Genomic DNA, 121,896 nt, shown 5'->3' with positions numbered 1-121,896 from the left:
CAGCCAACCCTATGAGAGGTCCTGTTAGGATCTCCACTTCCACCCCGGAGACAGGGCATGGGGACAAGCTGCCTGGCCCAGGAGCGCGGCCAGAGGGTGGTAAACCAGGACCTGTGCCCAGGCACCCCGGCTCAGTCTGGACACCTGTAGGTGACTCCCTTACAACACAGCTCATAGTGATGAGAAACACCGCTTTGCAGCAGTCACCAATGACCCTACACATACTTTTTAGGTTCGTGGATTTCGGCACGATGGAGGTTTGGGGAGTGTCCAATGGGCTCTGTAGTTGATGCCCAGTTCAAATCGTGGCTCCACCAGTCACCGGGTGGGAGACTGGCATGTGTTTAACATCTTACTGTGCTTCAGATGCCCAATCTATGAAATGGGCCACTTGCACCTACCTCATAAGTTAACATGGCACAATGCTTGGCGACAGTGAGCCCGTGCTAGCTGTGACTATTACTAGCAGACGACAACTATACTATCCAAATGTCAGGCACTGGTGTTATCGTCAGTCATTGCTAGTTCTGTAAAGTGAGGCAACAGTCCCCAAAAGTGTCATTAGCTACCTGCCCAGTGACGCAAGGCCAGCGGCAGGCTGCAAAGCAGAAGCTTATTCCCTTGTCTGTGTTCGCAGCAGTGCCCAGTCTGTGATGCCATCTGCTTGGCTGCTTTCCAGAGACGCTGGGGCTGGGCCCTCCCTTCCGTTCCTGGACTGCTGTGCAGAAACAGGCCTCCTGGGCACTGCCACAGCCACCTGGCCCACGTGCCCGGAGCCTGCTGGGGTGGCATCTGCAGTGCCTGAGCACTTTAGATATCTCATGTAAAGAGAGGCTTTATGCCCCTTGGTTGTTCAGAAAGCACTTGGCTGTGATGTCAGGGTTCCTGGGGACAGTGACAGGCCAGAGCTCAGTCTCCTGGGGGGGGGGGTGAATGTGGGCAGAGCACCCATCTTGCTCCTGCAGGTGCGGGCACTTGTGAAGCTGATGGTTCTTAAAGAGCCACAGCACTGGGGAGCCCACATCAGCGAGGCCACCAGGCACACATCCAGTGAGGCAAACCCACGGGAAAGGGAGCCTCATGCTGGGTGACCGGTCACAGCTGCCTCAGCTGCCTCCCCACCCAACTGGGCAGAGCAGCCATACAGAGAATGGCTTCGCTCATATCTTGGAGGGACGCCCACTGACTGCCCCGTCAGCTCACTCAGGGGGCTGAGGGCACCGCTTTACGCCCTGGACCTGCTTTAACTGACAAGGCTGCAGGCCAGCAGGCAGCCGGGCCTGGCCTGGGGTCCACACTGCAGGAGCCCAATGCAGCTGGCACTTAAATCAGGGTGGGCGAGGGCTTCATAAGACACTGTGGTGGCTGGCGAGGGAGCCGGGGAAACAGAGGCTGAATCCGTAGGCCTCACTTCCCATATACAATACATATGCTTCACAGGTTAATCCTACAGAACACGCATGGGGTCTAGAAAAACACGGGCGAATGTTTTACCCTCCTAAACATGGAGAAAGCACTGAAAAGCCACAAGGAAGAAAACAGGGAGAATACAATTTAGATCCTCTGTAGAGAAGCCACCTCTCCTCCGCCCAGATGAAAAGCAAACGCTAACTGGAAAGTACCTGCCTAAAGCAAACACATCAGCTCACCGCACTGAGAGAGGAGTGTCCAGCTTCAAACGCAGGCCGCCGGCCCTCCTGCTCGGTAGGAGGCTGGCGGCACTGGCGCCGCGGGCGCTCCGAAGGCAGCGTTTCCTTCGGGAGTGACCGCGCAGGGCGGCCACAGAAACGCCCCGGGCCATCAACAGAAACCCTGTGTCCCAACAACAGAGTAACGCACCTGTAAAAACTACATAGGTCTCAAGTCACTGACGTGAAGACACCTGATAAAAACCTGCTCCTGAGGTTACAGAAGAGCAGCGGGAGCTCAACCTTTCATTTTCTCTATGTACGTATATTCACATACACATTCAGCCGTCAACGAGTGCTTTGCACAAATGCTGGAAGCTACCGTCTCAGAGAGACGGAAGTACAGGTGAGTCTTCCTCTAAAAATAGATGGTTTAGGCCCTGGCCGGGTGGCTCACTTGGTTAGAGCAACCTCCCAATAAATCAAGGTTGCAGGTTCAATTCCCGGTCAGGGTACATACAAGAATCAACCAATAAATGCATAAACTAGTGAAACAACAAAAAAAATCAGTATTTCCCTCTCTCCCCCCTTCCTCTCTAATATCAATTAAAAAAAAATACACTGGTATCCTTTTTACAATGAACACTGTCCTGTTAATATATATATCATACACATATATTTTTTTCAGAACAAAAAAGCTAAGCTTTGTCTACCTCCCACTGAGGTCCAGAACTGCTGTGTTCTCTGCAGGCCTGAGGCAGCAGCTGGGGGCGGGAGGGGGAGGAGACAGACTCCGTGCTCAGCAGGCCCCCCTTCTCCAGCATACCGGCCAGCGGTGGGGTAAGAAGGGACAACCTTGGCTGGGAATGACATGCGTAATTAAGAGGAGGGGAGTCTTTACTATGATAAATAAAGACAACCAACTGTTTTTTAGATTTTTTTATTTTGGTGTTAACTCCACAAGAAAACAAAAAATCGGTTACTCGGTGTACGTGAAATCAGAACAATACAACCACGGGGAAATCTCAGCCCGGGACAAAACGGACACCTCAGTGCTACGGATGTGCAATGCGCTTCATACCACAGTGTGTCTCAGCGTTTTGCCAACTTTTTAAAAATGCTTCATCTTTGTGATCATCCATTCACAAAACTAAAAACCACACTTTCAACTCTGTTGCTGAAAGCCTCTGGGCTCCAGCCACTTAGCTACGAAAACAAATAAATACATAGTCTGTTAATCCCCTTGCCCATTGGAACCCATCCCCACCCGTGGAAGGTGCAGGCATCTTCCCTCGTGGGGAAGGAAGGTCACGCCTCTCCCACCTGGAGCTGTCCGTCTCCTCCTCAAAGCAGCTGTCCAAAATCAACTGGCTAAAGGTGTTGTCTGAAATATATTTATTTGGTCTCTGCTACATAAGCAACGACTTCTAGGACAATCGTCATGGTAGTGATTTTAGGAATTTACAACACCCAATCCTTTTTTGCTTTTGCTGTTAAGTTATATTTCAGTGCAGATGCTAATGACTTTTTAGGAAGCTCTGGAAGAAAGAAAAATACATAAAACCTTATAAAATCTCTAAATAAATAACAGCAACGTGAAACCTTCCGCACGCACACGCACACACACACACACACACACACTTTAAAGTGTCAGGAGACATGTGTGCCACACAAGCCCTGCCGTGCGCTGTCAGACCCAGGCCCTCGGGTCCTCGGTGAGCACGCAGAGCCCGGGGGAACGCCACAGCCTTAGAGGGAGTTTTGTGTCATCAACTAAGAAAAAGGCAACAAAACCCAGCGCTCAAAACAAATCCTGTATTTCTCAGCCAGTCCAGCTCGCAGCTGGTAGACTGCGATGTGTTCACTGCCTCCCAAAGTCAGTGGGGAAGCCGTCCTATCCACAGCAGACCTTCCTGACGCTCCTGATGTTAGACATGCTAACCTGATTTCACACATTAGGTGCTTTTTGTTTGTTCTTTAAAAAAATAATGAGTTGGTTAAAAAACCACAATTTTAAATGTGTAGGTTTTGCAAACACTGCTCCTCCTCACTCCGCCTGTGGCACAGCAGAGGTGGTGATGGCAGTGAGCTAAGGACTCCACTGACCTCTGGCCCCGTGGAGAAGGGAAGCAAGTCCCCGAGGCAGCCACACACGACTTGCCCAGAACATTCTCTCAAACACAAAAGGAGATCTAAGCTACACTAAATCACAGCCCCAAGAGTCGCCAGCTGCAGCAGCCAAGGATCCTTTGGGTGATGGGGTGTGGCCTCTACTGCATGTCGAATGTTTATGATTTTGAGTTCTAGGGGTTTTGATTCAATGTAGGTGCTGAGAAAATCATAATTTGCAACTAAGACCCTCACCAAGTATTGTCAGACTTGCCACAGAGAACCCTGGACAGTGCTCTCGTGCCAATATAGTGACAACACAGGAATAGGCCGGTGCCCTCTCACCCCACTGTACCCCACGTGCTACCCCACACCCCGAATCCTTGGCTACTTCAGTTAGCAATGAAGTCACAAACCACAGTATCTTCCATGACACGGCAGGGGAAATCCTAAGAGAGAAAACACAGTATTCTGTAAGTCTCTAAAAGCGCGCCCTATGCTACTTCCGATGTACACGACCTTACTGAGTGAAGACCCGCTGAGTCGCCCACTCTGAGTCGCCCACGCCTCCCTCTCGTCTTCGGGGAGGCGTCGATCCACTGCGGGGGACATGTTTCTATCCCAGTGCTCGGAGAAGAGAGCCCGCACGTCCCAAAGCTCGCGTCTCTAGAGGGTGGAAGTGGTCGCAGCCACTGCGATGCTAAGGAGGGGACAGTGACCACAGGTGAGATGCAAGGAGAGTGGTATTTCTGAGATAAGCACATGCACACCCATTCTTGGTTTGACAACACAATCTAGTCTATTTCAAAGAGCCAAGAATTTAACAGCTTGAGAAAAAAATCTTCAACAGGATAGCTGTCCTCAACTCTAAAATAAGCAAGAAAAAGGTAATTACTGATCTGACTCAGTTAATTGAGAAGAAACCTAAGTTGTTGTTTTAGATTAACAAGCCTCACAAAAGGGTAATTTCCATCCCATTTCGTTTTTAAACAATGATGTGTGCTACTCTGCAGGCTTAGAGATGAGTTCGAGAAAAGAGCTCCTCCTCGCTGGGCTCGGCCCACTCGCCGGCGCCATCCGAGCCCGTGTCTTCAGAGCCGGAGCTGGCGCTGGAGCACAGCTTCCTGCGGGAGCCCTTTGCCTCCGCTCCAGAGCTTCTCTCCGCTGTGCACCTCGCTTCATAAACAGAAGACACCTGAGAGGAAGGAACACGTTTTAACAGGTCAAAAGCCAGACTTTTCCAAAGGGCTGCGTGACTGCATACAAATCACTGATGTTTCCTGTGGAGTTAAAAAACATGAAGAGTTTTACTGTCTCAAAGCAAAGCAGCCTCTCCTCCCCGATCCAGAGGCAGGCACTGGGCAGGGCACTGGATGCCACATATGGCACGCCCCCCATGGCTCACATTCCCAGAGGGGAGACCAGCACCCCCCCCCCAAAACCTCCCTCTGTGGGAGTTCAGGGGACTGGCCGGCGGCGCGGTCGAGCACTTCAGATGGGAGGAGTCCCAGGGGAGGCAGGTCTTTGAGGAGAGGAGGCCTCACCTGAAGGCTTGGAAGCAAGCGGAGCCAGAGCCACAGCCAGAGCTTGCCTGGGGCCTGGCTGTGCGTCTGAACTTGGGTCCTATCAGTACAGGTAATTTTTAGGAAGAACTGTTGCATGGAGCTGTCTCCCACACCCCCATGATCAGTATCTCTGCCCCAGGACGCCAAATGCAAGTGGTAGCCCCTCCCCCATCACAGTAACTAGCATACTCTCCCCACCCCATCATAGTAAATTAGCAACACTACCCTCCCAGCACAGTAACTAGTAACCCTCCCCTACCCCATCACAGTAACTAGTCCCACCCTCTACTCATAGTAACTAGCAAAGCCCCACCCCATCATAGTAATTAGCAACACCCCCCCATCACAGTAACAACATCCCCCACCTGTCATAGTAACTAGGGCACGTGGGGACAACACACACAGGGCCTCAGGGGCATGGCAGGAGTGTGGATTTCGTCTAAGGCAGCAAAGGACAGTGGCTAGGAGTGTGGGCCCTAAGCCAGGGGCTGCGGTTCTCACCCAGCTCTGGGATGCACTCAGCGTGTAGCTGTAGGACCTGAGGCACAGGGTTCTGAAGCTTGTGTGCCTCAGTTTCCTCTCCTGCACATGGCATAACAGTACCTACCTCTCGGGCTTGTGAGGACTGCAGGGGGCAGGTCAGACCTGTGCGGTCGTCTGCCTTGCTGTGTGGAGAGAAGACTGAGGGACAGCAAGGGGGAGGGGCAGGCCGGGGAAAGCCCCCAGCAGCTGTCCCGGGAACGGCGGTTTGAAGGGAGCGATGGAGACGGAGCGGAGGATTTGGAACAGCTGGGGGTGGTCAGGCCTGCACCCAGGCTGCGTGTGGAAGGGGAGACGTGGGTGAACGGCCTCGGGGTCTGGGCTTGAAGCGGGCGGTGGGAGGCGCCTGCTGACAGGAGGGGCTGCGGCCCAGCAGCATGGACGCAGGATGAGAGCGTGCTGGGAGCTTCGGAAGAACACTCACAGCACTTGGCTGACACTGACAGTCACACTAAGGAAGAAGTTCCTTCCACTCACTCGCCTGCCTGCCTGCGCCAGCGCTCTGGCCCTGTCCTGCCGCCCACCCTCGGGGAGCTCCCAGGCCTGTACCGGAGGCAGACGCGCAGTCGGGCAGGGGCTGCTGGGCGGTGCGGGGGGGCGCAGAAAGGGCTCCCTGTGTTGTGCTGGGGAAGGTGGAAGGGTGCCCACCCACCGGTGTTCTGGGAGTGGCGGGCCCAGGTGTGGATTGAGAAACTCCCTCTGGAAGGACAGCGGAGGGAGGGAGGAAGGGAGGACTCCGGGAGCCTAAGGGCTGGAGGGGAGGAGAAGCCACCTCGACTACAGCTACGCTACAGAGGAGCAAGGTCAACAGAGGAGGAAGGTCACTGCTGGAGCCTCCTGGCTAGGGAGGGGAGGGGAGGGGGGGAGGGGCAGCCCCAGGACTCCCGGGGTCTTCAGTGAGGGGCGTGTCCACTTGCAGGTTAAAAGGAGCAGGACAGTCCACTTACCCTATTAAAATCTAACGGATGCTCTTCGTTACAGGGCATGTCTTTAGCATCTGGATGCTCTTCTATACCATTCTCTCCCTTGGCTTTTGTGTAACAGTCTTATCATTTTGTGTGGAGAAGGGAAAAAAGGGAAAGGGGGAAATTCCATTAAGACAGATGTGAGACAGACATTCTCGCTTCATCTTCTGCTGAAAGTCATATCAGTTAGGTCTGCCCGCCCTGGGGTCAAGTGCTCACTAAGCAGCCGGCCAGGGCTGTGTGAGGAAAACACTAGGCCAACTTAAAACTTCTTTTAACAGACTGAGATTTTTTTTTTTTAATCCAGGCCAGGATAACCATATGTTCCTGTTATCTGAACATGACACATTCACTCAACAAACAGATACAGCCACACCTTGTCTTACTGCGCGTCACAGATTTACTTTAAAAAACAAACTGAAGGCAAGACCCTCCACCAGCAAAAAGATCACAACTCACTTTCCTGTGAACTCACTTTATCTGGTGGTCTGGAAGGAACCTGCAATACCTCCAATCACAGCATAAAGAGTCAGGCCCTGCAATACCTCCCAGGTGTCCTGCATTCACACCATAAAGAGTCAGGCCCTGCAATACCTCCCAGGTGTCCTGCATTCACACCATAATGAGGCAGGCCCTGCAATACCTCCCAGGTGTCCTGCATTCACACCATAATGTCATAGACGTAGGACCACAAGATAAAAGACCGACAAGGTCGGAGCCTGAAAGGGTGTACGTTGCATGGAGGGAGACAGACGATGTGCCGCATGTATGTCTGTATAACACGTGATCAAAGGAATTCAGACTCGAGGAAGTCAATGAGAAAACAAGGCAGGGCAGCATCCTTGTCTGCTCCTCCGCAACTCACTCACACTCACTCTCTCTCTCTCTCTCTCTCTCTCTCTCTCTCTCTCTCTCTCTCTCACACACACACACACACACACACACACACACACACACACACCCCACTTCTTTCTTTCCCCTAGGGGTCAGAGAGACAATGAGGCAGGAGTCTGACTGGGGATCGGCCACAGAAAGGGACGAATAAAGACCTACGAGCTGAAATGAGAAGGGATCAAAGCAGGTGCCCAGTGGCTCTCAACCCTGGCTGTGCCCTCACATCACCTCGGAGCTTTGGGAAGGTTTGCAGGCCGAGTCCTCATCTGAGATTCCAACTCAACTGGCCTGGGGAGGAGGCTTGGTATGAGCATTTTCCAAAAAGCTCCCAGGTAATTCCCACCAGTAAATAGTGGGAACCAGTATTTTATGTGTGCGCGCGCGCATGTGTGTATATATAGATGCATATATATAATTTTACTTTTTAATGATAGTTGACTTTTCCCACAGCCAGGGCTGAGACCCAATGGCCTTCGCCTAGACCAGCGCCCTGTTCACCATGACTCTACAGAACAGATCTGGAGGCGACGCAGTGAGGGGTGGAGAACCCTCAGGCAGGCCTGGGTTTGGACCATTTTTGACATCACTGTGTAAGTCCTTTAATACCCCTGAGCATCTGCTTCCCAGGTGTTCAATGAGATGGCAGGCTGCCCCTTAATGAAAGCGGAGGACAGGGCCAGTGCTCAGTGGCCACTGTACCCTCCCGTCACTGGGCAGTGGGCCTGTGCCAAAGGAAGGCCACCTGAGCCCTGCCTGGCCTCTCACCAAGGCCGCACTGGCCACGCTATACTTGCCAGAACCTGCTTCGGGTCCTCATTTATTACTTTAGGTTCGTGAAAACAACCAGGCTCTGGGACAGATGGCAGCGGATTCCTGGTTTTGCTACTTGTGAGGTAATGGGGCAAGCTGGCAGAGTCTCTCCGAGCCCCGTGCCCTCGTCTCTAACACAGGGTCACCATGCACCTCACAGATTTCCGGGCAAGTTAAAGAAAAGGCGCAGCCCTGTACAGCGGGGGCACACTCAGTACAGCTCCCGTAAGCACAGGGACCAAAGCCCTGGGCCGGGGACTGGCTGCTCTAGGACAGCGGGAGGACAGCTCACACTCTGATGAGGCAGGACACCCGTTTACCCCCTCCAGGCAGCCACCTTCTCCTCGGCTGGCCCGACCATGCTCCCATGCCCCAACGCCCTACCCCGTGGCTTAGCACCTGAACCAGCTGAGGAGAGTGGGGGGGAGGGGACACCTTCCCTGAGAGGAAGCGGGATGAGTGCCGCCGGCCCGGCCCTGCTTAAGGCACTGTCTATGCACAGGGGCTGTGACGCTGCAGGAGAGGAAACTTCCTCACTGTCAGTGTTCTCACGACCCCCACTCATGCTGAGGTGGTCACGTCTGGCTGTGACTGTGCCAGGTTTGTTCTGGGCACTTCACCCTTCACAGGTGTCCTCTCAGGGAGGCTCAGCTTTTGCCTCTTTATAAACACAGACCACGGAGGCACAGGAAGACCCAGTCACTGCCCAGGTCCAGCAGCGAGTGACAGGCACTTGATTCCACCTGTTTTGTCTCCTGAGGGCTTAGCTATTACCTATACTGGCTTCCTACAGGGCTCTCCCTTTAAGGCTAAAATGACACACACTTCCAGTGCGGCCCTGGGGTCTGGCCCCCTGCTCCCTGGCTAAACCCCCCCACTCCCCCCTCCGCCGTGTGCCCTTTGCCAGGCACACTGGAGCACAGCAAATGCACTTCTGCTCCAGCCAGGGCCTCTGCCGGGTGCCTCTCCCCGCAGGAAGCTCCTGTGTCACATGGCTTATGTCCTTATTTCCTCAGGTCCCTGCTCACATGTCAGCTGACCAGGAGGGCAGGGACTCGGCCTCCTTGCCTCTGCATCCCCAGCACCTAGAACAGTGCGCCCAGCAGAGGCAGGCATGCAAGAAGTATTAGCTGAATGGCTACGAATGCAAGCAAGGCCGGCAGGTGGCAGAGTGCACGCGAGCAAGGCTCCCACGCGGCTCTGGGCACAGGGACCAGCTGCCTCGCTGTGAATGGGAGGATGCTCCTCCTTCCCGGGGGGCTGAGAACTCCCAGGTCAGCCCTGACTCCGAGCCACGTGCCTGTGTTAATCATTAGCAAAGTTAGAAGTTTCAGGAGCTGAGGCTAGCTGAGGGGGAGAGGCTGCATGCTTCTCTGGCCAACCTGAAACCACAGGCCCCCGCTCCTGTAAGAGGAAATGACGACGGTTTGAACACCATGAGGCAGCTGTGCAAGGATTTAACCCGCACTTGGGAGTCAAAAGTCACCATTATGTATCCACTGAGAGCTGCTCTGTGTGTTTCACGATAAAAACGCATTGTGCACGAACAGTCACTTATAGCACTACCAAAGGACCGTGGAGACACCAGGCACCCAGAGCTAAGAGCTGGAATTGGATTTCTCACTAACGAATGACAGGAAACTGGACCAGGGCAGCGACATAGCTGGGGACACACTGACAAAGGAAGAACTCTGAGTGTTTGAAAGTCATCCTAAGCCTCCCAGGTGCTGGGCTTTCTCGACTCCCAGGCCCTGCCTGCAGCCCATCCCTCTCCCTGGCTCTTCGGGGGGGGGTGTCCTTGCTGCAGTGCTCTGGGGCACTTGGCCCCTGCTACCTGCATTTCTGTTAACTGTGCCTGTGACTTAACACGCACCCAGGGAACCAGACTAGACATGAGTCAAGGCAGGTCTGTGCTCCTAGTGCCCCAGTGTCTCCCTGGAACCAAGCGCAGATGGCTTTGGAATTAAGACGACGGCTGGACATGAGCCTGAGCTTGACGCAAGCCTGAGCTCGAAGGTCGGTGCACGATTCTGGGCAAATTACTAAATCTGAGCATTAGCTTCCCGACCTGTAAACTAACAGTGACAGCGCATGCGGCTTCTGTGGGAGTTACGTAACAAAAAAGATACTGAGGGTCCCTTGTAAATGTTAAAGGGCAACCAAGTAATAGTATTAGTAAATGGTGACGCAACAGGTCTTTACTAAGTGCTGTTAAATAAACAGAGTGCTAAAAATGCAGCCCCCACTCTGTGCTCCCCTTCTGACCCAGCAAACCTTGGGGGAGGAGGAAGGCAGAGTTGGGAAGATGATTCTGTGTCCACAGAACAGAGACAAGCAAACACTCTGGCCTTCCCCCATCAGCTGAGGTGGGGCTGCGAAGGGAGGCCAGTGCAGGCACCCGAGCACCCGGCAGGTGAGGCATCCCAGGCAGTGAGGGACAGCACTGCGGCAACACTAGCTACAAACCAGCTGGGGAAACAAGACATGTGAGTGTCAAATACCAGCAAGTGATTTATGTGCCCCATGGGGCTGACAGGAGAGACTGAGGCCAGCGCTGAAGCCTGGGAGATGCAGCAACCAGACCAGCTCAGCTGCCTGCGCTGCTCCATTTAGGTGCCTCCTCAGTGCTCACTTCTCTCATAATTTCAGACCCAGGTGTTTTATAGCTTCTGGATGGGTCTACCTGGGAGGCTCACAGACAAAAATCACCTTCACCAAACCTCCTGGTCCCACCTCCCTCTGCCCGGTCTCCCCGAGCTCCCCCTTACAGTTCACTCCTCACAGCAAGTTATTCAACAAACCCTGGCATCCTCTACAGCACCTCTTGAAGCCCCTCAGTGTCTCTATTCCATCTCCACTCTGCTGCTAGGACTGTTTTAAAACAGATCCAACACCCTCCATCTGAAATCCTTTAAGTGGCCTTCCCTTCCCACATGGTAAACACTACCTGACCCAGCGGGGCTCCCACACCTCCTGAGAAGCTACAACCCAGCGGGGCCCTGTGCCCTTGATTTGCTGGACTCTCTGGCCTTCCTGCAGCCACTCTTTTCCCGGCACTGCCCCTCCCCAGCGGTCTGTAGGCTTCCACGCACCACCTTCCTCCCCAGGACTCACTGGGAGCCAGCACCGCTGGCGTCTCCATGTCCTCCCCACGTCGGGCTGTGGTGGAGTTTAAGAGCAGGGACTGGCTCTCATTGTCCTCTGTGTCCCCAGTGCCTGACAAATGCTAGCCACACTGAAACCTCTTGGTAAATGCTTTTCGGGCCAATATTCATAGCAGAAGAATGTAATGCTCTGAATGAATTAGAAACACGAATAACGGGCCTAAGAGGCTGCCTTACCTTCGCACTCTGACGTGGGGAAGAGAGGAGAGTACAAGGCCTTCTCCCACCAGGTCTGCTTTTCTTGACGTCTAGTCATCCCTTGTACATCAGTGCTCAATACGGGGAACTGTTTAGATTGAACCAAATACAGAAAAAGTTCACAAACTTTCAGGATACAGAACAAATTCAATCACTAACTATGGACTACAACCCTAGTGTTTTTACATTGATGAGTGTTCTTTCCTGTTCTAGACAAGGGGAGTAAAACAGCCAAAGCCATCACAGCACAGAGAACTTTTCTTAAGAAGCACTTACACTGGAAGTGGAATGAAAATCTTCACGCACACACAATCCTTACAAGGCAAAAGCGTAATACAGGAAATACCCTCAAGTGAGGCAGATTTCTAGATCTCGGAGAGCAGAGATGACGGGGGTCCTGCGGCTCTGCTGGTATGGGGGGCTCTAGAGAAACGGGGACCCTCCTCTTCACAAGCCAGGCTCAAGGGGTCAAGGACGAGCAAATGGGACAGAAGGAAATTTTACAGGCAGTTATTGGCCAAAATATGTTTAAAACAGAATTATCTGCTTCAATGAGAACCAGGAGGAACCTGAAACTAAGGCCACATAGTACCACTGAGACTAACTCAGGTTCAAACCAGGACACGGCCTTTGAAATGAGGGGGAAGGACTCCGAGAGTGGGAGATCCACACTCCCTGCATCTCTGTGGCCCAGGCAAAGCGGCACCCAGACCCAAAGGGCACCCAAGTCTGAATCCAGGCTTCAACTCTCAAGTCCCAGCCAGATCCCACCCACCTGCCTGGGCAAGGCATGGAAGCGATGTGGCCAGCGGTCAACGGGCAACAGTGTCCTTGTGGGTGGTCAGCTGCAGTCAACACATGCGCCCTGGCACACTGGTGGCCAGGGCAACCCTCCTCCTCCACTGGCCTGACAGCAGGCTCTCCCAGGGTAAGGCCCCGTGTCGGTGTCTCTGTACCTCCCACAGCCCCTAGCACTCGACAGACGTCTGCGCAGTGGACAGGCCTGTGAACACTGCACACATCTCTATCGCTTTAGAAGACATTTCATTAGTGTTCAAGTTTAAAATCTGAACTGTTTTAGCAACTAATACTCACCAGTTCTCTAACAGGACTTTGTTACTCTCTTAAAGTATTTTATAGGTCTAGAACTTTTTGATTCAGCAATTGTGTTTTTTAATATTTAACAAAATAGGAACCAGCCTTCAAACTTTCATTTTCACTTAACCCAACTTTTCAGAAATACGCCTTGATCAGAAACGGGAGGAGAGTAGTACTGTCTACCCAGAGAGGTCAGGCAGCCATCACTATCTGCTGCAGCTTATTCTAACAATGAAAATTAGTACTTTGACCAGAGCAACAGAAACCAAGGCCAAAGGCACTGCCGAGGCTAGGCTTAATGCCGAGGCCAGCAATGCGATGATGTGCTGTTAATTCAAGGTGATCAAGTGCACCTTCGACCTGCTGCCCTTCTCTCTGAGACACCCCCAGTCTGTGAGTTACTTAGTGCTGCTCAGGAGCCCAGGGAAGGCTCCCTGGACTGAACTCCCTCCGTCATGCCCAGGGCAGCACTGCACAGAGGAATTTGGAGGGAACAGTTCCTATTTGAGAAGAAAATGCCCCGGCAGGAGTGGAGTGACGGGTGCTCTATGTGTGAGTGCAGTTACACAGCTTTCTCTGACTCCTCTCGTGAGGCCGTGGGAACAGGCGCAGGACAAGGGACAGAGAAAGGGTAAAGGACAGCACGAGGTCCGGAAGCAGGCAGGGGTGCCGGCTCCGGCAAGGAGCTGAGTCAGTGCGAACACGGGGTTTGGCATGAGGAGAACCCGACTGTACGCTTCTTAAGGGCAGGGACTATGTCTTATTTACCTTTCACCCCCAGGTGCAGGGCCTGGCACAACATAGATGCCCAGTATCTGAAGCAAAGACTCCACCCAGCCTAAAGTTCCCGATTAGCACCTTCTGTCTGTCTGTCCTGCTGAAACCACTGGTGAGATCACTCCAGTTTCTGCCACAGTTTTAAGAATTTTTTCTGCATTCTCCATGTGAGTGTCAATTCCAATGGCAGGGATTTTTTTGTCCCATTTTATGCTACACTGAACACATAATCAATGTATATGTATTATTTTTTTTATGCTGCTTTGTCTCCTGATTTCTTTGTTAAAATATAGTTAGTAAGCCATGGGTGCCTCAGTTGAATGAGAGTCATCCTATGCACCAAAAGGTCACCAGTTCAATTCCTGGTCAGGGCACATGCCTGGGCTGTGGGCTAGTAGGGTGTGCAGGAGGCAGCCAATTGATGTCTCTCACATAGATGTTTCTCTCTCTCTCCCCCCTCTCTAAAATAAATAAAAACATACTTAAAATATATATAGTTAATATACAATGCTATATTTGTCTCAGGTGTACAACAGTTATTCAACATTTAGAGACCTAAGGAAGTGATCACCACGGTAAGCCTAGTGACCATCGACACTGTCAAAGTTACCACAATATTGATCACATTACCTTTGCCGAATAGATATGCGTCATTCTATGACATCTTTCGACTTAGCTATTTCCAGCTTTTAGGTTGCACAGTAAAGATGACCGTGCTTTGCTTAAATAATGTGTTTAATGTATTAATTCAGCTTCTGGTTTGATAATGAAGAGAGCGAAAAAAGAATGAAAGAAAAAGAGCCGGGGCAAGCCAGGCACACCCGTCTGAGGACCCCTCCTCCCTCCAGACAGCTCCCTGGCTGGCCTCCTCACCGGCAGGCCTTCCATGAAACTGTGCCTGCACAGGAAGCCTGCCCCGATGCCACATTTATCATGGTGAACTCCTCCAGGCACTCTCCTTCCACACACCCTTGCCCAGTCCCGCTCCTTCCCACAGCATTATGTCCCAACAGACCACAGCACTCTGTGGTCACTGAGTGCACCTCCACCGACCAGCAACTTTGTCTGCTCCCTGCACCCAGCATCTAGAGCAGCACCCGGGCATAATAGGCTCTTAACAGTACGAGAGAAGAGAGAAGACAAACTGAACCCAGACAGCCTGACAGAAAAGTTTCTAGCAGCAGGTGTAATGCTCAGTGATGCTCAGAAGATGGAAGTTAGGCAAAGGCTCCCTCCCCGCTTTCAATTCCCACCGCACAGTCTTAGCCTGGTGAGAAGGGCTCTGGGTGCCTCTGTGAGCTGGGCTCTGGAACTGCCTTTGCCAGTCAGTTCTCAGTTATTTGGGTCACAGAAGGAAAAGAAAGCCTCCCATAAGCCTTGCTCTTTGGAAGAAAAGGAAGGAAATGTAAATGAAGAGATACAGAGTGACAGGGACCCAGAAGAGACACTACCCGGGCTGTTTGAAGCTGCCCTTTACTGAAAGGAAGTGCAAAACTGTGCAAAGAACTCCGGCTTGGTCCCTTAGACTGGGATGGGGCCAAATGCTCCTTCTGGACCTGCTGTCCTTGGTGGCCACAGGGGGACCCACTGCAGAGCTCTGTGGGCAGGCACTCAGCAGGGCGATGTGCCCAGCAGCGGGCATGGTCACCAGCACTGGTGGGCTGGGTGCCGCAGTCCCAGGATGTCCCACTCCCTCCGCTCATCAGAGCCTTCTGACTCCCTGGCACACTCTATGCCCGGCCACACAGCTGGCGTCCTCTCCTGAACTGCAAACAGGCAGGACCAAGCCTCTGCCTCTTTCCTGTGCTTGAAAATGCACGGCACCCAGCCGGCCACCAAGTAGATGACAGGATACTGTTGCCAGAGCTATGCACAAATGGATGCCTGAGACACTGCTAGCCCTCGGGAGCCATGAGCTACTGTTGGCAGTGGCCTGCACACGTGAGGAGTGCGTTTCCAGCCTCTTTACCTTCACTCACTAGGCTGTTCCTCCTGCCCAGTGTGCCTGCCTCCTTTCTGCCCGAGCCCGCAGGCATCCTCACAAAGCCCCCCGACTCTCACAGGCTCGGAGGGCTCTCCTCTGTCTCCCACGCACCCTGTGCTCACCTGCACCACGCCACCTACCATGTTGCCTAAAACTGCCTAAAAGACAAGGGACTAGCTGGGTAAATGATGGTACGTCCATACACTGGAATAGTGTGCAGAACATAAAAAAGGAAGGGTGATTACAATAAAGTGCGATTTCAGTAAAAAGATAGGAGGAACAGGTGTGAACATATACTTGCTTAAATGCAGAAAATACCCTCAGGGAGACACCAGAACTCCTCATTGTGGCTGTTGCTGGGGAGGGACCTTTCCACTGTGTAAGATCAGATTTTCAACCACATGAATGAATTACCCACTTGAATTAAAATAAATGACCTGTTTACAGACTTGTCTTCAGGCTAGACTGGAATCCTCGAGGGCAAGGACAATGCCCTGTTCATCCAGGGCACCTAATTCAGTGATGTGCATGTGACAGGTACGTGATAAATGTTTGCCGAATCAAAGGTTTGAAAGGAATCGTAATTCGTGCTCCTGGGCACCAATTCTACTAGAAATCCTACATGCTTAGTCCACTCGCTCTGACATAGGCACGCAACTAGTGACTTTTACAATGGGGCTCCTAGACTGCCCTTGGTAAAGTGTGTCCTCACTCGGGGAAGGGGAAGAGCCTGCAGAAGCTCCCAAGGCTGACCGGGCAGTGAGGGTGCAAAGGCACACACGCTGGTTCCAGCCTGACCCCAAGCTGTCCTTCCAGGCCACTCTCTCCACCTCTCCCCCCTAGGAATCTACGAAGTGGGCTCCGATGGGCTCTAAACTGTGGTGACGCTGCCAAGACAAGGGTTGGTGGTACCAACAACATCGAGACCATCAGGTGACCCCACAATGTCCTCTGAGGACTACTGGTGGCTAAAAACTTGCAGACAGCCCAGAATTCTGATAACACATGAACACATCAACATACGAGAAGCGCAGGAATATGGAAGTGCAGTAGCGCGATGCGGCATCAAGCTCCTTCCCTCCTTTTCTTTCTTCCCAATCTGGAGCCAGTGAGATACAAAGTACAGAAAGGAATATTTAAGGGTGGAAGGCGGGGCAGCGGACACACAGATAAAGGCCAGCAACACTGGCTTTGTTCTCTGCAAGTTAGGTTCGGTGTTTGAATGTGATTGGATCCCTGTCTCCAGGCCCTCCAGGCAGGCTCCTTAGAGCAGCTTCCTGGCGCCTGTGAGCTTCCTGCTGTCACACGCACCCAGGTCCAGACCCGGGCGCTGACCAGCAAATGAGGAAGGCACGGTCTGCACCCATAAGGAGCTTAAAATCTAATGAAAGTCTGTAAGTGACTCGTGAAGAATGGAAAATGCAATTAAGAGGCAAGCAATGCATGGAAAATTAAGAGAAGGGAGGTACTGCTTCTGATGCAGGAGGGGGTGGAGTGGGAGTTGAGAGGAATCAGGGAACGTGCCAACGAGGGAGGTGGGATCTGAGGGCCTCATAGCACAGGTAGGATCTAGATGAGCCAAAGGTGGGTGGGGTGTGCAGGACAGCTGGGAGGAAGGGCGACACTCATCTGCTCTCAGACCACAGGGGTCATGACCTCTAACCACCTCCAACTGTCTTTTTAACTGTGTTCCTGAGAAAGGCCAGGTGCTGCTCTATCAAATAATGGCGGGAAAGGGGCAGATCACTGTGCTTCCTCATGAAACAGGTAGTTGTGCATTCAGTGTTGTTTCTTGTATAATCAATTTAACCTCAAACCACTCCTTAGGCACAAAGGGTACACCGATTCCCAGTAACAAAACTACTACTCAGTTGTCAGATGTAACAGACAATTCCCATAGCTTCAGGGGTATGTACTATGTATAAATCGAGGTACATTTGTACAGGTTCTGCAGGTTCTGTAGCCGTTTTCCTGCACTTAAATTGTGGGTTCGGTTTTACATGCACCACGGTGTACTGTAGAGAACTCAATGCAGGTTCCACTGACTTCAGTGTTTCAGAGGCAGTTAGAGGGACTTGCTACTTCTGAAGAGCAAAGTGTGGTGGGCAGTCAGACAGACATGAGCAAGGCAAGGATGGGCCAGATACAGGAAGTCACCATGGCAGAAAGCCCCGGGTGCCTAGCAACAGACAAGTGCAACGTGGGACCTTGTCCCCAGGGTGACCTTTTGTCCCCTAGCATATCTCGCTGGTCATGCAGTTTGGAGCCCCGACCTTTCCTCCCGAGATAACATCTAGGCCTCAGTTGTATTTCAGCTCCAGGCCCAGAAAAGTAGCAAAACCAGACAAGAGACCCCACAGCTGACATCAGGACCAGCTGCATTGGGTAATGACCCCTGGCGCTGACCAATCAGCAGATAGCATGACCTAGAAAGAGCACCCCTGGAAAGCTGCTCAATATTCTATCAAGATCTTCCCCTGGGACCTCCCTTAAAATCTCCCCCCTTAAAACCCTTAGGAGAGAGGACCCAGCACTCTCCCTCCAGGGAGCATGCGTGGGCCTTTCCCCGCTCCCCCAAGCCCTCACCTTGACCTTCCTCACGTCTAAGCTCCAAGGCCCCTTTCCTTTGCCTCTATAATCTGTTTCCTAAGGCCATTTCTGCTACAAATTACTTCTGCCTCTATGATTTTCTAAAATGTTCTCTTACAGTCTGAGTATCGGCTCTGAATTCTTTCCTAGCCAGAACTCAAGTACCAAGGTGGTTTGACCCCACTGTTCTAACACCTGGTACCATTCCCGCTGCCACCAACAAAAGGGCCTTTTGAAGAGTAAGCGCCACCCCAACTCATCAACTGTGGAAGCTGTAAGGCTTATGCATTAGGTTCTGCTTTAAGCATAATATGTGCATATTAAGCCAACACATAAGACTCTTACATCCTGTGATTTGTTTTAAAATGTCTTTTCTCTGCAGAAAATGTCTAGTTCAAGTTTCTAAACATCAACCATTTTAAGTCCTTATGTAAAATGATAAGAATGATTAATTTTAAGACAGTTATGCTCATTTCCCAATAATTTAACCCCATCTTTCCCTGCCTGATGTGGCTGTTCTTGGGGTCAAGTCTGATCTAATTCCTTTATCAAATAAACCCCCACACCCCCCAAACATACCTCCTCCAGCTGTCCAGAAGGAGCGGGGTTATCTTCGTAAGCAGGGAACTGACAACCTGCTTTGCAACTGCAAAGATTATTAACTTCTTCCTCACATTGTGCCATTATTTTACAATTTGCTTCCGAGCTTTCTAAATTGATATCCAGAGATTCGCTCATGCTACATTCCAAACACTGGCTCTGCTTTCCCGCTGGCAGGGTCCCAGCTGGCTCCTCCTGGGAATCCAGTGACGTCTGGGCGCTCTTTTCCATCCCAGACCTCTTCAGCCTGGGGAGGAACCTCCCCGACTCCAGCTCCGACTGCCCGTAGTAGTGGCCTTCTTTCTCCGCATCCTCTTCGAGCGGCGTGAGGTCCGCCTGCGGGTCTTCGAAAGCGTCGACCTGAGGAGGAACGGGGACATGGGCTTCGTCTTTCTCAGACTCAAACTCAGACTCGCTCCCTCCTCCCGGGGACAGCTCAGACGCAGAGATCGGGCGGAAATGAGTCCTAGGGGAGATCCGAATAGCCCTGTATTGTGTTCTGTCCACGCCACATACCCTGGGGTGAAAAACTTCACTGTCTGAATCGGAGCAGAGGATTGACTTCGGTTTAAAACTAGGGCTGAAAGACGCAATCCCTTCCGGTTCGAATGAACATTCTACGTGGAGAACCTGTGAAAATGGGTTGTTTAAGTCGAAGGAAGAGAATGAATATTCAAGTCCAGGATCTTCAACCTGAAAGTTACCACAAGCTCCCAGTAAGTCTTCATGGAAGACAAAAGAAAATCCCTTATTCAATCCATTCTCCCCGCTCCTCGGCGGGTCACTCTGCTCCAGCGACACGAAGGGCTTCCACAACTGCCTGTGGCCCGGAGCGAAGCTGTTTCCCGGGGTCATGAAGACATCCGTGCCCGCGATAGTCACGACGTCGGAGGCCGCGCACTGCAACAAGCTTCCTTTCATGTGGCTGGGCGGCACGACGGCCCACTCCCCGTCGCTACTGAAGCTTTTCAGTTCTCCGTAAACCCCTCCAAGAATGAAGGTGTTCTCTTTCTCTTGGGCTCCATCCCAGGGCTTGGAGGGAGTCGTATAGTCACCACCGTCCACCTTGGAGAGCTCACTAGAAACAAAAGCTCTCTTCTCCAGGTTCTCTCTCTGTCCCTCCCACAGATGGTACTCGGACCTCTGCACGGCCTTGCTGGGCTCCTGCAGGGGCTCCGCTTTCCCTTCCGCATCCAGACAGCAGCAGTAGTTATTTACATCTGTCGGAAACAACTCGTCAGCAACTCTCTCTACTTCTACCAGAGCCACAGGACTCCTATCTGCCATTTTTGTCCAAATGTCTTTAATAACCCCTGAGCTGTAGCCATCTCCACGCGGGCTGCTTCCACCACACACTGGTGCAGTTTCAAAGGTTTTGCTTTCTGGCTTTTGCTCCAGCTGAATCCCACAGACAGATTCTAGTTTAGATTTTTTTTTGAAAACTACCGTGGGAATTTCTCCTAAAGTTCTACTATTTTGTTGGCAAGTTTCATCTTGCAGAAAATCTAGAAGTTCTTCATCTACATAATTTGACGAGACTCTAGGAACGACATAATTAACATCTTCTGCGTTGAACTGCGTGGATTCTTCGAGCTGAACGCCTACAGTCTCGTTGTCGGAGCGGGTTTCTTCTGAGTGGGACCACGGACTACAGGTTCTCGTGGAGAGATTAGAACAGTGTTCGTTCTCTTCAAAGGCACTATTTCTGGTCCAAATCAGCAACCTGGACTGGGTTCTCCCGAGCACGTTCGCACTAGAGTCTGTCTCTTCTTCCCCCAAGTTGAGTGTTTCAAAAGAAAACGGTAAAATAGAATTACTGCATTGCACTTCAAACACTGAGAAGCAGGTGCTCGAGCTGGGCCCCTCGAGCGCATCGGAGAAGAGCTCCTGGCCGCCAGCCAGCAGGTGCGGGCTGGGCGCGCCCGCGGGCGACGGCCGCGGGGACTCGCCCCCGAAGCTCTCCCCGTCCGCGTCGCCCGAGCTGGACGAGCCGCGCTCCCAGAACCGGGCCAGGCTGCCCAGGTCCCGCAGGGACAGGCCCTCGGCGCCCGCCGGGCTGGGGGAATCTGTCCATATTGCACGCTCCCCTCGCAACTCCATCCCGTCTAACACTAAGCAACATTCTGCCTCGAAGTCGGTTCGCTCTCTGCTTTTCTGCCGAATCATGTTCAGGATCCGACTTTCTCCGAGCAGCGCGTCTGAGGCACCGGGATCCAACGTGGATTGATCAACGCCCACTTCACAGAAGTGCGTAAAGTCCGAGAGATGAATATCATCCAGGTAGCTGTCCCCCCGCGGGGGGCAGAGCGCGGGCCCCGCCAGGCCCTCCTCCCCGCCGGCCACGGCGGGCGTTTCCACGAAGCGGCCGTCCACGAAAGTGCCGGCCGCCAGGAGCGCGCCGCGAGCCTCTCCGCGGCCCCCGCGGGGGCCCGGCCCCGAGCCCCAGGCGGCGGGCGCGCGCGCGCCGGGCGGGCTCCGGTAGCTGGTCTCGAGCTTGCTGCGCCGGCCGGCGGGCAGCAGGTAGTGCGCGATGGGCTCCGTGTACCACTGCGGCTCCTCCCGGAGCCCCCGCTCGCCGCGGCCGCCCGCCGGCCGCGCTCTGCCCGCCGCGTCCCCGCCGCCCCCGTCCTCCGCCGGCCTGCGCGCGCGGCGGCCCGGCGGCCTGCCCCCCGGGGCGCCCCTGTCCGCCTTCTCCCTCTCGCCGCGCCGCGCCGCCGGCCTGGCGGGCCCGCTGCGCCCCTTCCGCAGCCGGGCGTCCCGCGCCCGGGGCCTCGCCCTCACGCCCCTGGCGGCCGCCCTGGGGTCGCCGTGCGTTCCGCTGGAGCTGGAGCCCGCCTCGCTGGAGCCCGAGGACCAGGAGCGCGGCCGCGGCTTCCCCTCGGGCCGCGGCCGGCCCTGCTTTCTGCACGCGGCGGGCCTGTCCCCCGCGGCGGCGCCCCATCTGCTCTCCGGGTCGCGCTGACTGCCGCCCGGCGCTTTCTCGGGCACCGGGGGGCCCTGGGCGCTCGGCTGCCGCTCCCCGGCCCCGGGGGAGGAGGTGTCGGTGCTGGCGGGCGGGGCGGTGGACGTGCAGGACGAGGAGCTGCAGGAGCCCGCCTTGGCCGAGTTCCACACCGTCGCGGTCTCCTGTGGGCACACCGGCTTCTCCGACAGCGGCGGGAACGCCTCGTAGTACCTGCAAGACAGCGGGCGTCAGCGCGCTCACATCGCAGGACTAGGGACCCTCGGTCACCAGGGACAGGGCCACGCCCTCCCCGGGCGCCGAGGTACGCAGCAGGAGAACACTAAGATGTCTAAATAGTTTCTGTCTTCAAAGTCTGAGTTTTAATTAAAAGCCACAGTGAGAAACAGGATGCAGTGGCAAAGTGTCATCCCTTGAGATCTCTGACTCTCACTGTCGCTCAGCCACCACTGTGCTGTGACACGAACTCTACTCCATGCCCTGGTCCCTCTCCCCGCTGTGGGGTGAGGGCTGCAGGGACACGCAGCTGAAATGCTGTACAAGAAAGCAGTTCAGAGCACAAACTCTGAAATCACAATTCCTGAATTCAAACCCTGCCTTACTCTCCAGCTGTGTGACCTCAGGCAGTTACTTAACCTCTCTGAGGCTCCATTACAAAAGGGGGGGGGCAATAACAGTACCTGCCTCACAGAGCTGTGAGGAGTAAGGCATTAACTGTGAAATGAGTCCCAACACCACCTTCTTAAGTGACTTGTTTCTTCTCAGAAGGCCAGCACAATGCCAGGCGTTAGGTAGACCCCCAGAATTAGTGGGGCTTACAGTATGCATGTGTTCAGAAAAGAGAAGGCTAGCGAGGCCAGGACAGTTAGAGAAAGTGGACCACGGTGAGCCTTGGCATTCCAGAGACCTAGCAGTGTAGTGAGGACCACCTGTGAGGCGCAGGACTATGTGGGACACAAGACGTGCCCCCAGGACCGCAGCCTGATTAGACCAGCCACTCCTGGAGTGCAGGGTGGGAGGTCAGGGAGGCTGGCTTAGAGGGCTTGAAACCAAGGGAGCACAGTTTTCAGTTTGCTGAGAAACTGGTGGCCACGACAGACTTCACAGCAGGACAGACTGCAGTGGAAGCATCCAGAGTCAGGCCAGCACCAGAGACTGTCACTCTGGATCGACATCAAGGTCACCCATGGAGCGATGAAAGCCAGGCTGCAAAGGGCCTATATCTGACTTTCCCCTTCAGTCTGTACTGGAGCTAACAGAAATACATCCTGTGCCTCATGTAATTTTTAATGTTCTAGATGTCGCATTAAAAGCATAAGAAGAAACAGGTGACATTAACTTCAGTAATACATTTTACTTTAACCAAATGTAACCACGATAACATCATTTCAACATGTAATTGATATTAAAAGATATTAATAAAATAGTTTACATTGTTTTTCGTAATAAGTCTGAAATCTGGTGAGAATTTGCATTCACAGTACATCTCATTTTGAAGTGGCTGCATTTCAAGGGCTCAGTAGCTGCACATGGCTTACGGCTACTACGCTGGATAGCAGGCTTACACAAACCAGCCAAATGCGACTTTTTCCTTAAGTTTCAAAAGTTCAAAAGATTCAAATAAAATGTGTAATAAAGAAGTCTGCTCATGATTCAGCTGACTTTAATATTAACCACTTACGAAGAGAGAACTAAAATCATCTTTAGCAAACGTCTGAAAAGGCCATGACCCGCCACGTCCCCTCTGGAGTCAGCAGTTGGGCACCTGGTTTCCTGCATGGGAAACGCTGGCTCACGGGACAGTGGGAATGTCAATGGTCACAGGACATGAACGTTCTGTAAACCACCACCTGCTGGCTTTGCTCACTCGCTGCACAAACACTGACTTAATACGTATGTGAAGGATACAGTCATCTTACTCACCTCTCGACTGTGTCAAGTACACAAGCAAATGTTTCCTGAATTACAAAATACGTAGCTACATACAAGACGACAGACAGACACTGTAAACCATGCAGCAATTCTCGGTCTGACTTTAGCAAACGCAGGCTTCATCACTGCATACAGTCTTACATACATTTCCACTTGATCCTTTGCAGGAGGGGACAATTCTGCCTCTGGAGAGGGAGACCCCTCTAACTTTTTGTGAATCTTCTCTTCTGTTACAAAACAAAAATTTAGAAAGATTTGTCATGTTTTTAAAATTTTCTCAAGTAACTTTAACAGAAATTATGTAGCCTCTTGTGGCTTAATAAGAACTCTATAGTAGTTTTGTCTTTTTAATAAAAATCCATTTCTCCAGTGTGCCAGAGGGAATTCTCTGGCTGAGCCACAGGAACGCTGGGCTGAGAGGTGAGGCCTGTTCATCTCGTCAGGAGCCAGTGCTCTGGAGTCCCTTAATCAAGAGACTGAAATCCCCTTATTAATTACACCAGAAGGAGGGAACATCTGCTTAGATTCCAAAAATACCTTCTCACAAAAAGTCTCATGGACTTTTGTACTGACCCACCTTAACTACTGCTAAGCTGCAAAGAAAATTCTTAATCACCGTTCACAATCTGTGGCGTAACATCTAGGTGACTGGGGCTGTGTTTCAACTAAAACAATCAAAAGGCTCTACCCTTCGCTTAGCTCAGGACACTGGTGGGATTAAACACAAACACGCCACACCCTTAACAGGAGGCTCATAGCTTGGTGGGCAGCAAGATGAGCTTGCCGAGGGCAAGGAAAATAAAGATCCTAACCTTAGCCTATAGCTCTCACTCTGAGGGCTTACAGAAAAGTTGGGGAAGAACTGGAGGGCTCATGAGTCAAAATGACTTAATGAGGTTGTCAAGCCTGCCTTACCCCCAAAATTTGAGAGTCAAAGCAGAAGTTCCTTCCAAACCTGAGATAATTAGTGTTGACACCTACTTTAAGGCCTTGGTGTCCAAACGGAGATATTAACAGGGTCACAAGCGCGGGAAAGAGAGGTATTGCTCCTGACCTCCAAGCTTCTATTTGCAGAGAGACAAAATGAGCCGGCTCCTCTCTCTGAGGGCACCTGTGGGTCACTGCACTCTAGACAGCAGGGCTCTACCTACAGGTGGCTGCGGAGGGCTGGCCCATGCTGAGCTGAGGACACACTGAACGGACTTGAGGGCGTTGCTGTTCCTGTTTGGCCCAATTCTAAGATCTCCTTCCACCCACTCTCGGTGGCCATGCCCAAGTGCCCAGACAGCCCTGTGCAGGCTGTGCCCCCACCTTGCTTGCTCTGCAGGTCTTTCAGTCGGGAGCAGAGCTCCTCCACCAGCGTCTCAATTCCAGAGCTCTGTGTGAGAACAAAGACACATCAGCTCACTGCCAGGTGTGTAAGAAGCAAGTATCTGCATTCTTTTGCTTAAATATAAAGGTTTTATGAAGAAATTTTCCACGTCCCAAAAGAAATACATCATCGATATTTAAATGAACACAAGAGTTTGAAAATTATGTGTTTGTAGATACAATTTAGTATACATACTTTACTAATTAGGTACATTCAGTGGTACTTACTGATAAAAATCACTCTGTCTTCCCAGGGGTATAGCATCTTGCTGAGGGGGCAGCTTAAGGACCTAAATGCCCATTGTAGGCTAAAAGTCACCATCTCTATTTGCTACCTATGTCAACAAGGTCTTGTACCGAACTCGATACAAAGAAAAATCACAGCCCTGGCTGGTGTGGCTCAGTTGGTTGGAGCACCATCCCCATGCACTGGAAGGAGGGGGGCTCGATTTCCGGTCAGAGCACAGACCCTGGGTTTGATCCCCGGTTGGGCCTGTGCGGGAGGCAACTGATCAATGTTTCTCTCTCCCTTCTTCTCTCTAAAATCAATAAAATAAATAAATAAAGACACATCAGTTAAAAAAAAAAATCGCAAAAAGTTCATCTGAGTCCTTGAGGACCTCACAGTCTAAAGAAAACGAGGTGATTTTTTGTTCGTAGATGAGCACTCAGGCCTGCAACAAGGGGCAGTACAGAAAACAGGCCGACACTGCCAGCTTTGTTTTCCTTTATGGGTCATGGACAAGTACTGGTTTCTATGCAGAAACAGGCTAAAACTGAAGGAAAGAGCATGTCAGACTCTGAAACTGGGAAGGTAAGACTAAGAGCCAACCTTTAAAGAAAAATGAATGTTGGAAACAGGCACAAGCAAATGATCTTTTACTCATGTAAACTTTTAAACTTTAAAAATTTTCCATTCTCACAAGATGAAAGAAAAATCTTTCACAATGTATAAAAAAAACTGAATGTATTTTCAAGCAATCTTGTACTTATTCAGTGGCCAAAAGTATTTAAACAGAACAGAGCCTCCCTAGGTGGGCAGCGCCAGAACAGGTGCACATGACTGCTCGCCCTTCGCCCTCCTGGGCCTGGAGGGACTAAAAATAGAACTTCGTCCCACTCACTGAGCTCAAAATGACTCAGCACAAGTTTTACAGATCTCCCAAGCAAGAAGCCCGGCCCTCACGCAGTCTGAGCCGCAAGAAACAGGTCACAACAAAAACCGTTAATTGTAAACGATAGTTACACTCTATCCACATCAGATCACAGCTTCCACTAGGAGACAGGACGGAGGGAGACAGGGCAATGGGCCAAAACAGAATTGTTCTTTCCTGAAAAACCCCTTACACGCCTCGGCAGCTATTAGTCATAAACAGGCTCCCTCCGACTACACAATTCCATCGGAAAGGCTCTGCTTACCATAGTGTCCGAGGTGGGACGAGTATGGCCGCTTTATTCCACTTCCTCCAGACCACGAACCTAACACCAGTGTCAGCTGACAGCCCGCTGCTGCACGCTGTTCTGTACACAAGCCTATGTCACTATGTTTCTGAAGCCAGTGCCAGTCCCAGTGTCGAGCTCCGAGCCCCAGGGATCGCTGGCCTCTGCCTCTTCCTCCAGCACTAACGAAGGCGCCGGCCATGTAACTGTCCACATGTGTGTCAGAACCATCACGCAACCTAGGACTAGATACTCTCTCATGCTTTTTCCTGGAAATCACCTCCACACAACTGTAAAATGCAGTTGCCCTGGATAGTAACACAATGTAGAAGTATATATATTTGCTCTCATATATAAATGGCAAAGAAACAATAAACTTACTGCTTAACTCTGTGCGTAAAAGCAAGCTCTACCCACCAAGCTCCTGTCTCCTTTCCTTGCCTCGTGCAGCACCCTACGTGTGTGCGCGTGCGAGTATGTATACATATTTAATCATTAGACCCCTGGGTTATCATAACAGCAAACTGAGAAGCAAAAAGGGCCACCAGAAGCAGCCCTTGCACCCTATCTTTCCCTGGCAGGTGCTCCAAATTGTTAATCTGAGGCTGTTAATGAAAAATTATATTTGCTTTCCCAACTATAATATGAACCACTAGATAATCTTAATAATCGTGTTTTAATAGTATACCATATCCATAAGGCACTGAAGAATACTGAGAGCCTATAATATCTTAAGTAATAAATTATACCACATTTTAATGACAACATGCTGTAGGTGGGAACTGCTGACGTTCTACCACTTAACCCCAGAGCTGCCTTTTCTAACGATAAAGGGGACAAAGCCCACTGGGCCGCATCGAGCGAGCGGTGAAGCTCTGCACACATCAGGGCGCTCCCAGATTCCAGCTACAGCACTCACACCTGGAAACCGCAAGTCACATGCGGTCGCTGGCAAGTGCCAGGACATGTTCGGTAAGCGGCTTTCCAAACGCATCATCATTGGTTTCTTCACTCAGTCAGTCCACAAACATGAGCAGCCCAGCGTGTCAGGCAGGACAGACACAGGTCCCTACCCTCATGGCATTTACATTCTAGTAGCTCTTACTTCTCAGAGGAAATGGCGAGTGCAATGTGTTTGGACCTGGGGCCCAAGGCCTGGCTCTGAATTCCTGTCCTGCCACAGACTCGCTGGGTAGCAAGGGTGTGAGTGTCGCTTGTAGTCTCTGAACAGAAATGGGCCTGTGCTTTGCAGTTAACCACAGGCCTCACCTCTCCCTATCATCTTACTCATTTAGCTTCCTCCTTGGCCCCACAGAGACCCGTGAGAGTACAAGTTCTGGGTAAGATCAACAAGCAAACAGCCTATCATTTAACCTGCTTCCCAACAACCCAGCCCATCAACCCCAACATGCATACCTAATTGCCTTTTCAAAATCTCTGCTTCGCTCCTCTCACATTCAACTCTCCATTCATACCCACCCACAAGACAGTGCTCCTTTCCTCATTTCCTCGGTAAATGAAAATTCCATTCTTGCAGTTGCTCAGACCAGAAACTTCGGCTGTCTTCCTCGGCCTCTACCTTTTCTTCCACCCACATCCGATCCTGTCAGCTCTACCCTGGAAATACGTGTAGAATCCCACTGGTCCTCACTGTTACCCCTCTCTGCTCCAACCTCTAAACTCCACAGCTTCTCAGAGGAAAAGCAAAGTTCTCATAATGGCCTACAGGTTCCCCTGAGTGGCCCAGCTGCTCCTACACCCTAGGAGACAGGCCTAGGCTGCTTCTGCAGGATGGCTGTGACCACAGCAGGGCTGAGCTCCTCAGCCTTAGTCTCCGCTGGCTTCTCAGGGGCTGGCCTGTAGGGGGAGCACAGTGCACACAGAGCGCCAGGCAGGGACCACGTCAGTTTAAGTGCTCACTGAGTGACAATGATTATTGTTTTGATGCTCTTATTATTACCCAGAGTGCATTAAATGCAAACATCTGTATGCAAAGAAACAATTAATATATGTGGTCAAAATTAGCCTTGGAAGTGCACTGCCATGAAATCCTTTACATGGCTTTTGTAGAGACAACCCAGCCTAGCACGCAAATAATATATGTGTGAAACATTAAGAGGTCGTGTGTACTTTTACTGGCAAAAAGAATTTTGCTGGTGTAAGAACATGAACAACTGCAGTAAGACCCCCTGTACCCAGGGCACAAGGCTCTAAGGCTCTCTTCATAACCACAGACCCAGGCAGTTCCCGGTATATACCTCACCAAGCTCCCGCACATGCCTGGCACACTCACTTCCTCAGCTGCTTTTAATGAGGTTTAAAAAACAGTCATGATTAGGAAAAACAATGCGACATTATTTTATAAGACGAGAAAAATAAGACAGGACAAAAGTGCTTCACTGGGCTTGAAAACAAAAATCCCACCTGGACAGCCAGGCAAAGGGAAGCTTTTTCCCAAAGACCAACGTAAGGAACCACAGATCTGCACCGGCCACCATCCCGGCCGGCACTGTTTCCACCTCCACCCGACTCTCAGCACGCCGCGGGGCCTCCACCGACTCCACGCAGGAGCTGGGCCTGGCACCACTCCACATTCTCTCACGGTCAGCTGCAGCGGCCCTTGTTTTCACTCAGCTTCCCTGTGAGTCGAAGGCTGGAGTCATTTCTCAGTAACTCGGGTCCAAACCAGAAATAAGATCCTTTCCCAGATTCAAACTCCCTGCTCATGCTTTCCTCCCAACCATGACTCAGCAGCTTCTTTGGATTTGTTCAAAGAACTTACCTGCACTAACCTCTCACTTCTAAAAACAGCCTGCACTCTGAATTCCTTTAAAAGCTCCAAATTACCAATCTTCTCCCTTCGTGCCATGTAGTAACCACCTTTGGGGACTGTCCACCTGCCCCCTTCTCTGAGAGCTGCTCATCACTCAGGCCCCACCACAGGACTCCATCCCCACTCCATCCCCTCCCCACAGCTTCTCAAACAAGCAGTGGGCCCTATCCAAGCCCAGCCAGGCAGGCTTTCCTAACGGCACGGAGATGGGCACTACCTGCAGTGGTCAGGCTGGGCTGGGGCTGGCCCACTCCCTTTTTCACCATGTATGTGCTGAAGGTGAGAAAGCCAGACTTCAGGTAGAGAGGGAAGGACCCAGAAGCAGAGAGAGAAGCAAAGGAATGACTGTGGTCATTAGAGACAATGGCTCTGGAGCCTGCCCATCACTCAATTCCGTTCAGGCCACTCCTGAGGCCACCACAGCTCCTGCACTTGGCTTTGGTGAGATCTCCCGTCTCCTCTATGTATAGTCCCATTTTTCCTACTCTTTGTAATAAAATGGTATCTGACTAAATAGCCACATGAGCTGTAACTTCCAAATTCCTACCCCATAGCATATGAGGCAGTAGCTTCAAGAAATCAGAAGTTAACAAATCAAAGGGGTGGGCAAGAGGAGGACAGCGGGGCAGGGAAAGGGGGACTCTTTAAAACCCGAGCGTTCAATTCGGTTAGAAGAAACTCAGTACCTTCTACCTGACCAGTGCTCTCTCTCAGGCACCAGAACCTGAAAGGGTGGGCAAGGAGCAGTCATAACAGGAAGACAGGTGAAAAGTTGCAGGTTCAGATGTGAGGCCCTAACGCTGGAAGCATGCATGAGTTCCCGGGGTACACGCTCTCCCAGCCAGTTCTGAGCAGGATGCACAGCAGAGGAAGGCGCTGGACAAGCTCTGACAGGTATGTGTGGTGGGCGGTAGCCAGACAGAATAGCTTCTAGATTATCGAGTGTGCCACAGCTGCTTATCCCAACACAGATCATTCCATAGCTTAGTCCAGAAAGGAGTTTCTGGCGGTGGGGAACAGCTCTAGATCCCTGTATGAATCCTCTCAATTTATTTCTGTATTGTAAAGGTACTTAAACTACTTATCTCACGAATAATGGTAAAAGCAAAATAATTTCCTAAGTAATTATCATCTCAGAGATTGCATCTTATAATGAGTAATAAAGAGTTCTTAGTACTAATTTAAAAAGGTGACTATACTATAAAACTATTTTGTTATTTCAGGATGAAGGACATGAGAAATATTTTATATGAAATGTTAGAAGATTAATAAAATAATCATAACATTTTCTAATATACAAATAAAAAATTATAAATCAGAAGCAAATACAGTGTTCTTAACATATGAGCACTGCTATCCCACGTCTAGGAATGTATCCAAAAGAAATATATAGCCCTGGCCGGGGGGCTCCGCTGGCTGGGCATTGTCCCGTGCACTGAAAGGCTGTGGGCTCGAGCCCCAGTCGGGGTGCGTATGGAAGGCAACTGATCGATGTTTCTCTCTCACATTGAAGTTTTTCTCTCTCTCTCTCCAAATCAATAAAAACACATCCTCAGGTGAAATTTTAAAAAATAAATAATAATAATATAAACCATGGGAAAAGCCACACATGAAAATATCCTGGAGAGCATAACAAAAAATCAAGAGGAGGCTAAATACCCAGTAATAAGAAGTATATCATATTGTTGCTGGAACATTATTTGATGAGACACTGCTTAGCCACTAAAAAGAATAAATGCATTAACACGGTGAAATACACGGTGAATGGGGAAAGGATGTAAAATTTTGTGTACACTCTAATTACAATGATATTAAGACGGCACATATAAAACTACAGTTTACATATATGACATATGTGTAATACCATGAAGAAAAAAGTAACCATGTTTCTGTTGCGGTGGTAAGATAACAAGAATTTTTCTAAGCTTTCTGGTGACGGTGTTTACATGTAAACTTTTTAATCCCCCCCACCCCTTTTCTCCTAAGTATTAGAAACGAAATGGACACTCACCTCATCGGAAGCAGATCGAAGACACTGGACAGCAGCCTGTTTTTTCATCTCCTCTAGCGTGAGGTCTGAGCACTTTCTCTTATTCCTTCCCCACTTCCTGTCAGCTCCCTTCTCCCAGCCCAGGAAGCTGTCATTTTCCTAAAGTAAGACGAGCGAGTTTCAATGACCGAGCGTAAGTAACAGGTTTCACATGTGGTTACTTCCCCACACGGACACCCCTACCACACGCATTAATCCATAAACTTGTGCCCACTCATCAAAATCCAGTGAGAGGCGGAGCACTTCAGGGTATCTACCCCTGAGATTGATTACTTATGATTTATTACTTATGATCTTAATAAATCTGACCCATATATTTATAGTAAGTACTAATAAACTCAGACATTTGTAGGTAAACTCAAGTATTATTTAAGTTTCAGTATGAGTCCAAAACTATATACACAGTTAAGTGTCCTTGACACTTCCCACGCTTTAATAGTGAGTGTCCAGGGTTTAAGTGGTTAAATCCCTATCTCTGTATCTTGTAGTCTTAAAAAAACAGATATAAAATATGTTAGGTTAGTACCTGAAGTTTATTTTTCCCTTGACTTTTTATGCCCATTATAAAAATCTGAAGAAAATACGAAAAGCAGGCGAATCACCCATGACCTACTGCCAGGGAAAGCTAGGACAGTCTGGTTGGCTTCATCTGGGCTTTTCCTTAAGCTTTAAACACATAGTTGAATTCACACTAATTGTATAATTCTGCCTTTGATGTAACTTATTATGTTGTGAACACTGCCCCCATGTTATTATGAATTCTTTGGCTACATAATATTCCAAGATGTTAAGTTTACTTAGCTATTTCCCTAGACTGGGACTTCTTAAATTTATTATTTTTAATCGCTTTGCTATATTGTTTTTTTTAAAAGCTTTTATTTGATAAATTATGATTAAAACCAGTGGACAGACAACAAGGGGAAAAATATTAGAGAGACAGACAAAGGTAAAATTTAAAAAATTACTTAGAAGAGTACTCGGCCTCCTGTGGTTCCTCAGGAAATAGATATAAATCAATGAGATGGAATAAAGGAAAAGCATCATCATCATTCATTCAAAAGATCTTTAAGATCAAATCGTATGCCATCAATTGCCTAACCCAGTTTTTATTTTAATCCAGTATGATATACTTTTATGCCACCAGACAAAGAGTGCAAGAAGGGTTCATCCTGCCCCTACATGCATCATAATTAGCATACTTTTTACTTAATTTCTTAGGCATGTTTGCAGATTTAACGAACCTGAAAACCATTTTCCTGGCTGAGTGGTGTCTATTCCACTTTCCAAGGGAAAATGTGTTTGATAGCCAAGTAAGAACTATCAGTATATTTCCACTAATCTGACGTGTTTGGCTGAACTACACCTGAAACCTGACATTTCTTATCAAAGATATCTCCTAAAGATAGGGCTTGTCCTTTACCAAGAGCAGAGGACAGGGCCACAACAATGCAGACCAAAGCTTCTGAAGGCAGAGAAAAGTGTTCTAATTTTCTCTGTTGTTCATAGTATATAAAACAAGGTAAGAAAGATATTTGTGTAATTATTGAAAACAGGACTTTTTCTGTTTGAGCTGCTGAGACAGGCTCTTCCTCTTTATCGAGCATTATAACCACATTTCTCTACTGAAGCTGTATTATAGCTCAACAGAGGTAACACGTTCAAAGGTCCTAATAAAGTTTTATTAAACAGACAGAAGGTCCTTTCAAATTCACATGGACATGTAGTCAGTCCTCCAGGAGGGCAGTTTGACAATACACACCAAACACCTTAAACATGTACATGTAGTTTCAATCCAACTACTGGAAATTTATCGCAAGGACGTAATCACTGAGGTGTGCACAAAGTTAGGTGCAGTGGTGACTGTAGAAACCACCTAAATGTCAAATAAGGACTTGGTTAAGTTACGTTCATCAGGGCAATAAGGTATTGTAACCATTAAAGAGATTATAAGCATATTTATTCACATGGAAAGCGATCCACAATATGTATAAGCAAAGAAGTTTACACAACAGTATGATCTCATGTTTGGTTAAAACACACATGCACATACCCTTACTGTGCACCAAAAGGCCCGAGAGAAAGGGAAGAGGTTACTGAGATGCTTCTGTGGTGAGTAGGAGCAAGGCACTACGATTTTTCTTGTAATTACGTCCTACTCCTTTAGTAATCAGAAGGTTTTGTTTGTTTTTAAATGGAAAACCTGCAAGTCAGGAATAGAGAAATGAGAAGGCTTCCTGGGCATGGTCCCCTGGAACAGGTACCTGGCTGGCATCAGCTCTACGTGTCCTGCCTGGCGTGCCTTTGTTTACACATGGGTCCATGTGCGCCCAGCATCCACCTCAGTGTCTTCTTTGGGGCACAGGATCATAAGGATGAATTCAAGCCAGTCCCTGCCTGCCCGAGGCCCACGGTCCAGTGTGGAATAGACACCTGGGAGCTAACGCTTGCGGCCTGGTTGTTGCTGTTATGAAGTGTGGAAAGCACTTAGGAAACAAGAGAGGCTCGGTTTTTTTTGGTGTGGTTGGTAGGTAAAGGCTTCCCACAGAAGGAAGGGTTACTGAAGCGGAGTCTTAGAGAGAGAGCAGCGGTTGGGGCTGGAGTGAGGGGAATGAATGCGGGGCAGAGCATGCGCTGGAGCAAGGGGTAGCAACCTTTTCCCACGCCGTCAATTAGCAAATACTTGAACCTTTATAGGTCAAGAGGATACATCAAGGGCAGAATGTAGGTACTTTTACCAAAGAGAGAGAGAAAATAATTTTTCACAATTACTTATTGACAGAATTCAAAATAGAATTCAGTACAATTTTTTGTAATACAGGTCTACTGAGAAGAATAGAATTCTTTTTGGGGTGAGATAATAGCTGCTTAATCAGGGTTCAAAGGTAGAGTTCTCTATCACCAAAATCAATCACAAATGTTCATCTGTTAATGCTCTTTTTTCTAAAATAATAGTTGTGTTGACATATACTTTACATATTATAAAATTTACTCTTTTAAAGTGTAACATTGAGTGGTTTTTAGAATATTCACAGGGTTATGCAAGAACCACCGTCTAATTTTAGAACATTTTCACTACCCCAAAAGGAAACCTGTACCCGATAGCAGTCCCTTCCCACTCCTCTCCTGAGTCACCAGTAACTACCACCTGCTATCTCTATGTATCTGTCTATTCTGGACATTTCATATAAATGGATTATACAATATATATCCTTCTGTGTCTGGCTTCTTTCACTCAGTGTGAGGTTTGGAAGGCTCACCCATGTTGTGGCATGTGTCAGTACTTCATTTCTTTTTATGACTGAATAATATTCCACTGCATGGATGTACCACATTGTTTATCCACTCATCCACTGATGGGCATTTGGGTCGTTTCCTCCTCTTGGCTATTACAATACTGCTCTAAATATTCATATACAAGTTTCCGTATGGACACATATTTTCAATTCTCTTGTTATACGCCTAGCAGAATTGCTGGGTCATGTGGTAACTCTATGTTCAACCCTTTAAAGACCTGCCAGGCTACTTCTCAAAGCAGCTGCACCATTTTACGATTCCACCAGCAAGATATGAGGGTCCCAATTTCTCTACATCCTCACAACATTTGTTATTGCCTGTGTTTTTTATCTTAACCATTCTAGTGAGTGTGAAGTGGTATCTCAGCACCATTTTGATTTCCCTAATGAATGATAATGTTGAGCATCTTTTCATGACCTCACTGGCCCTTTGGACACATATTTAAATCTTTTGCCCATTTTAAAATTATCTATTCTGAATACACCTCTCTTATCAGCTACCTTTCAAATATTTTCTCCAATTCTATGGGTTATCTTTCCATTTTTTTGATGGTGTCGTTGGAAGCACACAAGTTTTTCATTGTGATAAAGTCTCACATAGTGACGTCTTTTTTGGCTGCTTGCACTTTGGGGTCATATCTAAGAAACCAGACCCGAGTCACAAAGATTTACTCTCATGTTTTCTTCTAAGTTTTAGCTCTTACACTTAGGTCTATAATCCATTTTCAGTTAATGTTTGTATGTGGTATGAGATAGGGGCCCAACTTCACTCTCTTGATGTGGCTACCCTGCTATCGCAGCATCCTGTATTGAAAAAACCATTATTTCCCTGGTGAGTGGTCTTGTCAGACACCAACTAAACCTAAAGATTTCTAGACTCTCAGTACCAAACTGTCTTGAATACTGGAGCTTTGTAGTAAGTTTTGAAATTGGGAAGTGTGAGTCCTTCCACTTTGCTCTTCTTTTTCAAGATTTTTCAGGCTATTCGGGAGCCCTTGCATTTCCATATGATTTTAGAATCAGTTTGCCAATTTCTGTGACAAAGGCAGCTGACGTTGTGACAGACTGTGTTCTATCTGCAGGTCAGTTGGGAGAGTACCGCTACCTTAATAATATTAAGTCTTCTGATCATGAACATGGGATGTTTTTCCACTTGTTAGGTCTTCTTTGATTTCTTTCAATGACACTTTGTATTTTCAGTGTGCAAATCTTGCACTTATTTTATTAAATTTATTCCCAAGTATTTTCTTTTTGACACTATTGTAAATAAAATTTTCTTAACTTCATTCCTTAGGATTTTCTATATATAAGACCATGCTGTCAACAGAGACATTTTTAGTTCTTCCTTTCCAATCTGGATGCTTTTATATTGTTTTCTTACCTAACTGCCCTGTTAATGCTGATTTATAATAAGATTTTATTATTTCATCTTTGAAAATGTCTTCACACAAAGACATTGCCAAACACTGATATTAATGCCAGGCACAAGTCTAGCTGAACACATTAATTCTCAGAGGCATTTATAAAATTCTGCTGCATTCTTCTCCCGACAGCTGCCTTTAGAGTGTGGTCACACTGCAGATTCATCGCTCCCGAGTGGAAGTTAGTTGGAAGCGTCTCAACTGAACAGCTGAATAGATTTTGAGGTCCGGCCGCGGCCGCTGCACCGTGTCCCGGTGTGTGACTGTGACTGCGACTGCGGCTGGAGCTGCACCTGGAGCTGGAACAGCGCCCGCTCAGATCTGTGTAGGAATGCGGATTCTGCTTGTTTTAGCCTTTGACAGAATAAAAGTGTATAATAATGCCACTTGACAGTATTTGTGATTCAAACACCATCCACTGTCAATGACTTTACCACACGAATTTTGCACGCAAGTGCTATTTTACCTAAGGATTTCAGGTTGACTTTAGTAAGAAAAACCAAGTCTGAAGCAAAAGCTACACCAAAAAAAAGACATCGTTCTCCGCACTCCCCTCTTCACTTATATTCGAGAGCTCCCTTACGCTCTTTTTGTCTGCCTTCATGTACTGTGTGAATGTATTATCACTTATTTAACCAACAGCACTGAATAATCAGATCTTAAAAGAACATAGTATTTTTTTTTTAAAAGGTTCCAGGTGTTTCTATTTTACTGTTTTCAGTCTCCTGTGCTGTACTAATTGAAAGCCACTAGACATAAACATAAAATATTAGACATGTGCCAAATGTTTACCCAGTACACTCAGGAAAATCCAGCTGGACTTCTCAGTCAGCCCCTTGGAGAGGGCGCAGTTACCACGCACCGCAGGAAGACAGGGCTGAGGACCGCCAGGCGCCTTCCCAGGCGCGCCGTGAGGTAACGTAGGCACCGTTGTGGCTGACTCTCCCTGCCGCCTCCTGTCTAAAGGGAAACTGTAACCGGAGGACGACCAGAATGGACATTCTGGGACACAGCTGGTCCCAGGGCGTCGGCTGCCCTCCCACACCTTCCTGTCAGGAGCGTCCTGAAAACCCAAGACCGGGATGTGTCTGGCTGGGACTAATGCCACTCCATCTCCCAGTCCCAACTGGCTTAATACAAATCAGCATGCTTCATCCCTTTAACCCAAGATTGGCTCAGAGAGAGGTATGTGACCCATAGGAAGTGAGAAAAAGAAGTTCTGCTGGGAATGTAAGGCGCACATCCTCCAGATAGTGTGTGAAAGAAAGTATGCTGTGCCACTGTCATTTGCTCTCTACCCCCAGGGAGCTGGCTGTGACGCCCACTGACAGAGGTGGCAGGCAGGGGGTAGCACAGCCTAGACGTCACTGTGGAGCTCAGATGGAGCCAGGCTGGGCTAGCCCCGCTCCAGAACGTTCCGTTTTGAGGCTTCTTCCCCGATTTAGCCAATGTTTGGCTGTTAGTACATGAAAGATAGCGCTAGAAATTAAGGAAAGTCCTCGGTAATAAATCTACTTCTCATTGCCCAGAAGGACTGCAGTTTGCCACTAAAAAATGAGTGGCTCCAATTAAACAAGCACAATTTCAGGTTAACTGCATCCATTTCTCCCCACCAGGGCTCCAGCCAACAGGGGCAGTGTCCTCACTGGCCTCCCTGCCTTCAGTTGCCCAGCCAGCGCACTGCCACCCTGCGAGCCACTGGGTACTGCCAGCTATATACAGCAATGGGTCTTTTTTGTCTCGGGGACTGAAACCTAAGTCCCCCAGCACAGCATGAGCAGGCTCTTCAAACCACCTCCCAGGATCCCCCCCCCCTTCCGGCCTCTCAAGCCCAGGCCCCTCCTGATCCCATGGCCTGGTGAGCACTCTTCCTTTCTTCTTGCCTCAAGAGGGCTCCAGTGCCACCTCCTGTCACTGCCCCCATCACCACGCACAGGGCCCACGCTCTGTGCAGCCAGGGGATTCACACATCCCTAGGTTGGCAGCTGCCTGCAGGGACCACCCTGGTCATGGGCATGCACATGGTGAGCACAAGAGCAGAATGTGCATTAAATACAATATTTACATCCAAAACATCTTCTCTATTTCATGAAAAGATTTTATAAAAAAACCCACATTTTATTATGGTGTCTTAGAGAGTTTGTGGACATGAATTTGTGTGCCCATCATTAGCACCAACTCCTACTCTGAACATATTTTCATACTCTTTATGCGTAAAGTTAATTTAATGAATGTCTGTTGAGTGGCTGTTTTTTGAAATAGTCTATGCAGCAAGAATATGTAACAAGGGGGCTGAAGAGCAGATGCGCACAGTGCTCAGCCTCACCTAGCAATTGGTGCCGGGATTATTCTTACATAATTTGTGGACAAATATACGAATATAATAATCCGGCTATATCGCCAAAATGATGGATTCTGAGCTAAAAGATGCAATTAGGGGATTTAAAAGAAACGGCAACAAAGTACAATCATCAAAACAGTGTGGTAATGGTATAAAGACAGACACACAGACCAATGGAATAAAGCAGAACCCAGAAACAGACCCTCACACGTACGGTCAAATGATTTAACAGGAGTGGTAAGATTATTCAATGAGGAAAGGACAATTTTTCGACAACTGGTGCTGAGAAAACAGGATCTTCACATGGAAAAAAATAAAGCTGGATCTCTACTTTGCACCACATACAAAAATTAACTCAAAATAGATCAAAGATTTGTGTGTAAAAGCTAAAATTATAAAAACTCTTGGAAGAAATATAGGGCAAAGCTTCATGACATGGGACTTGGCAATGATTTCTTGGATATGGCACTAAAGGCAAAGGCAACAGAAAAAAAAATTTGCCAAAATGGGCTTCATGAAAATTGAAAAGATGGCACACAGGTAAACGTTGTAATCGCACCCTCCCACAACCACATCAAAATTACAACTAAACTTCACAGCCGTCATGCAGAACCGCCTGAAGGCCAGCTGAACACAAGACCTACAACTAGGGATTTAAAGCAGCAGCCACATCAAGACTGGCAGGAGGGGCGGAAGCGCAGATCCGGCTGGTCCCACACACACGTGTGACAGATAAAAATTGGGAGGGATATCTTGGCTGCAGAGGTCCCACCTGAGGAGCCAGGATATCAGCCCCACACCAGGCCCCCCAGCCCAGGGTTCCAGTGCTGGGAAGAGAAGTCCCCATAACTTCTGGCTGTAAAAAAACAGCAGGGATGAAGGCTGAATGAGAGAGGGGTCCCAGGCAGTTCCTCTTAAAGGGTCCCATACAGCCCGGCCAGGTGTGGCTCAGCGGTTGACCGTCGACTAAGACCCAGGCGATCGGGATTCGATTCCCGGTCAGGGCACATGCCCGGGGTTGAGGGCTCCATCCCCAGTCGGGGTGTGCAGGAGGGAGCCGATCAATGATGACTCTCATCACTGATGTTTCTCTCTCTCTCTCTGCCTCTCCTTTCCTCTCTCTGAAATAAAAAGATATATTTTTTAAAAATAAATAAAAATAAATAAAGGGCCCCATACATGAAATTACTTTGACTCACTCTCTCTGAGCTCCAGCACTGGTGCAGCAGCTTGAAAGGCACCAGGAACACATTGGGAGGAACTGAATTGTCTGGCACCAGGGCAAGACCTGGGGGCAGCTTTCTCCCAGACAGAAGTACTGGCAGAGGCCGCTGTTCCTTTGATGAGCCCTCCCCCACATCTGAGTCCCCATCACCTGGCTATCACTGTTTGCCCCGCCCTGGTGATTCCCTGAGACTCCGCCCCCCAAAGTTGTGGGTCCACCTAAGCTGTTTCCAGTGGCTTTTCCATAGGAATGGCCTGTCTGGGCTCACGCTTCAGACTTTGCTAAAATCTCTCAAACAAGCAACATCTGGCTTCAGCATGCCCCAAACATCCTGCTAAATGGCCCCAGGCCTAGCACTGGCAGCAGCCGGCCACGGTTCATGGCCAGGCCTCTCCTGGGCACCTCCAAGCCCAGCACAAGTAGCAGCCATCTGCAGATCACTTTGTATCTCAAGCCAGGTGGCCTTGGGCAGAGCACAGATGACAGATGACTTTGGCCTGCACCTCCCAGGAGGCCCCAGAGCCAGAACACCCAGTGGACAGCTTCAGACCATGTTGAAGCACCACCCAACCACTTCCACAGGGTTTCAGAGATATTTGTACACCATGTTCACAGCAGCATTATTCATAAAAGAACAGCTAAAATGTAGAATAAACCCAACTGTCCACTGATGGATGGATGGATAAGCAAAATGTGCAATATCCATACAATGGAATATTATTCAGCTTTAAAAAGGAAAGAAATTCTGAAACATGCTACAATTGGATGAACCCTGAGAATATTATGCTCAGTGAAATAAACCAGCCACACAAAAACAAATACTACATGATTCCACTGATATGAGGACCATAAGAGTAGTGAAAATCATAAAGATAGAAAGTATAATGGTGGTTGCCAGGGGCTGGGGGAAGAGGAGAGTGGGAAGTTTATTTAATGGGAACAGAGTTTTATATTTACAAGATGATAAGAGTTATGAGGATGGATGGTGGTGATGGCTGCACATCATTTATGAATGTACTTAATACCAATAAACTGTACACTTAAAAATGTTTAAGATGGGCCTGGCCAGTGTGGCTCAGTTGGCTGAACATCAACCTATGACCCAGGAGATCGCAGGTTCAATTCCTGGTCAGAGCACATGCCGGGGTTTTGGGCTATGCCTGGTAGAGGGCATGCAGGAGGCAGCTGGTCAATGACTCTCGCATCATTGATGTTTCTCTCCCTCTTCCTCTCCCTTCCTCTCTCTGAAATCAATAAAAACTTTTTTAAAACAATGTTTAAGATGGTGAATTTTTTATGATGTGTATTTTACCACAACGAGAAAATTGGGGGAGAGGGAGTAAGTGCAGTAACTTCTCTGAAGGGCAGGCCTCAGTGTGTAGCTATGGAAAAAATAAAGTAGTAAGAAGAACTGAGAACGGAAGGCTTCTATTTTACATCCAGTGGTCAAAGAAAGGCTGAGGGCAAGACAAACTAAACAAGTAAACAAATACCCTCCTTTAAAAAGTGCCCGGTGCACAAGCCACCGAAGTACCTGGTAGACAAGCCATCGAAGTACCTGGTAGACAAGCCATTGAAGTACCTGGTGCATAAGCCACCAAAGTACCTGGTGCACAAGCCATCGAAGTACCTGGTAGACAAGCCACCGACGTACCTGGTACATAAGCCACCGAAGCACCTGGTGCACAAGCCATCAAAGTAACTAGTGGACAAGCCATCGAAGAAAAAACGAGTTAAGTTTAACTTCACTAAAATACAAACTACTCTGTGAACAACATCAAGTGGTTGAGAAGACAAGCCGCAGGCTGGGAGAAAACGTGCAAAAGACACATCTGATAAAGGACTGTTATTCAAAATATACAAAAAACTCTTAAACATTCAATAATAAGAAAACAACCCAACACTGACCTCAACAGACACTTCACAAAGCAAACACAGAGATGACATGAGCATAGGAAAGAGGCTCCATATGTCATCTGGGAAACGCAAATTGAAACAATGCAACACCACTACACACCTATCAGAATGGCCAGAAGCTGGAACACGGACACCACAAGTGCTGGCGAGGACAAGGAGTGGCAGGAACACTCACCCCTCGGGTGGGACGCAGCAGAGAGTGGAGGGGTGGAGCTTGAGAATAAAGGCAACAGAGATGTCAAGCTTTAGAATGGGGCACAGATGCCACTGAGGCCAGCCCTACCCCCTGAAATTGCAAGTTTTTACACCAAGAAATGTGTCAAAATTTACTAGCTGTATGACCCTGGGCAAGTGACTTAGCCACTTTCTGTGAGTAGCTTAACCTATGAAATGGGGACCGCAGGGTCACTGTGAGGGTTCAATGAGCCCCTGTGCATGGGAGGTGAGAGCGGAGACTCCCGCTGGCACACAGCAAGTGACACACGAGCTCGTTTTACCATCAATTCTGTTTAAACCAAACCACGCTGCAGGTTCTGTCATAATCACAGACTCCTGACGAATAAAGACTTGGTGATGCTGAGAACACTGAAATGAAAGACAAAAGAAACACCTCAATAAACTCCTGGGTGGTGGTCCCAAGCAGGTGTAGAGGAAAACGAAGACTGCAGTCAGAAGGACGGCGAGCAGCAGCCCCACCTCCGCCTCGAGACAGCACGGGAACTGCTGGTGACCGTCAACCCCGCACAACCTCAAGACAGAGCTTCCACCTTCTGAGTTTCTAGGCTCTAGTTTCCCTTTTAGCCATTTTTAAGTAAGACTATACAATTTTTGCAAATAATGTAACACAAATCTATTTGAAGAGTTCTGGGACCCAGTCTAATGCACCAGTCTCCTGGCAACGCAGCCGCCATGTCATTCATTCACTTTTACTCTACAGGGGCTCAACTCGTAATTCACCTTTGAACTGAGACGACAAATAAATTTCCCCACTTCTAAAATCCACAAGTGCTTTAAACAGTAAGCCAATTCCACATAGTTTTTAGAACTTACCTTTATAAGAATGTTTATATGTCATCCATTCAACATTTGTTATATATGAAAACAAACAAAAACAAACTTATCAGGCATAAAAAACGGGCACATGATTTGGGTGTGACAGGCCTGAGTTTAAATCCTGACTCATCACTAACCACATGGCCTCAGACAGATCATCCGACCTCTCTGAATGTGCATTTCCATGTGAGTAAAAACAGGGAAAGTAACACTTACCTTCAAAGTGTGGTATGAGGACCGAATACAACAGTCCCTATATATGAGTGGCCAGCACTGCTGGGCATGCTATGCTATCATGTCCCTGTGTGGTGGGGCACCTGATTTTAAAAAGATGAAGGCACTGCAGGAGAATGCCAACCACTAAATGTAAAGGGGGCAGCTATGTTAGAAAAACCACCATTCTGCAACCACCAAAGCAGTAACTGACTAAGGTGGGATCACCCACGGATGGTAAAACTATCCAAGTCTCTTCTCCTGGCTCACCTGACAATTACAGAGAAGTGGGTTGGGTTTTATGGTGCAGACCCAGCCGACACTATCTGCCGGGCATGAAACAGCCTGACGTGTGTGCTGTGATGCACCAAAGAGCAAGAAACGTCAAGCTTATGCGATGTTACTGCCACAGACGCGTGAGCTGACTCTCAACAGGAGGAAATATCAGACAAGTCCAAAGGAAGGAATATTCTAAAAAACTGGCCCGTACTCTTCAAAAATGTGTCATGAGAGACAAAGGAAAGACAAGGAACCGCTCCAGACTAAAGGAGGGTAAAGAGATGTGACACTGAGGCCACTGTGGACCTCAAACTGGGTCCTAGATGAGGGAAAGCCACAATGAAGGCGGCACTGGGACGCCTGATGAGAACCGAACACTGACAGTGTCATGTGATAAATGTGTCGATGTCAACTTTCTCGTATTTTACAACTGCACTATGGCTAACAGAAAGTCCGACTGTAAGAAAAGTATGCTTGTTTATTTAGGATAAGGGGGCATCAAAAGGAGAGAGAAATACAGCAAAAGCAGGAAATGTTAGCAGCTGATGACTGAGCAAGCGTACATCAGAGTCGTTTGTACTAGTATCGCTGTTCTGATGTTTGAAGCTACTTCTCAAGAAGCTTAATTTTTTAAAAAGATGAACATGATTTCTGCCCAGAGAATCTTGTCTCTACCCTGGCCAGCGTGGCTCAGTGGTTAGAGTGTTGGCCCATGGACTGAAGGGTCCTGGGTTCAATTCTGGCCAAGGGCACGTACCTCGGTCGCAGGCTCAATCCCCATCTGGAGGGTGTGCAGGAGGCAACCAATCGATGTGTCTCTCTCACATCGATGTGTCCTCTCCCTCTCTCCCTCCTCTCTCTCTCCCTTCCACTCTCTCTGAAAAGCAATGGAAAAAATATTCTCCAATGAGGCTAAAAAAAAATCTTATCTCCTGCGAAAGATAATAAACTCTAATAACTATAACGAAGAGCTTTGCAGTAGAAATATGGTCAAGTTTGGGAGATGATATTGTTTTCATTGGGAATTATCAGGTGACATGGGCCTTAAAGAGTCCATTAGAAAGTAGTTTATATTTCATTTTTTTAAAAATATGTCTGTATTGATTTCAGAGAGAGGAAGGGAGAGGGAAAGATAGAAACATCAATGATGAGAGTTACTGATCAGCTGCCTCCTGCACATCCCCTACTGGGGATCGAGCCTGCAACTGGGGCACGTGCCCTGACCAGGAATCGAACTGCCATCTCCTGAATCCTAGGTCTATGCTCAAACACTGAGCCACACCAGCTGGGCAGTTTATATTTCATTTTAAAACGATATATAGTGAATTCCTGATTATCTGAGAGTACATTTACCAGAGTATGGCAATCACGACCAAAAGAAAAAAAGAAAAAAAAGTGTGTGGAAGTAAAACTGTGACACATTAGGAGACAGCTGCTCTCCAGAATTACAGTCATCAGCTAGTGCCACACTACTTACAGCCCTGCCCAGAGGTTTACATGTCACTGTTAGTTATTCAGCCTCAATCAGGACCAGGGTCTGGTCAGCCTCACTTCCCACCTAACCATCTTGGGCAGCTGAGACCAAAGTCTGTTTCTCAGAACTCAAGAGTTTTTTAAGCATTTGTTTAACTAAGACTGGGAAAAACAATGGATTAATCATGGCAGGTAAGGCTAGGAGTTGAAGCGATGGCTTTAAAACTGGCCATTTTAAAGTCTAGGTTCAACTAATTCAAGAACTGTGTGGTGGCAGAAGGGATGTAATGAAATGAACACCCAAAAGTGGAGTAGGCTGACCTCCAACTGCGGGTCTAGGTCACCATAAGTCTGACCCAGAGATAGTGGAAGGGTGGCGTACTTCCTCCTGATGGTTGGTGAGCGTGACTGGTGGCTGGACTCTAAACCATGGGTGAGCCGAGGCCCTTCCCTTTTCTTCCTCCCGTTAGAGAAATTCCCTCGGCTCTATGCGAACTCTCTTTCTGGAGACACAGTGAGCACAGCATCCCCTCCAGTCATGGGAAAGTAATGGAGGTGCTGAGTGACTCTTAGGTGACCTTCCCCATCAGCGTGGGACTCGGCACTCCTGCCCTGGGCTAGGGTGAAGAGTATTTTAGGGGTCTTTACTTCCATGTGGATTGTCCTTGTAACTCCAGGCATGTTCTGTTTTCACTAACCTTTATCTGTCCTGTTTCCTAAAGACACCTGGGCTCTGGACGGAGGACCCAGCACAGCCGGCACAGAGAGCTGCCATGACCTCTGATTCCAGCCCCACCGATACGAAAACTAGAGGGACTCACAAACTTGTCTCATCAAAGATGTGTTCAACTAGAACCTTAACAGTAGGCCTACATTTTATGCCCTTTTCAATGTTCTATGGCACCTCGCACATAAGTACCTTGTGCTAGCAAATTTATTGATGTTTATTAAATATTTTAGGCTGATGTTAATGTATAATTCTAAGAGTACATGATTTTTGAGTTAAAAGAAATAGCTTCCTCATTTCTGGAAATAAAATTTCTTCCATGTTTATAGATTTAACATTTTACTTGCCCTTAAAGAAGTATATTTTACATTTACTGGAAAGATAATGAAAAAATAATAGAGCCTTGGTGTCCTTATACAAAATACTGACCAAAATAACACATTCCTAATTATCAGGTTATAAGTTAGTCCCCTGAAAACTTTGACCTAATTCTCACCAGCCACGGCAGAAAGCCCTGGCAGCAGGGGAACGTGGTGCATGCAGCCGGGCAGGTGAAGACCCCCGCAGGGAGGGAATACTTTCTCCACGGCAGCTGCAGGAACACGGTAAGCACACTGGTGAAACCCTCTGCACGCACGGCTGAGGCTCTTCTGTGGTTTAAAGAGCAAAGCCAGCTCCTTCTGAAACTCTTCCTGTTGTCAGTGTTAGTAACAGTGGTTTAAACAACAACATAAACTGCCCACCAAACACCCCACTTTGTGTGAAATGTGTGCACAGAAGTCACCCAGAGCCCATGCTTGCTGCGGGCTCCATTTCCCTTTTGGCGACCTCACTCTCGGGAGCACCTCTTGGAGAGAGACTGAAGGTGAGATTTTTTTTGAAGAACCTAGATTTGGTTGCTTTCTCCCTTTAAATTCAGCACTGAAGTCAAATAAAATGTTGTAATGGCTGAGTTACCAGGTAGAACACAATGGCTATGCCAAAGTTAAGTGCTTTACCAAATTTGTAAGTCTGCAGATTTGTGACACACACGGTGGTTAATAAGCAGCTGAGCATGATTCTTGCAGATGAAATGGATGTTAAACTGTGCAGTGTTAAGAGGCACAATTGACACAATAGCTAAAATGTCCAATCACAGGTGGGATGGTCCTGACTAGCAGAAACAACACTCCGGAGCAGTGTCACTCAGAGGCCACCGGTAGCCAGACTGCCACCAGCCTGTGACGAGACCCAGCGTCTGCCCAGACATGACCACACTGGGCGGGTCTGCGTGTGAAGAGCTAACAAGTATGCTCTGTGGCTCAGCTCACTGCCGCTCTCTGCCAAGCTAGAAGGGGGGACAGCGCAGTCTGCGCTCTATGGAGAGAGATGCTAATGTGGAGACAAGCGTGACTTTCCACCAAACACCTAAAGCGTACATACCTGTTCCTGCAGGTCGTAGTCGTAGCTGTCGTGCAGCAGAAGACTGAGGACATACCGAGTGTAAATCATGGCATCGATGCCACATTTCTCCAGCTCCTGTCCCAGCCAGGTCTGCACTGGACCCAACGCATGAAGCAGAGACATTTCAGAGACAGATACTGGGCCTGGATGAGAGCTGGAGGAGCTTTCAGATGGTAAACCATCCACGACAAGTGTACAGATGGGGCGCATGAATCTAGGTGGCTGACATCCTTAAAACACAGAGCATTTTCTGTAGCTGATATTCTGTTGGTATGTGGAGGGGATTTTCACTCCAGGAGGCAGGAGAGACGCGGGACATGGAGGATGAGCGCTGATTTGCTGGCAGTCAGCCGTCTAGCATGGAACTTCCCTCTTCAAGCATGACCAGGAGTAAGAACAGCATCCCGACAGCAACACACACACAGGTGGGATGTTCACTTTAATTTCACATGGAGGCCAAATGTGAGTCTCCGGCAGGACCTATGAAAACAAGAGAGAAGACGGTATGCATCATGTATAGTATAAACTGAGTTACTGGTCTTGTGAAAAAACCCAAATGAACTATTCCTCTTTTTCTGTTGTTGTTCACCCTCACCTGAGGATTTTTCCATTAATTTTTAGAGAGTGGGAGGGGGAGGAGAGAGAGAGACATTAACTGGTTGCCTCCCGCATGCACTCCAGTTGGGGATCGAGCCTGCAACCCAGGTACGTGCCCTTGGCCGGAATCAAACCCGAGACTCTCCAGTCCATGCGCCGATGCTCTAACCAGTGAGCAACTGGCCAGAGCAAGAGACTTCCCATTTCTTTAGGAAGCATTCAAGTAGTAGGTGAGAGAAAAACTGGCATACAAATGGAAAGTATGATAAACTACCCTCCCCATTTGTTTTATATTTGCTTAATCCTGCAGGTTTCTTCACTAATATGAGAATAGTAATTATGTAAACTGTATTGGCTTTTTAGAAAAAACAACTGATTTCCGTGCTGTCCTTAAAGAACTGCCTTCGTTCGTATGGCCCAGTCCTGGCAGCGTCACCAGGTCAGGACCACCCTATTGTCTCCTACAAATTCACAGGACACTGCACAGAACTCAGAGCTCAGTGTGGAGGGTAGGCCCAGGAACACAGCAGACTCCCCGCCATCCATCTGGGGTTGAGTCTGTGCACATCCGCACAGCAACCTCTGCACCAGGCCATGCTGCCCCACAGGGCACACAGTCAGGAGTGCAGCAACCCTGGGCTTGTTCTGTGGCCTAGTGTACAGTCTCCTGCCACTTTAAGGACTCCAGGATTAAAAATAGCCCTGGTTGTGAATAAAAATCACCCCCCAAAGACGGGCAACTCTATGCAGGCGTGGGATTACAGCCTTGGGGCCTAATACTAACCTGAGCCTGGAAGTGAAGGTGGTAAGAGGGTAACACCTGTCAAGCCCCGCCTCTCCCATGACACTGCCCAGGAAACCCCACGCCCCCCAGGGCCCTGTGCTGTTTATGACAGAATACAGAACCAGAATAACAAACTGAATTTAAAAAATAAAAGCAGTCAGCTTTTTCTACATGTCCACATGTTTTCAGTGGTATTATGAGTCCCAAATAAATTGTCGATTAAGGAAAAAAGAAAACGCATCTAGATATCTAAGTTATTCCATCAGTAAATACTTTTCCAACAAACAGACAAGACGTGGTCATGACACAAATTTCAAATGAGTAATTTAGTAAGAAAGGGTTTGGGGGGCGGAATGGGATGAGGGTCATCTGAAGATGCTCGTGACCTTCCAAAATCTCACCCCTTATGTAACTGTTCTAAGAAATACAGTGCTACCTTCTTCCACTCTTCATAACAACACATACATCACTGAAAACCACCCCAATCATAGCTCCCAGTCGGGATCCGTTACTCAGGGAGCACAAGCATGTCTCCCATGAGCTGCGACACATACACGCCACAGCGCAGTTGCTCCAGTCCTCAAGCAGATGCGGGCCAGCTTAATTCAAGGATCGCAGTGTTTCCCTTCTCCTGTGCAATCTACTGAATATATACACTAGGTTTGCTGAAAACACGTAAGTTATTTCAAAAATGTAATCTCTCTTTGACATGGTACATACATATTATTTGTGGAATGTTTTCTCAATTTCCTCGTGTGACATCACAACTGATTCAAGAGCTCCAGGTGGCAAATGTCACTGATCGGGCTCAATGGCCCAAACGTAAATGTGGAGCTTGTGGATTAAAATCTGGGCCTCTGTTTATCCAACATAGTCACCTGCTGAGACGTTCTTTTAGCGTCAAGCACTTCTTTTTTTCTGCTCAAGTTTGGCACGTGCACTTTTATTAAGTTTTCTACACCACTTTTTAAAAGAGAAGGACCCACACGTAACTTCCCACACTAACAAGTCCATTAGTGCTTTGCTGTGAGCATAACCTTGTTTCTTCCTCTGTATAGAACTCAGGCGTCTTTATTACCTCAACATGAATAATAATGGTTTATATTCTTTTTTCATCTAACGCTATGTTACCCCAATGTTGTTCTGGGGTCTCACTCACTGTCTCCCATGGCAGCCACTGGTCACCTAGTGCTATCTAGTTAAGTAAAAAATCAGCTTCTCAGGCACACCGGCCACCGTTCAGGTGCGCAACAGCCACACAAACAGGTGGCTACTGTGCAAGCGCAGGACACTTCTCGTGGCAGGAGCTCGAGGGGAAGCGCTGCTCTGGCTCTCTCCAGCAAATGACTGCGCTGGGCTGAGCGGTGAGTCCCTAGCTCTTGGAGGGGTTCACATGCCCTCCCCATGTGCCTGTGACTGCTCCAGATGTTCTTCTTCACACCCCGGATGGGGGCATCACAGCTACTTTGTAACAACAATGTGCCCAAGAGGAAGATTGGAAAACATCTACCTTTATGTTTGATAGGTCTCAAATTTCAACAGGTCAGATGTGATTACAGAATGTGATCGCGGAAGGTCCAACAATGAAGCCAGATGGTACAGAACAGCAGGAACAGATGGAGCTTACTACCAAGCAAGAAGACCGAGAATAACTAGGACAGCCCCAGGACAAAATCTGGAAAGGCTATCTAGTCAAAATAGGGGAGGTTATGCTGCAGAAACCAACAACCCCCAGATCACAGCAGCTTCACACACAGGTCTGTGTCTCACACATGCTGCATGTCCATCCCAGGTTGGCAGGGATGCTCAGCATTCACTCAGTGCAACAATCAGGGAGACAAGATGACAGGATGGCCCCCGCCATGAACCCTGCCAACCCAGGACTCAGAGAAAGAGATCTGTGCCAAGGCATGTGCTGGAGCTTTGAAAGCTGCTCTCTGGAAGTGGATGGCTCACAGCCCATCATTCGGAGCAAGTCTCCTGGCCTCACCTCACTTCAGCAGGTGGACACCCGCACCCCTCACATGAACGGGGGAGATGAGGGAAGAGCAGAACAGTCAAAGCTCCAACGACCTCCGTGATGGGAAACTCTCAAGTTCAACACTGTTGGAACCAGCATTCCAGCAAACTTAGATGGACTATTTGAGGCACAGGTGAATTAAAACAGTGCAAAAGAAAAAAATAACCTGTACAAGAGAGACTAGAATACCATGCTCAGAAGGTTTCGGAAGGCACAACAGCTGAAACATTCAGACCTAAGTAGCGATGGAGCCCACACCTGCCCCACCTCCTCTCAGAAGCCTTCTCCAACTACCTAAGGCCACACTGCTCTGGCCCCGTCACCTCTGCCTTTCGATGACATCCATTCACACTGTCCTCCAACTGCCTCCTGCATGTAGGGTCCTCACAAATGAGGCTGAAAGCTCTTCAGGGCCAAACTGCGACATATTCCATGTACTAGTTAGCAGAATGCTTAGGCCTTGGCAGGTGATCAAACTGTGCCAAACTAAATACTTCCCAAATCTAAATTGGGGCAATAGATTCTGAAAAAGAGAGGTGAAATAAAACAATACTCGTAATACCAGCATGTGGAGGGGAGGGTGGAACTCAACTCCCCCCCCGGCCACGTACTGGAGGCTTTTGTGCACCAGCCACTGGGACCCGCGTGGCGGGAGTGATACACAGGTGGCGACCCTCGGGCTTTCTCCTGTGCTTGCATCCAGCATTAACAGCATTTGGTCTTCACCCTTAGGGAAGCAACTTATACTTCTTTCCCTCTACTGAAACCCACCTCCCCCTTTGCTCCAGCTGACTCCTCTGGATGTATGCCTGTCACTGTACGTTTTTAAATGGTCCCCGCTCACTCTTCACGTCACAGCACACCTGTTACAGTGCCTCGTATTCGAGGGTATGGCAGTACCTTCTCATAATTCCTCCATTTGGGTGTCCACAGGATTTTCACATAAAGAAACACCTTTGAAGGGGAAGCGCAGAAGACATAAAAGATAAACAGAAGAAGAGAAAGAGGGAAGTGGGTGTTTGAAATACTAAGTTTCTACTACTTTTCACCAAATCCTAAATAATATTTGCCTAAAAACCAGAGATGCACGCACATAACAAGATTGTGATACACATTCCTGGCCTGTTATTTTCTGATCTCGGCACATTAATCTGGAGCTAATGTACTGCTCACTCTCTTTGAAGGTATCCTGACTCAGAGCCAATCTATGGCCAGAAGAGAAAATCACAGAGAACCTACAACCTAAACTCTATCACAGAAGACAGGACCACGTGCTAAAAGCTGATCATGGACACCTGTAGCCTCGGCATTGGGAATGGATGACCAGACCTACAGCTCATCCCTGTCTAGAAGTGGACCAAGTCCTTGGAAATGAATAAGCCTTCTTTTTAAGATGTCACAAATAAAACTAGTGTGGGACATGAGTACCTTCTATACAAACAGAAAGAACTGCATAAAGATTAAGAAATTCCATTTTTACTCAGTTATCAGAAATCAACTGATTAGTATATATTCTCCAGTGACAATTAAAACAAACTCTTTTCATGAATGTGGAATTATTCTTACAGATAACACTACTACTTAATAACAGAAATTAGCGAATGTATTAAATTACCAGCACAGAACAGACCCGGTTAATCTCTATGTTTAAAACATAGAGCAACTATAGAGCAATAAAATCTACGTGAAAGCACTCCGTTCTACATAGAATCATAAGTTCTAAACACATTACCGTTCCAAAGTCCATGTCCCCCCGTGCTCTGATGCTTGGAAAAGTTTATTGATCGAGAAGAAGACAACTGCGAGGATGGGAGACCTAATCCTCAAATCTACTTTAGAAAGTAGAGAGTTAAGGCTTCTTTTGTGTCAGTGGAAGGGGAAATGGGAGGGGCAGGAGGTGACTGACAACTGAAGGCACCAGCAGGGTCAGAAGAAGATAGTTCTTTATCTGTTGACTCTAGTTGATGCGAGTCCAGTCACGAAGTTCCTGCAAATCTTTGATAAACAACACATACTTCCCTTAACCTCCTCAGGAGAGGTACTTTCTGGTAAGGGGCTGTGTCTGTAAAAGTTAAGCCTAAAACAGAATCCCTCTAATAATTATTATGTCTATATGCAAGACTGAGAGAAGCTATTAGCCTGAAGGCCACGGGAACAAAGCAGGCTTGAACAAGATGACGTCAGAGAGGTCAAGCATTTCACTCTGTTACAGACTTCCACTAACACAAAACAAATGAGCTCTAGATCAGTGTGTGACGAGACGAAACAAAAGGGAAGAGCTTCCTATCCAACCTGGACAGATTCTCCCCTACTGACCAAGCTGTTGCCAAGTTTGTACAGAACTGTTAGGATCAGCCACTAAATTCCTGTCATTTTAACTGGGCTGACTATTACTGAGAAGACCTGCTTATGTAAAGTAACATTGTTACAGTTCTAACTTTTACTTGACTGGGAGTTATTTGATGATTCATACTCATCTGTTATTATTTGTGGTTTGAAAATCTGGGCTGCTTTTCACAGATTACAATTTCTTTGCAGGTTATCATATTACAATAACCAATGAGGTGCCCAGCTGGTGTGGTCCAGAGGTTGAGTGTCAGACCCATGCACCAAGAAGTCTCTAATTCAATTCCCGGTCAGGCCAATGCCAGGGTTTTGCGCTTGATCCCCAAGAGAGGGCATGCACAAGGCAGCTAATCGATGTTTATGTTTCTCTCTCATCGATGTTTCTCCCTCTCTCTAAAAAAACCCAAAAACATATATTTAAAAAATTCATAAAACAAAAACATAACCAATGAGGTGCTTAGTTCATCTAGATCTATTAGATGTCAGAAATCTTTAGCAAGGCTACAAAAATGGCAGTTTTTTATGCCTGAATAAAAGTCCTTATAGATTTACAAAAATGCCTTTTTTCTCTAAAAGGGGCAAAGTTTGAGTCAGACAGCTGTGGATGAAAAGGAGCCACATACTTTTAAACCTGACAAGCTCAGGGGAGGCCTGTATGGCAGGTCTTACAAACCCAGAGACCAAAAGTAACCACACAGGATGGTCTGAATATAAAAATTCCTAACTAAAACGGGTCGTGGTAAGTAGTCTCATCCTAGGCCTGTAGCTTCTTTGACAAAGGTCAATCTTTAATTATGAAATTATCTACTGTCTTGTGCATCTAAGATAACGTTCCTTTGAAATGTCAGAGTATCTCTCCTAGAACCTCGAAGGCACAACCACTGCATCAGAGCCAGGACCACATTGTTACTTGCTGCCCACAGGCCCTCTCTAGCTCTGTAAATGTTAACTGTCCTGCACCCGCCAATGCAAAAGAAGTGTGTGTCTCTCCATTTTACTTTTTATCTAACCTCAGATATTTCCCCACTTTGCTTTCTCCCCCCCCTTAATCTACCACCCATGGGTTTGATGTAACCCCCCTTCCATCTCCTCCTTCTATTCAAATGGATAAAATAAGCTGCAAAACTGCCATTCTCCAGAGCATTTTTCAACCTGGGGAGATTTTGCTTCCTGGCAATTGTCAATTTGGCTCAAATAGGCTCTTATAAGACTGTTTTCTTAGGCTGGATGTTCTTTCCTTGACACAGTTTACAGGGTGAAAAATATGCATAAAGCCCTTTGGGTCAAAGGGGAGAGGGGATACATATAACTTACATCCTCTTGCAAAAGACAGCAAAATAGCTACCAAAAAAATCAAAAAATCAAAACAAAAGTTCTTTTTTATGAAAGTCTAAAAGCTTTTAGAAAGTTATTGGAAAAGTGATGAAACAAGTAAATTTTAGAAGTTTTAAAACTTCAGTTGGAAGAAACTGAAACTGATCTTCACTTTAAAAAGTGAAAATTTCAAAAACTCTGAGCAAGTTTATTTAGAAACAAAAAATTAAAACAAGATCAATTTTTAGAATTTTTGAATGGCAATACGCTCTAACATGGGGAAACCCACTTTGTCCAGCATGAAACACTTTATCAAATAAAAATACCAGTTCACTGTGCTTAAACTAAGCTGTTGCTTGTCAACATGTCTGTGCATAAGAACTCTACAGCTTTCAACTACTGATATCAAAAATGCAAAGTAATCTGTCTTCGGAGTCTCTGTGAGTGGGGGAAACAGTGGCTTAAAGTTCTGCAACTCACTGTAAGACAGGGGCTCAATTTTTGTTTAAGTTACTATAAAAAGCCATAAGCTAACTAACACATATTCCAGTTGTCCAAAATAAAATCAGGTAATAAGCAATACTTGGGTAATGTTTTATTTAATATCTGTCAATAAGAGACCTAATTCAATATAAAAAATTTAAGAGGATTATCTCACTCCTATTCTACTGGTTAGATATTTTAAAGTATCAGAATAAAATTCTCTATTTGATTTTGCAAAAATATGTACATTTGAGAACTCAGAATAGGTCCAAAGTACTTGTTTTCAGTTTTCAACCACTGGTTATGTTTCAAAGACTAAATCATACCTTGAGGTATAACTCTGAATTCTAGTTACAGCCCCTGGAAAGCTAGTTCAGTGAACAGTGTCAGCATTTAGAGGATAATCTGCTATAGTTTCCCCGGGGTACACTGTGGGTGATACAAATTTTTATTATTTTTGCTACAAAACTTCTTCCTGTTGCAAAAATTAGGGAAATACCAGAGCTGAAACAGAAGCAGATTTATTCCAGGACATCTTGAAACTCTTACTGTGGCCGTGAGTGCCGGGGGACCTCCAGGAGGGAAACGAGAGGCGGCCCTGCCCATCCTCATTTAATTAGGGACCCCTCTGTACTCTTCAGCACACACTTTAGGAAACGACCTTCTAGCCAGATGAATGAACATCTTCCCTAAGGCCCAGGTTACGAAGAAGACATAGGTCACCCAGGGTCCGTGTGTCCTGAAGGTCCCGGGTTGAAAAGTTAAACTAAAGACGTATTTCAAGAATGAGATCATTACGCACATTCTTCCTTCCTTCCTTTCCTTTGAAGAATCTGCATAAACTGTTCTACTCCAGGCAGGAAATCAATAAGTGCTCCCTTTTACTGGGGTCAGAAACTTCCAGATTCTCCCTCCCCCCGCAGGCCTCGGTCCAGTTATGCCTCTGGCAGCTCAGGCGGGCCCCCCTCCCCCACCGATGCGCAAGCTACACACAATGCGAGGAGGGGCTCACAGATGCTGAAATGACCCTGGGTTTGTTTCCACTTCACAAAACTACCAAGCTGCTCTTAGTGGATCAAAAGACAGACACATGGCTACAGGTGTGTTAATGGCGGAGCTGCCGTGAGGAGTGAAGCCCTGGCCAGTGGCCCCGCAGCGCAGGAAGGCAGCGTGGTGCTCGGGTGCGCTCCAGGGGCTGGCGGAGGGCCAGCTACGTGAGAAGCACCTGCATGGAACAAGCAATGCTGGGTGTCAGGCATAGTTGCCAAAAATTTAGAAATGCTACCTAATTTAAGTGCACTTTCAGGCACCCTGAATCTGGGAAACATGCTAGAAGCCCCCACTACACTTCAAGCCTAAGTGGAGTAGCATTAATATGACTATTTACCAATGGAGTTGTCCCTCAACCACTGAAATAGACACAGTCCTCAAAACCCAAAATATAACACTTTAAAGACAGATTAACAATGCAAAATTCTCAAAAATGTATTTAAGATACTCATCTGAGGTGACACATTTTGGGTTGCAATCTGTACACTAATTAAGACCCGTCTCAAAAACTAGACTGAAATGACTGTAGAGCCCTATACACATCAAAATCCTGCAATTTCACTGATACGTTCAACTCATAGATATGATTGCATTATAAAGGTAAATGTAAAGGAAGGAAAAAGACAGAAATATACACTGCGTGGCTCAGAGAAACTTATAAGCAAAAATGGAGAAAATAGTTATCTAAACATAAAAACCAACTTCCAAATGACTGTTAAACATAAAGTTGATTAGTCCTTTCTTATAGATTCTGGTCAAGTTTCTATCATGAAAAATATTTAATTTGGGAGTTAGTGATAAGTATTCTGCTCCCGTGAACATGAAGTTAGACAGCTCTGGAAAAAGAGTACCATCCCTTGAAACATTTAATAAATTAGTGTAATCTTATTCAAATGCATCTTCCAGGTGCTACCCAACTTACCAGTAACTGTAACTGCTGACATGACTTTTGCCTAGAGACGTTACAGACCCTAAACATTCATGTTTCAATGTCAAAGATCTGTGTAATTTATGCAAATGTCACTACATACAAATCAGATTTCCTCCCTGCCTCTCAGTCTAAGCCAGCTGGGCGTTGATCTGCACGAGAATTGCAACTATCTGCACTCGCATTTAACGGCTGTCCCTTCAACACCCTCACTCGTTCCTCCCCAGAGAGAACCTTACTCTCGTTACTCTCATCACCCTTGGCTCCCTTCATCGCCAGTCCCCTGCTCTAAACCTGGATCACCACTGTGTAATCTATGACATTCCAGTAAAATCCCCTTTGTGTCCTTTCGTCCCTGGAGCAGGGAGAGTTGAAGCATTTGGGATGGGTTCAACTTCCACAGCAGAGCCACCACCACCACGCCTCACGCAGACTAACTTCCTAGCAGGAAGGTGCTGGCAAAGAGGCAGGAGAGAAACTCAAAGAAAGGGCTAAGACGTAAGGGCACCTCCCCAGGCCCTGAGAGCTTTACTACAAGAGCAACTGGGGAAAGGGCTTAGGAGAGACAGTCGCTGTGACGGTTCACTTTATGTGTCAACTGGACAGGGCCACATGTGGCCACATATGTGGCTAGCGCGATGCCGGGTGAGTCTGGGAGGCGTTTCTGGGCGGGACTAACCTCTACGTCAGCAGGCTGCCGCACCCAGTCACTGAGCCTAGGTAAGAGTAAGAGGCTGAGCAAGGAAGAACCTACGTTTCACCAGGTCTGACAACACTTCCCTACCCTCAAGGTCAGAAGGATATTGTATTTTCTTCTAAAAGCATTCAATTTTTCTTGTCACATTTGTACTTTAAAAAGAGAAAAGTTCTCAGACTCTAAAGTCCATAGATCTTCTAAGGAACACGATAAAAGACAGACTCTTCCTCACTCAGCCTTTTATTTTACTCAGGCCTTCAACCTGTCACCTTTGTGGCAGACTGAATTATTGCTCCCAACTATCCCTTCCTTCCGGATACAGCTCTTCACACAGCGAGTCCCTGCTGTCGCCCTGGGATGGACTGGCAGCGCCTCTCTGGAGATGGAGAGTCTGCCCCACACTGCTCCCTGGGACTGATTTGGCCAATGGACTGCAGTGGACGTGACATACACTGAGCCCACAAAGAAGCTTTAAGAGTGACCATGTGATGCAGCCTGGCCTCTTCTCCTGGTATTGCAGGAACAGCATGTCCCCAATGGGCAGCCTCGTCAGCACGGGTCCCGGAATGAGAAGACACCTGGACCAGAGCCACAGCGCCCAATGTGCAGCTACCAAAATGTGATGTGAGCCAGGAAGAGCTATTTGGTGTTTAAGCCACCAAGATCTGGGGTTTTTGTCACCACAGTACAACCCTATAAAATCTAATAAAACATTTAAGTACTTAATCCATCTACAAGTTATCTGATCTAGAATCAGTAAAATGGGACTGTGAAGAAAGCACCCAATTTCATTTTTTTCTAGATGGAAAACCCACTGCCCCAGCATCAGTTAGAGCTCTCCCTCCACTCCATCTGTTACTTCACTTCTCTCTGTACCCAAGTGCCACATGCCACAGGTCTGTCCGGGCTCTGTGTGCTGGATGTGTTCAGCCCACACCAGCACCTGTCTTAGTGACAGTCCCTGACACGAAGTCTTGGGATTCAGGAGTGTCTTCCCTCTTCTTGGCGCTTTGTTCTTTCTTGTAATTTTAGAATCAGCCATCACATTCTATGAGAAACCCTGTAGGATCCTGACTGGAAATGTGTTAAACACACAATTTGAAAACTGGCTGCTTTACAGTATCGAACCTTCCTGTTTATGAACAACGGGTTTAATTTTTGACACACAGGCCTTGGCTGTTAGATTTACTCCTAGATACAAGATTACAGATTCTCTTAGGATTGGAGTAACAACAGTGGTGTTTCTTGCACTCCGGTCCTTAGGACTGTTAACGCTGTTCTTGGGTGGCACCGGCCTGCCCTCAGCAGTGGTGCAGAGAAGTGGATCAGTGGGGCATTTGTCTTACACCAGAGTGTCTGGGAAATGTTTCCACACTTCCTCATGCAGGCTGGTGTTCTCTGTAGACATTCCTTAATGGTAAGAACATTCCCTCCACCTGAAGTTTGCTGTAATCACAGGTAGAGCACAGTCACCTGCATCCAGAGCCAGTGATTAAGAGCCTCTCTCCTTTGCAGTAGGTGTGGTTCCCCAGCAGCAGCAGGGCGACTTCAGCTCAGAGTCGTCCTCACTGGCTGAGTGGTCTGCATGCACTTCATTTCATCTAACAACCCCACGAGGTATATACTGTTATTATTCCCTTTTCAGATGAACTAAAACTTAGAATAGAAAATTAATTCCCCCAAACAGCAAGAAAGAGGAAGGGCTGGGATTTAAAAGCAGGCTGAGCTGCTTCTAGTCAAGATCTTCACTCTCAGACCATCTGAGGACAACTCACAGCGACCCAGAGGGGACACTTAGCAGCAACGCCTGCAGCTAGCTCTGGCTCTGTGAGAACTGCATGCTGCTCTGAGGTAGTCCAATCTAACCTCGGGTTTCTTAAGAAACCCTTCAAATCACCAGAGGAGGAAAAGTTCAACAGAGAAATAGAGGGAGACTAAATGAACCAAGAATTTTTAATTCAAATAGGTTCCAAATTTTTGAGAATGAGCTATTGCTCCAAAGGCCTTAATGCTGCTGACAAGGAATTGAAAAGACGCAGATAGATTGCTAAAGAGAACCCAGAAAGGCTCAACCGTACACTAAGAAAACGGCAGTTAGCACAGATGACACGTGAAGTAACATAAACTTAAGGAAACCAGCACGTTTACTCTGGGAAAGCAACGCTTGATGTGCACACGCGCACACACACACACACACACGCTCTCTGTACACAGCGGGGGAAGAGGTGGCTGGGGAGTAGCAGAAAAAGGAGGGCAGACTTAACCCTGTGCTTTTCCAGAAGGCCAGACAATAAATCAAACCAAACCAATAAGAACAACTGTTGAGCCCGGCTGGCATGGCTCAGGGCTCGAGCAACTCCCTAGGATCCAGGAGGCAGAAGTTCAGTTCCCAGTCAGGGCACATGTCTGGGCTACGGGATCCATCCCAGCAGGGGGCCTGCAGGAGGCAGCCGATCAGTGACTCTCATCATTGATGTTTCTCTCTCTCTCTCTCTCCCTTCCCCTCTCTGAAATCAATAAAGATATATTTTTTAAAAACACCAAAAAAAACCTGTTTAAGAAAAACACTGTCCAGCTGTGGCAGACACTGTGCGGGACCAGCCAGGTCCTGCTGGAGGGTGCACCACCGGCTGCTGGGGGTGTAGCAGACCCTCGGGGACAGCCTCCCCTCAGAGCTGCCCCATCAACATCTCACCGTTCCCAGGCAGGAGTGCTCCCCATCCGACAGCTGACTGATCAGTGTCCAGATCTGGTCATCTGGTCCATCCTGGGGCTAGTCTAGCTTCACAGCTCCCCCTGTGGTGGGCCTGCAAGGCAACCCAACCCCTCCCTCCCTTCTATGGGTGTGGACCCAGGAGAACTATTAGTCAGTGTCCTGCATGCTAAGGTGTCTGCAACTGCTTTCCTGAAGACCCGCCTCCCAAAGAAACAAAGAATCTATAAAGGACCTGACTGTCCCGGCAGAGTCCCTTCCCCTTATAGTAACTACAGGTCAGAAACAACCACTAATTTGTGTTTACTACACGCAAGACACGGTGGGGGAAAAAAGTCGCTTAACCTGGAGCAGTGGTGGCACAGTGTCTAGTAAAGTTAAAGCAGAGAGAGCATGTTTCAGGACATGCATGAGTGATTCTCCTCGAAGGCCACGTCACTTCTGCTCAGCAGAGAAACCAGAACACACCGTCCTGCTCTACGGACTGTGTGCTCTACGTTTGCGAACATGGATGTGCCAACCAGAGTCCCGGGCACTCAGTCACTTTCAATTAATAGCCCCTTTCATTCTCTTACAGCCATCGTTCACTTTCAACCTACCTCTGCTCCACCCGAATCCGATGACTGATGTGCTTACAAGAAGAGAGGCATGTGGACAGAGACCCACAGAGGAGAAGGCCCCACGAAGACAGAGGCAGAGCCCAGAGTGTGTGCCCACAAACCAAGGAACGCCAAAGATGACTGCTAAACAAAGAAGCCAGGAAAGAGGCACAGAACAGGCCCTTCCCCAGCATCCCCAGAAGCAACCAACCCTGGGGACACCTGGATCTCAGACCTCTGGCCTCCAGCCTGGGTGAGGACTCTGCTCTGAGCCGGGTCTGCACCGTTCCAGCAGCCCCAGGGCACAGTGCAGGCCCCTGCAGCACCTCCCACCCTGCATCCACAGGAACCCCCTCACTCCCCTGGGACGTTTATCTTGATAAAAAGCATAGATCAGCGATTTCCAACCAGTGAGCTGCGAGAACTTTTAAAACATGAAATACCTGACTACTTAGGGCCCCTGACCTCACTTCCCTTAGACTGTCAAATAAAAACCGACAAAGGCCAACATGACCACCACAGCTGGCTGGTGGGAATGAATCAAAGTTACACCTATTTTTTTGTCGGATAGGCAAAATATTTTTTTGGCACGTTGCGGAATTTTAGTAATGAGTTTACGTGGCCAACAGATGAAAAGGCTGACAATCGCTGGTACAGAGGGATGTGACAGTGAGGAGAAAGAATGCGGCTGGCGCCCTGACTGGGTGGCCGAATTGGCTGGAGCGCCATCCTGTGCACCAAAAGGTTGTGGGTTCAATCCCAGGTCAGGGCAAGTACTGGAGACAACCCATCAATCTCTCTCTCTCTCTCTCTCAAAATCAATAAAAACATATCCTCGGTGAGGGTTAAAAAAAGCAGCATGCCAACTTCACACTCAGAGGCACCTAACCTGCTGTTCCAACACTTCTCAAAGTAGAAGAACCCAGTACTGTACCTGAGCGAGGTTAGAGCGGCACCGGTGAAGCGTGAAGGAACTGCCCAGACACCCACCTCCCCACCCCTGCCTTCAGTATCTAGACTCTCCAGATCTCCCATCCATCCATCCGTCCGTCCGTCCATCACATACCTGAGAGCCCACTCTGGACCAAACACTGCTTTCACAGCATGAAAAAACACTGAGCTGAGCCAAACCTCCTCAGTTTATGGATTAAGAAGCTCAAACACGTATTCAAGGTCCCACAGCCAGTCAAGCCCAGGGCCACTGTGGGTGTAGCTCCAAAAATGTGCCTTTCCCACCCTCCCACCTAACTCGCAGCCTAGCCAGTGTACCATTTTGAAGGATCAACGCAAAGCCTTTTGCCTTTGCATTCAGCATGTCCTTCTGAGTCAGTTTCTGGTTTGGCCATTACTGCTCCCTGTCCCGACACGCCTGGAGGCATTCTGAGAAGCTGAGAGACCTGAGCCCCAGGCCCGAGAGACAGCAAGACCAGCTGACCCGCAGACTGCAGGGTGCTACCTGATCCCTTTCAGGGTAATCTTTGCCCGCCTGGCAAGGCCCGCGCAAGTTCGTTTCCATGACAGAGCCTATCGCAGGGTGAGGAAAACTGTCATAAACACTGTTCCTAAATGTCCAACGTGTTTTCCAACATGGGAGGGTGAAATGCAGGGAAGTATAAAGTCTAAGGAGAAACACATTCCCCTGACACTCTACGGAGACAGCTACCAGCACAGGAAAAAGCAGCCCAGGAGTGGCCCCTGGAAGGTCCTCAGACCTACGGTCAGTGAAGGGCCCACACCTGCTCCTCAGCTCTGGGTCCCTGGGCAATGATGAGACAGAAGGTAGGCTGGGGGTGCGAATCACACTGACCCATACATACACCAGAAAACCACACTAAGTTTAGCTAATACACGGTGCCACAGAGCCCTCCCCTCATGATAGCTAAGTTCGCTCAAGGGGCCTAACTGAACATTAAAGGGTACCCTCCAAGCTTAGCATCAGAAACAGGAAGGTAGGTATTCTTAGGGTGATTTCATCAAGTGAAGCAGCAAGCTGAAAGGAAACCCCCGAGACCAAGGCGCTGAAAGTGGCTGACCAGCACTTGCGCCTGGCATCAGGTCTGCTAAGTGTGTGTCTCTCCTCCTGCCACACATGTTAATTCTACAGAGTGGCTCATGCAGCTGACGGTGAACAGGCCTCACTCTGTCCTGATGGGACTCATTTCAAAAAAAACAGTAAAGGGAGAGATCCCCATCCCACAGACCATCCCCAAGACTCATTCACGTCTCAAGGGCTGATCCCACCTACTACAGAGCAGTCAGCCCCACGCTCCGACACGTTTCTTTTACCCAAATTCTAGGGAAGCTTCAGGAAAGCTAACTTGCCCACTGACCACAACTACTATCACTCTTCTGCCCTGGTGCCCACCTTCCCCTGCTCCCCGCTGGCTTCCTCCATCAGTGCCATCCAACAGCAAAATCTGAGCCAGACCTATGTAATTTAAATTTTTCTGGTACCCACAGTAAAAAACAAAACCAAGTGAAATTAATTTTATATGTTTTACTTAACTCAATATATCCAAAATATTATCTCTCTAAATATAGTCCAGGTGAAAGATTACCGACGCTATTTTACATTCTTTTTCCCATACTAAGTCTTTGAGATCTGGTGTGTATTTGAACTGTGACAGCTCAAATACAAACATCCTCATCTCAAGTGCTCAAAAGCCACATATGGCTCACGGCCATCTTACTGAACAGCACAGTCCTAACCGAGCTCCAGTCCCATGATTTCAAATACTACCCATGTCGCGAGTACTTCAAACTTTATCTCTACTCTGCTTCTCTCTCATGAACCCCAGAATTCTAGCGCCATCAAGCTACTAGACAGTCAGGTATCTAACTGGCATCTCAACTTATAACGTGTCTTTACATAAAACACAAACTCTGAATTCTCAACACCACCATCCTTGCCATTACCTTCCCAAGGTCAGCCGAGGGCAACACCATGGTTCCACTGCTCAAGCCAAAGGCTTTGGCACCATACTGTCTCCGCCTCCTCTCACATGCCATATCCAACCCATCGGCAAATCCTAGTTCTACTTTCACAACGCACCCAGAATCGGGGTCCCCGCTTGTTCTGACCTCCCCCTGAAATGCCGCTGTGCTCCTGAGCTGTCCTCACGTCTCTCTCCCTATTTCCTTCAGGTCTCCGCTCAAGTGTCACCTGACTAGAGCCCTGCCCGTCCACCCTGTATAACACAACACTGCCACTCCTGCTCTATTTTTCCTCTCAGCGTGAATCTTCACTTGACATGCACAGCCACTGCTTACTCATATTGTCAGCCTTGCCCCAGCCTTCCCAGGACAGAACAGTGCTGCATGGGGTGGCTGTGGGTGCCCCACTCAGGTGGCCCTTCAAGAGAGCCTGCCATGGGGAGCCAAGCTGACAGCCTCTGGCTGCTGCACATTCAGCATCAGCACAGAAAGGACATCAGGCCAAAAGTCTCCCAGGCTGCCCGCAGCAATGCTGATCAGAGATGGTCACTAGACCCAGGCCTCTCTGCCCGAGGCAGACGCCCTATCGGCTTGGCCAAAACGTCCTCAGAACTGCCCCGGCCTGAGGCCGCTGCCACCCAGTCCTTGTCTCCTCTCTCCTTTCACAGCCACTTCCTATGCACTCCTGCCCTTCCTTCCCTCTGTCCCTTCCCAGGTAATTCCCCCAGTAAATCTCCTGCACGTATGATCATCTTGGCATCTGCGCCATGGACAAAGCAGGCGCTCAACAAGTACTATGTGAACGAATGGACCTCTAGGAAGAGGGCAGAGGAAAGAACATGCCCCTTATGTTGCAAGGACAGAAGCTTGGGTGCCTGCTCGAGACCTCTGAGCCACAGTTTTACTGCTTATAAAATGAAGATCACATCACCTCTCTCAAGGGCTGTCAAGAGGGTAAACTGACAGGTTACCTGCGGCCCCACCACATGGCCTGACACAGGAGCTGTTCTAACGGGGGGAGCTCCTCCTGCTGCTCCCCATGTCTGCAGCCAGGTCTAAGAACCCTTTGCCTTTCCTTCTCCCATGACTTCTGATCATTTTTAATGAAATAAAGCAAAATAATCCTATATGCCCACTAGTGAATCCCTTGTTCAATTACGAATAAACTTCATTTTCATTTCTAATGATGGGATTTGAGTTTATTTACTAGATTTTAAAAAGTGAAGTCTCATCACAGTTGGGTATCGTTAAGACTCTGAAACTTAAGCTGTTTCCCTAAAGCTTCAAGAGAGTAACCTTTAAAAAAAACTCAAAACCAAAGCAATATAAAACCTAAAACTGCAGTCCAGTACCAACTTTTTTTTTTTTTTTAAATATATCTTTACTGATTTCAGAGAGAGGAAGGGAGAGGGAGAGAGAGAAACATCAACGATGAGAGAGTCACTGATGGGCTGCCTCCTACAGGCCCCCAACTGGGGATGGAGCCTGCGACCCAGGCATGTGCCCCGACCGGGAATCAAACCCCATCTACTAGATCCTAGGTCGATGCTCAATAGCCGAGCCACGCCGGCCGGGCAAGTACCAACTTCTTAAAGCTAAGGCCCCTTTAAAAAATGCTTTAAGTTTATGGCATTCTAGATTATTACGGAGTTTTTCGAGAAGATATACACTGACGTTATGTGGATTTCACTTTAGCAATTTTTACAAAAACCTCAAGCATGACCTGTGTGCCTTAGTGGGACTCACAGGCAGCAAATTCACAGGACACGTATGTGAACGCTCATGGCAGCACTGTTACAGTCGCAGCAACACAGACGCCCCTCCCACCAGCCAGTGGAAAAGCTCCGGCACGTTCGTGCAATGGAATACTCAGGTCATAAACAAAGCAGTGAAGTGGACTGTACATGAAGTAGATCTGTGTGTCTGATAAGGAAAGCACCCCAAGACTAAGTGTAGTGTTTGTTTAAACACAGAACACTCTAATACTACTCCACTTTTTACAAGTATAGGCATAATTTTTTTTCTATGACATCCAAGAAACAGTGGTTTTCAAGATGAGTACAGGATGTGAAGGGGGGTAAAGGTTTACTTTTCATCCTATACTTTACTTCCCTTTTAGATTTTTTTTTGAACATATACTTTAAAAGAAAAAAAATAGGCTCACCTGGCGGGACTGGCTCAGTTGGCCGAGCATCATCCTGTGCACCCAAAGGCAGCCAGTTCCGTCCCCAGTCAGGGCGTGCGGGCAGCAACCAATCCATGTCTCTCTCACATCGCTGTTTCCCTCTCTCCTCTCCCTAAGCACGTCCTTGGGTGAAGATTAAAAAAATAACATAAAGCCCTGGTCAGTACTGCGCAGTGGTTAAGAGTGTTGGCCCCCACACAGAAGGCTCTCGGGTTCAATTCCTGGTCAGGGGCACGTAGCTGGGTTATAGGTTCCATCCCCAGCCCAGGCGCGGTGCATGTGGGAGGCAGCCAGTGGATGTGTCTCTCTCACATTGGTGTTTTTTCCTCTCCCCCCACCCTCCCTTCCACTCTAAAAATAAATGGAAAAAATATCCTGAGATGAAGATTACAATAAATCAATCAATCAATCATGAGTCCATCATCTTCAGGCTTTTAAATAAATAAATATATGGGCTTTATAACAATTACTTATATTCAAAACAATGCTTTGGTAAGTAATACAAATATACTTTAACAGTTTTAAATTAAGCTTTACATTTTATAAAAACAAAAAACTCCTTGGCTAGTAATAGCAAAAAAATTCTTCAAAATACTATCAGTAGCCAATTAACCAAAGAAAGCAGCAGCGAGGAACCACCACCACCATCAAAAACAAAGGATAAAATACGTGTCGATACAATTTCAACTTCCTCTCAATTAAAAAATCGTCAGGGAAGATGGTGACAAGGAGCAAAGTGTTCATCAGACAACTAAGGAAAGGCTGGTAACTGAAAAGAAAGCAAAGAGCTTGAATAAATCCCCAAGCAGGGCAGACAATTTTGAAATAGCTCTGTACTGGCTACTAAGATTCCAAAGGTACTCTGGAAAATGAGCTAGAAACAAACCCCTGGCTGAGGGAAAGTAAATCCCTCCCCATGCTCCACCTCTCCCATTATTGAGGCAACAACCATTAACCCCCCAAAACAATTTTGAAAAGGCACTGAGGCATATTTCTTTACACTTATTTATCTCCATGTATTTTTTCTCCATAGGGATAGACTTGTTTCAATTCCATATGTCCTGAGCGGCCAATCCCCTGCACCAAACACCATAAATTAAATACTCCAGGCACACAGTGCCCAGGCTCACTCAGGTCAGGAAAGAATCCCACATGCGCGCACAAGCAGCGCCTGCATCCACAGAGCTCTCATTCCTTCATCACTCTAGCTAGACACACACACACACAGCACAAAACATTCTCAAGCATGTCTGCAATGATTAATTTTTTTAATTGCTAACACAGATGCTAGTTCATTCACTGAGATAATCCTTTAGTCCTATCATCCCCCATTCTTTGGGGCAAGTCTTTTTTTTTTAATATATCTTCATTGATTTCAGAGAGAGGAAGGGAGAGAGAGAGAGAGAGAGAGATAGAAACATCAATGATGAAAGAGTCATTGATTAGCTGCCTCCTGCACGCTCCCTGCTGGGGATCAAGCCCACAACCCAGGCATGTGCCCTGACTGGGAATCGAACTGCGATCTCCTGGATCTTAGGCTGACACTCAACCACTGAGCCAGGCGTGGCTAGGCTGGGGCAAGTCTTAACAGTTTATTAGGAATATATAGTTTTCCAATTATTTTTTTTCAGCTCATAATCATAGTCAATGTACATTAAATAGCAATTAGTATATATTCTTGTGTTGCTGCAAGTAGGAATTCCATATTATTTTAGAACCAACAGAGAGCACTTTTTAAAGTTTCTGGATACAACCTGTTAATAAGTGATGCATATAAGCTGAAAAATAACAACTAATGAATTAAAAGTTTCCAAATTATAGCTGGTTTCCTCACCTAGTTTCTCCCACTCCAGTCAGGGGTAGACTGCGGACCAGAGAGAGTCAGAGGGATGCAGAGAAAGCCTAGTTCAGGGAAAAAGCCTTGGAGATGACGTCAAAACAGACTTTCCATTTCCAGTCATTACAAGTACAAAATACAGAGACTCTATTGCTTAATGAATTATTTCAAGATGTAAGATTAAAATGGAAACATTTGTTTTACTGAAAAGTAATATACAGTGTAAAATATGATAATTTCCATTTTCCACATGAGCCACATGCAAAAGAAACTGCCTCGCCTACAGTCAGGTTTGTCATCTTCAGAACTGTGGACCATCACGAATCTACTTGTGGAAAAACTCTCTCCAACCACTCACTTTTCTTCTTTTTCCCAAACTAGTTAAACAGAGGTGCAGCTGGAGAGACCAATTTTTTTTTTTACACACACGTGCCAGAAATAAACCCGTGAACACTGTTACAGCAAACCAGCAAAAGGTGTATAACCAATCAACTTACCCAACCACCCGTGTTCCTACACCTGCTCCAACCAACAGCTAAAAGCCGCCATCATCTTCACTGAGCACTTACATGTGCTGGGCCCTGTTCGAGTGTCAGGGGGATGGATTCGAGAAGCTCTCACAGAAAGCTCCAACCTACTCTCCCTCTGCTGAAGTCAGAGACTGTAGGATAAATGAGTGAATGCAAACATTCCATGGTAAGTACTATGTGAAAGGCTACACTGCACATTAGCGAGAATCAGCAAAGGGTAAGATTTTCCTCTTTTCCCTCAGTTTATAACCCAGGAAAGACCTCCATGTAAAGACTTAATAAAAAAGTCAAAGGAGCGTGGCTGGGCGTGGCTCAGCAGTTGGGCATTGACTGAGGATCCAGGAGACCGTGGTTCAATTCCCGGTGAGGGCACATGCCGGGGTTGCAGGTTTGATCCCCAGCAGGGGGCATGCAGGAGGCAGCCGATGGATCAATGACTCTCTCATCATTGATGTTTCTCCCTCTCTCTCTTCCCCCTCTCCCTTCCTCTCTCTGAAATCAATAAAGGTATATTTTTTTAAAAGAAGTCAAAGGAAACACTAGGTAGAGGCCCCAGCTGAGCACTGCGTGGCAGAAGGAGTCCATCCTGAAAGCCAGGGGGCACTCTTTCACTGAAGCAAGGGTATTTAAGCCAAACCTTCAGCATTAAGGATCCTGACAGGCAGGAAAAGGCAGCAAGGACATTCCAGAGAAAAGGAGCTGGACATACCACCATGAAAGCAGCCAGAGGCCCAGTGTTGAAATGCAAGGTGAGGAGATGCAGTCAGGCATCAAGCTCAGGGCTGGAGTGAGGCCAGGCGGCACAAGGTCTTAGAATGATTTCCTAACCCTTCAACATTAATTCTCAACTAGGACCAGGCGGCAGTGCCTCCAAGGTGAAATCTTTGTAGGAGTGCACCGACCAGCAGAACTAGGTCCTCTCCCTCAGGTGTGATGGGATGGGGCATGCTGAGAACCTCTGGTACACCTAGGGGAAGGTAGGCTCTGGTCTGATTCACGTATTCAGTCATCCTGGTGAAAGAACAGGAGGAAGGGAGGCCAGTCAGCAGGCCTACAGTAACAATCCAGCGAGGGCTGACAAGAGCCCGCAGAGGGCAGGGCAGAGCTACCCTGGGTAAAGGCTGATGGAAAAGACAGGTGGAGGCAGACGGGTTAAAAATCTGGTCGAGAAAGGGAAGACTCAAAGTTCCCAGCCTGGGCAATGAGAAGGACGAATGTGCTGTGAACCAGGGCACGCAGGACACAAAATATGGCCACTTTAACTGACGCTACAAAGCAAAAATAGCACAGACAAGACTGTTCTCATTTCACAGAATAAAGGAACTGAAGTCCAAGAGAGAGGCAACCGACTGCCCACAGTGACCCAGGGCAAGAGCTGCGCCAAGACACAAACTGAGTCTCTCAAATACAGGTCGAGTGTTCTTTAAATAGTCCCGCAAGTGCAGGTTACTTCTTCATGAGTGTAATTAATCTTTTTTTTAAAAAAAGCATTTTAATAAATAAATAAATAAAAAAGAAAAACATGAAATCTTCTGGGAGTACAATTACACTTCAAAGGTAAGGCATCTTTCAAACTTGGGCCCCCGTCCCCCTCCCTAGAGACAGGTGCAGCGACTTCAGGCAGCAGCATAGGCTCAGGATCCTCAGAGTTTAGACAGATGGGAGGTGGTGGTTTGTACTTTGTATAAAGATCCCACTTGGTATCATGTGAGAGGCCAAAAATAACTGAAAAGAAATATTCTAAGTATTAACACAGTATAACTGCATTTCGAATGTTGTGGCTGGTGCTGTGATGTTGGTTATTAACATACTTCATAATAATACACTACATAAGGTGGATTACGGACTTCAGCAAACATCTGAACACTTCCATGTTTAAACCTGAGCAAGGTGCTGGGGGTAAACAACAACATGGTCTCCACAGCCAGAGTTTAACACACACAACACAACAAGATACAAGCAATAATGAAAGTGTAAACAAAGGACTGTGGCTACAGAAATGAGTAATTCATTTTTACAGGATTTCCAAAGGGCTCCAGAGGGGACATAAAATCAGATGTGGGCTCCTAAGGACTGGAGGGGATGGGAGAGAGACAGGCATTCCAATCAGAGCAAAGGCGATAAGCAAAGAAGGGAAGACCAGCCTGGCAGCTCCGAGAACCAAGAGTCATCCAAAGCAGGACAGGTGAAGCTCAGAGACGACTGGGACAGGCCATGAGGGGCCTTGGATGGGATGCTGGTGGGTCCAGCCTGGGTTCCATGCTCTGGTCAGCAGGCAGTCTTAGAAGCCTTCTGAGCCAGAGACTGGCAAGATCTGATCTGTGTCTCAGAAAGATGACTCTGGCAGCCAGCTAGAAGAGGTGGAGGCGCCTGAAGACGAAGCTTTAAGCCAAGAAAGGAACCGGAAGCTTTGACACACAGGCACTAATCTGATATTTTGAAAGGGGCTGAGTGTTGGTGGAATTATTTCCCATCTCCCCCACTTAATCGACCGGACCATCCTGAGACAGGTATCATCATTAGTCCCATTTTACGGAGGAGAAAACTGGCTCAGAGGCCATTAACTGTTCCAAGAGAAGTGCTGCTGAAAGAGAGAAAATCCAAGCTCAGTACTTTTTCTACCCTGGGCAAGAAGATTTTTAAACCCTATTGCTTTTGAAAATAGCTACTGTAAAAGAAAAGTGATCTATAATATAAGGCCATCAGAGAAGTGCTAAAAATCCATGTAATTTTCCTAAATGTTTGCAATGTGTGTAACAAGTAAGCTAATTACCCTTAAAAGTTACAGATCTGCTTTCTGTTAACAGAGTTAAAGACCTGCACTTTAAAAACAAACAAACACGTGCGCCACTCGCTATGAATTAAATACTTAAGAGTAGCATCCTGCCCTCCAACTCAGTGTGCCAGGAGCCAAACCGGCATTTCACTCCTGAAACAGGCTTAAGGAGAAACCCAGAGACAGGTGCCCAGACGGAAGCAGCGAACTACTTTCTGCAATTTTAAAAATTCGTTATTTAGCAGGTACAGCAATCGAATCTAGAATACAGGGCGGGGCAAAAGGAGGTTTTACACAGTCCTTTGCGTGGAAAATAACACAAAGATTGATAAATAACAACAAGAATAAACCGTGTTCCACGAGGGCGCAGCCGTCCCCTCCCTCGCGGCGCGGGGCGCGGGGCTCACCTGCCCGGACGCGCGCAAAGGCGCCGAGGCAGAAACAGCGGAAAGACCCTGAGGCCCCCTGAAGACCCGGTCGGTCCAAAACCCCGGATGGCAGAATGCCCGACCTTCCGGATGCAGAGCGGCGGGTGTCCCCCCTTTAAACGCCAAGTCCGTGCAAAGGTCCAGTGGCTGCGGCGCGGCCTTAGATTACCCCGCAGGAATCTGGCGCACGGACGGCGCCTACGAGCCAAACTGCTTCCCCACCCGCACCCCACCCCCACGCCTCGCCCACCTCCTACCGCCGTCCCGCGGTTTGCCCTGTTTTAACCAAGCAAAGTCCCAAAAAGGCCCTTCTCGAGAGCGTGAAAGAAGTACCCACGCAGGCCATCAGCGGCGGGAAGCGCATCCCCGCCCGCGCCGTCTCCCCTGCTTTCTGCCCGGGGGAGCGCCCACAGCTCGCCGACAGAGGACGGAGGCTGGGAGGCGGCGGAAGGGCCTCGGAGCCGGGCTCGCCCACCTGGGGGTCGGCTACGCGGCGCGCGCGCGGGCCCCGTCCCCCCGCGCGCCCCCGGCTGCACGCGAGATCCTGGGGCGGGACGCAGTCCTTCCCACGCACCGCGCCGCATCTCCCGGGCGGAGAGGCGCGGCGAGCTCCGGGAGGCGGCGGCGGCGGGCGCCGGGGCCGCGGGGCCGGCGGGCTCGGGGCCTCTGGCACCGCGACGCCCGGGGAGTGACTTTGTGGGCCTGTCATTCCCGGAGGCGGCCGTAACCTTCGCCGAACCTTGCGCCGCGCCCGCCCCGCCCCCGCCCGGCCCCGCCCCCCGCGCGCCGCGCCACAGGCCCGCGCGCCCGTCAGTCAGCGCCGGCCCCGCCCCGCCCGGCCCCTCCCCCGCCGGCGGTTTCCCGGCCCGGGCCCCAGAGGACAATGCTGGAGGGGAGGGGGCAGCGCCGCGAGCGCCCACCCGCCGGCCGCTCCGGGACCCCGCCGCCTCCCGCCCGAGGCTCCGCGCCGCGGCCCCCGCCCGGCGCCCGCCTCGCCTTCCCCCAGACAGCCGCTCCCGGCGCCGCGACACCGGCCCATTGTGCGGACTCATCGTCCGCCCCGAGCCCGCCCGGAGCGCGGCCGCGAGCAGGGCCCGGGGCGGGGACGCCCGAGCCCGCAGCCCCCCGCACGCCGGGGCCGGGCCGGGGTTCCCACGGAGCCCGAGGCTGCCGGGGCGGCCCAGCCTCCCTCAGGCCGGTCCCGAGCTCCCCGGCGGTGGCCGCCCGCGGGTCCACGCCCGCCCGGCTGAGGGGCCGCCGCCCCCCGCGCGCCCGCCCCGGCCTCCCCGGTACCTGCCGAGCGGGGCGGCGCTGGCGGCGGCGCTGCTCCGGCTCGTCCGGCTCCGAGCGGCTGCCGAGCGCCGGGCGGCCCTGGCCTGCGCCTTACGTAAAGCGGCGGCGGCTCCGGCGCCACTCGCGGAGGGCGGGAGGCGGCGCCGCGGCCGCTCCGCTCCGTTACCCGGCAACTGGCCTCAGCGCCCCGCCGCCCGGGCGCGCTCATATCCTTCCGCCCAGGCGCCGGGATTACATCAGCGCCGGCGGCCCCGCCCCGCCGCGCCCGGCCCCGCCCCCGGCCCCACCCCCGCGGGTCTGCGGGAGCCGGAGGGCGGCGGAGCGCGCGCGGGAGAGCCCGAGCCCCGCAGCCTCGCGGGCGTGCGGGGCGAGGTCGGGGGGGTCGGGAGCCCCGTCAGTGTGCGAGGCGTGGAAAAGGAGGTGCCCCCCCCCCCCACGAAGGGGCGCGTGGGGCTGCGCTTTGCAAAAGCCGCTCACCGCCGCGCCCCGCGCAGCCCCGCCTCCCCCGGCGCGGGCTCCACCTGTCCGCGCCCCCTCCGCGCCGCGTCCCGGGATGGCTCGAGTGGGCGGCTTCAAATAAAGACTTTAATTCAAAAAAGAAAAACCCAGAAGACAAGCGAAAGAAATGCAACGCGGCTCTTTTTATTAAGTAGGCAAAAATAAATTCTGGAAGACTCGGAAGTGCGAACCAAAAATGTGCGCTAACCTTTTAATCAGCCTCTTCTCACCCACCCACCTTCCCTAATTGTGATTCCTAGGCCTGTCCCCGAAAAGGAAATCGTTAGGTATAATAGGAACCACGGAGGAAGGAGCCCGAAGATTACCTGCTTACAAAGAGGAAAGGGGTTCAGAGGGGGAGCGACCTGTCTGGGGTCTATTATTCGCTGATTGATTTATTGAGCACCCACTGGGTGCCATGCACGGAGCTTTTCTATTCAGAACTTGTGAGTAAAGTTCCCGCACCAGCTCCTGGGAGAAACAGACCTATGAGCTGGGAAGGGACGCGCTGGACACTACCTGCTGGGTGCTGGAGGGACTGACCACTGACAGCTATCGTTTACACACTACCTGCAAAGTGTTTTTCTGCAAACATTGCTTTTGTTCAGAAGAATCCTGGGGCCAGGCTTTAGTATCCCCATCTCACAGGTGAGGAAGCTGAGGCTCAAAGAAAGTGACTTCACCAGAGCCTTGCTGGTGGTGAGAGGCAAGATCATCCGACTCCCCTAAGCTACCCTGTCTCTTGCAGGAGGCAGGATTTGAACCCAGGCTCCTGGCTCTGAGGTGTAGGGTCTTTTCCTTTACACAGCTCTCTCCAGGCTTGCTCACACTTATTCTTTGAGCATTCATCTCATCTTGAATCACGGTGCATTCGTCCAATCAGTATCTTCTGAGCCCCTGGTTTGTGCCTGGTTGGATGCCAGGCAGGAGCGGCCCCAGCCTTTTCGAGATCAAACTCTGAAGAGGGAGGAAGGGGATAAAAGGGTGTGGGAAATCTGGGGTGACCTGGGAGCAAAGGAGGGGCAGTGAATGGAACTTCAGAGGCTAGTTTCCAGGCACCCCAGACCTGGGATTCAGACTAGTAAAGTGTCCCCACAAAGAAAAATATAGGGGATTCGCAGCTGTCAACTTTTAACTTTGCCACATTGGTACCATTGTTGTCATCAACACTCATCATTTTGTGAAAGAACTTATTAACAGGAAAAAAAAAAAAGTAACAATATATCTCAGATAGTCTCAGAAAAAAGGAAACAGTTGGCAACTTTATAGCTACACACAGATTAGAGAATGAAACTGTCTTGGTTACTTTGTTTCCTTAGCCCCCTGTCCTTCAGATTGGTTGCTTTGATAAAAGTCTTGGAAGGTTGGCTAACCTCAGCCTCAGGGCCTTTGCACTTACCAATTCCTGTTCATGGAGCCCTTTCTCCCTAGATCTTTGCAGAGTTGGCTCCTTTTTGTTCGAGACTCAGCTACAATGTCACCTGCTCAGAGATACCTTCCCTGATCCCCAAATTAGACCCCCAGTCATAAGGCCACCACCCCGTTTTGTTTTAATTCACAGCTCTTTTCCATATTTGGAATTATCTTGGTTGTATGTTAAGGTACAACTGATAAGATCTTCAGGGAATGCAGAGGAGGCCAGAGGACACTGACATTAAAGCACAATTGTGGAAGCAGAATAGTCCACGTCAGGCCACTGTGTATGTCCACGAACATTCCTTGCTCTAGGCTCAGGACCACCTCCCACAGCTCTTGAACCCCTGCAGGAGGGTGAGGCAGTGCGGGGGGACATGTCAGCTCCCAGGGCGCTCTGACTTGAATGCCCTGGATCCCCGCTGGGGCCATGGTTTGCAACCACGTGCATGAGTGCACCCTGTGAACCATGGCTGAGGCTGAGGCTGGGGTGCTTTGGGATGTGCACCGTGACTGGCAGTTAGAAAGCAAGGGCCAGGCCTCCTTGGCTCTGTCACTTTGGGTACATAATCTCCCCTTCTGGGCCTCAGTTTCCGCATCTACACAGTTCCCAAGGACTTCAGGCGGGAAGGTTTTAATCTTCTGTTTTGTTCTTTGTTTTTCCTGTGAACTTGGGAAACAATTTCAAAGAAGCTGCACTTTGGTGAAAGGGGAGGGTGAGGGGGCAGGAGATCTATGGGAACTCTCCATGCTTTCTGCTCAATTTCTCTGTGAACCTTAAACTGCTCTAAAAAATAAAGTCTGATTTAAAAAATAAAGGCGTATGTACAAACCTGAGCTGTTGTCCAGCGCTAACAACAGCAGCCCATTTCCTGCCCTCCAGCTGCATAGGGCACTTTACTGGCTTAGCACCCCCCCTCCCCCGTAATAGTCTAAAGCAGGGAGATCATCCCATGTGCAGTCAGAGACTCGAGGCTCTGGAGAGGTGGGTGGCTTGCCCCAGCCCATGCTGCTGCTGGGTGGCGCACAGCAAGCTCTGACTGTAGCCCTGCTCTCCCCCCCCCCCCCCCCCCCCCCGCCACCTTCATGCAAATCCCCCTGAGTCAGCTTTAAATGATCGACGTCTGGGTAAGAACCCCACCAGAGACGCTCCCATTGACTCCCCAGGGGACCAGCACCCTCACTCAGGGTTCTAACCAGTCGTCTCAGCTTGGACGCTCAGTCAAGGTGGTCAGCCGATCTCCCCAGGCCTGCAGCCCCTGGCAGCCCTCCTCTCCGCAGCCCTGCAGTCCTCCTGGGGGTGGAAGACCCCCTGCCAGCAAGTGAAGAGCTAAGGTCAAGCCTCTGACACAGTCTCGCGGTATGACCTTGAGGAGCTCAGTGACCTTCACAGGGCTTCCTAGTGTATGAAAGGATGGGGCGAGAACGGTGCTGACCTGGCCTGTCAGTTGATTCAGGGCCAGAAAAAACCAGAGGTGCGGTGTCCTCCACAGACTAAGATGCCATGTAAATGTCAAGTGTCATCAAATTATTCCTTCACATCCGCTCGTTCCTCACTGCTACCCCTCCACCCCCATCCGTAGAAACCGTCCAGGCTGGGGGTAGGGCCGCCTGGTGGTTAAGCCCACCGTCTGGACCACCGGGCTGACGCCGGGCTCCACCGCTTGCTAGATTGCTGACGATGGCCAGCCCTCCAGCCTCAGCTTTCTCACCAGTGAGCTGCGTCATGATAACAGTGTCTGCCTGAGAGGCTTGTTGGAAGGGGGACAGTGAAATCCCCCAGAAGCAGTGCCCGGTACACAGTAAACAATAAACACCGCCCTCCTTACGGGGCCCCCACCCTGCCGTCTCCGGTCCCCTCTTCCTCTGTCCTTCCTGGCTCCGCCCCTTCGCCCACCACTCGCCTGGCTCCTGGGCAGATCCACCTGCTCTGCAGGCGCACTAACGTGAAGGCGGGAGGACACCCGCATCTCTCTACTCCCCTAGCCTTTCTCCCAGGTCCCAGACCTGCCTCCCGCACCGGCCACCTTGCTGGTGGGCCCCCAGCCAGTGCGTCCACAGCTGACTCACACAAGCAGTGCTCCACCTGGAGTTACCCTCCAGAAAGGTTATACATATTTACACTGTTAGTGTGGGTGCTTTTACTGAGCACCTACTATGTGCAGGTTCTGTGCTAAGAACGTTCACCTGTATTGTGTGTGTTCAACCTCACCCACCACCCCCCGAGCCCCCCTTTCACAGGTGAGCCTCAGAGAGGGGAAGCGACTTGTTCGAGGTCCCTGGGCTCAGCGTCGGACCCAGGTGATCCTCTCCCCGTGGCTGTTCCATGATGGGATGATCCTTCCCAGGGGTGCTAAGCAGCTTGTATCTGGAGGATCTGTGCATGGGCTGACCACTTAGCTGAGACCCTGTAGGAGATGTGGGAGCCCCTGGTACAGTCTGGACAGGATGCTCTCCCCAAGGACCCTTCCAGCCTGCAAGTTTGGGGCCGTAGGGTTAAAGGGCGGCTCAAGAGCACATTTACTACGCCACATCCTGGGGAGGAGGCAGGGAGGGTGACGGTCACAGTTGGAGTCTGGAGGCCTGACTGCCAATCCTTTGAGATCTATCCCAGGGGCCTGGAAGTCCCTGAAGCCACACGGGCCATTGTTGAGTTTCCCGGCTGTGCCAGGACGCATTGGAAACCCCGGTAAAAAGGGTGCCTTTGCCAGATCCTGCCCTTGCAGGTACATGCTGGTGCTTCCCCACCTCAGTCCAGTCGGAGTCAAGCTTGCGTGAGTGCTGGAGTTCAGGGGACTGGCACCTCCACTTGTCAGTTGCATCGCCTCCAGCAAAGTCCCCGCCCCTCTCTGGGCTTTAGATTTTTTATCTGTGAAATGAGTGTGAGGTTAATGGTACCCACCTGCTAGGTGGCTGTGAGTTTGGAGGGAGACAGATAATCTATGTAAGCACAAGGCTTGCTCACTGTCTGGCCTGGAATCAGGACCCTAAAGAGACAATGCTTCCTGGGCTTGAGGGAGGCTTTGTTTGCTGTAAGAGACTTTGCCTGAGAGAGAGAACCAGGGGCTTCCATGGGCAATGCGTTCGGGAAGGAGCTGAGGTGTCTTGTCGGAAGGGGGTGACGTTTGCTGGGCGCTGCGCCTTGTAACTCCCTCTCGTCTTCTCCCACCAGGACTTGGGTAAGACACGAGAGTCCGACAAAGCTTTTGGAATCAGATTTTACTTCTTTGGGGGGCATGTAAAGTGGGCTTCTACTCTCCCCCTTGGTCTCAGCTCAGCAGCCAGAATTGTCTGATTACTGACCCCATGGGATCATTTCACCCCCCCCCCAGACCCCAAACCCTCCAGCTATGTCCCATGTCCTGCAGAGTGAAGGTCAAAGTCCTTCACCTGCAAGGCCCTCCCCCCAGGCTCCTGACCTGCTTTCACATCCCCCAACACCCCAGGAGGTAGCTACGTTGGCCTTTTTCTGTTCCCCAAATCTGTTCAGTCAGCCTCGGGGCCCCTGCACTTGCTGTGCCCTTGGCTGACTGCTCTCCTCCCACACCCCTGCACCGTCACTGCTCCTGTTCAAGCTCGGCTCAGCAGTTATGTGTATTAGCTTCCTGGGGCTGCTGTAACAGATTGCCACCAACCGGGTGGCTTACAACAACAGAAATGTACTTTCACATTTCCAGAGACCGGAAATCGAGGTATCAGGGCCACGCTCCCTCCAAAGGCACTAACGGAGAACCTTTGTCTTCCCGACACTCCTTGGCTGGTGGCCACATCACTCCCAGCCTCCGCCTTTGTGGCCACTGCGCTTTCTCTGTGAACCTGCGTCTTCTCTTATAAGGACTCTTCACCGGGTGCGGGGCCCGCCTGGCTAACCCGGATGCTCTCCTCTCAAGATCCTTCACTTGATCACATCTGCAAAGATCCTTTTTTCAAATAAGGTCACGGTCACAGGTTCTGGGTGGACATATCTTTTGGGGGCCACCATTCAACCCACTACACTATGCTCCTAAAAATCTTCCGTGGTCATAAACTAGCGCGACCCCTCAGCCCTCCCCCCGGGGTACCTGCTTTTCTCTTCGTAGCCAGTCTTCACATGCCTCCCTGTGTGTTTATTTGTCGGGGGCCCGTCTCAAGGCTCCAACTGTAAGTTCCAGGGGGCAGGCAGACCCCTGTCTAACCTGTGCCCTGCTGCACCCCCAACCCCATCACAGGGCCTCACACACAGCAGGTGCTCAAAACAGATACTCAATCAATGAACAGATCAGACGACACCAGAGACTTACAGCCCCACCTGGGTCATTCCTGAAGGAAGGAGTTGTCATAACAGCCCCCGATGCTCTGGTGTTTACACAGACAATGGGTGTAATTGAGACTTATTAAAACAGACGCTATATTTATGTTTATACGCCACAACTATGTCACCATCTGATGGCAGTGCTTAAGTGTCCTTGGCAGGAAGCTGGCATCTCCCGGGAAGAAGCGACTCCATGTAAGTGAGAAGACGCCTCAGGGGAAGCTCCCAGCAGAGAAAGGCATCGTCAAAGGGGATGGTCTGCCTCTCAGAGCCTCCAATTCCTACGTGGAGCAGTCGCGCTGGGTGGCTGCTCCCAGGGCCCCTCCCGCTTGGACTGGGAGACCTGGCAGGGAGGGTCCTTCGTGGCAGGAGCACCCACCCGCCCAACCTCGCCTGAGCCCCCAGGGCCTGGGCTTCTGTCATGGCTCGGCGGAGCCTCATGTTCCTCGGGAGGAGCGTGGAGAGCACCTGGGCCGGTCCCAATCGAGCAGGAATTCCATGCCCCCTCGGCACCATTACAGAAGCAGAAAGCAGGTCCCAAAAAGCGGCAGCCTGGATGGAGTGCTGCGGGCCGGCTGGGTGGAGATGGCTGGGGTCCCATGAGGATCCTGGGGTCTCAGAAAGGGATTCTCTACTGAGGGGGGGCAGCCACTGTAGTCAAAGGGGCTTCACCAGGGTCCAACGGGAGCAAATCCACCCTTCACCAGGGCCCCCTTTGTACACCGTGGCCCAGCAAGACGGGACTGGGAGGGACAAAAAGAAACCGCTGCCCCCCCTCCCCCCGCCTTGGCCGGTTTGGCTTTTTCTAGAAGTCAGTGGAAAATGTCCTCAGGTGAGGATTTAAAAAAAAAAGAAAGGAGCCCCCTGCCTCTGAGCGCCCCTGTGTCCCTGCATCATCTCTCCTCACACTGCAAAGGACTCACAAAATAACACCTCTCACAAGGTGGCATTATTACTCCCTCGCATTGTGTGAATGGGGAACCAGAGGTTCAGAGACGTGAATCGCCTGACCGGGGTCACCCAGCAATCCCACTGGCTCCAAAGCCCTGGTCTTCCCGCCTCCTCAGCAGGCCCCTGGGCCCTCGTGTGTGCTGTTCCCAAGCCTGGGGCACCTCCCAGCTCTGATCAGCTCCTTCCTCCTCCAAAGCCCAGCTCAAGCATCCTTCCCCTGACCCCCTGGAAAATCTCCTTCGAGGTACATTGCTGTGCCCCTCCCCTCCGCCCCATAGCTGCGTTGGGCTCTGTCTGTCTCCCCACAAGACTGAACTCTTCATCCCTAGCACCGCCAGCCCAGCTGCACAGTTAGTTGCTCAGGAAGGGCTCTGGCCCAAATGCCACCTCCTCCAGGATGCCTTCCTGGGGCCCAACCGGAGGGCAGCTTTCCCCTTTGCCAGGTAGTCTGCTGGCTCCGCCCCTGAAAAAACCCAACCCTTTAGCCCTACTTGTCTATGGCCTGTGACCCCTAATAGGACGTCAGCCCCACGGCAAAGACCTGGCCCAGAGCTGAGCTTGGTACATGGTGGGTGCTGAAGGGGGGAGACAGTTTCCAGCACCAGCGAGGACCCCAGGGTAGGGAAGTGCACTTGGGCCCATTGGAGCTGTCAGAACGTGCCTAGGCATCCATCTCACCCCCAGACCTAAGAGCAGGAAGGACCCACATGCCCTCCACAGGAGTGGAGACAGCGTCAGAGAGGGCGAGGGGTGTGCCCAGGCTACCGCAGCAGAAGCTGCCCAGCACCCCCGATTCCACCCGTCCCTCCTCGCTTCCAGGTCGCTGTTGGCGTCTCCTCAGTGCGGGGTTCAGCTGTCTCTCTGGCAGCTGCGTTCTCCCACCTCCCTGCAGATACACAGCAGGGATTCTGGAGCCGCCAGCTGGGGGGTCCTTCAGATCCAGGCCTGAGTCCCGCCTCGTGCTTCCCAGCAGAGACTTGAGAAAATTGGGTCATTTCTTTTTCCTTTAAAAAGTTTTCATTGTAGCCCAGCCAGGCGTGGCTCAGCGGTTGAGCATCGACCTAGGATCCAGGAGATCGTGGTTCGATTCCCCGTCAGGGCACATGCCCGGGTGCAGGCTCGATCCCCAGTAGGGGGTGTGCAGGAGGCAGCCGATCAATGACTCTCATCATTGATGTTTCTCCCTCTCTCTCTGCTCCTCCCCTCCCCTCTCTGAGATCAATAACATATTGAAAAAAATAAAAGGTTTTAACTGTAGTAAAATACACATAACATATAACTTAACATCTTAACCTTTCTAATATGGTTCCGTGTTATTAAATACATCCGTAATGCTGTGTGACCATCACCACCGTCCATCCCCATCACTCTTCACATTTCCCACCTGAAACTGTTCCCACTAAACACTAACTTCCCCTCCCCCTGGCCCTTGACCTCCACCGTTCTCCTCTCTGTCCCTATGAATTTGACCGCCCTAGAAGCCTCATGTAAGTGGAACCGTACAGGATTTGTCCTGTGCGCCTGGCTTATTTCACTCAGCATGATGTCCTGAGGGTTCATCCAAGTTGTAGCTAGCGGGTGTCAGAATTTCATTTCTTTTTAGGGCCAAATAATATTCCATCATGCGGACGGACCATATTTTATTTATCCGCTCATCCATCCGCGGACACGTGTGTGGCTCCCACCTTTTGGCTGTGTGAGTCATGCTACTATCGTTTATTTTTTCTCAGCCTCCCCCTCATTTGTAAACGGTACCCCCATCCCCATATCTGAAACAGATTTGTTTGCCTCCCGTGTGCTCACCGAGCCAGGCAGGCCCCATGAGCGGGGGGTGTGTGGGGGGGTGTGGGGGGTGTGGGGGGGGCAACATCCCCTCAGAGCTCGCTGCGGGCCAGGGCACTTCTGTGGCCTACACGTGCATCGGGGCATCAAATCCTCACCACCCTTCGAGGCGGGGCCAGTGCTGTGCCATGTTATGGAAGCAGGGAGAAACGGTGACCTTGCCCAAGGTCAAACAGTCAGGAAGTGGCCGAGCTGGGACGGGAACTCTGGCTCCCAGCCCGGCTCCCTTGGCCACATTCTCTCCTGGGCCTGGCCTTCTCCCACCCTCTCCTGAGCGCAGCATGTTTGGAAATGCACAGGAGACCGTTCTCACGGCCCCCACTGCTGAGCCCTGGCGTGTCTCCAGCATCCCCACCGTGGGGAGTGGGCCGCTGAAGGGGTCAGTCCAGTTGCCCTGGGAGCGGGGGAAGGTGGAGAAATGTACCAGAAAGCTCTGCAGTCCATCCAGTTGGCCAAAAGGTGCCCGGCTGTTACCAAAAGTAATGTCCCTTCAATCCATCGTTTGAAAAACAGAAAATGACAACAAAACCCATTCAGAATCACGTGAAAACTTCCATTTATTACGTCTTTTTGGGGGGGGAAAAATGCTAAGGACGTACATTAATGCCCCAAACATCATAATCCACCATTAACGTGTTTCCAGGACCAGATGGAGGGGCGGCCAGCCCGGAGCCCTGGCGGCCTTGCCTGGAGGGAGACACCGCGTACAATCACCACGCCCGCTTCAGGGCAGGACCACACGCCCTCCTGTCTGGGGCTGGATTTATGGCGTCTCAGGACTGTTGGAATTCCTGCCTCGAGACCATCTGGCCTAATTACCCCTGTGGCTGGCACAGCGCCTGCAGCTGGTTTTGGTTTTGAGGCAAAGGTGCTGGGAGGCCCTCGGAGGAGCCCTCTCCTGAGCCACCCCAAATGTCAGCCACCTTCCGGGCAGCGTGGGCTTGGCTAGGACAAGTGTCATTGCACCAGGCTTGGAGAGGCCAGCTGGTTCTTTGCATCCAGGAAACGAACAAACAAACAAACTTCTCTTGCCCCTAAAAGGGTTGGCAGTTCGGGGTGGTAGTGAGGCATTTCTTTATTGTTGTTCTTTTCTGTAAAGAACATGAAGAAGCGCTAGAACGATGGTCACTTTAACAGTCCTGGCTCCTGAGGAAGCGGCCGGCACTTCTAACCTGCTCAGTGACCCCTGCAGGCCCCTCACCCCCTCCTTCAGGGAAGGAAACCGAGACTCTGAGAGGCCCAGAGGGTCTCCCAAGGCTGCAGAGCAAGGAAGCAGCAGAGATAGGATTTGAACCCAGCAGAGGCCAAAACTGTACCCTATTGTCCAGCCCGAGGGTGGCTTCAGTTCTCTCTCTGATTCTTTGCCTCAATTGTCCCCGTTTAAGGCTTAAAAGGGCCTCGCAGGGCTGGTGGGCAAGGCCTTGGCCGGGGGCGGGGCTTGGAGGAGGTGACTCGGGTGACCATGAGCAAAACCCAATGTCTGTTACAGGCTGAATTGCCAAGACCCCCTCGAAGGAGGGGAGGCAGTGCTGGCTGGAGCTGGGGTACGTGGAGGGGAGCCGAGGGACAAGGATTCCGGTTTGAGGTTCTTAGTTTGGGGCCCCAGAAGCAGGCCTTGGGGTAAGGATCCGGTGCAGATGGTTTATGACGAAGGGGAGGTCAGCAGGACAAGAGCCGCAAAGGTGTCCTAATCCCCGGAGCCCACGAATCTGTTCCGTTACGTGGGAAAAGGGACTTGGCCGGTGGGATCAAGGTTGCGGACCCCGAGGTGGGGAGACTGTTCTTGATTATCTGGCCCATAACGCGGGAAAGGGGGGCAAAAGAGGGGGTCAGAGGCGCACGATGTGAGAAGGGGCTTGACCTGCTGGCTTTGAAGGTGGCAGAGGGGAGCAGAGAGCTGAGTGCAGGTGACCTGGAAAAGGGAGCGGCGTGGATTCTCCCCAAGAGCCTCGGAAAGGGGCACCGCCCTGCCCTCACCTTGACTGAGCCCGGGGACCCAGATTTCTGACCTCCAGACCCGCAGGAGAATAAATGTGTGTTGTTTAAGCTCTTAAATTTGGGGACATTTGTTACAGCAAAGACGGGAAACTTACAGCAGCCCCTAGGAAACCTGGCAGGGGCGTGGCAGGCACTACAGGCCACCATCCAACCAGCCCTGGGGGGTGGGGACACCAGAAGTCAGTCCACTCGCCCCAGAGTCACCCGCCGGAGGGCCCAGGGCGCCTGGGGAAAGTGGGGCGAGGTGGGAGGGGGCTTTGATTCTGGCAGCCAGAGAGACCCTCAGGAAGACTTGCAGGGGCTGGAAGCTGGAGGTCAGGTAGAGGAGACTCCAGCAGGGTCCACGGCAAAGCACACAGGGACCAGGCGGCGGAGTCCAGGCCTTGGTGCGGCCGGCGCGTTGAGTTCGGGGATACCCCGGTCTCTCTAAGATGCTGATGTGATACGTCACCCCCTGCTCCGCAGCCTCCCTTGGCTCCCCATTGCCCCACAGTCCTGTCCTGCCTCCCTGCAGTGGGGCCTGCCTGCTTCCCTAGCCAGACCCTGCACCCTCCAGGCGCACCCAGCTCCTTGCACTTCCCGATGGCCCCTTACTGTCACCTGGAGCCTTGGCGAGTGCTGTTCCCGCTGCCCGGAACCCCTTCCCCCAGCCCCCCACCTCTCCGCTGCGTGCTCTCCCATGAGGCCTCTTTCTCTTCCCAGCGGCGGGGCTGCTGTGCCTGACTGGGCCCTGCCTCCCGGCGCCCGGCCCGGGCCTGACACACAGGGCGGCTCAGGGTCGGACGCTGCTCCTCGGACCCGAGTCATGGGAAAGGCACGCCTGCTGCCCGCAGCCCGGCCGCCGTCTGTCCTCTCGGCTGGGCTATTTTTATTCCTCTCCCTGCAGAGCGGAGGCCTGGGGCAGGTTCTCAAACCCGACCAGTGAGACCTGCCAGACAGTGAGGACACTTGTCCCTGCTGCCCTGGCCAGAGGCCACGAGGAGTGGCTGTGGGGGCTCCTCCTCGGGGAGCACGGCCGGTGACTCCAGCAGCTGCCTGGGGACAGCCCCTAAGACAGAGCCACGCTCTCGCCGTGTGACCGCGAGCAAGTCACGTTACCTGGCGGCCAAACGGGTGGGGGGCCAGCTCTCTCTCCCAGGTCATTCTGAGGAGCAAATGATGCATCAATAAGTCGAATTCAAATGTTATTTTAAATAGGTCAAACAGTCACGTGATTCAGAATTCAAATACGGAAAGGGGTTTCCTCTCCAGGCCCACCCGGCCCTCAGCCCCAGGCCCCTGGCCGGTGACCCTCCCCTAGGCTGTGTTCTCTGTCCCCTCCTTCCTTCCCTGCCTCCCTTTTTCTTCTCTCTGTAAATATATTTATTTCTGCATATGTAACATATGCAGAGAGAGTGAGAGATTGTTTTGAGAACATATGTTTGTATTTCTATTACACGCACACGTCTCACCACCACGAAGTACCTACTCTGTGCCTCATGCTTCGACACCGAGTAGGTGCTCTAAATGGTAGCTTTTATGTGGCACCTTCCATCATCATCAGCTTCATAATTTTTGGCTTCAGATACTATTTATTGAATGAGCAGCTACCAGGCGCAGTGCTAGGTTCCCTGCAAATATCATCCCCATTTTGTAGATGAGGAAACTGAGGCTCAGGGAGGCTGGCTGACTTGGCCAAGATCACACAGCTGGCTGGAGGCAGAGCTGGGAGTCAAGCCCCAGCCTCTGGACCCCAGCGCCTGTGCTGGGAGCCACTGGGATTCATTCTTGGGCCACTGTGATCCCCCGAACCTGAAGAACTGCAGCTTTTCTTCGCACTTGCTCCCGGACACCTTCCCCAGGTCCCAGGCATGCCAGCTTCACCCAGGCTGTCCCTGTGGGGACCCTGTATTCTCTGGACAAGCAACAGGGAGGAATGTGTCTGCCCAGCTTCCCACGCATCCAATGGGGCCCCACCTTCCTCCTGGAATCACCGGTGTCAGCTGTCAGTGTCACCCCTGAAGGGTGCCCTCATGTCCAGACAGGTCAGGACCTTGCTCTCAGTCACACAGCAAAACAGGACATAGGACCAGCCCTGCCCTGCCCTGTCATAGGGGGAGTGTTCAGTCAATGCCAGTCTGGAAAGAGTGTCCTGCCCACCCCTTGTCAGGGCACCCAGAGCATGACTAGGATTCTGGTTCCCAGCCTGGGCACCCTTATTAAACCCCGAATGCCTGGAAGGAAGGCCCACCCTTGGCTCATTCATCTCTGTGGTCCCATCCCCCCCATGCCCACCCCAGGGCTCCGGGACAGGCCTGGAACAAGGTTGGAGGAAAGCATGAAAAATTCTTCGACTCCTCTGACGTTAGGCTGTTATTGATTTTAATCTGGACTCATAAAATAAGAACTCTCAGTATGTTTATGTTTTGTAACATGTGGTTCCTTGCGATTGGGAGGCTCTGGACTTGGAATCAGGAGACTTCTTCGAGTTCAAGTTGTCCCACTTACTGGCTAAGCGACCTTGGGCAGGTTGCCTAATCTTGCCGAGCCCCAGTTTCCTCATCGGTAAGATGGAAGCAATAAAACTTCCTATCAGGTCCCGGGGAGAACAGATTCCGGCGCTACAGTAACAGCCCCTGGCACAGAGGGGTAAAATCACATCAACCACAGCAACCCTGACCTGCACCGAGCCCCGTTTCTGCTCAGTGTGCTGGGCTCTGGAGACCCTCCCTGCGGGGCACGGGTCATCTGTACACTGTGGCAGTGAAGCCCGAGTTCTCACACGTCTCTGTCACCTGCTAATTTGTTCACTGTCTGTGTCCCCCGCTCGAGTGCCACTGTGACAGCAGGAGCTTATCTGTTCTGTTTACCGCGCCAGCCCCAGCGCCTGGAACCCACCAGCCTAGCACAGGGTAGCTGTTTGCTCAAGATTTGTTGAATGAATGCTCAGTTGGGCAACTTTCCCACTGTGCGGGTAAGGAAGCGGAGCGGGGCAGGTGCAAGGGGCTTGCTCTCTGAGGCATGTCCACACTCCACCACAGTTCAGCGCTGGAGCTACAGGCAGGAGAGGGGCTCAGAGTGTGGGCCCTGGAGCCAGGCTGCCTGCACTCAAGGCCAGGCTCTGCCACTTACTAGCTGTGTGACCTGAGGCAAGTCACTTGAGCTCTCTGGTCCTCACTTTCCTATCTGTAAAACAGAGGTTTGTATGAGAATGAAATGAGGTTACTCTGTGATTAGCAGAGAGATGAGCACAAGGGATGTCAGCTGTCACACTAAGAAGAAACAGGTCCAGAGGAGGTGACTCAGCCACAGTCACCTTGCTACACCCCACACACACCCACCAGCTGCACTTGAAGACTGGCCACACTGGGGAGTGAGCCAGGTCGAGCAATGGGCTCCAGGACACTTGGGGTGTTGGCATGCTCCGTCCTGGGTGGGGCCAGGCCTGGGGGCTTTTATCAGCACCAGATTCAGCTCCTGGAAATGGGCACGCCCCTGTTGGCCTGGGTTGGTCCATATTGGCCCCAGCTGCTGAGGCTGGGCTGGGGAGGAAGTAGAGTAGGGCTGTGGCCGGGCAGGGAGCCGGGATGGGCGAACAGGACCGGGGAGCATGCCGAGAGGGAGTGGCATCCCACTGCTGGAAGCCTGCCTCTGCCTCAGCTGCACCCCAGGGCACAGACCCCATCCTGTTAGAGGCTGGGGCTCCAGAGGGCCCCCCATCCTGCCCTAGAGGGCGGACCTCCTTGCCCAGACTCCCAGGGGCCCACCAGCAGTTCTAGATGCCAGGGTGTCCATTTACAATGAGCCAAGCCATGGTTCTGTTCAGCAGACAAGCGTCATCACGGCCATGGTCACCCTCTCTGGCTCAGAGCCTGGGCATAGGTTTCCATGCCCCTCTGGAGTTTAGGTCACTTCTGGGGGGCTTGGGACAAGCTGTTGCAAAGAGTTTGTGTGACATGTTTTAAAGAATGAGGGTTTTGCTGCCAGATGAACATGTCTCTGCCTCTTGACCTCTGTATGACCTCCCTCAGCCTCAGCCTCCGCATCTGGGAAATGGGCGTGACGTCGAGCCCTCCTCGAAGCCGAGGGAAGTGAGAGAGAGCAACGCAAAGCCCTCCCTCCTAGAAGGTCCCCTTTCCGGCCAGAAGGACACAGGCCAGTGGCTCTTCAGGTGTCCCGGGGGGTGGGAACACTTCTTCCTGCGGGTGCTTGATGACCCACCTTGCTACAGTTGCCCTCGGCGATGAGAGGGTTTGCCAAGACGCCAAAGCACTGTCAGGACACGCATGGCCGGCAGGGCTCTCGTATTAGCCTGACTTTGGTTCAATGCCTAGGGGGCAATGGGCTCTGTGTGACCCTCCCCACTGTTCCAGGGTCCCGGTTCTTTCACGGCTCACGTCTAAAGTGGAGCAGGCTGAGGCATCTCTCTCCACCTTGGAGTCACCCAGCCAAACAGGTGGCGTGAGTGTCAGAGCTAAGCTGGAGTCCTGACTGCGCTGTGTGGCTCTGGACAAGCCACTAATTCATCCCCCTGAGCCCCTGCCTCTTTGGGAAAACGGCATAACCCATGGCCCTGGGAGAGGCCAGTGAGCGTCGGGACAGGCTCAGCACAGGGAGAACATCTCCCCCCATCTCCTAGAGACGGGCCCTTTCTCACCTGGCCTGCCTTCCAGGGCCCCAGGATCCCCGAGGACAGAAGGCTATAGGAGGGGACCCTGGACTGTGGCTGACCTCCCAGGGAGGCAGGTGCTGCTTGGTGGGGGTGCCTCAGCCAGGCCAGCTGAGGAAAGTGGGTGTGGGGGAGCCTGTAACCATGCCATTGAGCCCCTTCTGCCCCAGGGGAGGGTCTTATAGAAGAAAGGGCTCACTGGGCCTCTCTGAGGGCAGGGGTCAGGAGGACAGGGAGACCTGACAAGCTCTGGTCACAAAAGCAGAAGCCAGAAGCCTCTGATGGGCCCGGGATGCTCTCTGAGAGGGGTCCAGGTGGGGACAGTGACCATTAGAGCCTTGACCTTGGACTCTGGCCACATTTACTCCTGTTGACTATGCCTGTTTCCCTTTCAAACAGGAAGGGCGGGTGTCCTCGGTCCCAGGGGAAGGAGTGGGCAGTGGCCGGCTGAGGAGGAAAGGAAGGGGCCCAGCCCAGGGCCAGTGGGAGGAGAGGGAGGCCCTGAAGCCAGCTGGGCCCTGAGACCTCGGCCTGACCCCGGGTCGTCGGTGACATTCAAGAAAGTCCTGGTCACTGCTGTGTCGTTGTCCTCGCTGTCCCTGCGAGGTCGTTCCCCTGCAGGTGGGAGCAGCGAGGAGGCTCTGGTGGATCCACTGGGGGACACGAGGCAGGTCCTCGGCGGGCTCACAGAGCCCTATGAGGTCAGGAGGTCACTCAGTTCTACAGCAGGAGGGACTGAGGTTCAGAAAGGTAAGAGCAACTGGCCGGGTCCCTGGGCCGGATCCCTTATTTTCCTGACACTTCATCTCTTACTGTCTTACCGTCTCCTTTTTCTTTACCTCTCTCTCTCTCTCTCTCTCTCTCTCTCTGCCTGGCTCTTTTTGCATCGGGGCGCCCCTGCCCCCTCCCCTCGCTGCCCACCCTCCCGTGCAGCCCCCGGGAGCCTCTGCAGGCCCTCGGTGCGTTCCTGCTGCAGGAAGATGGTTCGGTCCCCTCTTAACACCGGGGGTGGGAGGGAGGGACTGCGCGGTGAGCAGCCAGGGCCAAGCAGTGACGGGGAGTAACGCCCGGGCTTGGGACAGAGCCACCTTTGTCCTTGGCCTGCTGGGGGATGCCGTCCCCCGGGGCTGGTGTCCCGGTGTTCCCTTGGAGGCCGGAGGACAGGGTGCAGGCTGGAGTGGACAGTTTCCCTGCCTTAGCCTGCTCGTCTAGTAGGACCACAGGCCGTGGAGTAACACGATGGAGCCGCTGCCCTCTGGACGTGTCCAGAGGGGTGTGGATGGCAACTGGGGAACCATACCTGGGACACTGAGCACCGTGTGGTCCAGCCTTCTGGTTTTACAGGCGGGGAAACTGAGGTCCAGAGAGAGAAAGGCCTTTTCTGAGGTCACACACGTACACACAAGTGGTTTCCGCTCTGATCCTCAGTTTTCCCATCTGCAAAATGGTTCATGTGAGCTGGGCCCCCAGGCTCCGAATCTTCCCAGACAGTGGCTGCTGCTCTTTGCCTGGGAAGGACTCTTCCATCATCCGAAAAGTTTGTGCCTAATTTCGGAGGCGGAAATCCCAATTTCGAGGTGTCCCATAGATAGCAGAGGACAAACCACCCTTATTTTTGTCGCTTTTCCGGTTGGCTCTGCTTGGAGCACTTCCTGGTATTTCGCATGCCTGGGGCGTCGCCAGCTGCCACATGGGGCCTGAGCAACCTTTCCCCCAGAACCCCAAATACCGTCGCAGCTGCAGGAGGGCTGGCGGCTTTCTGGACGGTGCCCAGTGGCCTCTGCTGAACATCGATGGCGAGTGGGCAGGAGCTTCATTCCTGCAACCTGGAGGGTGGGGCCCATCTTAGAGAAGTCGGGGTGCAGTGGGGGTGGCAGAGTGGGAGCCCAGAGACCTGGGCCTCGACCTGCACAACCACTTACTCTGTCATCTCAGGCAACTGGCTTAGCCTCTCTGAGCCTCATTCCTTCACTCAGCCCTGCCAGGCCTTGTGTCAGCCAGTGCCCAGGGCTGAGCTGCTGAACAGGGGGGACTCAGGGATGAGTCAAACAGGCCCTCCCTCCGGGCGCTCCCAGTTTCATGCGAGAGGCAGCCAAGGAAACAGACAGGGACAGGCAGTGGGGTCCTTCTGTGGCTGTGGGCAGCAGTGTGCCTGGGCACTGGGTGGACTTCCTGGAGGAGGCGTAGTCTGGGCACCATTTTCCGCTTCTGTTCACTGAGAGGGTCATAATAACTAACATTTTATATTTCAGAGTACAATTTTATTTTAAACTATTTTAGTACAAAAGCGATACGTGCACCTGGTGAACATGTTCAGGAGAGCAGAAGGACTGTGAGTGGCAAGTCCCTGTCCCCACCATTCCCAGGAGGAGCTGCTGTCCACGGTCTCTCGCGTGGCCTTCAGGAAATGTCTTACGTGTGCGGAAATCCGTGTGGGAAAAACCCAAATAAATAATAAAAGCAGCTCCCCCTTGTTGAGTGTTTGCTGGTGCTGGCTCATGTCACTGTGCTCACTCTTGTCACTCACCGATGTCTCCCGGACATGCACCTGTGCCTGGAATCAGTGCTGCAAGATGCTGGGAGGAGGCCTGGAGGGTCGTGGGGGGCAAGTGGATAAGCGTTCGCCACCACCTTCGTCTGAACCTGCCTGGCTGCCACGGAAACTTCCCTGTGGTTGAGTTACCGCCACCTTGGTTTTCCGATGGGGAAACCGAGGCTCAGAAAAGCGAAGTGAGGCTCTGAGGCTGCAAGGCGACCCAGGGCGGATCTGTGCCGCGATGAGCCATGTTGGGCTCTGGACCCCTCGGGATGCCACACTGTGCTCCAGTTGAGAGTGGGATTAAACATCACCCAGGTGGCAGGAGGCGGGTGTCGAAAGCACAGCGCAGCTTAACCCACAGCGTAGGCCCGAGAGCAGCACCGTCCCCTGCCCGCCGGGCTCCAGGAGCAACCGCACTGACCAGTCTCTCTGGATTCAGGCTGCTGGCCCTCGCCCCAACCCATCCTCCCTGGTGCCCACCCAGGTGCCCACACAGGGCGAGGCTCTGTCCCCGAATGTGCCACTCAGCCACTCTGACCTCGTGACTGCACTCCTGGAGACCAGAGTCACGGCGAAGGGCCCAGGGCCTGATGGATGAAGGGCTCTGCAGTGTGGCCTATGGTTGGCCCAGCCAGAGTCACCTTGGCTGCTTTGACCGTCACTGGCCTGGTGAGCCTGCGCCTGGGCGAGTCACTTATACTCATTTCTTCTCATTCAAAAACTGAGGTGGAATTTGCATAAAGCAAAAATAACCATTTTAGCCCTGGCTGGTGTGGCTCAGTGGTTAGAGCATCGGCCAGAGGACTGAAGGGTCATGGGTTCGATTTCTGGTTAAGGGCACATCCCTGAGTTGCAAGTTCCATCCCTGGCCCGGTCCAGACCTGTGCAGAAGGCAACCAATCCACATGTCTCTCACATCGATGCTTCTCTCTCTCTCCCTTTCCCCCTCCATCCCTACCACTGTCCCTGAAAAGCAATGGAAAAAATATCCTTGGGTTGGATTAACAACAACAAAAATTAACTATTTTAAAGTGTATCATTTGGTGGCATTAAGCACATCACAATGTGTGTAACCACCACCTCTATCTGGATCCAAAGCATTTCAGCACCCCGAAAGGAGACCCTCGCCCAGCAAGCAGTTACTCCCACCCCTTCCCTGGCCCCTGGCGACCGCTCATCTGCTTTCCGGACTATGGGTTTGCCTGCTGTGGCCGTTTCACGTCAGTGGCATCCTGCCGTATGTGGTCTTCTGTGGCTGGCTTTTTTTCACTCAGCGTAATGTCTAAAGTCCATCCGTGTTATAACTGAATGACATTCCGTTGTGTGACACACCACACTTTGTCCCTTCTTCTGTCTCCGGACATTTGGGCTGTTTCCACCTTTTGGTGTGAATGGCGCTGCTACGATGCTCGGCCTTTCTCAGCCTCGGTTTTCACACGTGTAAAATGGGGAGAGTCAAAGTACCTACCTCAGGGCGTTTGGGGGGAAGAATTAAATGAGTTATAGACGCAAAGCCCCTCCCGGGCCTGTGGTAAGCGCCCTGTTGCTGTTTCTGTTGGGCGTTTACTGCACAACTTACCATTTATTGAGCATTTACTGTGCCCTATACTATTTTAAATCATCCACAGCCATGCTTGTCATTCATTTGTTTGTTAACTCTTCCAGCGACGGGATGGGGTAGACCTCACTGATCAGTTCCACTTTCTAGAAAACCTGGGCCCAGAGAGGTCAGCCGAGGAGCTGCCCGTAGAGGCAGGATTGAAGCCCAGCAGCCTGGTCCGAACTGTGCTCCCAGCGCTCCTGCTGGTCTTCACTCGAGGGGACTGTCCCGCAGGCCTGTAATTGATTTGTTTGTTTTTACAATGAGCAGATAACAGTTCTGCAGTCAGAAGGGAGCAGTAAACACGACGCTAGTCGGTGGCATGTTGTATCTTTAGTAAAAAGAGCTGCACACGATTCCACGTGAGCTGGATGTCAACCGTGTGGACAAGTGCACAGAAAACACCCAGGGATGCTCCCCGGCGTAGTAACATAGGGATCGTCTCTGTGGGCTGGGCGGGGAGTCCGTGATTTTTCACACAGATTTGGTATCTTTCTAGCTTTTCCAATTTTATTTTTACAACAAACAAATTTTGCTTTTATATACAGAAAGAAAGTGATTCTATAAAAAAAAGAAAAAGAAAAAAAAAGACAGGCCTTCTCAGCTCACGCCCGAGGGTGTTTCTGCTTTGGCCCCAGCTGGGGCCGGGCAGGTGAGTCTGATCCGCGGACAGCCAGGAGCTCACAGGAAGCTGTCAGACGGGAGTTTCCTGCACCCAGGGCCAGGCCCAGGGATTGCTAGCCTGACACTGCCATTTGTCACCCTGTCCCCACCCCAGGGACACAGAGAGGACACCCCAACTTCAGGGCCTCTAACACAGTGCCGGGAGCAGGGCCACCTCGGCCCTGGCCGCTCCTGTACTGACCACCCCTCCAGCCCCGAGCCTGCGCTTATACCCTGCCTTGCACCTGGGACTCCCTCCCCACCCCCCCACTGTCCTCCAGGCACAGTCAGTGCCCAGCAAAGCATTAACAAGAGCTGCCTGCAATTACAGGAGGCGCTGGTCCTGGCTGCGGTGCTAACGGCGCTCCCTCTTTGCGGGGTGGTTCTGCCAATCTGATAACGGCTGTGGTCCTGGGATCTAGGACAGGGCCTGTCACACAGAAGGGGCTCAGTCCATGCCGAATGCTGGCTCTATCTAGAAAGAAGACATCTGAGGCCCAGAGAGGTTAAGAAACTTGGCTAAGGCCACACAGCCAGGAAGAGGCTGGGCCACGGAGCCCTGTGATTCTGCACCAGCGCTCTTGGCCGCACAGCAGCCCTCCCCGCTCTGGGTTCTGGTTCCCAGTGGGAGCTGGTCCTTGGTGACGGGCGAAGGGCTCTCAGGGAAGGAGCTGGGCAGCAGGGCAGGGACTCTAGCACCAGATGGGCAGAGCCCAGATCCCAGCTCTGCCACTTCCTTGCTATGTGACCGTGAGCAAGCTTCCTGGCCTCTCTGTGCCAATTTTCTGCATTTATAAATGGATTTAGTAGTGGCCCTCCATGCCTGACTGCCGTGAGAACTAAGTGACCCAGGCCCGGTCCTGAGCGCACATGGTATCTGCTAGTTAAAGAAAATGGAGCTTTGCCCGGCCAGCATGGCTCAGCGGTTGAGCATCGACCTAGGATTCAGGAGACTGTGGTTCGATTCCTGCTCAGGGCACATGCCTGGGTTGCGGGCTTGATCCCCAGTAGGGGGCGTGCAGGAGGCGGCCGACCAAGGACACATCATTGGTGTTTCTATCTCTCTCTCCGGCTCCCTTCCTCTCTCTGAAATCAATAAACATATTTTTTTTTAAGTTAAAGAAAATGGAGCTTCTTAGGGGGTCAGCTGGGATGCTGGGCAGAGCCAGGCTGCCTCCCACCTGGGTGGCCACCGAGGCGTTTGCAGGGACTAGACGTCTCCGTAGCTGCCTCTCCCTGTCCCTGACACACACCTGATTCTGGGACCCCTGCTCCCCGACTTGCCCTGGTTTAAAGTGATCCCCTCACCTAAGAAAAGGGAGAGTTGGGCCTCCCAGCTGGGATGGGGACCTCTGCCGTAGGCAGGATGGCCAGAGGGGTGGCTAGACCATCCTGACGATGTGGCCGGGGTAGAGTCCCTCCCAGCGGAGTCCAGAAACTTCCTGGAGGCAGTGCGGGGACAGCCGGTTGGAGGGACAGCGGCTGGAGTGTGATGAAATGAGCCACGAGAAGGAGGACTTCTCCGCTGTGGAGGAGCAGTGTGCGCAGAGGTGGGGGTGGCAGGGCACTGCCTCTGACCCTGCGGCCACCTTTGCTTTGGCAGGACACCAAGGGCCGTCCTGACCCAGCCCTGATGGCAGCTGCAGGAGGACAGGTCAGCGCAGGACAAACCCCGGCGCGTTGCATGTGAGCTCGGTGGGACACAGGGGGGTGGGCTGGGCAGGGGCGGGTGACTGGGCTGACCGCTCCACCTCCCGGGACTGTCACTCCCGCCCTGCCGTCCAGGCCACCCAGTGAGTTTCAGCAAGTTTGCGGGCCAGTCACCCCAGCAGCTGGGGGAAGGAGGGGGGAGAGGAAGGGGAAGCCCGGACAGGGGTGGGAGCCGCGTCCCTGCCCAGCTGTCCGGCCCAGCTCCGCCCGGGAACTAGGCCCAGCCTCTGCGGGCTGCTCTGCCCAGCACAGCTGCCCTGGCCAAGGCCGACAGCCACTCTGAGCCTGTTTGCTGCCTGTAAATGAGCGTAAGATTTCCTCCCTCACGGCTCCTAGGAGCATCCAGGGCGCCAGGGTCTGAGAAAGGGCATTTAAATGGGGTTGTCGCTGCGACACTTACTGTTACTTTACTATTTACATGGGGCTGCTCCACTCGGTGGGAGAGGCAGACAGCTCTGGATTGAATTCCAGTCTGCCTCTCGGGAGCTGGGCAAGTCGCTTCCTTGACCCTCGGTTTCCCCAGCTGTAATCATCTAGGAGGGGTGGGTCCCTGGCTCGGCAATAGAGGTACTGGCCTCCAGGAAAGGCCGAGGTCTACCCAGGAGGGCAGGGCCCGGCCAGGACAGCTCTAAAGCCAGGAGCACTCCTGGACCAAGGCCAGGCCACTGACCTGGCCTCCTGACGCCATCCCTGCCCCAGCTGACCCCTCCCTGCCCCAGCCCCGCTCGGCCTGCCTGCATGGCTCACTCTCCTCTCCCCTCACCCCCGCGTGAACCCTCGCCGTTCCCAGCATTTCACCTAAGAGGTGCCACCATCCCTCATACAAGAGCCCTGTGTAGCTGCTGTGGGCAGGCCTGTAGCCTGGGCCCGAAAAAGCCACAGGCCAGGGGAGACAGGCAGACAGATAGCCGCAGCCAGCTCCCTCCCCTGAGACTCAGGCCCAGGGGTCCGGGGCTTTGGGAGGGGTCTGGGGAGGCTTTCTGAGGAGGCGGCCTTAGCTGGGCCTGAGGGAGGGCCTCATGGCCTGGGCCCCCACCTAAGACTCGGTTTGGTGTTGGCTCCCAGGGCCCAGGACACGCCCGGGGTTCGGTAGGGGCAGTGAGTGCACGTGAAATGAGTGAGGGAGTGAAATGAGACCCAGAATTCTCTGGAGAACGTGACTCTGGAAACTTTGCTGAGCCTCAGGGTGGTAATGGAAACGTCAGGGAACATTTGGTGACTGAACAGTGGACAGTCCCCCTTGGCTACCCGACGCGGTCGCCCAGGTCCGGGGGAGAGGCCTGGGCCTTCTCAGGGCTCCTCCCAGCTTAGACTGCCCAAGGGCAGGAAGTCCTGACTGCTGGCGTCTTTGCTGTGCTATGTGGTCTCAGGCCACGCACTGGCCTCCCTAAGGCCTCAGTCTTCCCATCTGTGAAATGGGATCATGACCGCAGTGCACCCAGGGCTGTGTGGGGGTGGGAGGGCTCCAATCTCTGGAGCCTCCAGGATCCCTGGGAGACTCCATGGAGATTCGGAGCAGGCAGGCCCCTTATCGTTCATGCTCCTGGGCACCCCGGTGCCAGCTGTGCTGGCTACTGGCACCCTCTTTAATTATCACGTCTGTCCCCACACCTGGTGCAGCTCTGTCTGCCTGAATGCACTCATTTAGACCCCATTAAACGGGTGACAATGAGCCATGTCATCGATGAGGAGACAAGGCTCTACAGAGGCACCAGGAGGGCAAGCTGGGCTATGGGGGGCAGGGGGGCTGTCAGGGCCTGGTCCAGCCTCTCCTTAGTGGGGAGGTGAATGAGAGGGAGAGAGAAAGAGGGGGGCCAGTGGTCCAGGAGAGTGGGAAGGGGAGAGTCAGGGAGGGGAAATCTTGGGAGGCAGCCTGGGCACAGCAGCTCTGGCCTGGACGTGGAGGGTCCCCGGGCCAGGGTGGCCTGACCAAAGCACTCAGAAGCCTGGGGGAGGCCAGTACTGGAGAGGGGGTGTGGCCAGCTTGGGGCGGCCTGTAGCCTGCCAGCAGTTCCCTCTTCCCTGCTCTTGGCCATGGCCAGCCCACACACGATCTCCCTCCCAGGCAAACATACGTGTGCCCACTGACTCACTTTATGCACACGCAGCACACGCACACTCACGCACTCACTGTCACTCAGGTCATGCTCACTGCTGCATGTGTTCCCGCGCCCACAGCCAGCCAGGTGCTCACACGGTCCGCTTGGCCCAGGGTCCACCAGTCTGCTGGGAAGGCAAGCACAGGCCCGGCACGCGGGCACACACCAGGGGCCTCGTCCCGGCCGCTCCTGTGTCCTGGGCTCACAAATAACCCTGAAGGGCCTGACAGGGCCCTAGAAGCTCCTGGGCCTTCTGCAGCAGGCCTCTTCCCTGCAGAGCTGGTCCCGCCCACCCTCCATTCATTCCGCAGCGCAGACAGCTGGGGGGCCTGCGCCCGAGCTCCCCTGCCAGCTTCCATGCCCTGGGCCTCGCTGCCCTGTGCTATCCGTTGCTCCATTGGTCCTGGTGTGACACAGCTTCCAATTCATGTTGTACCCCAAAAATCCACTCCCAGCCAGCGTCGTGAGCAGAGCAGGGCTCAGGGCTTGGGTGGGTGTGGGAGACGCAAGGGGACTCCTCAGGACAGTAGTGCCATCACCGCCCTGAAGACATCCCGGTGGGACAGCCATCGGAAGGGGCAGCCCACCTCCCCTGCCCTCCATCTATGTCCGGGGCGGGCCCCACCCCGCAGCCTCGCCAGTGGCGGTTCACCAGGGTTTTCTGCCTCGAGTGGCTGAGCGAGCTCTCTCGCTTCCATTCTGGTCAAACGACCTTTGTGAAGACGGATTTGGAACAGTCACAAAATTCAAAAAAAGCCCCCGCTGCACAGTGGGTGGAGTGGGTGGGTTCCCACGGATCCGACCCTGGGCCAGGAGGGTCACAGAATAACTGACGGCTGCCGTTTTTACCATTCACACAGTTTCCCCCCTACATTGACTCTTTTTAGTTGCATTTTTAAATTTAGGTTAATTTACATAACAAACAATTGGTCGTTTCCAAGCGTACGAGTCAGTGTCTTTTTCGTATATTCATAATGTTGTGCAGCCACCGCCGGCGTCTAATTCTAGAGCATTCCCATCACCCCCCATAGAAGCCTTGTGCCCAGTCAGCAGCCACACCCCTCCCCGGCCCAGCCCCGGGTGCCCACCACCTGCTTCCAGTCTCTGTGGACTTGCCTATCTTGGACGTTTCGTGTAAAGGGAATCCCTGGTCTGAGAGTAAGTCCTTCCTCTGCTTATATGTTTTTTCTTTTAAGAAAGAATTGGGGGCCCGGCTGGCGTGGCTCAGAGGTTGGGCATCGACCCATGAACCAGGAGCTCGAGGTTCGACTCCGGGTCAGGGCACGTGCCCGGGCTGCGGGCTCGGTCCCCAGCAGGACCGTGCAGGAGGCAGCCGATCAATGACTCTCATCAGGGATTTTTCTCTCTCTCCCTCCCCTTCTTTGAAATCAATTAAAATATATATTAAAAAATTTTGAAAAGAAAGAATGGCGACTCTAGATGAAAGCTTTTGACACAATAATGAATCGGCTCGCAACCCCTTTCTACTTCCCTGGTCCAGAAACCACGGCCGGTGACCTGCCAGGGTTTGCTGGGCTGTGATGTTCACCTCAGTCTCCGGGAACGGCCTCTGTGCGGAGAAGGCCGGTCGCAGCCGTGGGAACTAGGCGTTGTTTGCGCAGCTCCCCCCCTGCCCTGGGGCGGCCCTGTGCCGGGAGGGGCGGGGAGGGGCCGGGAGGGGCCGGGAGCTCGGGCCTGCTGGCTTCACCTCTGCTCCTGGTGCCCTGCTGCCAACTCAGAACCACACGAAAGGACACTTGTCAACTGCGTCCTGTTGTTCCCAGAGACGTTTAGGTCTGGAAATGGCCTTGGGGATGGGAAGGTGAGGTGGTCATAAGAAAAGCAGCCCTCGGACGCCTGAGGAATTGCACACACCTGGAGCATCCTGTAACAGCGATACAGGAAAGCAAAGCAAACTTTTAAAAGTAGGAAAAGAAAGAAAAATATCACCTCTAGTCTCAGCCCCAAATAAGCCCTTATTTGCTGCAGAAGGCAGTGTGCACCCGAGCGGACGGGAGGCTGAGGTGCGGCCCCCCAGGTGTGAGACAGACAGACCGACAGACACAGCGCCGGGAACAACGCCCCGCCTGAGCGCGCAGATGACACCAACCAGGGCGCTGAGGCCGTCCGACCCGCGCAGGACAATGTTTTTAAGAAACGGTGCTGGGAAAGCCGGGTCTCTCCATGCGAAAGAATGGAGCTGGACCCGTATTCAGCACCACGTGCAGAAATGAACTCGAAACGGATCCAAATGTGAGAGTTAAAACTATACAACTCTTGGAAGAAAACACTGGGGAAAAGCTTCATGACTTTGAGTTTGGCAGTTATTTCTTGGATGGGCACAGGCTCCAAAAGGAAAATAGATAAATGGGATTTATCAAAATGAAAAACTTCTGTGCATTGGAGGGTGCTGTCCACAGGGTGAAAAGACAGCCCGTGGAAGGGGAGAAAATTTTTGTAAATCGTACATCTCATGAGAAGTGAACATAGACGTTCATGTATACACACACACACACAGGCTTATATATGTTATACAAAGAACTCCTACAACTCAACAAAAAGCCCTTAACAACCTGATTTTAAAACGGGCAGAGGCTTCAGTCGGCATGGGTTCCCTGATCTTTGGGCCCCACCTGGCTCTGAGCACCCTGGCTTTTCCAGTGACCCTGGAGGCTTCTCCAACAGGTCGGGGTCCGGCAGAGAAGGGTGGCTCAGCTTTCCCCACAGGCTGAGTGCTCCTTGCTCCCCGGGGAGCCCCGAGAGGGTTCCTCCCGCCGGCCTTCCCGTGGCCGGCCACGCTCTGGGCTCCCCCCCCCCCAACAGCTCCCAGCCATGTGCCCACCCCCAGCTGGGGAAGGGCTGAGTCCCCCCGGCGCGGGGCTGCCAGCCCTGGGATCAGAGCAGAGCCAGGTGGCCACCTCAGCCTTCCCCACGCGATAAACCGGCTCCCTGGGAAGTCACCTCCTCGGGGAGCAGGGAGACCAGACTTCAGGGACCTCCAGTGGCTGGGAGCTCTGAGCCTCCCAAGGTGGTAAATGGTGAATGGTGACAGCTCGCCGGTGGCTGCCCCACGTGGAGGCTGAACCCCTTTGGACGTGGAGAGGTGGGGAGGTGGGGAGGTTGGAGGTGGGGAGGTGGGGAGGTGGGGAGGTGGGGAGGTGGGGAGGTTGGAGGTGGGGAGGTGGGAGGTTGGAGGTTGGAGGTTGGAGGTGGGGAGGTGGGGAGGTGGGAGGTGGGAGGTGGGGAGGTGGGGAGGTGGGAGGTGGGAGGTGGGGAGGTAGGGAGGTGGGGAGGTGGGGAGGTGGGGGGTGGGGAGGTGGGTAGGTGGGGGGGAGGTGGGGAGGGGAGGAGGGGGGAGGTGGGGTGGGGAGAGGGGAGGTGGGGGGTGGGGGGTGGGGGGGAGGTTGGGGATGGGGATGGGGGATGGGAGATGGGGCAGGGGGGAGGTTGGAGGTTGGAGGTGGGGAGGTTGGAGGTGGGAGGGGGGAGGTGGGAGGGGGAGGTTGGAGGTGGGGAGGGGGAGGGGGGAGGGGGGAGGGGGGAGGGGGAGGTTGGAGGTGGGGAGGTGGGGAGGTTGGAGGTGGGGAGGTGGGGAGGTTGGAGGTGGGGAGGTGGGGAGGTTGGAGGTTGGAGGTTGGAGGTTGGAGGTGGGGAGGTGGGGAGGTGGGAAGGTGGGGAGGTGGGGAGGTGGGAGGTGGGGAGCTGGGGGGGGGGGCGTGCCAGTGTTGCATCTTGAACAATTCAGAACAGGTGGCTTCTCCGGCGCTCGGTGAGGGAGCTGCTTGTTTGGAAGACAGATTCAAAGGCAGATTCCTGCTGGTGGAGCTCTCAGTGCTTTGCTATCTGCCCCGAGCAGATGTGGCTCTGGAACACCCGGACAGCCCAGATAGACGTCAAGTCTGCGCCCAAAAGAAGCTGTAAAAAATGCCCCTGGGGGGCGGGGCAGGGGAGGAGGGGGCGGGGTTTAGGCGTGGCTACTGCAAAACTGAAAATTATTTTCTTCCCTGCTCGGGTGAGCTGGGTTGTTCTCCAGTGATCCCAGCCAGATGGAAAAAGGACGCCACTGGGGACACTCAGAGACAGTCTTACACAGCTCATTTTGGCTTCAAAACTCCCTGCTCAGAGCTCAGCAAGTGAAATCATGTGTTAACCCTGACGTCAATTTTTTCTTAAATTTTCCTTCACATTACAAACATGTGTTTATTATAGGGTGGAAAATATAGCACAACATCAAGAAAACAAACACCTTTAATTCCTTCTCCCAGCAACACTGTTACCATTTTGATACTTTTTTGCACTTCTCTCTCCCCCCCCTTTCCTCCTCCCCCTCATCAATGGGCTTATACTTAAAAAAAAAGATTACATTGTATCTCTCTCTTTTTTAAAAAAATATATCTTTATTCATTTCAGAGAGAGGAAAGGAGAGGAAGAGAGATAGAAACATCAGTGAGAAGAGTCATCATTGATCGGCTGCCTCCTGCAGGCCCCCGACTGGGGATCAAGCCCGCAACCCGGGCATGTGCCCCGACCGGGAATCGAACCCTGATCGCCTGGACCCCAGGTCCACGCTCAACCGCTGAGCCACGCCCGGCCGGGCTCTCTCTCTTTAATATGTTGATCTGAGAGGGAGACAGAGAGGGGGGAACATTGATCTGTTACCCCACCCTGACCCCCCTAACCAATGGAGCTCCTGGGCTGGGGCCTGCATCGCGTCTCTTGTACCCACTAAACGAGGACAGGGGAGCGAACAGTAGACATGGGCCCCTCTCTTGGAGCTCAGTCTGGAGGGAGACACGAAATAAACAGATAAATGAGCCTTCAGACCCTCCAGCTTTCCCTGTTACAAACGATACTGTGGCGAGCTGTGTCCGTGTACACACGCCGATTGCATTAGGGTGACTCTCAGAAAGTGTCGTGCATGAAACTGTAATGACCGTGATCGAGCATATTTGTATTTGTATGTTGATATTATCTGATAAGTACCTCCTGGGCCTGGAGCAGACACTATTCAATTATACGCCTCTAGATTCTGCGGATTAGAAGGGGTTTGCTTTCCTGCCTGGCGAAGCACTCATCCCTCTCCCTATTAGATTACATACCCCCCTGACAGAGAGCTCATTCCTTCCCCGGGCCGTTCATTCCATCTCTGTGTGGCTCTGGCCCAGGCCATGTTCCCCTGTGTGGAAATGAAATCAGTCCTCCTAGGCTTTCCCTACTGTCTCTGGTTCTTGAGACAGGGCAGAGCAAATCCAGGCTCCTCCTCACACTGACCCAGGGAGCACGAGGCCAGCTCCTTGTCGCCTTCCCACAGCTGCTTGCACGGCCCCCACCCCCTGCTGAATGGCATTTCCTTTTTTGGGGGGACTCCATCCAGGGACTGCTTCACCTCCCCCAGGGAGCCTTCCCTGATCACCTCTTTCCGAGGAGCAGATGGCCCATTTTTCCACACCCCTGTCCCTGTTCCCCCTCCGTGGAAACACCTGCCTCTCTCCCTTCCTTGGCATCTTCAACCCCACCTGGATAAAAACCTGTGGAGTACATAGGAGGACAGGATTCTAGTGCCTGTTTTGGACAAACTCTGTGACCTCAGGTACAGCCTGTGTTGTGCCTGGGCCCTGTGCTGTAAGTGGACACGAAGTTGGCGTCCTGGGGTTGTTGGTGCACTAGACACGTCCACTGAGCCAGGACTAGTTGCTTCACGCTGTGCCGAGAACCAGGGGCACAGCAGCAAACAAGGTAGGACCGGGCCCGGCCCCCATGGTGCTTCCCTTGTAGTGGAGATGGGTAAGTGAACCCTGACTCCCCGAGATCTAGGGAGGAGCCCTGTGGGTGTTGGAAAGAGGGCAGCAGGGAGCAGCTAAGAGCGTGGCCGGGGCAGCCCACCCTGGGGAGGGACTGTTCCAGCTGAGACCGCAGGAGGATCCTCATGTGAGGAGGTGGGGGAGGGGGCTGCAGCAGAATTCCGGGCCCAGGGAACAGCTGGTGCAAAGGTCCTGAGGCAGGACAAAGCTGGGGTGACCCTGAGTTGACCAGAGGTCATGTGAAGGGCTTACCCATTCAGCTAGCATTCATGGGGCAGGGGTGTGCCAGGCCCAGGGCTGGTGCGGGTTCTGGGATCCTGGGGAGGAAACTGGCCCCGACTGCCCTGGACCAGCTGAGAGGTGAATGGGAAAGAGCAGAGGAGATTAGGGGAGATTCCTGCCTGTGCCCCTGATCCCAATGTAGTAATTGATCCATCCAGTGCATAGCCTGCCTCTTTCATAGGGTGGTCGTTTGCTCACTGGTTCATCCACCCAGTCTTGGGTGGCCTCTGGGAGCCAGGCACTGTGCTGGGCTTTGGGGGATGGGCACGAACAAGACAGGCGGCTCCCAGACCCGTGAAGCTGACCCTCTGGAGGGACGAGACAAACGCTAAATATGGGAAAATCAAACAGGGCCAGGAAACAGAGCCGTCCGTGGGGCGGATCCTGGGTCCCAGGAGGCGGCGCTGAACCGCAGGCTTGAAGGAGCGGGCAGGGGCCCCACGGAGATCACAGGACCAGCTCGTGCAAACTCCCGGCGCGGGAGTGGGCCTGGCACGCTGAGGGCTGGGAGGCTGCTCTCGAGGGAGGTGTTTGCTCTTAACAAGTCGGCCCCTAATCCGAAGGGGCTGCCAACGAAGGGGCGCCCACCTCGGCCACACACAGCGGTCTTCCTGGAAGCCAGCAGGGGCAGCCTCCCGCGGCTGGCACGGGCGCGAGGCGCTGGCGGCTGTGCGGTGGGGAGAACAGGGCCACATTGTGAGCGGCCACGGGAGCCGCGGCCAGACAGAAGGCCCGAGTGTGTCCCGGGCGGGCCGCTGGGAGCTCAGAAGGGCTCATTGAGCCCCTGGTGACCAGGCCAAGACTGTGGCCAGGAAGAAACAGGTCTTTATTAAGGGGAGGCCCAGCGCGGCCCAAAGCAGAGGCCACGCTAGGCCACCCATCGGCGACCTTCCTGAGGCTTCAGGGGCGGTGGGGCTGGACGTAGGAACAGTCCACAGGCCCGTCTCACCCGGGGAGATTCACACGCACGCACACACACGCACGCTCCCGCACGCCTTCCTTCCCTCCTCCCCTCTCCCTGAAGGCAGAAAAACAATTTTTAAATTCCCAAACGGAAGGCAGTGGCTGGTGAGACTCGCCAGCAGTGCTACCTGAGCCCCGTAACCTCACCGGAGAGGTGCCCTTAGTGACCCCATCCTGCCGACGAGGAGACCGGGGGTCAGGGAGCATCGCCACTCGGCCAAGTTCCCAGCTGGGAAATAGCAGCAGGGAGGGATGGAGCCCAGGTGCCCCGAGCCTGTGCCTGCCATCTCACCGCTGTGGCGGGTCACGTGTGGGGGGGGGGGTCTGGTTGTTCCAGGGCACATTCAAAAACGTGACTCTCTCCAGACACACAGGGTGGGCTTATGCACAGCAACACTGGGGAAAATTACCCCAAAGTCCGCCTGCTGGTGGTCAGAGCTCAGCACCCCCTCTTTAGGCCGGGCGCTTCCTTCACTGGGTCAGGGCCCCTGGGAGCCGGCCAGGCCCTGGAAGGCCGGTGGCAGGAAAAGACGCAGAGCCCAGCGGGAGGGACAGAGGGAGGGGGTGTTGGGGAAGGGGCTGCTGAACCCCCGGCATCACGGCCGACCCCCTGCCTGGGAGGGGAATCCAGTGTTTATGGGCTGTCACCTGTTACTGTTTGCCAGCCCCTGACAGGACCCTCCCATCTGCCCTCCGCTCTGTCCCCAGAGGGTGTCTCAATCAGATCTGCCGGGCTTTTCCCTTGTTTGGACCTTCCTGGAACAGACTCCAAGGCCAGGACCTGCCCCCTCCCCGCCCTCACCTCCCGCCTCCCCATGTTGGACTTGGCGCTCGGTGATGCTCTCTGAGCTCAGGGTGGGTTCAGGCCTCCGTGCCTGTGCCAGGGGGTCACTCAGCCATAATCCTCCAGACTGTTCCCCCTGGTGGGTTCCTGTCCCCCCACCGAGGCCCACGGGGGACACTGCCCTGCCAGGCGCATGCCTTCAGCCCTTGTGTTTCCCCTGCCCCGCGATCATCACAGCGGAGACCCGTGACTGTTTGTCCCTCTCCTGAGCTGCTCCCCTCTCACGGGTGGTCCCATCACTCTGAAGCAAATGACCCCAGACTTCGGGGCCTGAAATGGCCATTTGCTACCGTCACAGATCCCGTAGGTCGGGAACACGGACTCCGCTCTGCCCCACGGCATCTGTGGCCTCAGCAGGAGTCACGGGGAGGTTTGTTCACGCTGGGCAGTCTATGCGGGCTGCCCCCTGGGGCCTCAGTTCCTCCCCAGGAGGCAAGTTTGGGCTCCTCACAGCAGGCAGCCAGCTTCCCCCGAGCGAGTATCCCCAAGTTGGGGGCAGGTGGAGGGGAGCCCCAAGGAGAGGGACAGACCCTCCACTGCTCAGCGGGGTGCACGGGCTGGTGGCCACTTAGGAAGATACAGACCCCGCACCCCGCATGCCCCCACCCCAGCCCAGCCCAGCTCAGGGCCGGCCACCAGCAGGAACTCGGGGGGTTTTGTTCACGTGGTCCCGTTACGGCCTCCAGATGAGGAACCTGGACCCAGAGACAGCAGTGACTTGCTCAAGGCCCTCAGCTCTGGTCCCGCCGGTCCAGCTGCGCCACACCGCCCCCCCCGTGGCCAGCGGCGGGACATCCGGGAGCGCAGGGCCGGAGCGCCTGCACTGCGGTGGGGAGCTCGGCCCTGCCGCTCACCGGCCCATGGGCAAACTCTTAGCCTTGGCAGGGTCCAGCACAGCGAGCGATCAAAGTGTGTTGTGTCATCACACTCGGTCATCCTGCTGACCCCACCCCCATCGGTGACGTCCTCAGGGACCTCTGTGGTCACCACGGGGCAGTGTGGTGCGGACTGCGGGGTGTCCACAGGGTCAAAATTCAACGGCTCCCGTTGTCCCCATGAAGGCCACAGTCTTTGAAGTCGATTGGGAGGCCCCACCTGCTCCCTGCCCTCCCCCCAGCCTCCAACTGTCAAGGCCTCAGAGGTTCCCACTGCCTGGAGCCAACCACCGGCAGGACCAGGTGCCGGGCTCTGGGGGCCTGTGGGAGTGAGACCCCCAGCCCGTGGAAAAGCGGGAGAACTCCGAACAGAGCTGGGTGAGCAGCATGTGCCAGTGCCAGTGCCAGTGCCAGTGCCAGCGTCCTGGGCGAGGTCAGTGCCTGACGGTTATGTAAGCGCCAGGGGCTGGGGCAGGGCCCAGGGGCGCTCTCTCAACTATTTCTGCAACTTCTATACAAGTCTAAAACTACTTGAAAATAAAGTTAAAAAAATAAATAAAGCCCGGCCGGGCGTGGCTCAGTGGTTAAGCATCAACCTAGGATCCAGGCGATCAGGGTTCGATTCCCGGTCAGGGCACATGCCTGGGTTGCGGGCTGCAGCCGATCAATGACTCTCTCATCATTGATGTTTCTATCTCTCTCTCTCCCTCTCCTTTCCTCTCTCTGAAATCAATAAAGATAAATTTAAAAAAAAATAATAATAATAATAAATAAATAAAAACACTGAGACTACTTCACCCAACAGCAGAATACACATTCTTTTCAAGCTCGCATGGAACATTCACCAGGACAGCCACGTCCGAGACAGACCACATCCAAGACAGACCATAAATGCACCTTAATTTAAAAGGGTGGAAATCGACATCTGCCCTCAGACCACAGTGGAATTAAATGAGAAATCAGTCACTGAAAGAGCTGGGACATCCCAAGATCCTTGGAGAGGAGACAACACTCTGCTAAGGAAATAACACATGGGTCAAAAAAGAAACCTCAAGAGAAATTTAAGAATGTTTTGAACTAAATGAAACTGAAAATACAATTTATCAGAAGTCGTGGAGGCAGTGGCACAGTCCCTAGAGGGAAACGCACAGCGTGAGATGCATTGTTAGACGACAAATCTCAAATCAACCCCCTAAGCTTCCACCTTAGGGAACTAGAAAAGGCAGCAAATTTGACTCAAAGTGAGTGGAAAACCAACCAAAACAAAACTAAAAAAGACACCGAGAAGGTCCCACTCATTGTCTCAATGGTCTGCGTGCCAACTGTGAGCAGATTCCCAGGTGGCCTGTCCCCTAAGGCTGCATGTTTTGGCCTCTCAGGTGTAATTCAATGCCTGTCTGCAGCCCCAGGTGCCACAGGGCCTATTTTGGTTTCTTTGGAGAGTCCCAAGTTTTTGGTGTCCCTGAAGGCAGTTTGCATCCCGCCTCTGCCTCTTGCTGGCGAGGGTGTCTGGCAGGCTGTGTATCCCCATCAAGTCTTTTTTTTTAAAGATTTTTTTTTTTTTTTTTTAGATGAAGAAAGAGGGAGAGAAACATTAATCAGCTGCCTCCTGCACGCCCCCTACTGGGGACCAAGCCAGCGACCCTGGCATGTGCCCTGACCTGGGTCTAACCGGCAGCCTTTCAGTGCACAGGGTGACACCAGCGAGCGCGTCCCCACCAAGTCTCCACGGGCTCACCTGTGCCCTCAGGTAACGGGCACTCCCTGAAGGTCAGCTGCTGCCCGAGGGGCAACATGTAGCTGTGTCCTATGCCCCAAGCTTCACTCCCTGCGTCCTGGAATGGACCTGGGGCTGTCCTGGTGCTCAAAGCACTTCTACTTGGGCCTCCCGCCCACGCCAGGCTGGCTGGTTTCCTGAGGGGACCACGGCAGCTGCCGGGGGACCACTGCCCACATGCCCAGCAGGCCGGAGCCAACAGAGGCAAGGAAGCCGATGGAGGCGTTGGCTGCAACTCAGTATCTCCGCTGGCCGGGAAATGGAGCAAGGGACGCCTGAGGCTTACACCCAGCACCCAGATAAGTCACTCCTCCTGGGGTTGGGGGAAGGCAGGCCGGACAGGGCTCTGGAGAGAGACGCAAAAAGACAGGGAACAAGTGCCTGCTACGGTTATCTCCATCACCACCTACCCCGAAAAACCTCTGCCTTTCTACCATCGAACACCCGTTACAGTACAGTCATTAGCAAAAAATATAAATAACAAAAGTTGGGATGTGGAGGACCGGGCCCTGTCAGTGTGGGCGGGATGTAAAATGGGGCAGCTGCTGTGCCAAGCAGTGTGGTGCTTCCTCAGAAAATGGAAAACAGAGTTATCATGTATTCCAGTAATTTCACTTCTTCGCGTGTGTAACCCCTAACATTGAAAGCGGGGTCTAAAAGCTACTTATACCCCCTCGCCCACAGCAGCGCTACCCGCAGTAGCCAAAAGGGAGAAGCAACCCGGCATCCACCGGCAGAAGCACACAAGACCCATCCACAGGGTGGGTACGGCCTGGCCACGGGAAGGACGGACATCCCGACACCTGTGCAACGTGGACGGACCGAGGACATCATGCTAACGAGATAAGCCAGACCCGCAGGACACATACTGCACTGTGGCACCCGCAGAGGTCCCTAGAGCCATAAGAGCCACAGGGACAGGAAGTCGAAGGGCGGTGCCAGGGCTGGGGGGGACCGTGGGGGCTGTAATGGGGACGGAGTGACCTTGGGAAGATGAAAGGGTTCCAGAGACGGATGGTGGTGATGGTGACGGCTGCACAGTGTGAATGTGCTTAATGTCCTGAGCTGGCACCGTAAGATGGTAAATCTGTGTTTTGTATATTTTAGCACAAATTAAAAAAATAAATAAGAACAATGATCCCATTTCTTTAAATTAGTGAAATAATCAGCACTTACATTTCCCCCTTGAATGGCCTCCTGAACCACCATCTGAAGCAGTGGGCCCGGCCCCTGAACTTGGCATGTCCCAGCCCTCCCAAGTCTCACCACTAACGCCCCCCTTCCGAAACCCTCCCTCCTGCTGGCTCCTATCTCAACGAACAGCGTCCCGGGAACACTGTGCTGTTATTTTAAGCCTACAGGATGCATTTCTGCAGCCTAGAACCTGTGGCAGGTATCCTGGGGGGAGAAGGGGTGGGGAAAGCCTGCCTTTCTCCCCGAGAAAGCACTGAAACAGGTGTGCTGGTTCTGCCGGGACGAGGCGCCGAGTGAACGTCCAAGGAGCCTGTGGGACGGGGACCTCCCTGTCCTCCTACTCCCTCCATTCACTCAACAGGTGTGCTCGGAGGGCCGCTCTGTGCCAGGCACTGCCCAGGGGCCACAGACTCAGGTGCACAAACCAGAAAAAGGCCCAGCTCCTTGCCCTGGTTGGAAGGCAGAAAACCAAACAAATGAGCATGTTCTTCCCAACAGAGAGGGGTGACAGGAACAGCAGGAAGGCCAGGGCCCTCGTCTGCTGCCTGCCAGACTGGGTGCTCCCTTCCCACCTTCCTCCCCTCCCACGCCCCCTGCAAGAGCAACCTTGGGGTACAGATGAGGTCCCCACACTGTGAGCCCTTTACGGTGGCGGGGCCCCGTAGGCCTGAATCTCCAGCGCCCAGGGCCTGACTGCCCGACGGGTGCCGGTGTCAGGTCCTGAGACTGGGCTGCACCAGCTGCTTCCAGGCCGCCTTTCCTGCTCCGCCAGCGCCCCCTGCTGGGCAGGCCCGTCCCTGCAGCCACTCGGAGGCACACTCCTGGAGGGGCCCTGGGAGTCCCTGCTCCCTCCCTCCCCAGGGGCCTGACCACACCCTGACCCTCCCCGTTCAGGGGCATTCTAACAGAAACGCATTTCCTTCTCTGCTACTGGGACTAATAGCTTAGGTCAGTCTGAAAAATGTTTTTTAACAAAAGATTTTGAACCTTTTGGCATGTAAAAGAAAGGTGGGCCTCCAAATTCTGTATCAACATCTGAGGTGGGAGGGAGAACAAGGCTTCCCTGGCACCCACAGGAATTCCTGCAGATTTTAAAAGCTGGGTCCTGGAACCTCGGGTTGGGCTAGGTTGGCCTCTGACCTTCTCTCCCACTGGCAGGCAGAGCTCCTGGGAGTCCTCAGCTGGCCCATGACGCTTCGTTTCCTACCAGCATTTGACTGAATAATTGTATTTGCCTTCTGTCTCCCACGCCTTACCGGGTGCCTAGTCTTTGTGTAGCCTTTCGTTTACTCCACCAGTCTGACAGTCAACCACCAGCAGGCAGGGTGTTACCTGCTGGGAATACGGGGGAGGTCAAGCAGGTGGACAGCCCAAGCCCCCTGGAGGTGGGTGAGGCGGACAGTCATCCAATGACACAGACACAGTTGTGGCAAATGCTCTGAAGGAACACTGGGCATCTTCCCGGATCAAGGTGAGGCTGGAGGGGCCTGGGTGAGGGGAGAGAGGCCCAGGACAAGGGGCAGCAGATCCTGTAGGGGCTGGCAGGCAGTCGACATAAGAAACGACCAAACCTGTAGAGGATTTTTATGAGTTTGAGCTGGACTGACAATTGCCGGGAAGCAAAATCTCAAATGATTGAGAGAATGCTCCAGGAAATGGCAGTTTTGCCACTGATTTTATACATCAGAATCAAGGGGGAGGCAGCGGGGAAAATGGTGAATGGGAAGGTGGGAGAGGAGAAGCCACAGGGAGCTGGAGCCGCTGGAGGAAGAGAAACGACATATCTCCAGCCACCCTCTGTCGGAACAAGGCAACTAATTGAACACGTGCGAGCTGATCCTAAATTTATCTCCGGTGTGCCTTCCTTTACAAGAAAATAGTGCTGTGGCATATAAACTGCTTTTGGTGTTTTGTTTTGTTTTTTAAAGAGAAGGTGCCATTTTATTTATTTACTTGCTTACTTGATTGGTTTTTGTTTCTGAGAGAAAGGAACATGGATGTGGGAGAGAAACATCTCTTGTTGCCTCCTGCACATGCCCAACTGGGGATGGAAGCCGGCAATGGAGGGAAAGTTCCAGTTTCAGCGCTGAGGAGCGATCAGCTGAAGAAGCAGCTGCAGACGTCCCAACAAAGCCTACAAAGATCTCCAAGTTTGGATTTGCCATAGGTAGACGACTAAGAAAGCCTCAGCCATATCCATCAAACTTGGATCAAGTAAACCTAAAGAAACTGTTCCAACTCTTGCTCCACAAACCCTTTCAGTAGCAGCAGCTTTTAATGAAGATGAAGATAGCGAATCAGAGGAAATGCCTCCAGAACTTAATAATTATTAATTCCAATGGATTAAATCTGAAAAGAAACATTAATTGAGCTATCAGCTGTTAAAGTGTATATACATTTTTTAGGACACCCTGTATATTCCTAATTAATAAAGTTTTACTTTATAACACATTTATGAGTTCTAGAATGTAGGGTGTCTATTATGCAGATATTAAATCTCAGCTTTTAAACTATTCTATTTTTTCATAATTTGTCCTAATTACTAAACTATTACTATGTTTACTATTAACCACAAAAACTATTCTATTGTCCTAATTACTATTAAACTATCACTATGTTTAATATTAACCATAAACACTATTCTATTTTTTCATAATCTGTCCTAATTACTATTAAACTATTACTATGTTTAATATTAACCACTGGCTTAAAGAACATTTTAGCAACACAGACGTTCTGTAAGGAAGCTATTTCCCTATTCAGTGACTACACTGCAGGGATATACTACTTACAGCTGTGCCCAGTGGTTGCCAAATATTACATGCAGCTTACCTGCTCTTTCAGCTTTTCAATGCAGTTCTTCAGTTTGTAATCAGTGACCCTGAATAAAAAATACAAACGTGTAACGACACAGAAGGTCCATGAAAGCTAAGGCTGAGATGACGTGATCAGACTTTTCACTAAAGACAGGTAAGTGAGAATTACACCTACTCCATCAACATCAAAGACCTATGATAAATGACACAAGAGCAACCTAAGCTGCATGCTTACTGGAGGTCTGCTGTCTAGGCCCATCTCATAAAACAGATCAAGGTCAGGCCTGTTGCATCTGCGAGGGAGCTTTAAAGTTCTATGTTGTCAGGGTGAAAGAGCAAAATCCTAATACCCATCACCCAAACAAATGATTTAACTGTTCACTTTGAGGGGAGAGAAACAACACGTTGTAAATGAAGTATCCCAAGCCCCTTTATCTATCCCATTCCGAAAATCATATGAGCAACATGTCTATTTTCAAACCAACAAAAAAAGGGAATACCCAAAGTCCTTTTCAGAAGGACAGGTTTTCCAATAAAATTTAAAAATTTTATTAATATTTAAACGATAAACCAAACGTTGGCAACCATTATATAGACATGTTTGCTATGAACAAAATCAAGGTGGCGAGGTCCTCCTTTCAAATACAACTTCCGAATTCGTTGCAATTAGTCAATACATTTCCTAAGGAGCTGTCCAACTTCCTTCGCTTTACAGCCCAAACGGAAAGTTTCATAGAACGCTACGTAATTTACCAGCGACCCCAAGAGTCAGCGATGGGAAATCCAATCACTATTAGGGATAAAAATTACAACGACGCTTCCACGGCTCAGTTTTTCTAGAGAGCGTATAAATCTATAAATCTTTAAAAAGTAATACTGCTTGTTGAGCCCTACAGTCCATAAAAACAAACAGTTTGCCACAGTGCACGCAGATATAAGTTGAGTCGTTTTGCTTCCCCGATCGATCGCTCCCACCGAGCAGCTTTTCAGGTTGGACTCGGAAGACGTTTAAAAAAAAAAAAAAAAAAAAGCATCCATCCCACGTGAAATAATTACGGAGAGCGTGAGAAACAGCGCGCGACTCCGCCCTCCAGCAGCACGTCTGCGCACAGGGTCTCCGGCGGCGGAATTAAGGCTGGAGACGCCCTCGGGCGGCGGAATTAAGGCTGGACAAGGCCCCGGGGGCGGGTCCCGGGCAGCCAGGCCAGGGCCCGGCCGCTCAGACCGCGGGCCGCTCGCCGCCGCCGGGAAAGTGGTCCTCGGTCCGGAACACGGGCGGGGGCGCGTAGGCGGCCGGCGGGGGCCGGGCGGCGGGCGCCCTGAAGACGGCGGGCACGGGGATCGTGTGCAGCAGCTTCCGGAAGCTGCCGGGGAAGGAGCCCAGCTCGGCCTCCGCCCGGGCGACCTGCTCCTCCAGCCGGGCCACGCCGGCGCCCACCATGCCCACGAAGGCCTCCAGCCGGTCGATCCTGCCGTACACGCGCCGCATGGCCGCCGCCTTGGCGTGGATGCGCGGCACGCCCTCGCGCACCACGTGGGAGGAGTCTCCGCGCAGCATGTCCAGCAGGCCCACGAACTCGTCCACCCTGGCCAGCAGGTCCTCCAGGCCCGCGTCCAGCGCCTCTACCTCGGGCCGCGCCCCGGCGCCGGGCAGCAGGCAGGCGGCGTAGCCCGCGGCGGCGCGACGCAGCAGCGGCAGGTCGCGCCCCGGGGCGCCCGGCTCCGGGCCCTCGTCCTCCCACGGCCCCGACGCGCTGCTGTGGCTCTGGCTCTGGGACACGTGGCCGCTGTCCCCGCTCCACACGGCCGCCGGGGGCTCGGCCTCTTCCGCCGACCCCTCGCGAGAAGGGCCGCGACCCGCGGAACGACCCTCCATCGCTCGCGGCTTCCGGGCTGCAGGGCCGGCTTCCGGCTTCCGCGGGCGCGCGCGCGCACAGCCGCAAGCCGCTGCTTCCGGTTTTCTCGCCGGCGCACGCTCACGCTCCCTTGCGTCCCCGCTCGCGGCCTCCCACCGCTCCCACGCTCACGCACGCGCGCTGAGAGCGCCGTGCGCGCGCACGCGGTCAGAACCTATTTAAGAAGTAACTTGTCGCTCGGTGGCTGGGCGTCGGCCTGCGACCCGGGAGACGCGGGTTCGATTCCCGGTCCTGGCACACGGGGGGTTGCAGGCTGCATTCCCAGTGGGGGACGTACGACGTGCAGACCCCTTGCTCCCTCTGAAATCAATAAAGACATTAAAAAAAAAATTAAAAATATGAAGGCGTGCCAGGAGTACAGTAAGTGCATGCATCTCGAGTGTGCAAATGGACCAGTGTACAACTCTAGTTTGGGAGAGAGAGTGAAGCATCAGTGATGAGTCATCCGCTGCCCCTTCAGGTCGCAAGTCCCCCACTGGGGATGGAGCCACATCCTGGGCACCTGCCCTGGGTGGGAATCGAACCACCGCCTCCTGGATCGTAGGTGGATGCTCAACCGCTGACCCGTACCGGCCAGGCAGATTTATTAGTTTTTGCATATCCTTCCATCCAGATCAAGATGAAGGACACGTCCAGGACCAGAAAGGGTCCCCTCCTGCCCCTAGTTGCTTCTTACTGCTCCATCAAAGAATGAGGGTCAGCTAAGTATGCAAATTCAATTTAAATTTAATCGTGTCTGCTTACCAATGCAGATAACTCAAACAGAAGTTTCTGGCTTAGAAATTTGGGCTATTGGTCAGTTCTCTGCTTTAAACTGTTTTAGCCCAGCCGGCGTGGCTCAGAGGTTGAGCATCGACCTCGGGTGGGGAGATCGCAGCTTGATTCCCGGTCGGGGCCTATGCCTGAGTTTCCGGCTCCATCCCCAGTCAGGGGCGTGCGGGAGGCAGCCGATCAATGACTCTCATCATTGATGTTTCTCTCTCTCTCTCCCTCTCCCTTCCTCTCTGTGAAATCAATAAACATTTTTTTAAACTGTTTTAAAATTTTATTTTACCACAGATGTTTTTACTTATTAATCAATATTACTTGGCTCTACTGCATATCAGGCACTGTTCCAGGCACTGTGTGATACAGGAGTGGACAGACAGTCCAAAACGTCTGCCTTGAGCTTCATTCTAGTAGGTGGAGATACCCAGAGAGCAGGAGAAATCAATAGTATGTTACCTAGACACGAGTGTGTTCATTTCTTCAACGTACATAGTTCCTATATAGGTTCGTACACAAGAATTTCTCCATCTTAGAGCTGTCTCATGAATCTCATCCTTGTTTTCCTCAGTTGCTGCCCCAAATGCAAGCCCCCTCCCTGGTCCTCTCAAATTTTCATCCTTAGAATGTCCCATCTTTCCTCTGTCCGGACTTGCCTTCCTCCCTCCTCTTGACAAACTCTCACAGCTACTTCAGCCCAGGTCTGGCTGACTGAACACGGCCTCTCCGCAGCTGCAGTGTGCGCATTCCCCACGCACTCCGCTTCTGGGGGAAGCCCCGGAGAATGTGGATACTCAGGTATGCCCAGGGCTGCGGTTCGGCCAGGTGGTTGCAATTCCTAAAAACACTGGGAATACATCAGAAGGACCCAGAGACCAGCTTGAATGGGCTCCCACCGGCAAATCAGAGACACTTTGACCATCAGAACAAATAATGGTTGTAACAATTACAACTCATTGAATAATATGGGAGACTATGAGTTCATTAAATATGAATACATGAATAAATTAAGTGCTTAAGGAACAGCATATTTGCAAACCCAAGACTCTTCAGTCCAAGGGCGGACACTCTAACTGCTGAGCCAAACTGGCCAGGGACATCCTGGTCGTTCTTTGAACATGTCCTCACTTTGTGTCAGAACAAGATGTTGAGATACAGCAAGATGCCTCTTGCCCCAGCTCTGGAACTGGCTATTTTTTTCAAATACCATCCTAATCTAGTGATCAAAGTGACCAGGATAGGTTAAGGGACTGACTGGAACCAGGTTCCATCTGATAAGATGTAAACAAGCACATTACATCACTTCTGTGACATGCCTGCCAAAGATATGTGATTTTGACCCCGTGGCGAGGAAACAGCAGACAAACTCAAATGGAAGGAACTTCTACAAAAAAAAACCAACACAAAAAAACACACACATAAAAACACACCCCAAAAAAACCCGCCTGTAATCTTCAAAGTGTCAAGTCCCAGGGTGGCCGCGTGAGGAGAACAGCTCTTTGGAGTGAGGAGCCAGAGAGGCTGTGGTGTGGAACCAGGGCACCCGGTGAGCACCCAGGACTGCGGCAAGGAAAGAGGCTCCAAAGTGCAGGAGAATGAAGGCCTGGGAGGGAGCAGCAGGGAAGGAGGGAAGGAGGGAAGGAGGGTGTGCAGCTGGCAGCTCCTGCTTCAGGGCTTGGGCAAGATGGGGAGGGGGAAATTGCTAGAAATGCCCAGTGGTCCCTGCAGGCCGGGGCAGGGCAGGGGGCTGCGGGGGAGACGGGGTTGGTTCTGAGCAGGGTGGGAGCCACGCTGTGGTAAGCTGCGGACCCACTCCTGGTACCCTGAGAGCACCGGGCTGCAGGCCTGGGGAATTTAATCCGAGTGCAGGCGGGCCCAGCAGACGGGGCCGGTGCCTTGCTGTGGTCAGCCAGCACTTGGCCAGACCTTGGTGGTCCCAGTACCCACAGGCACTCTGGCCCTGGCCCTGAAGAAGGTGAAAATGCACCGTCCTTACGTGGGGACACAGCTTAGCCAAGGACCAATTCTGCAAATCATCAGCAGGGGGCGCTGGTGGCAGCCGGAGGGCCCCGAGAGCTCCTGCTGGAGAAAATCACAAACAATTCCCAAGCAGGAGAGTGGGGAGACACTTGACTCCAGTTAAATAAAACAAACACACACCCACAAAAAACTCTGGACGCAACCCAAGTGTCCATGGATGGCTGAGTGGGTAAGCAAAATGTATTCTATCCATACAAAGGACTATTATTCAGCCTTTTTAGGAAGGACATCCTGACACCTGCTACAACAGGGATGAACCTGGAGGACGTTACGCTCAGAGATGAGCCAGTTACAGTAAGACAAACGCTGTGTGATCCCCCTTACTTGAGGTCCTAGGGTAGTCAAATCGTAGAGATAATTGAACAGTGTCTGCCAAGGGCTTGGGGGGAAGTTGTTTAATCGGTACGGAGTTTCAGTTTTGCAAGATGAAAGAGTTCTGGAGATCGGCTGCACAAGGTGAGTATGCTTCATGCTACTGAGCTGCACACTTAGAAATGGCTCAGACAGTAGCTTTTATGTTATATATTTTTACCACAATAAAAAAAATTCTCCTCTGACTTAGCAATCCTAGGGTTAGAAATAGAATTCATTTTGGGGAAATTATCTGAGCTTAAGATAAAGGTTTATGCATGAAAATATTAGTTGTAGCATACTTAAAAAACACACACAAAAAAGTAAGAACTATTGTTACCGGCGAGACAAGACCTCGGCTCTTGTCTTCTTGAAGGAAAGATTTCAGTCAAGAGACAAAGTGCAGCAAAACAAGAGCTTATTGGCTGCCGCAAAAGTGCTCTCAGATGGGACATTTATTGAAGCTGGGGACAGTGGAACGAGGACGGACTCAGCACAGAAGCAGCAACAGGGGCGCCTCCTCGGGGGGCTGCTCTGGCTCCCTGGGGAGTCAGAGAAATGGGGCCTTGGAGACAGGGTCAGGGGGTTAGCCCGGGATGAGCTGCTGCGGCCATTGCTCCCCTCGCTGCAAGTCTGGCGGGGTCCCTTAGAGTTTAGGGGGTGCATGCCAGTGGGGGGAGGAGAGGGGAAGGGAATCGTTAAGGAGTGTCACAGGCGTGCTCCCAGGAGCCCACAGCTGGGTCCTTTGTGCTGAGGGTGTTCGTGTCCCTCCTGCAGGTGGAAATTTTAGGGCAGATCTCAGGGGAGGGTCTCAATAGAATGCTCATCAGCTTTCCCGGTGTGCTCGGTCAAGGTCGGTCAAGGTCGCGGTCTCCCCGATGGGCCGGCGCCAGAGCACCCGGTCATCACCCACTGCAGCTGGTGCTGAGGCAGCCGGGTGTCGATTCTCTAGTTTTGCTGCTTTCCTGGGCCTGGAGCTGAGACACAACTGAGGCCGAGATGTTATCTCTGGGCAGGAAAAGTCGGGGGCCCAAACCACAGGACCAGGGAAATGCTAGGGAGGAAAGGTCACCCCGGGGGCGAGTCCGGGTCCTCCCAGTTTTTCCCCTTGCTGGGCATCCGGGCTTTTCCCTCTGCTGACCTGCACCTGGCCCACTGTCCTTGCTCTGCTCGCATCTAACCGCTCACCACACCGCATCTTTAATAATGAGCTGACGATGGCACCTCATGCCAGTGGACTCTGTGCAATCATGAAGAAGTGCTGGTTGGACGTGACTTCGGCTTTACGAGGACCTGGACGCCAGGTGCCCTCCCACCCCGGAAGCTGTGAACTCCAGAGAGGAGACTGTGAACTTCACCCATGGGGAGCGGGCATGGGGACCCCGAACAGAGATGGGCTGACCGAGAAACTCGGGAGGCTGGTCTCTTGGGGCAGGGGTCTGTTCTCCAAACCAGAGAGCCTCTCAGTTGGAGGCTGGGGCAGAGCCATGATGAGATGAGAGAAACTCCAGGGCAGCTTTGGGAACTGCTCTCGAGCCAGAGAAAGAATCTGCTGCAGAGCAGGGCACTTTGCTGGAGCAGATCCATGAAGATGAATCCTCTCGTCTTCATGAGTCAAGACCGGGACTTGTAAGGACCTGTCAGAGAAGCCAGGTCCTTCAAGGAAGTGGCCTGTGGCCATTTTCATGCTCCAGTGGCCCCGGTTCTTAGTTGAAGGCACAGAACTCTGCCCGCCTCCAGGTGATGATTAGAAGACTTTTCTCCTTTAAGAAGGTGGTAGTTCTGGGTTGCTGAGACCTGGAGAGCTGGGGGCAGAGCTCGTAGCTGGGAACTTCTACCATGCTGCAAAACCCAGGAGAGTTTCCCAGGTCCCTCTCTTGGCATCAATTGCCTGACTCTAAGTCTGGGGTGAGGGCAGAGCCTGGGGGCCCCAGGTCAGGTGCCTGCACCCCAGCTATAAGCGAGGCTGGGGAGCGAGGGCTCTGGTGTTGTCAGCAGCTTCTGTGAGTTTGTCATTTGCAGGATGGTGACTAACGTGTGACGGAGCGAGAAGAAAGGAAAAGTGATTTCCACTCTGGCCCACGCTGGCAGGCCCCCATGTCCCGTGGACTTGGCCTTTCATGCTTTACTTCGATGTGTGTATCTGCTCCTAATTTAATGCGGCCTCCCATCGCTGACGCTTCTCTCCCCGCCCCCCGTCCTCTCTCTGAAATCAATAAAGACATATTAAAAAAAATTAAAAAGATACTTGAAAAAACGTGTTTGGAGAGACGGATGGAGGGCCCAGGGTTTGATGAGTGGTTATGTGACCGACTGAAGACTGACTGCGTGTCCCACAGTCCTCCCTGGGGCCCATATAGGTGGCGATGGCTCCATGCGGATGAGTGATCATAGGCAGGGACCGAACCTCCCCACCAGGCCACACGGGGGGGCACTCAGGAGATGGCCCGAGAGGGGATTCTTACCAACCGGCCCGTGTCCTTCCTTCTCCGTGTCCCCACTGGGCAGGCGATGAGCATGAAGTGCACATTAGTGAGCTCTGTGGGGGGTGTGTGTGTGTATGTGTGTGTGGTGCTGAGGCTTGAAGGAAATAACCAGTTTCTCCGAGGCCAGGCTCATTTCACAAGCATTTTATTAATCAGGTGGCCATCAGCTCGCTCCGCAGCCCAGAGAAATAAATCATCGCCGCCAAGAGCTTCCCGGGGCCGGGGTCGCTCCCTGTGCTCGGGCAGGCACCTGGTCCGCAGGGCGTCAGTTGGCTCCCTCCTGCTGGAAAAACTTGTGACAGGCGGACGTGAGCGCGGCCACGAACACGATGAACTCGTTGAAGTCCACGGTGGCGTCGCCGTTGGCATCCAGGTCCTTGAGCAGCTTCTCCACGGTGTCCTTGTCCCGTCCGCTCTGGAGGAGACAGGGGCCAGGGTCAGGGAGTGGGGTGCCTGCGGGGGCTCCGGCCTCAGTCAGACACCACCGCTGGGCAGAGGGGAGGAAACCCCAGCGTGTGCCAGGCCAGCTGTGCCCAGCAGACGCACGCCCTGGAAAGAAAACGGGGGGCTCTGGGGTGCGGGGACCCGCCCCGCGCATTGGAAGGGTTGGCTTTGGACTGTCTGATGCTCGTTACCATGACGATCCCCAGGAGACGCACCCACTCGCGGCCTCTCCTTGGGCACCACTAGCTCTGTGGGCGCTGCCTCAGCAAAGATCTTTTCGGGAGGCGCCGAGCTGGCTGCTCTACGCACCTCAGAGCTCACCTCCACCAGGCTGGAGGGCGGGTTACCCGGGCTACAGGGGAGGAGAGGGCCTGACACCGGGGGAAGGCGGAATCTGGGGTTCAGACAGGCCTGCCCTCCCTGCTTGGGCCCCAACGCCCCAGAACTTCTTTCAGAGGCATGGGTGGGGGTCTCTGAGGGCCTGTCCGGTGGCAGGGCAAGAGCTGTGGCCTCTGGAAGGGACCAGGCACCACCACAGTGCAGGTCCGAGAAACAGCAGCAGGGGGCGATGACGACCCAGCCCTGGAACCCGCAAACTCTGCAGGAAACTGTGGCGCGGCCACCGGGTGGAACACCTTGCTGCCATCCACAGGGATGGCCCCTGGTTAGAACGCTGGCCCACAGACCAAAGGGCCGCGGGTTCGATTCCTGACCAAGGGCACATAGGCTACCAGGGTTTGTGAAGCGCCGGCTGTGCCAGGTGCTGGAGGTGCCGGACTGTCCATCAGTGGACCCTGCGTGAGGGGACACTGCTGAGCACATGCTCCTCCAACTTTGCGGGGCCCCCAGCATCATTTAAGGGCAAAGGCCCCCCTGCCAGGCTACCCCGGGATTCTTCAGACCCAAGTCTGAGGATCCCTGTCTTAGCCACTGGTTCTCAAAATGTGCTCCCAGGGCCACCTGCCTGGGCGGGATGTTCAGTGAGTGATGGAGGAGAATGTATGCTACAGCATTGAGTTAAAAAAGAAATGAAATCGCATATAAACTAGAAATTCGTTCAGATTGACTTTCATGGGGAGAGGCCATGTGGGGGGATTTCTCCCCCCCACATTTCTGTATTCCTACATTGTCTATCACAAAACAAATGAACTTTATCAGTGTGGGCTCAGACCCTTAGAGGGCAGGGAGGCAGAGTTGGGGGAGGGGCGGGGGGAGACTAGCAGGGGGACGGGAGGAGGGGAGGAGAGCAGGGAGGGGAGGCAGAGGAGGGCGGGCTCTCTGTCTCAGCCCCTGGGGAGGCCCCAGGGCTCTGGGCAGACAAGTGCCAGGATGGGACCTCCTCCTGTTTTTACTCCTGTCAGTCCCACTAGCACCAGGCAACGGGAACCTGGGAATGGCGAAGGCGAGCAAGCAGACGGTGGACAGGGGTGCTGGTGGCCAGCAGCCATGAAGAGGGACAACTCTGAGGGGTGGCCCTGGATTCGGCGCCTGTGCCCCTGCCCCCTCCCCCTCCACTCGGGCTCCCACACCCTGCCGTGGGGCCCCTGCAGAGGAAGAATCCTGGCGACAGGTAAATTGGGGCACCAGCTCCTTCAAGGGCCAGCCTGGCCCTTCCTGCTGAGAAGCTCTGAGTCCCCGGGCCCTGGGGCAGTGGATCTGTTCCTCTGGCAGGAGCTGGTCTCCCCTGCCTGCCCCTCTAAACCCCACCCCTTAGAGCAGTTGGGTCTGGATGGTTTCTGCCCCTTCTGCCTTCCAGGCCCTCCTTTCTCCTTCCCGCACGTCCTCCCAGGTCCTCCTCGAGTTCCCCCCGGCCCGCCCCGACCGACTGCCCGCGGGGGCCCGCCCTGCCCCCGGTGGAGCCCCTCCTCGGCCCGGGCGCCTCACCTCCAGGAAGCCGGGGAGCTCCTTCTCCAGGAGCACCTTCAGCTCGCCCTTGCTCAGGCTCTGCCTGTTGCCGTCGGCCCCCGCGTATCGGGCAAACACGTCGATGAGCATGCCCATGGCGATCTCCAGTTCAGACATGGTGCTGGGCTCGGACCCGAGTTCCTCCTGGCGGCTGCTGGGGCTGAGGAAATGGTCCACCCAAGGCCTCCGGGTGCTTTATAAGGTCCAGCTTCGTATTGACACAGAGGGTGGGACCAACTGGGCTGGACGGCTCCGCAAACCTGCCCCTCCCCATCTGCATTGCTCAGCCCCAACAAAATGCATTGTTGCAACTTCCTGGTGCCACGGTCTGGAGCCTCCCCCGCCCCCCACCCCCCCCCCACTGCCGAGGCCAGGCACAGGCTGCCTCAGAGCACCCACATTTTACTGTACTTCCCTGGGTCTTGGGGTTGTCAGTGAATTACAATGGTGTCCCCCATCCTGGGGGACAGGTGTGGTCTCTGGGGTCAGGGGGCGCCTGGTGAGTGTTTGCTGGGTGAGTAATGAATGAGTGGACCTGTCCTTTGGCCCGTCTGTGCGAATATCAGATTGGCCTGGTGCAGAGAAAACATCCGAGGGAAGGAATGTTGGGCCTGGCCCGGTTATGCTCCGGTAGCCCGCTTGCTTTTCAGACACGCTGGCAATCAGTCAGTTAGTCAGCGGGCCAGCTCACCCCTCGGCCCCACTCCCAACGGCCGCAGGTACAGGGTCAGACAAGGAGAGGCTCCTCTGGGCCTGTGTGTGTGTCAGGTGCACTCT

General features: G+C 51.9%; 3 protein-coding genes across 5 annotated transcripts; all 3 read right to left on the bottom strand.

Moving 5' to 3' along the window:
- Positions 1-2,552: 2,552 nt before the first annotated feature.
- On the bottom strand, positions 2,553-72,490 carry KIAA0232 (KIAA0232 ortholog). Of its 3 annotated transcripts, none has more exons than XM_087828345.1 (9): positions 72,409-72,490; positions 46,874-47,374; positions 31,471-31,608; positions 25,127-25,193; positions 23,961-24,042; positions 18,901-22,096; positions 11,853-11,961; positions 6,790-6,887; positions 2,553-4,932 (listed from the first exon to the last, which is right to left on the bottom strand). In XM_087828345.1, the coding sequence occupies exons 2-9, from the start codon at positions 47,102-47,104 to the stop codon at positions 4,753-4,755; spliced, it is 4,101 nt and encodes a 1,366-aa protein (XP_087684471.1). In that variant the 5' UTR covers positions 47,105-47,374; positions 72,409-72,490; the 3' UTR covers positions 2,553-4,752. The 3 variants fall into 3 exon arrangements, with proteins under 3 accessions (XP_087684471.1, XP_087684472.1, XP_087684475.1); XM_087828346.1 differs by lacking the exon at positions 72,409-72,490 and adding an exon at positions 65,524-65,792; XM_087828349.1 differs by lacking the exons at positions 2,553-4,932; positions 6,790-6,887 and adding an exon at positions 16,756-16,831 and having other exon boundaries at positions 11,860-11,961.
- Positions 72,491-110,329: 37,839 nt separating this feature from the next.
- Positions 110,330-113,097, bottom strand: BLOC1S4 (biogenesis of lysosomal organelles complex 1 subunit 4). Its single transcript, XM_087817112.1, has 3 exons — positions 111,810-113,097; positions 111,229-111,277; positions 110,330-110,745 (listed from the first exon to the last, which is right to left on the bottom strand). Exon 1 carries the CDS (start codon positions 113,086-113,088, stop codon positions 112,432-112,434), a length of 657 nt encoding a protein of 218 aa, XP_087673238.1. The 5' UTR covers positions 113,089-113,097; the 3' UTR covers positions 110,330-110,745; positions 111,229-111,277; positions 111,810-112,431.
- A 5,839-nt stretch (positions 113,098-118,936) lies between these two features.
- On the bottom strand, positions 118,937-121,258 carry S100P (S100 calcium binding protein P). The gene is made up of 2 exons (XM_016195895.2): positions 121,099-121,258; positions 118,937-119,185 (listed from the first exon to the last, which is right to left on the bottom strand). Exons 1-2 carry the CDS (start codon positions 121,234-121,236, stop codon positions 119,036-119,038), a joined length of 288 nt encoding a protein of 95 aa, XP_016051381.2. The 5' UTR covers positions 121,237-121,258; the 3' UTR covers positions 118,937-119,035.
- Positions 121,259-121,896: the final 638 nt, after the last annotated feature.

Source organism: Miniopterus natalensis, chromosome 1 (genome assembly GCF_054644295.1).
Source record: "Miniopterus natalensis isolate mMinNat1 chromosome 1, mMinNat1.hap1, whole genome shotgun sequence".
Lineage (NCBI taxonomy): Eukaryota > Metazoa > Chordata > Mammalia > Chiroptera > Miniopteridae > Miniopterus > Miniopterus natalensis.
The sequence above is the reverse complement of the archived record's forward strand: the minus strand, read 5'-3'. Positions and strand labels throughout refer to the sequence as shown.

Excerpts from the sequence above, each read along its gene's own strand:
- BLOC1S4 (XM_087817112.1), bottom strand. The coding sequence starts at position 113,088 with ATGGAGGGTCGTTCCGCGGGTCGCGGCCCTTCTCGCGAGGGGTCGGCG.
- KIAA0232 (XM_087828345.1), bottom strand. The coding sequence starts at position 47,104 with ATGCGCCCCATCTGTACACTTGTCGTGGATGGTTTACCATCTGAAAGC. Across the intron at positions 6,888-11,852 it reads CCCCACGTCAGAGTGCGAAG|ACTGTTACACAAAAGCCAAG; the intron begins GTAAGGCAGCCT and ends CAAAATGATAAG. Across the intron at positions 4,933-6,789 it reads ATCCGTTAGATTTTAATAGG|GTGTCTTCTGTTTATGAAGC; the intron begins GTAAGTGGACTG and ends CCTTCCTCTCAG.
- S100P (XM_016195895.2), bottom strand. The coding sequence starts at position 121,236 with ATGTCTGAACTGGAGATCGCCATGGGCATGCTCATCGACGTGTTTGCC. Across the intron at positions 119,186-121,098 it reads AGCTCCCCGGCTTCCTGGAG|AGCGGACGGGACAAGGACAC; the intron begins GTGAGGCGCCCG and ends TGTCTCCTCCAG.